This window comes from Mastacembelus armatus, unplaced genomic scaffold, assembly GCF_900324485.2.
Source record: "Mastacembelus armatus unplaced genomic scaffold, fMasArm1.2, whole genome shotgun sequence".
NCBI lineage: Eukaryota > Metazoa > Chordata > Actinopteri > Synbranchiformes > Mastacembelidae > Mastacembelus > Mastacembelus armatus.
Genome location: NW_022872910.1, coordinates 104,883 through 243,963, shown reverse-complemented (window position 1 = coordinate 243,963; position 139,081 = coordinate 104,883). Strand labels below are relative to the sequence as shown.

At 41.3% G+C, this 139,081-nt stretch overlaps 1 protein-coding gene and 20 gene segments (V, D, J or C); all 21 read left to right on the top strand.

The window, feature by feature from the left end:
* The first annotated feature begins 3,728 nt into the window (after positions 1-3,728).
* Positions 3,729-4,493, top strand: LOC113129622 (T cell receptor alpha variable 38-2/delta variable 8-like). The segment is given in 3 exon segments: positions 3,729-3,845; positions 3,936-4,270; positions 4,419-4,493. Coding segments are annotated over 3 exon segments (456 nt in total).
* Positions 4,494-7,843: 3,350 nt separating this feature from the next.
* On the top strand, positions 7,844-8,651 carry LOC113129631 (T cell receptor alpha variable 38-1-like; the record flags this gene model as incomplete). The annotated part of the segment is given in 2 exon segments: positions 7,844-8,077; positions 8,311-8,651. Coding segments are annotated over 2 exon segments (384 nt in total), but the record flags the coding sequence as incomplete, so codon positions are not given.
* A 190-nt stretch (positions 8,652-8,841) lies between these two features.
* Positions 8,842-9,525, top strand: LOC113129621 (T cell receptor alpha variable 18-like). The segment is given in 2 exon segments: positions 8,842-8,896; positions 9,074-9,525. Coding segments are annotated over 2 exon segments (492 nt in total).
* A 7,961-nt stretch (positions 9,526-17,486) lies between these two features.
* LOC113129620 (uncharacterized) lies at positions 17,487-26,042 on the top strand. Its single transcript, XM_026305657.1, has 8 exons — positions 17,487-17,710; positions 17,835-18,100; positions 18,529-18,541; positions 20,843-20,941; positions 22,415-22,613; positions 25,245-25,360; positions 25,460-25,766; positions 26,039-26,042. The coding sequence occupies exons 1-8, from the start codon at positions 17,593-17,595 to the stop codon at positions 26,040-26,042; spliced, it is 1,122 nt and encodes a 373-aa protein (XP_026161442.1). The 5' UTR covers positions 17,487-17,592.
* A 671-nt stretch (positions 26,043-26,713) lies between these two features.
* Positions 26,714-27,519, top strand: LOC113129619 (T cell receptor alpha variable 19-like). The segment is given in 2 exon segments: positions 26,714-26,941; positions 27,032-27,519. Coding segments are annotated over 2 exon segments (606 nt in total).
* A 5,587-nt stretch (positions 27,520-33,106) lies between these two features.
* On the top strand, positions 33,107-34,028 carry LOC113129645 (T cell receptor alpha variable 3-like). The segment is given in 2 exon segments: positions 33,107-33,333; positions 33,609-34,028. Coding segments are annotated over 2 exon segments (411 nt in total).
* Positions 34,029-36,552: 2,524 nt separating this feature from the next.
* LOC113129618 (T cell receptor alpha variable 4-like) lies at positions 36,553-39,175 on the top strand. The segment is given in 3 exon segments: positions 36,553-36,620; positions 36,720-37,026; positions 39,163-39,175. Coding segments are annotated over 3 exon segments (375 nt in total).
* Positions 39,176-42,758: 3,583 nt separating this feature from the next.
* On the top strand, positions 42,759-43,516 carry LOC113129617 (T cell receptor alpha variable 38-2/delta variable 8-like). The segment is given in 3 exon segments: positions 42,759-42,847; positions 42,938-43,291; positions 43,485-43,516. Coding segments are annotated over 3 exon segments (432 nt in total).
* A 4,901-nt stretch (positions 43,517-48,417) lies between these two features.
* Positions 48,418-49,011, top strand: LOC113129641 (T cell receptor alpha variable 19-like; the record flags this gene model as incomplete). The annotated part of the segment is given in 2 exon segments: positions 48,418-48,616; positions 48,707-49,011. Coding segments are annotated over 2 exon segments (423 nt in total), but the record flags the coding sequence as incomplete, so codon positions are not given.
* A 4,362-nt stretch (positions 49,012-53,373) lies between these two features.
* Positions 53,374-53,931, top strand: LOC113129638 (T cell receptor alpha variable 9-2-like; the record flags this gene model as incomplete). The annotated part of the segment is given in 2 exon segments: positions 53,374-53,562; positions 53,645-53,931. Coding segments are annotated over 2 exon segments (441 nt in total), but the record flags the coding sequence as incomplete, so codon positions are not given.
* Positions 53,932-54,174: 243 nt separating this feature from the next.
* Positions 54,175-56,854, top strand: LOC113129616 (T cell receptor alpha variable 12-3-like). The segment is given in 3 exon segments: positions 54,175-54,229; positions 54,406-54,691; positions 56,842-56,854. Coding segments are annotated over 3 exon segments (339 nt in total).
* Positions 56,855-69,600: 12,746 nt separating this feature from the next.
* On the top strand, positions 69,601-70,227 carry LOC113129634 (immunoglobulin lambda variable 6-57-like; the record flags this gene model as incomplete). The annotated part of the segment is given in 2 exon segments: positions 69,601-69,799; positions 69,890-70,227. Coding segments are annotated over 2 exon segments (456 nt in total), but the record flags the coding sequence as incomplete, so codon positions are not given.
* Positions 70,228-72,100: 1,873 nt separating this feature from the next.
* Positions 72,101-73,010, top strand: LOC113129643 (T cell receptor alpha variable 3-like). The segment is given in 2 exon segments: positions 72,101-72,179; positions 72,455-73,010. Coding segments are annotated over 2 exon segments (411 nt in total).
* Positions 73,011-86,986: 13,976 nt separating this feature from the next.
* On the top strand, positions 86,987-87,455 carry LOC113129652 (T-cell receptor alpha chain V region CTL-F3-like; the record flags this gene model as incomplete). The annotated part of the segment is given in 2 exon segments: positions 86,987-87,056; positions 87,148-87,455. Coding segments are annotated over 2 exon segments (354 nt in total), but the record flags the coding sequence as incomplete, so codon positions are not given.
* Positions 87,456-92,074: 4,619 nt separating this feature from the next.
* LOC113129615 (T cell receptor alpha variable 12-3-like) lies at positions 92,075-93,010 on the top strand. The segment is given in 3 exon segments: positions 92,075-92,129; positions 92,307-92,676; positions 92,992-93,010. Coding segments are annotated over 3 exon segments (429 nt in total).
* A 10,413-nt stretch (positions 93,011-103,423) lies between these two features.
* LOC113129635 (T cell receptor alpha variable 18-like) lies at positions 103,424-104,175 on the top strand (the record flags this gene model as incomplete). The annotated part of the segment is given in 2 exon segments: positions 103,424-103,747; positions 103,838-104,175. Coding segments are annotated over 2 exon segments (456 nt in total), but the record flags the coding sequence as incomplete, so codon positions are not given.
* Positions 104,176-108,795: 4,620 nt separating this feature from the next.
* LOC113129653 (T cell receptor alpha variable 3-like) lies at positions 108,796-109,258 on the top strand (the record flags this gene model as incomplete). The annotated part of the segment is given in 2 exon segments: positions 108,796-108,863; positions 108,963-109,258. Coding segments are annotated over 2 exon segments (351 nt in total), but the record flags the coding sequence as incomplete, so codon positions are not given.
* A 252-nt stretch (positions 109,259-109,510) lies between these two features.
* LOC113129614 (T cell receptor alpha variable 12-3-like) lies at positions 109,511-110,417 on the top strand. The segment is given in 3 exon segments: positions 109,511-109,550; positions 109,728-110,073; positions 110,411-110,417. Coding segments are annotated over 3 exon segments (393 nt in total).
* Positions 110,418-114,829: 4,412 nt separating this feature from the next.
* LOC113129642 (T cell receptor alpha variable 18-like) lies at positions 114,830-115,393 on the top strand (the record flags this gene model as incomplete). The annotated part of the segment is given in 2 exon segments: positions 114,830-114,998; positions 115,089-115,393. Coding segments are annotated over 2 exon segments (423 nt in total), but the record flags the coding sequence as incomplete, so codon positions are not given.
* Positions 115,394-132,946: 17,553 nt separating this feature from the next.
* LOC113129639 (T cell receptor alpha variable 19-like) lies at positions 132,947-133,644 on the top strand (the record flags this gene model as incomplete). The annotated part of the segment is given in 2 exon segments: positions 132,947-133,234; positions 133,325-133,644. Coding segments are annotated over 2 exon segments (438 nt in total), but the record flags the coding sequence as incomplete, so codon positions are not given.
* Positions 133,645-137,613: 3,969 nt separating this feature from the next.
* The window catches only part of LOC113129612 (T cell receptor alpha variable 12-3-like), a 4,593-nt gene continuing 3,125 nt past the window's right edge, over positions 137,614-139,081 (top strand). Inside the window, 1 exon segment of the V gene segment in view lies at positions 137,614-137,663. Within this exon segment, the coding sequence occupies positions 137,624-137,663 (40 nt within the window).

The following is a 139,081-nucleotide window of genomic DNA, read 5'->3' as shown; positions in this document are numbered from 1 at the left end:
AGTTAATCCTCTTCATACACTGTGGGTCATTAGGCCACAATGAGCTCCTTCCATTGTTCTTCATCCTTGGAAACATGGAGAACTACAGCCCAAATTCACACTAAAGTATTAACTAATAACACACTGACATCACTAGTTTATATGTTCAGACATCAAAATACACAGAAAAACTCAAAACACAAAAGATTCAAACTTCACAGCTTGAAGATTTTTATCAAGTTTCAACATTTTTGATTGAAGCTTCAACAACAAATCCACCATCTTTGATTTGACCAAACATGATATTTACATTCAAGACAATGTCTCCTCCTATTCATTAACTGCTGCCTCAACTCAGGGTCTGTCCCAGATGTATTCAAGCATGCTGTGGTAAGGCCTTTTCTCAAAAAATCCAATCTTGATCCTGAACTTCTCTCAAACTTTAGACCAGTATCCCATTTACAGTGTGTACGGAAAGTATTCAGACCCCTTTAAATTTTTCACTCTTTGTGTCATTGCAGCCATTTGCCAAAATCAAAAAAGTTCATTTTATTTTTCTCATTAATGTACACTCAGCACCCCATCTTGACAGAAAAAAACAGAAATGTAGAAATTTTTGCAAATTTATTAAAAAAGAAAAACTGAAATATCACATGGTCATAAGTATTCGGACCCTTTGCAGTGACACTCATATTTAACTCACATGCTGTCCATTTCTTCTGATCCTCCTTGAGATGGTTCTGCTCCTTCATTGGAGTCCAGCTGTGTTTAATTAAACTGATTGGACTTGATTAGGAAAGGCACACACCTGTCTATATAAGACCTTACAGCTCACAGTGCATGTCAGAGCAATGAGAATCATGAGGTCGAAGGAACTGCCCAAGGAGCTCAGAGACAGAATTGTGGCAAGGCACAGATCTGGCCAAGGTTACAAAAGAATTTCTGCAGCACTCAAGGTTCCTAAGAGCTCAGTGGCCTCCATAATCCTCAATGGAAAAGTTTGGGACGACCAGAACTCTTCCTAGACCTGGCCGTCCAGCCAAACTGAGCGATCGTGGGAGAAGAGCCTTGGTGAGAGAGGTAAAGAAGAACCCAAAGATCACTGTGGCAGAGCTCCAGAGATGCAGTGGGGAGATGGGAGAAAGTTCCACAAAGTCAACTATCAGTGCAGCCCTCCACCAGTCGGGGCTTTATGGCAGAGTGGCCCGACGGAAGCCTCTCCTCAGTGCAAGACACATGAAAGCCTGCATAGAGTTTGCCAAAAAACACATGAAGGACTCCCAGACTATGAGAAATAAGATTCTCTGGTCTGATGAGACCAAGATTGAACTTTTTGGCGTTAATTCTAAGCGGTATGTGTGGAGAAAACCAGGCACTGCTCATCCCCTGACCAATACAATCCCTACAGTGAAACATGGTGGTGGGAGCATCATGTTGTGGGGGTGTTTTTCAGCTGCAGGGACAGGACAACTGGTTGCAATTGAAGGAAACATGAATGCGGCCAAGTACAGAGATATCCTGGAAGAAAACCTCTTCCAGAGTGCTCAGGACCTCAGACTGGGCCGAAGGTTCACCTTTCAACAGGACAAGGACCCTAAGCACACAGCTAAAATAACAAAGGAGTGGCTTTGGAACAACTATGTGACCGTTCTTGACTGGCCCAGCCAGAGCCCTGACCTAAACCCAATTGAGCATCTCTGGAGAGACTTGAAAATGGCTGTCACCATCCAACCTGACAGAACTGGAGAGGATCTGCAAGGAAGAATGGCAGAGGATCCCCAAATCCAGGTGTGAAAAACTTGTTGCATCATTCCCAAGAAGACTCATGGCTGTACTAGCTCAAAAGGGTGCTTCTACTCAATACTGAGCACAGGGTCTGAATACTTATGACCATGTGATATTTCAGTTTTTCTTTTTTAATAAATTTGCAAAAATTTCTACATTTCCGTTTTTTTCTGTCAAGATGGGGTGCTGAGTGTACATTAATGAGAAATAAAATGAACTTTTTTGATTTTGGCAAATGGCTGCAATGACACAAAGACTGAAAAATTTAAAGGGGTCTGAATACTTTCCGTACCCACTGTACCTTTCTTGTCTAAAGTTTTGGAAAAAGTTCTTTTCATGCAGCTTCATTCATTTTTGGAAAATAATCATATCTTTGAAAAATTCCAGTCTGGCTTTAGAACTCGGCACAGTACTGAATCTGCTCTCCTGAGGGTTCAGAAAAATCTCCTCCTGTCCCTGGATTCTAAGAAACCTGTGCTGCTAGTAATGCTGGACCTCACCGCAGAATTTGATACTGTGGGTCACTCCATCCTCCTGACACATTTTATCATAGCTAGCTGGCCTTCAGGGACCTGTACTACAAGTGGTTCAGGTCCTATTTGATAAAAAGAACCTTTTCTGTCATGATTGGTGACATTTCCTTCTCTCTAGCTCCCCTGACCTCTGGTGTGCCACAGGGCTGTATTCTGGGCCCTGTTTTATTCTCTTTGTACATGTTAGCATTAGGATCGATTATCACAAAATACGATGTCTCCTTTCATCTGTATGCAGATGACTTACAGATCTACCTGCCAGTTGTTTCTAACTCTTCTGACACACTCATATCCATCTGTAGGTGTTTGGATGACTTCAAAATCTGGTTATCTCAGAACCTTCTTAGTTTGAACGAGCGCAGGATAGAATATATTCTCGTTGGCACCCCCAACCATCCCAGTTTTGAGGCTTCTGGTTTTGACTCTCTGACACCTCACTTTAACCAGATGGTCAAAAACCTGGGGGTGCCCTTAGACAATAACTTAAACTTCCATAAACAAATAAATTCTGTTGTGAAGGCAAGTTTTTTTCAGCTGTGCCTCCTTACAAAGGTTAAGCCCTTTCTGAACCACAGTGACCTAGAGAAGCAATTCACACTTTCATTAGATCCCGGCTAGATCATTTCAACGCTCTTTATGTTTGCATTAACCAAGCTGACATCCATCGCTTCAAACTTGTTCAGAATGCTGCGGCCCACTTTCTGACTAACACCAAAAAGTATGATCATATCTCCCCAATCCTGTATTCCTTCCACTGGCTCCCCGTATAATTCCGAATTCTATTTAAGCTTCTGTTGTTTACTTTCAGTGCAATCAATGGCACGGCACCTTCATACTTATGAGAGATTTTAAGTTCTCACCAACCCAGCAGAGCGTTGCATTCTGCTGGCCAATATTTGCTAGAGGTCTCTCGATCGAGGTACAAACAATGGGTTGATTGTACCTTCGCAGTGGCAGGTCCCAAACTCTGGAACACTCTACCCATTGAATTATGTTCCATCAATGACCTGCCCCTGTTTAAAGCTAAACTTAAGACTCAATTGTTCAGACTGGCTTTTGGTTCATAGCACGACCCTGCCATTTTTTTTTTGTGTGTGTCTGGTGTATTTTATCCTCCTTATTATTGTATATATCCTTTATTTTTTAGATTTTTTTAATGTTGTGAAGCACTTCGGTCAACCTGAGTTGTTGTAAGGTGCTATACAAATAAAGATTGATTGATTGAACAGAAAAAAATCCTGAAGAGAATTTACAAAGTCCCATTTGACAAATGTTCCTTCTCAGTTTGCTTGTATTATTTCTATATTACTTAGGAGACTGGTCCAAACTGTGTTCAGAGTAAAGTTGTCAGCAGGGGAATAACACAGGGCTGTGAATGAGCCCTGTCATTGTGATCAGGCTCCTCCTTCTAATCCACCAACTTAGTGTTGATGAAGACTAAACAGAGAGATCACAGCCTTCTTCATACTGGCTGGAGCTCCCAGTTCCTCAACACTGCACATATGACGCCTCTGTTCATCTCAGTGTTGCTGGCTGCTATGTGCCTTGGTATGAACACAACTCTGTTTCTCTGATATCATTCCAGCATTGACATGACTCTTTAACAGCACACTGACACTGTTTGTTGGTGTTTTACAGAATGCAGAGCACAAAAAGACAACGTGCTGCAGCCAGAAGGAGATGTGACTGCTACTGAAGGAGACGCAGTAACACTTGGCTGTCTGTATAACAGCAGTTCACCAGGACCAACTCTCTACTGGTACAAACAGGATGGAAACAACAGCCCCACGTTCATCCTGAATCGAGTTAATCTAGATGAAGGCAACACACCAGACGAGTACAGGGAGAGATTTTCATCCACACTGAATTCCACATCCAGATCAGTTCCTCTGAAGATCCAGAAGCTTCAGCTGTCTGACTCTGCTGTGTACTACTGTGCTCTGCAGCCCACAGTGACAGGAAACACCAAAACTGTGTACAAAAACCTTTGGAGCAAAGACAACACAATACTCCACAACATCCACCAGAGGGAGCCACAGACTTCATCAGCTGTCTCATCAACATTAGAGATCAGCCCCACTTTTGTTGTATTGTCTGAAAATTTGATGATTGTGTTTGCAGCGTGAACAGGTGTTCAGTTGTACAGGGAGCAGGGGAGGGGGCTCAGCACACATCCATGTGGTGCTCCAGTGCTGAGGGTCAGGGGTGGGGATGTGTTGGGAGTCAGTCTCACTATTTGTGGGTGAGTGCTAAGAAAGTCTTTAATCCACAGTACCACTCTGCTTGGGATACTGGTGTTAAAAGCTGAGCTGGAGTCAAGGAAAAGCATCCTCACATACACCCCCTTCTGCTCCAGGTGGGTCATTGTAAAGGACAGTGTTTATGGCAGCCTCTGTGATTCTATTGGCCCTGCATACATACTGATGTTGGTCTAAGGTTGAGGAAAGAGTAGATGTTATGTGACCCAGGACTAGACTTTCAAAGCTCTTGGCTATGATGTGTGAGAGTGCGACTGGTCTGTAGTCATTCAGACAGCTGATGTTTGTCTATTTGGGCACTGGGATGAAAGTGGTGGTTTTCAAACACGCAGGTAAAGTAACATGTGCCAAGAAGAGGTTAAAGATATTCGTGAAAATCACTAGGAGCTGATGGACAAATGCACAGGCCATCTCTGCAGCTCTTATCATGCTAAACAACTGCTTTGATGATTTTCAGTCAGGATTTAGGCCCCATCACAGCACTGAAGCTGCCCTCATCAAGGTGACAAATGACATTCGTCTGAACACCGACGCTGGCAGAGTCTCTGTCTTAGTACTGCTGGATCTAAGTGCTGCTTTTGACACAGTGGACCATGTGATCCTGTCACAAAGGTTAGAGGACTGGATAGGCATCTCTGGTACTGCCCTTAAATGGTTTAAATCCTATCTTGAAGACAGGAAGTATTTCATTGAAGTTGGTAACTGTGTCTCAGACCAAATGTCGTTGACATCTTGGGACCCCTTTTGTTCAATCTTTACATGTTTCCTTTAGGCCAGTTAATACGCAGCAATAATGTGTCCTACCATAACTATGCAGATGACACTCAGATTTACATTTCACTCACAGCTGGTGAATATGGACCAGTCGATTCACTGTCACTGTATTGAACAGATCACTGTGTGGATGCAAAACAACTCTCTCCAAATAAACAGTGACAAGACTGAAATAATCATCTTTGAACCTCAGAAACAAAGAAAGTGTCAGCAGTCACCTCCAGTCTCTTTCTCTAAAATTTAAAAATCAAGTTAGAAATCTAAGGGTAATCAGGGACTCAGACTTGAATTTTAACAGCCTTAGCCTGAAATAAGGGGGTTTGGAACCTCCAGCTGTAGTCTACTCGATCCTAGACATAAGAGTCTGGGACTCAGGATCGTCTCCGCAGATAGTCTGTGTTGAGGTACTTTTAGTCCATCAGGGATGGGACAAACTGAAAGTAGGGGACCCACAAATATGGGTCAGCGTGGTCCGATAGTCAATATCATGAGGAGCAAATATGGTGACAAAGCGGTGGCATGCCTTTTATTTTTATTCTTGCTTATGTATTTTTAACCTCTTTTATTTCTGTAAAGCAATTTGAATTACTCTGTGTATGAATTGTGCTGTATAAATAAACTTGCCTTGCCTCTTATCAGAGCCCTCACATCTACATCACTGTGGTGGGTTGAGCAGACGCTAGCTCCATAGCCTTGTCCGTGCCCTGTGGATGTAATCAGGTCTCAGTTATGATCATTACACAACGTTCCAGGATTCTAAGCTCAAATTTGTCATGATGTACCACAAGGATCAGTCCCGGGTCATCTGAACCTTTGAGGTCACATGGATTATAATACTCCCAAATTCAGGTCCATTTCCACCATGTTGCTGCACCTTCCATCATAATGTGTATCAGGAGCTGGTCCTGTTGTTTTGCCTGTTAATGCCAAGGTCAGTGCTGGAGTTCATGGACCTTCTGCAGCTGAGTGGATCCAAATCTGACATCCTTGGATTTGGCCCCAACTATTAAAAAATAAACTCATTGAATTCAGTGACACATGAATGACAGAAGTGGCAAAGTGTGTCTTTTGTAATGAGAAGTGTATTGAGTGTTAGGTAGAAATGAGAGATGTACTGATACACTGAGTACATACTCATTGTACAAATGCACAGTCCATCAGCTCCATCATTGTACCAACCACAGCAAAACTGAGCTGGTTTGGAGCCAGGAGATTACCAGGCACATGCAGTATGAAGTACTGTTAGTGTAGACTCACATGGGCAGTCTGTCTGAGAGAAGGCTGGATTGGTGTGTGCATGATGAAACTGCCCATAGACTAAAAAAGAATCTCATCTGACTTCACTGATTTTAATTACAGGCACAAATACATGCTGCGTTTGTCCAACAGTCATTTTGTAGAAAACAGTGGCTGCCTGAAGACCTCACACATTTTTGGAGCAAATTTGATCAATTACTTATGAAATCCACAGCACAATGTTCAGTCTCTGAAGTCCTACATGAGGCCATCTCCAGACTATATAAAACCAATTTCACCATGATTTTAAATGATGTGTAAATGACTTATGATGCTGCCATTTGGAGACTAGACTTCACAGGATTCTTTGAGGATGTTCATAAATATGCCAAAAGAAACAAAAAGAAAAGCCAGCAGAAAAATAAAGGTTTATCTGTTCAGAGTGATTTTAGCGTCGATAACGTTCAGTGATATCAGAGGACGAACAGGTTGAGGGAGGAGCAAATCTGACAAAGAGCAGAACTAGTCCCACTGTGAGATTCATTCAATATCTAAAGCAAACACAACACAGATACTGTCTGTAAGATGCTCTCACTGCAACGCTGTGGAATATTTTCTCTTGTTCTGATCATACTAAAAGGTAGGTTACAGCAGGAATCAGACATGAGACCCAAACCTGAGCTTTACTGCTATGGGTCACTTTCAGTTTGTCAGTCTGTACAAACTCTACTGTGGACACTGACTTCAGTTCCTGCTTTGGTCTGTTTGTACGTCTGTTATTGTGTTTGTTCATTTTTGTTGTTCAAATTGTTAAAATCTGAACTAAAATATAGAAAAATCAGGAATCATGAAAACCACTGGAACAGACTATCAGAGTTTAGTATCATCTTTAAAAACATTCATCTCTTCCTTCAGGTGTCGGCTGTGAAGATCTGAGTCCAGTCAGCAATGAAAAATTCAGTTTAGAAGACAGCACTGTCACTCTGTCCTACAAATATTCCAAAGCTATAACAGCTAGTGATGATTTCTTCTGGTATCGTCAATATCCAGGAAAACCACCGCAATCTCTTTTGTACATCTCAGGGTTGAACATTTCAAACTTATCAGATTCTCTGAAATCAGACAAAAGGTTCTCGACTAAACTGTCTGGAGAACAACATCTGGATCTGCAGATCTCCTCTGCTGCAGTGACAGACTCTGCTCTGTACTACTGTGCTGTGAGGCCCACAGTGACAGCAAACCCACAGTCTCTGTACAAAAACACAAGCTGACACACTGACAAGCTGCTGGAAGCCTTTTTTCCCACACTGTTGAAGTCAACGGTTTACCTCCACTAGAGGGCCACATCATCAAGTAGGCGGTGCACTACTTCTGCCCTGTGTTCAACCGTTGTGTCAATAAGAACAATTCTCAGACTGAATGTTGAACATCAGCTAGTTTCTCCTGTTCATTTCAACCTGCTTGGACAGATGGAACATTGGCTGTGGATTATTCTTGCTGCTCTTTGCTTTGGTAAGATAGAAAGTACAACATGTTTTATCCTCAAACATTTGAACACATCACTGAGCTGACATCAGCCCTTTTTATGGTTCACACTGACAATGATCCCTGAAAATCAGATTCATTCTACATGTCTATGTATCTGTCTCTTTGCCAGGTAACTCTTTAAACCTGCTGATTGTTCTGCTTCCACCAATCATCTTCATTGATCCATCTCTTCCTCTGCATGTTCTGTTCTTCCCCAGAGTGTAAAGGAGAAGACAGAGTGATCCAGCCAACAGGAGATGTCATTGCTGCTGAAGGAGACACAGCCACACTGGGTTGTACTTTTGAGACCAGTGACCCAAGTCCCACTTTGTTCTGGTATAAACAAGAAGAAAACGATTTCCCAAAGTACATGATGAAATCTTTCTCCACATCAGTAGAAAAAGCTCCAGACTTTCAGAAAGACAGATTTAATGCTGAAATCAACAAGACATCAGTTCCTCTGAAAATCCAGAAGCTTCAGCTGTCTGACTCTGCTGTGTACTACTGTGCTCTGCAGCCCACAGTGACAGGAAACACCAAAACTCTGTACAAAAACCTTTGGAGCAAAGACAACACAATACTCCACAACATCCACCAGAGGGAGACACACACTGTTAAACTTCTGTGGTTTGTTGCAGGAAGTCAAAGCCCAATCAGCTTAATGCTGAGGAGAAGAGCTGTGCAGCACACTGTTTAGTTTTTTCATTCTACTGCAGTGGAAGAACACTGTTCATCTGCTGTCTGACTTCAACAACTCCAAAGACATGTTGCTTTACTTCTTTCTCTTTTTATCTCACTTTATAGGTGAGTTTGACCACAAACAGGCGTCTCATTCAACCTGTTGATGTAACAACATGTTTGGTCTGATTTAGTCAAGAACTTTTTAATGATCACATGTGAAAGAGTCAAGAACCTGGGTTCAGGTTCCTGATGTTAGAACCTCTTTCAGATTAACTGACACGAAAATCGCTAATTTTGCAGCCATGGGTTCTATGAACAGCATCAAACCAGAAAGAAAAGAAGAAGCTGTTGCAGAGGGAAGAAACATCAACCTGACCTGTACATATGAGGGTGTTATCAACAACATCCAGTGGTACCGACAATACCAGAGATCCAGACCAGAGTTCCTGCTCTACATCACTGAAGGAAAACTGATTCATCCAGTTCGTTCAGATTTCTCCGCTCACATTAACTCAAAAGAGAAACAAGTGGATCTGGAGATCAAGTCTGCTGCAGTGTCTGACTCTGCTGTGTACTACTGTGCTCTGCAGCCCACAGTGACAGGAAACACCAAAACTCTGTACAAAAACCTTTGGAGCAAAGACAACACAATACTCCACAACATCCACCAGAGGGAGACACACACTGTTAAACTTCAGTGGTTCGTCATCACAGTCTGGATTCTTTGTTCTGATGATTCAGTCAAAGAATGAATCAACATAATAATGATCCCTAATCACTTTCATTGACACATCACTTACTAACATGTTTATCTGTTATTGTCCCAATGCCATAATTAATGATTTGACTGATATCTAATAAATTAATCTCCAAAAAGATTTTCCAGAGTGGAATAAAATCATGACATTAGGGCGGCTATTGCTGAGGAGGTAGAGCAGATTGACCCTGAACCAGAAGGTTGGTAGGTTGATCTTTGGCTTCACTGGTCCACCGGTCGAAGTATCTTTGGGCAAAACCCTGAACCCCAAGTTGCCCCTGGTGAATGTTCCATCGGTGTCTGAGTCATGAGCAAATAGGTGAATGGGCAAATAGTGGTAAAGCACTTTGAGTGTAGTTGAGTGTATAAAAGTGCTATATAAGACCATTTACATTTCAGTTTGACCTTTTACCCTAAAAAAACACCAGGACACACAAAGTATTTAAATGTTTTCAGTGTTGACTGTTGAAAACCAGCATGTGTCCTAATACAGATGACAAAGACGTATAAGGAGGCAACGGATCCAAACGCAGGAGACGACTGATTCATCACCTGAACTTTGACAAGACCAAAATAACCAAAAACACAGGAGCCAAGAACAAAGAGCACTGAGCAGATCCACAGGAGATCAGACAATCAGTCAACCCTGGTGAGTGACCTAAGTACAAGCTGGATGATTGTCTGAACAGGAAACAGGTGAGAATGGACAGAGCCAACACAAAGGCAGGATATGGAACAGAACAATTAAACACAGGTGAACTTAACTAATTACATTTACATACAAATTTATTATTAAACTTTCATCCTCAGAACAGTTATAACTCATTTGAGAGCCTCACTCTGAGCCTCTCACATCCAAACTGGAAAACACAAAAACCAGTTCTACTTGTCATTGTGGACCGTCCACCTGTCCCTTACTCAGAGTTTTTAACTGAATTTCCAGACTTCCTGTCTGATTTAGTGCTTAGTTCAGATACAGTCATTATAGTGGGAGATTTTAACATTCATGTAGATGTTGAAAATAACAGCCTCAGCATTGCATTTAATTCTATATTAGATTCAATTGGTTTAACTCAAAATGTTAATAAACCCACCCACTGTTTCAATCACACCCTTGATCTTGTTCTGAACTATGGCATCGAAATTGAACATCTAATAGTTTTTCCCCCAAATCCTGTTTTGTCAGATCATTCTTTAATAACTTTTGAATTTAAAATGATGGATCATGCAGCGTTTGGAAGAAAATTCCACTACAGCAGATGTTTATCTGACAACGCTGTTAATAAATGTAAGAAAATGATTCCATCTTTATTTGCATCTATGCCAAGTATAAACATAGTGGAGGGCAGCTGCTTCCAATCCCCACTCCCTACCAATTGATCATATTGTTGACAGTGCTGTAACCTCACTGCGTGAAATGCTTGATTCTGTGGCCCCTCTGAAAAAGAAGTTAGTGAATCAGAGAAGACTAGCCCCATGGTATAATTTACATATTCGTACCTTAAAGCAGGCATCACGAAGGCTGGAAAGGAAGTGGCGTTCCACAAATTTAGAGGAATTTTATCTAGTCTCTGGAAAAACAGTCCTACTAACATATGAAAAAGCTCTCCGTAAAACCAGAACTGCATACTATTCATCACTAATAGAGGAAAATAAGAACAATCCCAGGTTACTACATCGTAGTTGCTTGCATCTACTACATCAGTAGTTGCTTCATCTAAATCATCAACGTGTCTCTTAGACCCCATCCCGACTAGACTGCTTAAAGACACCCTGCCATTAATTAACCCATCTTTATTAGACTTAGTAAATTTATCTCTAGTATCAGGCTACGTACCACAGGCCTTTAAGACTGCAGTAATCAAACCCTTACTCAGAAACCCTAGTCTTGATCCAGGAGTCTTGGCTAATTATAGACCAATATCCAACCTGCCATTTATTTCTAAAATCCTAGAAAAAGCTGTTGCTAAGCAGCTATCAGTCCACTTACACAGGAATGAACTATTTGAAGATTTTCAATCAGGATTTAGAGCACATCATAGTACAGAAACAGCACTGTTAAAAGTTACCAACGATCTTCTTTTAGCCTCAGATAATGGACTTGTTTCTATACTTGTCCTCGTAGACCTTAGTGCAGCATTCGACACTATTGACCACAACATTTTATTACAGAGACTGGAGCATGTGACTGGTATCAGAGGAACAGCATTAAAATGGTTCCAATCCTATTTATCGGACAGATTCCAGTTTGTTCACGTCCATGATGAACCTTCCACACGAACAAAAGTTGGTGTATGGAGTATGGAGTTCCACAAGGCTCCGATTCTGTTCATCCTATACATGCTTCCTTTGGGCTATGTAATTAGGAAGCACTCTATTAATTACCAGTGCTATGCAGATGACACTCAGTTATATCTGTCTATGAAACCTGTTAACACAAACCAGTTAACCAGACTTCAAGTGTGTCTAACTGACATCAAGGCCTGGATGACCAGTAACTTTCTACTTTTAAATTTAGAGAAAACAGAAGTCATTGTATTTGGGCCTAAAAACCTCAGAAATAACTTTTCTAAAATTATAGCTACTTTAGATGGCATATCCCTGGCCTCCAGCACTACTGTGAAAAACCTTGGAGTTATTTTTGACCAGAACATGTCCTTTAACTCACACACAAAAGAAATCTCTAGAACTGCATTCTTTCACCTGCGCAACATTGCCAAAATTAGGAACATCCTGTCTCAAAATGATGCCGAAAATCTAGTCCATGCATTTGTTTCCTCAAGGCTAGATTACTGTAACTCATTACTATCTGGATGTCTCAGTATCTCCATAAAAAGCCTCCAGTTAATCCAGAATGCCGGAGCCAGAGTCCTGACAGGAACTAGCAAGAGAGATCATATTTCTACTATATTGGCTTCTCTTCATTGGCTCCCTGTAAAATACAGAATAGAATTTAAAATCCTTCTCACATACAAATCCCTTCATGATCAAGCTCCTTCATACCTTAAAGACCTCATAGTACCATATTATCCCAATAGAGCACTTCGCTCTCAGAGTGCAGGTCTACTTGTGGTTCCCAGAGTTTCCAAAAGCAGAATGGGAGGCAGAGTCTTTAGGTATCAAGCTCCTCTCCTGTGGAACCAGCTCCCAGTCTGGGTTCAGGAGGCAATACACTTTTTAACATTATTTTACCCCTTTTTTACCGCATTTGGAATTTTAGTGAGGATTTTATTTTTACTTTTATTTTTGATCAACCTCCGATGACCATGCCTCCCTTCCCTGAGGACGATCACAGCAAACTCCTACAGAAAATCACTATGCTGGAAACTAAAGTGCAAAGGTTAGAGATGTACGTGGAGATAAATGGACTATCTGGGAAAGATGACACTACTCTACCACTCTACTATAGTAGCAGACAAGAGCATGCTAGTATACAGATAACTAGCATTAACAAGACCGAGCAACAGGAGGGTTGTGTCTGGGTAAATAAAACTACTGGTATCAGTCCTCCCTGGAACGCTCTCGGAACAAAGCCAAAGACTAAATCAGGACAAGCAACAGGCAGAACTCAGCGCCCAGAAATCTGTGATGCGACAGGCTGGCCAGCGTTACCATCCTCCTCAACCCCTGTGCAGAGGAAAGCACAGCCATGGATAGCAGCTAAGGGGAAAAGGAGCAACAAAACTCCTAAGAAACTAACTGTACAGCTACAAAATAGATTCGCTCCACTACTGCAGGACCCTGGATCTTCATCTGATCACTTGGACAATCCTCCACATCCACAGAGAGGGGTAAGGTCTGAAAACTCAACAGAAGACAGAACACTAAGAGGAAAGCTAACAGGGCCTCAGACTCTGATTGTGGGCGACTTGGCCATAAAAGATGTGAGACGGATGTGCAGTAACAACACAAAAGTGCTGTATTTCCCAAAAGATATGGTCTCTGACACTACTGACAAAATCCTGAGCATTGTTGCAGAAAACCCAACTGTGAAAAACCTCGTACTACACACAGGGGCAAATGATATTGTGAAGCAGCAGTCCGAAATCCTCAAAAAGGACTTTAATAATCTGCTAAACACAGTAAGGTCGCTAAATGCAGAAGTTTTTTTTCAGTGGACCTCTACCACCAGTCAGAGGAGGAACTAAGAAATTCAGCAGGTTACTAGCACTGAACACATGGCTTTCAACTGCATGTGATGTCCACTCAGTACATTTTATTGATAATTTTAACCATTTCTGGGATCGCAGGCATCTTTTTAAGGGAGACGGATTGTTTCTAAATAAATCAGGAGTAAAAGCTTTCACCTCCAACCTATTTTTCTTCCTGCGCCACAATCTTCCCTCTGCCAAGGACAAGATACGACGGGAATCTGCCAAGGACAAGATACGGGAATCTAAACAAAATGAAGAAACACCAAAACATCCAAAGCCAACACTCCCCCCCGAATGCTCTAACATGGAGAGAAGTCAGAGCAAAGATGAGGAGGCCACACCCCCTCCACTAGCAGACACTGCCTGTGAGGATTCACTTCCCACAACCCCGCAAACCCTACCTAGTTCACCATCTTCCCGGGGCATCCCATTCCCCATCACCAAGAACCTCGCCAACCTGATGAAGCACATCACTACTGGGCCCAAACTGACCTCCTCCCCCAGTGTCATTTTCACCCCCAGAAGCCCCTCAAAGCGGCATGCCCCACCAATTCCTCAGCAAGCTCTGCTGCAATCATCACAATTGCAGCATCCACCAACCCCTCCTCCACGCTGTCACCAAAATCATTCTTTGTCTCCACAGCCTGATAACAGCACAGTAAGCTCTAACTGATATGTGCTGGGTCCAGGCTGCAATACTGTTAGTCATGGCTCTCTCCAGGAAAAGCCGGGGCCCAATATGCAAATAGCTGTTTCAATCCCAGTTTTGATAGGTAACAGAAAAAGTTTGGTAAACCTACAGAGAAATAAGACTTACCCAACGCATTCTGCAAATTTATGTATCCCTTGCCAACCACAGTATGTCCCAGAACATGGGGAAAACTATGTTTTTAACACACTAAATTTAGCTCTTTTAAATGTCAGGTCTTTGGTAGGCAAATCATTTTTAATCAATGATTTTATTATTAAGCACAAGCTTGATTTTATGTTTTTAACCGAAACATGGTTAGGACAAGATAATAATGCTGCAATTCTTATTAAATCAACCCCTCCAAATTTCAGTTTCATGAGTGAAACAAGAATACACAAGAAAGGAGGTGGAGTTGCTATTTTATTTAGTGATAGCCTCAAATGCAAAAACATATCATATGGAAAGTTTGACTCCTTTGAATATGTTGCTCTTCATACCAAATCCTCCTGTGACTTTAACATTCATGTTGATAATCTCAATGATGCAAGTGCAAATGAACTCTTGAACATCCTGGACAACTTTGGGCTTTCTCAGCATGTAACATATCCAACACACATCAAGGGACACACACTGGATCTAATAATCTCTAAAGGTCTTAATATTTCTGAGGTGGTGGTGACCGATGTTGCTCTTTCTGATCATTACTGTGTTTTTTTTAAAACAACCACCCCTGCTGTTTTGCACACAGGTGAAACAGAGGTAGTCAAAAAGCGGAATATTAATGAGAAGAGCTGTGCATTATTCATTCAGGCTTTTGCACCATCACCAACCATGCCATCAGCCCCTGTTGATGATCTTGTAAGAAGTTTCAGTTCCAAAGTTATGACTGCTATTGATTCCATTGCCCCAATTAGGACCAAGGTATTGTCAGCAAGAAAAAAGTCAAAGTCACCTTGGAGAAAAGCCACAGTGGTTAAAATTCAGAAAAGAATATGCAGACAAGCAGAGCGCAGGTGGCAAAAAACCAAACTCCAGGTACATTTCGACTTGTACAAAGAGAGTCTTCACAACTATAACCAAAAACTAAAAAATGCAAGGTAATCATTTTTCTCAGAGGTTATCAATAGAAACAGCAATAATGCCCGCACATTGTTTTCTGTTGTAGACAGACTCACAAACCCAGCACCCTCTTTTCCTTCTGAACTACTGTCCAAAAAGTCATGCAATGATTTTGCAGCCTTTTTCACAGACAAAATATTAAAGATAAGACAAACTATCTCTAGCTGCAGTCCTAGGAACACGACAATATCACCTGTGCCTCCTTGTTCTCCAGTGAATCTAGAACATTTTGATCTCCTTGATCACAGAGCTCTGGCAGAAACGCTTCTACAATTAAAATCTACATCATGCTGCCTTGATATTTTACCAACACATTTTTTTAAAAATGTTTTTAACAGCTTAGCTCCAGATGTATTGCAGATTGCAATAGTTCTCTTCAGTCAGGGGAGTTTCCCCAGGCCTTAAAAACTGCTGTTATGAAACCTCTTCTTAAAAAGCCTAATCTAGATGCTTCAGCAGTAAGTAACTACAGGCCAATATCAAATCTTCCATTTCTGGGGAAAATAATTGAAAAAGTAGTTTCTCAACAAATTCACAGATTTATGGTGCAAAACAATCTTTTTAATGCACTTCAGTCTGGATTTCGCGCACACCACAGCACCGAGACTGCACTTATTAAAATTTTAAATGATTTACATTTGAAAAATGATGAATCCAAAACCTCTGTTTTAGTACTACTGGATCTCAGTGCTGCATTTGACACAGTTGATCATGATGTGCTGCTTGATAGACTAGAAGCGTGGGTGGGAGTTACTGGCTCAGTGTTAAATTGGCTAAAATCTTACTTACAAGATAGAGACTATTTTGTCTCACTTGGTAACTATGAGTCTGAGCGAACAAAAATGAAATGTGGGGTTCCTCAGGGGTCTATTCTTGGTCCTCTCTTATTCAATATCTACATGCTGCCCCTTGCTCAGATTATGGAATACTACAACATTGACCATCATACCTATGCAGATGACACCCAACTTTATATATCAGTATCATCTCATGATTATAGTCCTCTAATTTCATTATGTGAGTGTATTAATCAAGTCAAAGAATGGATGCGCCAGAATTTTCTCCAGCTCAATACAGACAAGACAGAAGTGATTGTTTTTGGCCCCAAAAATGAAAGGTCAAAGGTCATTGCTCACCTTGACTCCATGTCATTGAAAGCTACAAATCAAGCCAGAAACCTTGGTGTAATCATTGACTCAGACCTGAATTTTAACAACCACATAAAATCCATCACTAAATCTTCCTATTACCACCTGAAAAACATTGCTAGAATAAAAGGTTTTCTGTCTAAACAAGATGCAGAAAAACTTGTTGACGCATTTATTTTCAGTAGGTTAGATTATTGTAATGGCTTGTTCACAGGTCTTAGTAAAAAGTCAATCAGGCAGCTACAGCTAATCCAGAATGCTGCTGCCAGAGTCCTTACAAACACCAAGAAACTGGACCATATCACACCAGTTCTTAGATCACTACACTGGCTTACCGTTAGTCAAAGGATAGATTTTAAAATCTTATTGCTAGTTTATAAAGCACTAAATGGTTGTGGACCAAAATATAGCCAAGATATATTAGTTCCCTATGAGGTTTCCAGACCCCTCAGGTCATCTGGGACAGGTCTACTGTGTGTTCCCAGAACCAGAACCAAACAAAGTGAAGCAGCATTTAGTCACTATGCTCCTCACTTGTGGAACAAACTTCCTGAACACCTGAGGTCTGCTCAAACTGTCAGCTCATTCAAATCAGGACTGAAAACTCTGTTGTTTACTGCTGCCTTTGAATAATTGTTCATCCTTGTTTTCTTAATGTGCTTTTATGTTTTATTTTAATTTACTTTACTTGATTTAAATTCGTTTTATGTTAAATGTCTTTACTTTTAAATGCTCTTTTCAATGCTTTTAATGTAATTATATGCCTTGTAAAGCACTTTGAATTGCGTAGTGTATGAAAGGTGCTATACAAATAAATTTGCCTTTGCCTTTGTTGATACACAGTCTGAGCTTCTTGGATGATGAGGCTGCAGCATCACTGTCATTTCTAAAGCTTCCATCAGCCTGAATGGAAACAGAGCACAGCAAGAGGAGGAGCTACACAACTGAATATGAAAGGCTTCATTTTGGAACTGAAGAGCTGCTGTCTTCTCTCTGTTGTTCATTCAGTCCAAGTGAAAATGATGCTGCTGCTTTTCATTTGGATGCTGATGGTCTCCTTTCATACTGGTAAGTCAACTCTAACTGGAGAAAGTGGTGAAGATACAGAAACATTCCTGAACAGTTTTATAACAGTGTGTTCAGCTTCAAGAAATCTAAGTTTCATGATGAAACATATTTTTGTTCTTCTCAGGATCCTCTGAGGATTTACTGACACCTTTTAAAGAGGAAATGACGACTTTGGAAGGAGACACTGTGACTCTCTCCTGCAACTATTCAGGCTCTGTATACAATGTATACTGGTATCAACAGAAGTCCAGTTCATCTCCACAGCTGCTAATCGCAGAATATTCAGAGAACACAGGGAGAAGGTCTATGAGACATGACAAGAAAACAAAGGAGTTTCATCTGCAGATCTCCTCTGCTGCAGTGTCAGACTCTGCTGTGTACTACTGTGCTGTGAAGCCCACAGTGACAGGAAACACCAAAACTCTGTACAAAAACCTTTGGAGCAAAGACAACACAATACTCCACAACATCCACCAGAGGGAGACACACACTGTTAAACTTCAGTGGTTTGTTGCAGGAAGTCAAAGCCCAATCAGCTTGATGCTGAGGAGAAGAGCTGTGCAGCAGACACTGTTTAGTTGTTTCATTCTACTGCAGTGGAAGAACACTGTTCATCTGCTGTCTGACTTCAACAACTCCAAAGACATGTTGCTTTACTTCTTTCTCTTTTTATCTCACTTTATAGGTGAGTTTGACCACAAACAGGCGTCTCATTCAACCTCGCAATGAATTTGTCTTTGGCAGGAAGTCCTGGTCAACAGTTTGTGTCCACAGAGTAACACTGTACACTGACATTTTCCACTGTCTTCTCCTCTCAGCCTCATGGACAATGTTCGTCTAATGGCTTCATTTTCTCTACTTTTTCCAGGACTAACAGCTGGAGACACAATCTCTCCTGTAGAAGATGAAGTCACTGGAAGAGAAGGAGAATCTGTCAAACTCACATGTCGCTATCAAACAACTGCAACTGGTGTCGTCCTTTACTGGTACAAACATCATTCAGACCTGGAAGCTCCTCAGTTTACACTCAGGAAAGGAGCTAAAGGAAACACAGATCAATATATTCCTGATAATCGATATGAATCCCAAACATCAGATACATCAACTGAACTGACCATAAAGAGTCTAACCCTGGCAGACACAGCTCTCTACTACTGTGCTCTAGAAACACAGTGATACAAAGTGTAGAAGAGTCTGTACAAAAACCTGAACACAGATATCTGACTACTCTTCAAAGGGGAGGGAAGTGGGATTCAAACCACAGCTTCATATCAGATTTATTCTGCTCATTCCTGTTTGATCAGAGTCCCTGTGGTTGCAGCTGCTAATGAAACACTGGGGGAGGATTCACATCAGCAGCAAATCCACATCAATGACAAAGAAACTAACTGATTGATGTAGATTTCACCACTGAATTAGTTTTGTCAATTTAAGGTCCAATTCGGTCCTGGCTCCTCCTGAACACCACCACTGTTGAAAAACCACAAGATTAATTCTGGTTTTAGTTTTTGCAACCTGCAATTTTTTTTTTTTTTTTTTTGCAGTTTACTCAAACACAGTCTTTAGTTTGTGAACAAAAGCTGCTGTGGGAACTTTCTCTACAATAGCTCATTTGCTGCAGCTATAAACACAGGTCTGCCCACAATACCTTGTGGGAGATTCGGTTATTGACTTGAGTGCAAGGACAGAGTGTGTGCAAGTAGTGGTTTGACAGGCAGGTCAGCCATCCTATGGTTTTGATCAGGTTGAGTAAAATGATTGGTCAGTCTTTGTTGAGCCTTGCTGCTGCCACAGATTGTAGATTTTTTTCTGCCCATTTAACTTTTTCAGAAACAAAAAATAATTCAGATAGGGGGCTGCATGTGGTGTGGTGGTTAGCGTGCCCAACCATGAACACAGTCATTCTGGTTCAACTCTGGGACTAGGTGTCCTTTGTGTTGCCTGTCTTGCCTTAGTCTCGATTCTATATTTCCTGTCATCTCTCCACTGACCCATATAATAAAGGCAAAAATGCTCAAAAAAAAAAATTCAGATAGAAATCAACTACCTGACTTTACACTCTCACACAGGAATACGGAATGAGGTGATTTGCAAATATACTGGGGAGCACAACCATGTAAAGCTTTAAAAACATCAACGCGGAACTTGACCGTGAGCCAGTGTAGAGAGGCGAGTACTGAGGTAATGTGCTCCCATTTTCTGGTGCCAGTCAATAATCTGGCTGCTGCATTTTTGCACCAATTCCAATCAGTCCAGCAATGATTTAGTCAAACTCAGATGAAGTGAGTTGCAGTAACTCAACCTTGAAGTTATAAACACATGAATTACAGTTTGAAGGTCCTTCATGGAAAGAATTGTCTTGATTCTTGCAATGGATCATAATTGAAAGAAACTGCTTTTCACAACAGCATTAATGTGCTTATCAAAAGACAACGCAGGATCAAAGACAACGCCATGGTTTCTAACACGGTCGCATACATTTGATGACAGGGGGTCAAGCTGCTTGACAATGCCAGACGACACAATCTTGGACCAAAAAAAAAGACATTATTTCAATTATATCATTATTTAACTGTAAAAAATTCAAGTCCATCCAGCATTTAATGTCCTGAAAACATATAAACAGATTTGACATAGAACACTTATTGTTTTTAACAGGAAAATAGAGTTGAGTGTTGTCGGCATATCGGCACCAATGCAAAAGCTGCTTTGGAGTCAAATGACCATGAGCCTTCTCCCTTTAACATAACTACAACATTTATGAACAAGCTCCACAGCCTGGATAATGAGCCAGTTAGTGATAAAAACCATGCAATGTTATGCAAAGCAATAAAGACCAGTGAGAAGCTGAAAAGTCGTCAGTCCTGTGTGAAAGGAGGAGATGAAGAGATGAAGGGAGGAGCAAAACTGTGACTGAAGGACAGAAAAGACAAACTCTCACAGTGGAGTTTAAAGCAGAAACAGCTTCTATCTTTAAGATGGAGTCAGTGCACTTACATCTCTTTTCAGCTTTGTTTCTGACCACACTGACAGGTAGGAGAAAATTCACTAGTGAACATAAAAATGTAAAATAGAATTCACTGATAAAACCTTTGGAGCATTAAGTTATAACAGAGTTATGTCTTCCTTCAGGTGTCGGCTGTGAAGATCTGAGTCCAGTCAACAAAGAAGAGTTCAGTTTAGAAGACGGCACTGTCACTCTGTCCTACAAATACCACAAACTGTCAACTGGTGATTATTTCTTCTGGTATCGCCAATATCCAGGAAAACCACCAGAGCTCCTCATCTCACACTCTGCTTCAGGACAAGTGGGAAATAATCCAGTTCCTGGACTGAAGGTCAAAGTCGAGGAAAAGCAAATCAGCATGAACATCTCCTCTGCTGCACTGTCTGATTCTGCTGTGTACTACTGTGCTGTGAAGCCCACAGTGACAGGAAACACCAAAACTCTGTACAAAAACCTTTGGAGCAAAGACAACACAATACTCCACAACATCCACAAGAGGGAGACACTCACTGTTAAACTTCAGTGGTTTGTTGCAGGAAGTCAAAGCACAATCAGCTTGATGCTGAGGAGAAGAGCTGTGCAGCAGACACTGTTTAGTTTTTTCATTCTACTGCAGTGGAAGAACACTGTTCATCTGCTGTCTGACTTCAACAACTCCAAAGACATGTTGCTTTACTTCTTTCTCTTTTTATCTCACTTTATAGGTGAGTTTGACCACAAACAGGCGTCTCATTCAACCTCGCAATGAAACACCAAAACTCTGTACAAAAAACTTTGGAGGAAAGACAACACAATACTCCACAACCAACTGTTGATGCTTCAGACACAAGAAACCATGAAAACAAATAAACAGGCTCTGACCTACTCAGTTAATCCTCTTCATACACTGTGGGTCATTAGGCCACAATGAGCTCCTTCCATTGTTCACCATCCTTGGAAACATGGAGAACTACAGCCCAAATTCACACTAAAGTATTAACTAATAACACACTGAAATCACTAGTTTATATGTTCAGACATCAAAATACACAGAAAAACTCAAAACAACAAAGATTTAAACTTTCACAGCTGAAGATTTTTGATTGAAGCTTCAACAACAAATCCACCATCTTTGATTTGACCAAACATGATATTTACATTGAAGAGAAAAAATCCTGAAGAGAATTTACAAAGTCTCATTTGTCAATGTTCCTTCTCAGTTTGCTTGTACTATTTGTGATAAAAGATATTAAAGGGGTCGTAGCAGGTTCCCAACAATTAGCAGCTTTATATGTCAGGGACCAACGAGAATGTGCAGCAGCTGTAAAACAGGAAACGGGTCAGCTGAAATGTTCAATGATGATCACATACAAGACAAGTTGGACACTGAAAGGAGACTGGTCCAAACTGTGTTCAGAGTAAAGTTGTCAGCAGGGGAATAACACAGGGCTGTGAATGAGCCCTGTCACTGTGATCAGGCTCCTCCTTCTAATCCACCAACTTAGTGTTGATGAAGACTAAACAGAGAGATCACAGCCTTCTTCATACTGGCTGGAGCTCCCAGTTCCTCAACACTGCACATATGACGCCTCTGTTCATCTCAGTGTTGCTGGCTGCTATGTGCCTTGGTATGAACACAACTCTGTTTCTCTGATATCATTCCAGCATTGACATGACTCTTTAACAGCACACTGACACTGTTTGTTGGTGTTTTACAGAATGCAGAGCACAAAAAGACAACGTGCTGCAGCTAGAAGGAGATGTGACTGCTACTGAAGGAGACGCAGTAACACTTGGCTGTCTGTATAACAGCAGTTCAACAAGTCCATATCTCTACTGGTACAAACAGGATGGAAACAACAGCCCCACGTTCATCCTGAATCGAGTTAAACTAGATGAAGGCAACACACCAGACGAGTACAGGGAGAGATTTTCATCCACACTGAATTCCACATCCAGATCAGCTCCTCTGAAGATCCAGAAGCTTCAACTGTCTGACTCTGCTGTATACTACTGTGCTCTGAGGCCCACAGTGACAGGAAACACCAAAACTCTGTACAAAAACCTTTGGAGCAAAGACAACACAATACTCCACAACATCCACCAGAGGGAGACACACACTATTAAACTTCAGTGGTTTGTTGCAGGAAGTCAAAGCCCAATCAGCTTGATGCTGAGGAGAAGAGCTGTGCAGCAGACACTGTTTAGTTGTTTCATTCTACTGCAGTGGAAGAACACTGTTCATCTGCTGTCTGACTTCAACAACTCCAAAGACATGTTGCTTTACTTCTTTCTCTTTTTATCTCACTTTATAGGTGAGTTTGACCACAAACAGGCGTCTCATTCAACCTCGCAATGAATTTGTCTTTGTCAGGAAGTCCTGGTCAACAGTTTGTGTCCACAGAGTAACACTGTACACTGACATTTTCCACTGTCTTCTCCTCTCAGCCTCATGGACAATGTTCGTCTAATGGCTTCATTTTCTCTACTTTTTCCAGGACTAACAGCTGGAGACACAATCTCTCCTGTAGAAGATGAAGTCACTGGAAGAGAAGGAGAATCTGTCAAACTCACATGTCGCTATCAAACAACTGCAACTTATGTTTATCTTTACTGGTACAAACATCATTCAGACCTGGAAGCTCCTCAGTTTATACTCTGGAAAGGAGCCAAAGGGAACCCAGGTCAATATATTCCTGATAATCGATATGAATCCCAAACATCAGATGCATCAACTGAACTGACCATAAAGAGTCTAACCCTGGCAGACACAGCTCTCTACTACTGTGCTCTAGAAACACAGTGATACAAAGTGTAGAAGAGTCTGTACAAAAACCTGAACACAGATATCTGACTACTCTTCAAAGAGGAGGGAAGTGGGATTCAAACCACAGCTTCATATCAGATTTATTCTGCTCATTCCTGTTTGATCAGAGTCCCTGTGGTTGCAGCTGCTAATGAAACACTGGGGGAGGATTCACATCAGCAGCAAATCCACATCAATGACAAAGAAACTAACTGATTGATGTAGATTTCACCACTGAATTAGTTTTGTCAATTTAAGGTCCAATTCAGTCCTGGCTCCTCCTGAACACCACCACTGTTGAAAAACCACAAGATTAATTCTGGTTTTAGTTTTTGCAAACTGCAATTTTTTTTTTTTTTTTTTGCAGCTTACTCAAACACAGTCTTTAGTTTGTGAACAAAAGCTGCTGTGGGAACTTTCTCTACAATAGCTCATTAGCTGCAGCTATAAACACAGGTCTGCCCACAATACCTTGTGGGAGATTCGGTTATTGACTTGAGTGCAAGGACAGAGTGTGTGCAAGTAGTGGTTTGACAGGCAGGTCAGCCATCCTATGGTTTTGATCAGGTTGAGTAAAATGATTGGTCAGTCTTTGTTGAGCCTTTCTACTGCCACAGATGGTAGATTTTTTTCTGCCCATTTAACTTTTTCAGAAACAAAAAATAATTCAGATAGGGGGCTACATGTGGTGTGGTGGTTAGCGTGCCCAACCATGAACACAGTCATTCTGGTTCAACTCTGGGACTAGGTGGCCTTTGTGTTGCCTGTCTTGCCTTAGTCTCGATTCTATATTTCCTGTCATCTCTCCACTGACCCATATAATAAAGGCAAAAATGCTAAAAAAAAAAAATTCAGATAGAAATCACCTACCTGACTTTACACTCTCACACAGGAATACGGAATGAGGTGATTGCAAATATACTGGGGAGCACAACCATGTAAAACTTTAAAAACATCAACGCGGAACTTGACCGTGAGCCAGTGTAGAGAGGCGAGTACTGAGGTAATGTGCTCCCGTTTTCTGGTGCCAGTCAATAATCTGGCTGCTGCATTTTTGCACCAATTCCAATCAGTCCAGCAATGATTTAGTCAAACTCAGATGAAGTGAGTTGCAGTAACTCAACCTTGAAGTTATAAACACATGAATTACAGTTTGAAGGTCCTTCATGGAAAGAATTGTCTTGATTCTTGCAATGGATCATAATTGAAAGAAACTGCTTTTCACAACAGCACTAATGTGCTTATCAAAAGACAACGCAGGATCAAAGACAACGCCATGGTTTCTAACACGGTCGCATACATTTGATGACAGGGGGCCAAGCTGCTTGACAATGCCAGACGACACAACTCTTGGACCAAAAAAAAAGACATTATTTCAATTATATCATTATTTAACTGTAAAAAATTCAAGTCCATCCAGCATTTAATGTCCTGAAAACATATAAACAGATTTGACATAGAACACTTATTGTTTTTAACAGGAAAATAGAGTTGAGTGTTGTCGGCATATCGGCACCAATGCAAAAGCTGCTTTGGAGTCAAATGACCATGAGACTTCTCCCTTTAAAATAACTACAACATTTATGAACAAGCTCCACAGCCTGGATAATGAGCCAGTTAGTGATAAAAACCATGCAATGTTATGCAAAGCAATAAAGACCAGTGAGAAGCTGAAAAGTCGTCAGTCCTGTGTGAAAGGAGGAGATGAAGAGATGAAGGGAGGAGCAAAACTGTGACTGAAGGACAGAAAAGACTGAAACTCTCACAGTGGAGTTTAAAGCAGAAACAGCTTCTATCTTTAAGATGGAGTCAGTGCACTTACATCTGTTTTCAGCTTTGTTTCTGATCACACTGACAGGTAGGAGAAAATTCACTAGTGAACATAGAAATGTAAAATAGAATTCACTGATAAAACCTTTGGAGCATTAAGTTATAACAGAGTTATGTCTTCCTTCAGGTGTCGGTTGTGAAGATCTGAGTCCAGTCAACAAAGAAGAGTTCAGTTTAGAAAACGGCACTGTCACTCTGTCCTACAAATACCCCAAACTGTCACCTAGTGATTATTTCTTCTGGTATCGCCAATATCCAGGAAAACCACCAGAGCTCCTCATCTCACACTCTGCTTCAGGACAAGTGGGAAATAATCCAGTTCCTGGACTGAAGGTCAAAGTGGAGGAAAAGCAAATCAGCATGAACATCTCCTCTGCTGCAGTGTCTGACTCTGCTGTGTACTACTGTGCTGTGAAGCCCACAGTGACAGGAAACACCAAAACTCTGTACAAAAACCTTTGGAGCAAAGACAACACAATACTCCACAACATCCACCAGAGGGAGACACACACTGTTAACCTTCAGTGGTTTGTTGCAGGAAGTCAAAGCCCAATCAGCTTGATGCTGAGGAGAAGAGCTGTGCAGCAGACACTGTTTAGTTGTTTCATTCTACTGCAGTGGAAGAACACTGTTCATCTGCTGTCTGACTTCAACAACTCCAAAGACATGTTGCTTTACTTCTTTCTCTTTTTATCTCACTTTATAGGTGAGTTTGACCACAAACAGGCGTCTCATTCAACCTCGCAATGAAACACCAAAACTCTGTACAAAAAACTTTGGAGGAAAGACAACACAATACTCCACAACCAACTGTTGATGCTTCAGACATAAGAGACCATGAAAACAAATAAACAGACTGACTTACTCAGTTAATCCTCTTCATACACTGTGGGTCATTAGGCCACAATGAGCTCCTTCCATTGTTCACCATCCTTGGAAACATGGAGAACTACAGCCCAAATTCACACTAAAGTATTAACTAATAACACACTGACATCACTAGTTTATATGTTCAGACATCAAAATACACAGAAAAACTCAAAACAACAAAAGATTTAAACTTTCACAGCTGAAGATTTTTGATTGAAGCTTCAACAACAAATCCACCATCTTTGATTTGACCAAACATGATATTTACATTGAAGAGAAAAAATCCTGAAGAGAATTTACAAAGTCTCATTTGTCAAATGTTCCTTCTCAGTTTGCTTGTACTATTTGTGATAAAAGATATTAAAGGGGTCGTAGCAGGTTCCCAACAATTAGCAGCTTTATATGTCAGGGACCAACGAGAATGTGCAGCAGCTGTAAAACAGGAAACGGGTCAGCTGAAATGTTCAATGATGATCACATACAAGACAAGTTGGACACTGAGAGGAGACTGGTCCAAACTGTGTTCAGAGTAAAGTTGTCAGCAGGGGAATAACACAGGGCTGTGAATGAGCCCTGTCACTGTGATCAGGCTCCTCCTTCTAATCCACCAACTTAGTGTTGATGAAGACTAAACAGAGAGATCACAGCCTTCTTCATACTGGCTGGAGCTCCCAGTTCCTCAACACTGCACATATGACGCCTCTGTTCATCTCAGTGTTGCTGGCTGCTATGTGCCTTGGTATGAACACAACTCTGTTTCTCTGATATCATTCCAGCATTGACATGACTCTTTAACAGCACACTGACACTGTTTGTTGGTGTTTTACAGAATGCAGAGCACAAAAAGACAACGTGCTGCAGCCAGAAGGAGATGAGACTGCTACTGAAGGAGAGGCAGTAACACTTGGCTGTCTGTATAACAGCAGTTCAACAACTCCAACTCTCTACTGGTACAAACAGGATGGAAACAACAGCCCCACGTTCATCCTGAGCAGATATAAACTGGATGAAGGCAACACACCAGACGAGTACAGGGAGAGATTTTCATCCACACTGGATTCCACATCCAGATCAGTTCCTCTGAAGATCCAGAAGCTTCACGTGTCTGACTCTGCTGTGTACTACTGTGCTCTGCAGCCCACAGTGACAGGAAACACCAAAACTCTGTACAAAAACCTTTGGAGCAAAGACAACACAATACTCCACAACATCCACCAGAGGGAGCCACAGACTTCATCAGCTGTCTCATCAACATTAGAGATCAGCCCCACTTTTGTTGTATTGTCTGAAAATTTGATGATTGTGTTTGCAGCGTGAACAGGTGTTCAGTTGTACAGAGAGCAGGGGAGGGGGCTCAGCACACATCCATGTGGTTCTCCAGTGCTGAGGGTCAGGGGTGGGGATGTATTGGGAGTCAGTCTCACTATTTGTGGGTGAGTGCTAAGAAAGTCTTTAATCCACAGTACCAGTCTACTGGGGACAGTGGTGATAAAAGCGGAGCTGGAGTCAAGGAAAAACATCCTCACATACACCCCCTTCTGCTCCAGGTGGGTCATTGTAAAGGGCAGTGTTTATGGCAGCCTCTGTGATTCTATTGGCCCTGCATGCATACTGATGTTAGTCTAAGGTTGAGGAAAGATTAGATGTTATATGACCCAGGACTATACTTTCAAAGCTCTTGGCTATGATGTGTGTGAGTGCGACTGGTCTGTAGTCATTCAGACAGCTGATGTTTGTGTACTTGGGCACTGGGATGAAAGTGGTGGTTTTCAAACATGCAGGTACAGTAGCATGTGCCAAGAAGAGGTTAAAGATATTGGTGGAAATCACTAAGAGCTGATGGACAAATGCACAGTCCATCTCTGCAGCTCTTATCAGAGCCCTCACATCTACATCACTGTGGTGGGTTGAACAGACGCTAGCTCCATAGCCTTGTCCGTGACCTGTGGATGTAATTCAATTCAATTCAATTCAATTTTATTTGTATAGCGCCAAATCACAATACAAATCATCTCAAGGCACTTTACAAAAACTAAAACTAAAAACCCAACAATTCCCTTATGAGCAAGCACTTGGTGACAGTGGAGAGGAAAAAACTCCCTTTAATGGAAGAAAAAAACCTCCAGCAGAACCGGGCTCAGTTTGGGCGGCCATCTGCCTCGACCGGTTGGGGTGAGTGGATAGAGCAGAGAGAAAAGAACAGCAACAATAAACAACAAATAGACACTGCAAGTTGGTGGGGCCAGTAACTGCACATCAGCGATAAACAGCTCCAGGACCAGGGACACCTGCAGAAGGTACAGAGAGAGAGAGAGAGAGAGAGAGAGAGGGAGAGAGCACAAACTAGGGGAGAGAGAGAGCACAAGGTTAGTAACATTCAATGGTGGAATATACATGAGGTGGGAGAGAAGGGGGGGTGGGGTTAGGGTAGGGGAGCTCAGTGCACCGATGGTCCTCGGGCAGTCTAGGCCTATAGCAGCATAACTAACTAAGGGATGGTTCAGGGTTGCCTGAAGCCAGCCCTAACTATATGCTTTGTCAAAGAGGAAGGTTTTAAGTCTAGCCTTAAAAGTACAGAGAGTGTCTGCCTCCTGAACCCAGGCTGAGAGCTGGTTCCACAGGAGAGGAGCTTGATATCTAAAGGCTCTGCCTCCCATTCTGCTTTTGCGAACTCTGGGAACCACAAGTAGGCCTGCACTCTGAGAGCGAAGTGGTCTATTGGGATAATATGGTACTATGAGGTCTTTAAGGTATGAAGGAGCTTGATTATGAAGGGATTTGTATGTGAGAAGAAGGATTTTAAATTCTATTCTATATTTTACAGGGAGCCAATGAAGAGAAGCCAATATAGGAGAAATATGATCTCTCTTGCTAGTTCCTGTCAGGACTCTGGCTGTGGCATTCTGGATTAATTGGAGGCTTTTTATTAAGATATTAGGACATCCAGATAGTAATGAGTTACAGTAATCTAGCCTTGAGGAAACAAATGCATGGACTAGTTTTTCTGCATCATTTTGAGACAGGATGTTCCTAATTTTGGAAATGTTGCGCAGGTGAAAGAATGCAGTTCTAGAAATTTGTTTTATGTGTGAGTTAAAGGACATGTCCTGGTCAAAAATAACTCCAAGGTTTTTTACAGTAGTGCTGGAGGCCAGGGCTATGCCATCTAGAGTAGCTATAATTTTAGAAAAGTTATTTCTGAGATTTTTAGGCCCAAATATAATGACTTCTGTTTTCTCCGAGTTTAAAAGTAAAAAGTTACTGGTCATCCAGGCCTTTATGTCAGTTAGACAGGCTTGAAGTCTGGTTAACTGGTTTGTGTTAACAGGTTTAATAGATAGATATAACTGAGTGTCATCCGCATAGCTGTGGTAATTAATAGAGTGCTTCCTAATGATATATCCTAAAGGAAGCATGTACAGGGTGAACAGAATCGGTCCTAGCACAGAACCTTGTGGAACTCCATAACTAACTTTTGTTCGTGTGGAAGGTTCATCATGGACATGAACAAACTGGAATCTGTCCAATAAATAGGATTGGAACCACTTTAACGCTGTTCCTCTGATACCAATCACATGCTCCAGTCTCTGTAATAAGATGTTGTGGTCAATGGTGTCGAATGCTGCACTAAGGTCTAGGAGGACAAGTATCGAAACAAGTCCATTATCTGAGGCTAAGAGAAGATCGTTGGTAACTTTCAACAGTGCTGTTTCTGTACTATGATGTGCTCTAAATCCTGATTGGAAATCTTCAAATAGTTCATTCCTGTGTAAGTGGACTGATAGCTGCTTAGCAACAGCTTTTTCTAGGATTTTAGAAATAAATGGCAGGTTGGATATTGGTCTATAATTAGCCAAGACTCCTGGATCAAGACTAGGCTTTTTGAGTAAAGGTTTGATTACTGCAGTCTTAAAGGCCTGTGGTACGTAGCCTGATACTAGAGATAAATTTACCAAGTCCAATAAAGATGAGTTCATTAATGGCAGGGTGCCTTTAAGCAGTCTAGTCGGGATGGGGTCCAAGAGACACGTTGATGATTTCGATGAAGCAACTACTGATGTAAATTCAGAGAGATCTATAGGAGAGAAGCAGTCTAAACATAACTGAGGTCCTACAGATGATTCAAGAGCTACTGTAGTAGAAGATTCATTTATTGCAGGTATAGGAAGCATCTGCTGAATTTTATCTCTAATAGTTGTGATTTTATTTGTAAAGAAACTCATAAATTCATCACTGCTGAGAGCTAAGGGAACACTGGGCTCAACAGAGCTGTGACTTTTTGTCAGCCTGGCTACAGTGCTGAAAAGAAACCTGGGATTGTTCTTATTTTCCTCTATAAGTGATGAATAGTATGCAGTTCTGGCTTTACGGAGAGCTTTTTTATATGTTAGTAGACTGTTTTTCTAGGCTAGATAAAATTCCTCTAAATTTGTGGAACGCCACTTCCTTTCCAGCCTTCGTGATGCCTGCTTTAAGTTACGAATATGTAAATTATATCATGGGGCTACTCTTCTCTGAATCACTAACTTCTTTTTCAGAGGGGCCACAGAATCAAGCTTTTCACGCACTGAGGTTACAGCACTGTCAACAACATGATCAATTTGGTAGGGAGTAGGATTAAGGCAGCTGCCCTCCACTATGTTTATACTTGGCATAGATGCAAATAGAAATGGAATCATTTTCTTAAATTTATTAACAGCGTTGTCGGATAAACATCTGCTGTAGTGGAATTTTCTTCCAAACGCTGCATGATCCATCATTTTAAATTCAAACGTTATTAAAGAATGATCTGACAAAACAGGATTTGGGGGAAAAATTATTAGATGTTCAATTTCGATGCCATAGGTCAGAACAAGATCAAGGGTGTGATTAAAACAGTGGGTGGGTTTATTAACGTTTTGAATGAAACCAATTGAATCTAATATAGAATTAAATGCAATGCTGAGGCTGTTATTTTCAACATCTACATGAATGTTAAAATCTCCCACTATAATGACTTTATCTGATCTAAGCACTAAATCAGACAGGAAGTCAGGGAATTCAGTTAAAAACTCTGAGTAAGGAACAGGTGGACGGTACACAATGACAAGTAGAACTGGTTTTTGTGTTTTCCAGTTTGGATGTGAGAGACTAAGAGTGAGGCTCTCAAATGAGTTATAACTGTTCTGAGGATGAAAGTTTAATAATAAGTTTGACTGGAAGATTGCAGCTACTCCTCCACCTCGACCTGTGCTTCGAGGAACATGATAATTTTTATGACTGAGGGAGGTTGATTCATTCAAACTGACATATTCATCCTGCTGTAACCAGGTTTCAGTAAGATAAAGTAGGTCAATTTGGTGATCAGTTATCAAATCATTTACTAACAGAGATTTAGAAGAAAGGGACCTAATATTTAATAATCCACATTTGACAGTTCTGTTTTTCTGTTCAATAAGAAGAGTGGTCTTAATTTTTATTAAGTTTTTATGAATAACTCCTCTTCTGTTAACTTCTGATTTATTTGATTTATATGTTCGAGGGGCAGACACAGTCTCTATGTGGTTTGAGGGGGGCGGCGGCTCTAAGGAAACTGCAGAGAAGCGTTTTAGATTGAGTCTCTGCATCCCGGTCCCCACCCTGGATTGTCAGGCTTTAGGTCGGCTAAGAAACTCGGCCAAATTCCTAGAGATGAGAGCTGCACCATTCAAAGTGGGATGGATGCCATCTCTCGCTACCAGACCGGGTTTTCCCCAGAAAGTGGCCCAATTGTCTATGAAGCCCACATCGTTTGCTGGACACCACCTAGACAGCCAGCGACGGAACGACGACATGCGGCTAAACATGTCATCGCTGGTCAGATTGGGGAGGGTCCAGAGAAAACTAGGGAGTCCGACATTAATTTAGCAAAGTTACACACCGACTCAACATTAATTTTAGTGACCTCCGATTGGCGTAATCGGGTGTCATTGCTGCCGACGTGAATAACAATTCAGGTCTCAGTTATGATCATTACACAACGTTCCAGGATTCTAAGCTCAAATTTGTTATGATCTACCACAAGGATCAGTCCCAGGTCACCTGAACCTTTGAGGTCACATGGATTATAATACTCCTAAATTCAGGTCCATTTCCACCATGTTGCTGCACCTTCCATCAAAATGTGTGTCAGGAGCTGGTCCTGTTGTTTTACCTGTTAATGCCAAGGTCAGTGCTGGAGTTCATGGACCTTCTGCAGCTGAGTGGATCCAAATCTGACATCCTTTGATTTGGCGCCAACTATTAAAAAATAAACTCATTGAATTCAGTGACACATGAATGACAGAAGTAGCAAAGTGTGTCTTTTGTAATGAGAAGTGTATTGAGTGTTAGGTAGAAATGAGAGATGTACTGATACACTGAGTACATACTCATTGTACAAATGCACAGTCCATCAGCTCCATCATTGTACCAACCACAGCAAAACTGAGCTGGTTTGGAGCCAGGAGATTACCAGGCACATGCAGTATGAAGTACTGTTAGTGTAGACTCACATGGGCAGTCTGTCTGAGAGAGGGCTGGATTGGTGTGTGCATGATAAAACTGCCCATAGACTAAATAAGAATCTCATCTGACTTCACTGATTTTAATTACAGGCACAAATACATGCTGCGTTTGTCCAACAGTCATTTTGTAGAAAACAGTGGCTGCCTGAAGACCTCACACATTTTTGGAGCAAATTTGATCAATTACTTATGAAATCCACAGCACAATGTTCAGTCTCTGAAGTCCTACATGAGGCCATCTCCAGACTATATAAAACCAATTTCACCATGATTTTAAATGATGTGTAAATGACTTATGATGCTGCCATTTGGAGACTAGACTTCACAGGATTCTTTGAGGATGTTCATAAATATGCCAAAAGAAACAAAAAGAAAAGCCAGCAGAAAAATAAAGGTTTATCTGTTCAGAGTGATTTTAGCGTCGATAACGTTCAGTGATATCAGAGGACGAACAGGTTGAGGGAGGAGCAAATCTGTCAAAGAGCAGAACTAGTCCCACTGTGAGATTCATTCAATATCTAAAGCAAACACAACACAGATACTGTCTGTAAGATGCTCTCACTGCAACGCTGTGGAATATTTTCTCTTGTTCTGATCATACTAAAAGGTAGGTTACAGCAGGAATCAGACATGAGACCCAAACCTGAGCTTTACTGCTATGGGTCACTTTCAGTTTGTCAGTCAGTACAAACTCTACTGTGGACACTGACTTCAGTTCCTGCTTTGGTCTGTTTGTACGTCTGTTATTGTGTTTGTTCATTTTTGTTGTTCAAATTGTTAAAATCTGAACTAAAATATAGAAAAATCAGGAATCATGAAAACCACTGGAACAGACTATCAGAGTTTAGTATCATCTTTAACAACATTCATCTCTTCCTTCAGGTGTCGGCTGTGAAGATCTGAGTCCAGTCAACAAAGAAGAGTTCAGTTTAGAAGACAGCACTGTCACTCTGTCCTACAAATACTCCAAAACTATAACACCTAGTGATTATTTCTTCTGGTATCGCCAATATCCAGGAAAACCACCAGAGTTCCTTTTGTACATCTCAGGGTTGAACATTTCAAAGTCTTCAGATTCTCTGAAATCAGACAAAAGGTTCTCGACTAAACTGTCTGGAGAACAACATCTGGATCTGCAGATCTCCTCTGCTGCAGTGACAGACTCTGCTCTGTACTACTGTGCTGTGAGGCCCACAGTGACAGCAAACCCACAGTCTCTGTACAAAAACACAAGCTGACACACTGACAAGCTGCTGGAAGCCTTTTTTCCACACTGTTGAAGTCAACGGTTTACCTCCACTAGAGGGCCACATCATCAAGTAGGCGGTGCTCTACTTCTGCCCTGTGTTCAACCGTTGTGTCAATAAGAACAATTCTCAGACTGAATGTTGAACATCAGCTAGTTTCTCCTGTTCATTTCAACCTGCTTGGACAGATGGAACATTGGCTGTGGATTATTCTTGCTGCTCTTTGCTTTGGTAAGATAGAAAGTACAACATGTTTTATCCTCAAACATTTGAACACATCACTGAGCTGACATCAGCCCTTTTTATGGTTCACACTGACAATGATCCCTGAAAATCAGATTCATTCTACATGTCTATGTATCTGTCTCTTTGCCAGGTAACTCTTTAAACCTGCTGATTGTTCTGCTTTCATCAATCATCTTCATTGATCCATCTCTTCCTCTGCATGTTCTGTTCTTCCCCAGAGTGTAAAGGAGAAGACAGAGTGATCCAGCCAACAGGAGATGTCATTGCTGCTGAAGGAGACACAGCCACACTGGGTTGTACTTTTGAGACCAGTGACCCAAGTCCCACTTTGTTTTGGTATAAACAAGAAGAAAACGATTTACCAAAGTATATGATGAAATCTTTCTCCACATCAGTAGAAAAAGCTCCAGACTTTCAGAAAGACAGATTTAATGCTGAAATCAACAAGACATCAGTTCCTCTGAAGATCCAGAAGCTTCAGCTGTCTGACTCTGCTGTGTACTACTGTGCTCTGCGGCCCACAGTGACAGGAAACACCAAAACTCTGTACAAAAACCTTTGGAGCAAAGACAACACAATACTCCACAACATCCACCAGAGGGAACCACTCACTGTTAAACTTCAGTGGTTGGTTCAAAAACCAACAATATATATATCAACGAATCATGGAGCCAAAGTATTGTAGTGGTATCGAACCAGTACTCACTACATGATAATGGACTCATCTCTATACTTTTCCCGCTAGACCTTAGTGCTGCACTTGACACTACTGACCACAGCATCTTATTACAGAGACTGGAACATGTGATTGGAATTGAATTACAAGCGTTAAAATGGTTCCAGTCTTATTTATCGGACAGATTCCATTTTGTTTATATTGACGACGAACCTTCCATGTGCACAAAAGTTAGTTTTGGAGTTCCACAAGGTTCTGTGCTTAGACCGATTCTGTTCACCTTATACATGCTTCCTTTAGGCAATACTATTAGGAAACACTCTATTAATTACCACTGCTATGCAGATGACACTCAGCTGTATCTATCTATGAAACCTGATAACACAAACCAGTTAGTCAGAATTTAGGTGTGTCTAAAGGACATAAAGGCCTGGATGACCAGTAACTTTCTACTTTTAAATTTGGAGAAAACAGAAGTTATTGTATTTCGGCCTAAAAACCTCAGAAATAGCTTTTCTAACAATGTAGCTACTTTAGATGGCATAGCCCTGGCCTCCAGCACTACTATGAAAAACCTTGGAGTTAATTTTGACCAGGACATGTTCTTTAATTCACACATAAACCAAACCTCTAGAACTGCCTTCTTTCTACTTGTGGTTCCCAGAGTTTCCAAAAGTAGAATGGGAGGCAGAGCCTATCGCTATCAAGCTCCACTCCTGTGGAACCAGCTCCCAGTCTGGGTTCAGGAGGCAGACACTCTGTACTAGATTTGCCTGAGGACCATCGGTGCACTGAGCTACCCTACCCTAACCCTCCTGGTTCTGCTGGAGATTTTTCCTCTCTAGTCGCCAAGTGCTGCTCATAAGGGATTTGTTGGGTTTTTTGTTTTTTGTAAAGTGCCCTGAGATGATTGTATTGGGATTTGGAGCTATAGAAATAAAACTGAATTGACCTGAATACATCTGTGCACAAATTTTAAGAAGGCTAGCATGAGAAGACTGCAGGTAGCGTTTTATAATGCTGAAGCCTAGATGGTGGTTTGCTAGTGAGCTGTCTGTGACCTTACAAATAAATACTTTTCAACCAGTGTTAAGAAAACTCATGTATAACTTTATTTGCCATCTGGATAGATCTGGAAATTACATTATTTTGGCTTTAGCCAACATTAGATGTAGTGCTCCTCATTATCAGTCCTTGTCATAGAGATACTGGTATGGGTGTCTCTGGTAGATATGTAGGTACTGATATTATTTAATGTATGTGAATTGTTGTTTTTATTATTCTGGACTGTGAGTCTGCAATAAAATAATTCAATCATTCATGAACCTCTGTTTATGAAGCAGCCTCTCACTTTATGTTTCCATCAGTCAGTGAATGTGACACCAATGCAAAAGCTGCTTTGGAGTCAAATGACCATGAGCCTTCTCCCTTTAACATAACTACAACATTTATGAACAAGCTCCACAGCCTGGATAATGAGCCAGTTAGTGATAAAAACCATTCAATGTTATGCAAAGCAATAAAGACCAGTGAGAAGCTGAAAAGTCGTCAGTCCTGTGTGAAAGGAGGAGATGAAGAGATGAAGGGAGGAGCAAAACTGTGACTGAAGGACAGAAAAGACTGAAACTCTCACAGTGGAGTTTAAAGCAGAAACAGCTTCTATCTTTAAGATGGAGTCAGAGCACTTACATCTGTTTTCAGCTTTGTTTCTGATCACACTGACAGGTAGGAGAAAATTCACTAGGGAACATAGAAATGTAAAATAGAATTCACTGATAAAACCTTTGGAGCAATAAGTTATAACAGAGTTATGTCTTCCTTCAGGTGTCGGCTGTGAAGATCTGAGTCCAGTCAACAAAGAAGAGTTCAGTTTAGAAGACAGCACTGTCACTCTGTCCTACAAATACCCCAAACTGTCAGCTGGTAATTATTTCTTCTGGTATCGCCAATATCCAGGAAAACCACCAGAGTTCCTCATCTCACACTCTGCTTCAGGACAAGTGGGAAATAATCCAGTTCCTGGACTGAAGGTCAAAGTGGAGGAAAAGCAAATCAGCATGAACATCTCCTCTGCTGCAGTGTCTGACTCTGCTGTGTACTACTGTGCTGTGAAGCCCACAGTGACAGGAAACACCAAAACTCTGTACAAAAACCTTTGGAGCAAAGACAACACAATACTCCACAACATCCACCAGAGGGAGACACACACTGTTAAACTTCAGTAGTTTGTCATTACAGTCTGGATTCTTTGAAAACAAGAGAATAACAGCTGAATGAATCATGGGGGGGACTGCTGTGTCTTTGACTACACTGAAACTTTGCTAACTGAGAACATCACAGATGCTGCTCTTCAGCTAGAGAAGCTAATGCTCTACAGAGCAGATAGTGTAGCCTCACAAACCAACAATATATATATCAGCAAATCATGATGCCAGAGTATCGTAGTGATCTCAAACCAGTACTCACTACATGATAATGGACTCATCTCTATACTTGTCTTTCTAGACCTTAGTGCTGCACTTAACACTATTGACCACAGCATCTTATTACAGAGACTGGAACATGTGACTGGAATCGAAGGAAAAGCGTTAAAATGGTTCCAGTCTTATTTATCGGACAGATTCCAATTTGTTCATGTTCATGATGAACCTTCCATGTGCACAAAAGTTAGTTTTGGAGTTCCACAAGGTTCTGTGCTTAGACCGATTCTGTTCACCTTATACATGCTTCCTTTAGGCAATACTATTAGGAAGCACTCTATTAATTACCGCTGCTATGCAGATGACACTCAGCTGTATCTATCTATGAAACCTGATAACACAAACCAGTTAGCCAGATTTTAAGAGTGTCTAAAGCATGTAAATGCCTGGATGACCAGTAAGTTTGTACTTTTAAATTTAGAGAAAACAGAAGTTATTGTATTTGGGCCTAAAAGCCTCAGAAATAGCTTTTCTAACAATATAGTTACTTTAGATGGCATAGCCCTGGCCTCCAGCACTACTGTGAAAAACCTTGCAGTTAATTTTGACCAGGACATGTTCTTTAATTCACACATAAAACAAATCTCTAGAACTGCCTTCTTTCTACCTGTGGTTCCCAGAGTTTACAAAAGTAGAATGGGAGGCAGAGCCTATAGCCATCAAGCTCCTCTCCTGTGGAACCAGCTCCCAGTCTGGGTTCAGGAGGCAGACACTCTGTACTAGATTTAAAAACCTTCCTTTCTGACAAAGCGTATAGTTAGGGCTGGCTTCAGGTAACCCTGAACCATCCTTTAGTTATTCTGCTACAGGCCTAGACTGCCTGAGGAACATCGGTGCACCGAGCTAGCCTACCACTCCCAGTGTAGGGAATATTGCTTAAGAAGCCTAGATGGTGGTGTGCTATTGAGCTGTTTGTGACCTTACAAGTAAATACTTTTCAAGCAGTGTTAAGAAAACTCATGTATAACTTTATTTGCCATCTGGATAGATCTGGAAATTACATTTTTTTCGCTTTGGCCAATTTACTCCAGCTACTCTGGTTTCCTCCCACAGTCCAAAAACATGGATGTCAGGTTGATTGGTGACTCTAAATTGCACATAGGAGTGAGTGTGAGTGTGTGAGGTTGTTTGTCTCTATGTGGCCCTGTGATGGACTGGGGACCTGTCCAGGGTGTCCCCCTACCTTTCACCCAAAGAGAGCTGGTATAGGCTCCAGCTGATCCCTGGGACCCTGGTTAGGAAAGAGTGGGTAGTGATTCTGCAATAAAATGATTCAATCATTCATGAACCTCTTTTTATGAAGCAGCCTCTCACTTTATGTTTCCATCAGTCAGTGAATGTGACACCAATGCAAAAGCTGCTTTGGAGTCAAATGACCATGAGCCTTCTCCCTTTAAAATAACTACAACATTTATGAACAAACTCCACAGCCTGGATAATGAGCCAGTTAGTGATAAAAACCATGCAATGTTATGCAAAGCAATAAAGACCAGTGAGAAGCTGAAAAGTCGTCAGTCCTGTGTGAAAGGAGGAGATGAAGAGATGAAGGGAGGAGCAAAACTGTGACTGAAGGACAGAAAAGACTGAAACTCTCACAGTGGAGATTAAAGCAGAAACAGCTTCTGTCTTTAAGATGGAGTCAGAGCACTTACATCTGTTTTCAGCTTTGTTTCTGATCACACTGACAGGTAGGAGAAAATTCACTAGTGAACATAGAAATGTAAAATAGAATTCACTGATAAAACCTTTGGAGCAATAAGTTATAACAGAGTTATGTCTTCCTTCAGGTGTCGGCTGTGAAGATCTGAGTCCAGTCAAGAATGAAGAGTTCAGTTTAGAAGACAGCACTGTCACTCTGTCCTACAAATACCCCAAACTGTCACCTGGTGATTATTTCTTCTGGTATCGCCAATATCCAGGAAAACCACCAGAGTTCCTCATCTCACACACTGCTTCAGGAGAAGTATTAAATAATCCAGTTCCTGGACTGAAGGTCAAAGTGGAGGAAAAGCAAATCAGCATGAACATCTCCTCTGCTGCAGTGTCTGACTCTGCTGTGTACTACTGTGCTGTGAGGCCCACAGTGACAGGAAACACCAAAACTCTGTACAAAAACCTTTGGAGCAAAGACAACACAATACTCCACAACATCCACCAGAGGGAGACACACACTGTTAAACTTCAGTGGTTTGTTGCAGGAAGTCAAAGCCCAATCAGCTTGATGCTGAGGAGAAGAGCTGTGCAGCAGACACTGTTTAGTTTTTTCATTCTACTGCAGTGGAAGAACACTGTTCATCTGCTGTCTGACTTCAACAACTCCAAAGACATGTTGCTTTACTTCTTTCTCTTTTTATCTCACTTTATAGGTGAGTTTGACCACAAACAGGCGTCTCATTCAACCTCGCAATGAATTTGTCTTTGTCAGGAAGTCCTGGTCAACAGTTTGTGTCCACAGAGTAACACTGTACACTGACATTTTCCACTGTCTTCTCCTCTCAGCCTCGTGGACAATGTTCATCTAATGGCTTCATTTTCTCTGCTTTTTCCAGGACTAACAGCTGGAGACACAATCTCTCCTGTACAAGATGAAGTCACTGGAAGAGAAGGAGAATCTGTCAAACTCACATGTCGCTATCAAACAACTGAAACTTATATTTATCTTTACTGGTACAAACATCATTCAGACCTGGAAGCTCCTCAGTTTATACTCATGAAAGGAGCCAAAGGGGAAACAGGTCAATATATTCCTGATAATCGATATGAATCCCAAACATCAGATGCATCAACTGAACTGACCATAAAGAGTCTAACCCTGGCAGACACAGCTCTCTACTACTGTGCTCTAGAAACACAGTGATACAAAGTGTAGAAGAGTCTGTACAAAAACCTGAACACAGATATCTGACTACTCTTCAAAGGGGAGGGAAGTGGGATTCAAACCACAGCTTCATATCAGATTTATTCTGCTCATTCCTGTTTGATCAGAGTCCCTGTGGTTACAGCTGCTAATGAAACACTGGGGGAGGATTCACATCAGCAGCAAATCCACATCAATGACAAACCAACTGTTGATGCTTCAGACACAAGAGACCATGAAAACAAATAAACAGACTCTGACTTACTCAGTTAATCCTCTTCATACACTGTGGGTCATTAGGCCACAATGAGCTCCTTCCATTGTTCATGGAGAACTACAGCCCAAATTCACACTAAAGTATTAACTAATAACACACTGACATCACTAGTTTATATGTTCAGACATCAAAATACACAGAAAAACTCAAAACAACAAAAGTTTCAAACTTTCACAGCTGAAGATTTTTACCAAGTTTCAACATTTTTGATTGAAGTTTCAACAACAAATCCACCATCTTTGATTTGACCAAACATGATATTTACATTCAAGACAATGTCTCCTCCTATTCATTAACAGCTTCCTCAGCTCAGGGTCTGTCCCAGATGTATTCAAGCATGCTGTGGTAAGGCCTTTTCTCAAAAAATCCAATCCAATCTTGATCCTGCACTTCTCTCAAACTTTAGACCAGTATCCCATTTACCTTTCTTGTCTAATGTTTTGGAAAAAGTTGTTTTCATCCAGCTTCATTCTGTTTTTGAAAAGAACCATATTTTTGAAAAATTCCAATCTGGCTTTAGAACTTGGCACAGTACTGAACCCGCTCTCTTGAAGGTTCAGAATGATATCCTCCTGTCCCTGGATTCTAAGAAACCTATGCTGCTAGTAATGCTGGACTTCACCACAGCATTTGATACTGTGGGTCACTCCATCCCCCTGACACATTTATCACACCTAGTTGGCCTTCAGGGACCTGTACTACAAGTGGTTCAGGTCCGATTTAATGAATAGAACCTTTCCTGTCGTGATTGGCGACCTTTCCTTCTCTCCAGCTCCCCTGACCTCTGGTGTGCCACAGGGCTCCATTCTGGGCCCTGTTTTATTCTCTTTGTACATGTTACCATTAGGATCGATTATCACAAAATACAACGTCTCCTTTCATCTGTATGCAGATGACTTACAGATCTACCTGCCAGTTGTTTCTAACTCTTCTGACACACTCATATCCATCTGTAGGTGTTTGGATGACATCAAAATCTGGTTATCTCAGAACTTTCTTAGTTTGAACGAGCGCAGGACAGAATATATTCTCGTTGGCACCCCCAACCGTCCCAGTTTTGAGGCTTCTGGTTTTGACTCTCTGACACTTCACGGTCAAAAACCTGGGGGTGACCTTAGACAATAACTTAAACTTCCATAAACAAATTAATTCTGTTGTGAAGGCAAGTTTTTTTCAGCTATGCCTCCTTGCAAAGGTTAAGCCCTTTCTGAACCACAGTGACCTAGAGAAGCAATTCACACTTTCATTAGATCCCGGCTAAATCATTTCAACACTCTTTATGTTTGCATTAACCAAGCTGACATCCATCGCTTGCAACTTGTTCAGAATGCTGCGGCCCGCTTGCTGACTAACACCAAAAAGCATGATCATATCTCCGCAATCCTGTATTCCCTCCACTGGCTCCCCGTACAATTCCAAATTCTATTTAAGCTTCTGTTGTTTACTTTCAGTCCAATCAATGACAGGGCACCTTCATACCTATGAGAGATTTGAAGTTCTCACCAACCCAGCAGAGATTTGCCTTCTGCTGGCCAACATTTGCTCTCTTGATCGAGGTACAAACAATGGGTTTATTGTGCCAGTGGCAGGTCCCAAACTCTGGAACACTTTGACCATTGAATTATGTTCCATCAATGACCTGCCCCTGTTTAGAGCGAAACTTAAGACTCAGTTATTCAGACTGGCTTTTGATTCATAGCACGACCCTGCCATTTTTTTTTTTTTGTGTGTCGGGTGTATTTTATACTCCTTATTATTGTATATATCCTTTATTTTTTAGATTTTTTTAATGTTGTGAAGCACTTCGGTCAACCTGAGTTGATGTAAGGTGCTATACAAATAAAGATTTGATTGATTGATTGATTGATTGAAAAGAAAAAAATCCTGAAGAGAATTTACAAAGTCCCATTTGTCAAATGTTCCTTCTCAGTTTGCTTGTACTATTTGTGATAAAAGATATTAAAGGGGTCGTAGCAGGTTCCCAACAATTAGCAGCTTTATATGTCAGGGACCAACGGGAATGTGCAGCAGCTGTAAAACAGGAAACGGTTTAGCTGAAATGTCCAATGACGATCACATACAAGGCAAGTTGGACACTGAAAGGAGACTGGTCCAAACTGTGTTCAGAGTAAAGTTGTCAGCAGGGGAATAACACAGGGCTGTGAATGAGCCCTGTCACTGTGATCAGGCTCCTCCTTCTAATCCACCAACTTAGTGTTGATGAAGACTAAACAGAGGGATCACAGGCTTCTTCATACTGGCTGGAGCTCCCAGTTCCTCAACACTGCACATATGATGCCTCTGTTCATTTCAGCGTTGCTGGCTGCTATGTGCCTTGGTATGAACACAACTCTGTTTCTCTGATATCATTCCAGCATTGACATGACTCTTTAACAGCACACTGACACTGTTTGTTGGTGTTTTACAGAATGCAGAGCACAAAAAGACAACGTGCTGCAGCCAGAAGGAGATGAGACTGCTACTGAAGGAGACGCAGTAACACTTGGCTGTCTGTATAACAGCAGTTCAGCAAGTCCATATCTCTACTGGTACAAACAGGATGGAAACAACAGCCCCACGTTCATCCTGAGTCGAGTTAATCTAGATGAAGGCAACACACCAGATGAGTACAGGGAGAGATTTTCATCCACACTGAATTCCACATCCAGATCAGTTCCTCTGAAGATCCAGAAGCTTCAGCTGTCTGACTCTGCTGTGTACTACTGTGCTCTGCAGCCCACAGTGACAGGAAACACCAAAACTCTGTACAAAAACCTTTGGAGCAAAGACAACACAATACTCCACAACAGCCACCAGAGGGAGACACACACTGTTGAACTTCTGTGGTTTGTCATCACAGTCTGGATTCTTTGTAAAGCAGAGAAATAAAAGAGGATGAATCATGGGGGGACTGCTGTGTCTTTGACTACACTGAAACTTTGCTAACTGAGAACATCACACATGCTGCTCTTCAGCTAGAGAGGCTAATGATACACAGACCAGATAGTGTAGCCTCACAAACCAACAATATATAATTCAACAAATCATGATGCCAGAGTATCGCAGTGGTCTTGAACCAGTACTTACTAGATGATAATGGACTCATCTATATTCTTGTCCTGCTAGACCTGAGTGCTGCACTTGACACTATTGACCACAGCATGTTATTACAGAGACTGGAACATGTGATTGGAATCAAAGGAACAGCATTCAAATGGTTCAAATCTTATTTATCGGACAGATTCCAGTTTGTTCATGTTCATGATGAACCTTCCATGCGCACAAAGGTTAATTATGGAGTTCAATCAATCAATCAATCAATCAATGTTTATTTATAAAGCACTTTACAACAACATAAGGAAGACCAAAGTGCTGTACATCAAGTAAACAATAATAAAATGCAATAAGCAGAAAAAGACATAGGCATACTTTTGTGTAATAAGTTGTACTGCTAAGAGCTAAAGGCTAGCCTGAACAGATAAGTCTTTAGTCCGGACTTAAAAAGAGACGGGTCAGTGAGTGCTCGCAGCTCCAGGGGCAGAGTATTCCACAGTTTGGGAGCAGCTACAGCGAATGCACGATCACCCCACTGTTTATACTGGGATCTAGGGACCTCCAGTACAGTCTGAGAGGACAGACGAAGAACCCTACTGGGGTGGTGGAGGGTTAAAATCTCCGATAGATAAGGAGGAGCGAGATCATTAAGAGCTTTAAAAACAAAAGTTAAAATTTTAAACTGGATGCGGTAACGAACTGGCAGCCAGTGAAGAGAGTAAAGAATGGGAGTGATGTGATTGGATCTAGACGAGCCGGTTAAAAGGCGTGCAGCTGCATTTTGCACCAATTGTAATCGATTAACTAGGGACTTGTGTAATCCCAAAATACAGCGAATTACAGTAGTCAATGCGTGAACTAATGAAAGCATGAACAGCTTTCTCCACATCACTGCGAGATAGAAAGGGTTTCACTTTGGCCAGAAGACGCAGCTGGAAAAAGCTGTCTTTGACCACAGCATTTATTTGTTTGTCCAATTTCAGCTTGTTATCAAAAATCACTCCCAAGTTCCTCACAGATTGACCAACATGCAATGTCAGAGCACTGAGATCAATGTTGCGGTAGAATCCTGGGGGGCCAAACAAAATACACTCACTTTTACTTTCATTAAGGTGAAGGAAATTTTGGTTTCCACAAGGTTCTGTGCTTAGACCGATTCTGTTCACCTTATACATGCTCCCTTTAGGCTATGTTATTAGGAAGCACTCTATTAATTACCACTGCTATGCAGATGACACTCAGCTGTATCTATCTCTGAAACCTGTTAACACAAACCAGTTAGCCACACTTTAGGCGTGTCTAAAAAACATAAAGAACTGGATGACCAGTAACTTTCTACTTTTAAACTCATAGAAAACAGAAGTTATTGCATTTGGGCCTAAAAACCTCAGAAATAGCTTTTCTAACAAGATAGCTACTTTAGATGGCATAGCCCTGGCCTCCAGCACTGCTGTGAAAAACCTTGCAGTTAATTTTGACCAGGACATAATTCACACATAAAACAAATCTCTAGAACTGCCTTCGTTCACTTATGCAATTTTGCAAAAAATAGGAACATCCTGTCCCAAAGTGACACAGAAAAACTAGTCCATGTATTTGTTACCTCAAGGCTAGATTACTGTAACTCATTACTATCTGGATGTCCCACTATCTCCATAAAAAGCCTCCAGTTCATCCAGAATGCTACAGCTAGAGTCCTGACAGGAACTAGCAAGAGAGATCATATTCCTTCTATATTAGGTTCTTTTCTTTGGCTCCCTGTACAATCCAGAATAGAATTTAAAATCCTTCTTCTCACATACAAATCCCTTCATGATCAAGCTCCTTCATACCTTAAAGACCTCATAGTACCATATTATCCCAATAGAGCACTTCGCTCTCAAAGTGAAGGTCTACTTGTGGTTCCCAGAGTTTCCAAAAGTAGAATAGGAGGCAGCGCCTTTAGCTATCAAGCTCCTCTCCTGTAGAACCAGCTCTCAGTCTGGGTTCAGGAGGCAGACATTCTCTGTACTTTTAAGGCTAGACTTAAAACCTTCCTTTTTGACAAATCTTATAGTTGGTTCTGGTAACCCTGAACCATCCCTTAGTTATTCTGCTATAGGCGTGATGCAGCCTGGTTCTGCTCATGGTTTTTTCTTACGTTAAAGGGAGTTTTTCCTCTTCACCGTTGCCAAATGCTGCTCATAAGGGATTTGTTGGGTTTTTTGTAAAGTGCCTTGAGATGATTTTATTGTGATTTGGCGAAAATTGAATTGAGTTATTTGCTATTTTAAAATTATTACTTAATAGGATCTTTTTAAAGCCCTGATGAGAAACAATATTTGGTTTCACATTGTGAAGTGACGATGAAGGAGATCTTAAATCTTGACTCCTGAACAACGAAGCAGAAAACAGTGTTTTTACTGCATCACTGTGTTACCAATGTTTTACTGTAAACTCTTGATTCATAATTAGACTATAATGACTGAGACTTTACTTCTTTATGTTTATGTCATGTTCATGTTTCATACTGACAACAGTCAGAATTTCTGTGCACTGTGCAGCAGTCTGGGTGATCTGTTTTCTCAGGAAGTTGTTTCTCTCCAGATTCATTCAGGTGATTTTCCTGCAGATTCCTGCTTCAGTCTGAGCTTCTTGGATGATGGGGCTGCAGCATCACTGTCATTTCTAAAGCTTCCATCAGCCTGAATGGAAACAGAGCACAGCAAGAGGAGGAGCTACACAACTGAATATGAAAGGCTTCATTTTGGAACTGAAGAGCTGCTGTCTTCTCTCTGTTGTTCATTCAGTCCAAGTGAAAATGATGCTGCTGCTTTTCATTTGGATGCTGATGGTCTCCTTTCATACTGGTAAGTCAACTCTAACTGGAGAAAGTGGTGAAGATACAGAAACATTCCTGAACAGTTTTCTAACAGTGTGTTCAGCTTCAAGAAATCTAAGTTTCATGATGAAACATATTTTTGTTCTTCTCAGGATCCTCTGAGGATTTACTGACACCTTTTAAAGAGGAAATGACGACTTTGGAAGGAGACACTGTGACTCTCTCCTGCAACTATTCAGGCTCTGTGAACTATGTATACTGGTATCACCAGAAGTCCAGTTCATCTCCACAGCTGCTAATCGCAGAATATTCAGAGACCACAGGGAGAAGGTCTATGAGACATGACAAGAAAACAAAGGAGTTTCATCTGCAGATCTCCTCTGCTGCAGTGTCTGACTCTGCTGTGTACTACTGTGCTCTGCAGCCCACAGTGACAGGAAACACCAAAACTCTGTACAAAAACCTTTGGAGCAAAGACAACACAATACTCCACAACATCCACCAGAGGGAGACACACACTGTTAAACTTCAGTGGTTTGTTGCAGGAAGTCAAAGTCCAATCAGCTTGATGCTGAGGAGAAGAGCTGTGCAGCAGACACTGTTTAGTTTTTTCATTCTACTGCAGTGGAAGAACACTGTTCATCTGCTGTCTGACTTCAACAACTCCAAAGACATGTTGCTTTACTTCTTTCTCTTTTTATCTCACTTTATAGGTGAGTTTGACCACAAACAGGCGTCTCATTCAAACTTGCAATGAATTTGTCTTTGGCAGGAAGTCCTGGTCAACAGTTTGTGTCCACAGAGTAACACTGTACACTGACATTTTCCTCTGTCTTCTCCTCTCAGCCTCATGGACAATGTTCGTCTAATGGCTTCATTTTCTCTACTTTTTCCAGGACTAACAGCTGGAGACACAATCTCTCCTGTAGAAGATGAAGTCACTGGAAGAGAAGGAGAATCTGTCAAACTCACATGTCACTATCAAACAGATAGAACTAATATTTATCTTTACTGGTACAAACATCATTCAGACCTGGAAGCTCCTCAGTTTATACTCTGGAAAGGTGCTAGATCAAGGAGTGATAGACAATATATTCCTGATAATCGATATGAATCCAAAACATCAGATGCATCAACTGAACTGACCATAAAGAGTCTAACCCTGGCAGACACAGCTCTCTACTACTGTGCTCTAGAAACACAGTGATACAAAGTGTAGAAGAGTCTGTACAAAAACCTGAACACAGATATCTGACTACTCTTCAAAGGGGAGGGAAGTGGGATTCAAACCACAGCTTCATATCAGATTTATTCTGCTCATTCCTGTTTGATCAGAGTCCCTGTGGTTACAGCTGCTAATGAAACACTGGGGGAGGATTCACATCAGCAGCAAATCCACATCAATGACAAACCAACTGTTGATGCTTCAGACACAAGAAACCGTGAAAACAAATAAACAGACTGACTTACTCAGTTAATCCTCTTCATACACTGTGGGTCATTAGGCCACAATGAGCTCCTTCCATTGTTCACCATCCTTGGAAACATGGAGAACTACAGCCCAAATTCACACTAAAGTATTAACTAATAACACACTGACATCACTAGTTTATATGTTCAGACATCAAAATACACAGAAAAACTCAAAACAACAAAAGATTCAAACTTTCACAGCTGAAGATTTTTACCAAGTTTCAACATTTTTGATTGAAGCTTCAAAACAAATCCACCATCTTTGATTTGACCAAACATGATATTTACATTCAAGAGAAAAAATCCTGAAGAGAATTTACAAAGTCCCATTTGTCAAATGTTCCTTCTCAGTTGGCTTGTACTAGTTGTGATAAAAGATATTAAAGGGGTCGTAGCAGGTTCCCAACAATTAGCAGCTTTATATGTCAGGGACCAACGGGAATGTGCAGCAGCTGTAAAACAGGAAATGGGTCAGCTGAAATGTCCAATGACGATCACATACAAGACAAGTTGGACACTGAAAGGAGACTGGTCCAAACTGTATTCAGAGTAAAGTTGTCAGCAGGGGAATAACACAGGGCTGTGAATGAGCCCTGTCACTGTGATCAGGCTCCTCCTTCTAATCCACCAACTTAGTGTTGATGAAGACTAAACAGAGAGATCACAGCCTTCTTCATACTGGCTGGAGCTCCCAGTTCCTCAACACTGCACATATGACGCCTCTGTTCATCTCAGTGTTGCTGGCTGCTATGTGCCTTGGTATGAACACAACTCTGTTTCTCTGATATCATTCCAGCATTGACATGACTCTTTAACAGCACACTGACACTGTTTGTTGGTGTTTTACAGAATGCAGAGCACAAAAAGACAACGTGCTGCAGCCAGAAGGAGATGTGACTGCTACTGAAGGAGACGCAGTAACACTTGGCTGTCTGTATAACAGCAGTTCAACAAATAATTATCTCTACTGGTACAAACAGGATGGAAACAACAGCCCCACGTTCATCCTGAATCGAGTTAAACTGGATGAAGGCAACACACCAGACGAGTACAGGGAGAGATTTTCATCCACACTGAATTCCACATCCAGATCAGTTCCTCTGAAGATCCAGAAACTTCAGCTGTCTGACTCTGCTGTGTACTACTGTGCTCTGCAGCCCACAGTGACAGGAAACACCAAAACTCTGTACAAAAACCTTTGGAGCAAAGACAACACAATACTCCACAACATCCAGCAGAGGGAGCCACAGACTTCATCAGCTGTCTCATCAACATTCGATCAGCCCCACTTTTGTTGTATTGTCTGAAAATTTGATGATTGTGTTTGCAGCGTGAACAGGTGTTCAGTTGTACAGGGAGCAGGGGAGGGGGCTCAGCACACATCCCTGTGGTGTTCCAGTGCTGTGGGTCAGGGGTGGGGATGTGTTGGGAGTCAGTCTCACTATTTGTGGGTGAGTGCTAAGAAAGTCTTTAATCCACAGTACCACTCTGCTCGGGACAGTGGTGTTAAAAGCTGAGCTGGAGTCAAGGAAAAGCATCCTCACATACACCCCCTTCTGCTCCAGGTGTGTCATTGTAAAGGGCAGTGTTTATGGCAGCCTCTGTGATTCTATTGGCCCTGCATGCATACTGATGTTGGTCTAAGGTTGAGGAAAGAGTAGATGTTATATGACCCAGGACTAGACTTTCAAAGCTCTTGGCTATGATGTGTGTGAGTGCGACTGGTCTGTAGTCATTCAGACAGCTGATGTTTGTCTACTTGGGCACTGGGATGAAAGTGGTGGTTTTCAAATATGCAGGTACAGTAGCATGTGCCAAGAAGATGTTAAAGATATTGGTGGAAATCACTAGGAGCTGATGGACAAATGCACAGTCCATCTCTGCAGCTCTTATCAGAGCCCTCACATCTACATCACTGTGGTGGGTTGAGCAGACGCTAGCTCCATAGCCTTGTCCGTGACCTGTGGATGTAATCAGGTCTCAGTTATGATCATTACACAACGTTCCAGGATTCTAAGCTCAAATTTGTTATGATGTACCACAAGGATCAGTACCAGGTCATCTGAACCTTTGAGGTCACATGGATTATAATACTCCCAAATTCAGGTCCATTTCTACCATGTTGCTGCACCTTCCATCATAATGTGTGTCAGGAGCTGGTCCTGATGTTTTACCTGTTAATGCCAAGGTCAGTGCTGGAGTTCATGGACCTTCTGCAGCTGAGTGGATCCAAATCTGACATCCTTGGATTTGGCCCCAACTATTAAAAAATAAACTCATTGAATTCAGTGACACATGAATGACAGAAGTGGCAAAGTGTGTCTTTTGTAATGAGAAGTGTATTGAGTGTTAGGTAGAAATGAGAGATGTACTGATACACTGAGTACATACTCATTGTACAAATGCACAGTCCATCAGCTCCATCATTGTACCAACCACAGCAAAACTGAGCTGGTTTGGAGCCAGGAGATTACCAGGCACATGCAGTATGAAGTACTGTTAGTGTAGACTCACATGGGCAGTCTGTCTGAGAGAGGGCTGGATTGGTGTGTGCATGATAAAACTGCCCATAGACTAAATAAGAATCTCATCTGACTTCACTGATTTTAATTACAGGCACAAATACATGCTGCGGTTGTCCAACAGTCATTTTGTAGAAAACAGTGGCTGCCTGAAGACCTCACACATTTTTGGAGCAAATTTGATCAATTACTTATGAAATCCACAGCACAATGTTCAGTCTCTGAAGTCCTACATGAGGCCATCTCCAGACTATATAAAACCAATTTCACCATGATTTTAAATGATGTGTAAATGACTTATGATGCTGCCATTTGGAGACAAGACTTCACAGGATTCTTTGAGGATGTTCATAAATATGCCAAAAGAAACAAAAAGAAAAGCCAGCAGAAAAATAAAGGTTTATCTGTTCAGAGTGATTTTAGCGTCGATAACGTTCAGTGATATCAGAGGACGAACAGGTTGAGGGAGGAGCAAATCTGTCAAAGAGCAGAACTAGTCCCACTGTGAGATTCATTCAATATCTAAAGCAAACACAACACAGATACTGTCTGTAAGATGCTCTCACTGCAATGCTGTGGAATATTTTCTCTTGTTCTGATCATACTAAAAGGTAGGTTACAGCAGGAATCAGACATGAGACCCAAACCTGAGCTTTACCGCTATGGGTCACTTTCAGTTTGTCAGTCTGTACAAACTCTACTGTGGACACTGACTTCAGTTCCTGCTTTGGTCTGTTTGTACGTCTGTTATTGTGTTTGTTCATTTTTGTTGTTCAAATTGTTAAAATCTGAACTAAAATATAGAAAACTCAGGAATCATGAAAACCACTGGAACAGACTATCAGAGTTTAGTATCATCTTTAACAACATTCATCTCTTCCTTCAGGTGTCGGCTGTGAAGATCTGAGTCCAGTCAACAAAGAAGAGTTCAGTTTAGAAGACAGCACTGTCACTCTGTCCTACAAATACCCCAAACTGTCAGCTGGTGATTATTTCTTCTGGTATCGCCAATATCCAGTAAAACCACCAGAGTTCCTCATCTCACACTCTGCTTCAGGACAAGTATTTAATAATCTAGTTCCTGGACTGAAGGTCAAAGTGCATGAAAAGCAAATCAGCATGAACATCTCCTCTGCTGCAGTGTCTGACTCTGCTGTGTACTACTGTGCTGTGCAGCCCACAGTGACAGGAAACACCAAAACTCTGTACAAAAACCTTTGAATGACATGTTTTAATAAAAAGCTGATTTAGGATTGTTAAATAAAGGTTAACAATTAAAATCACTCTGAACCACAACAATACGCATTCAAACTATTTAAAAATACTATATATCTACAAGATTTAAAGAATAAAAACTACTAGAGGAACAAGAGATATTAAACTAAAAGACACAGGGACAGGGAGAGCACTCCAGAGACGGGGGGCAATGCAACTACATCCTCTATAGTCCGTGGTAGTGAAACGTGCGGATGGTGTGGAAAGAAGAGCCATAGTGGAAGAACAAGAGTATATGATCGTAGGACCTTTGAAAGGTAAGGTGGTGCAAGGTTATGAAGGGCTTTAATAGTAAGGAGGAGAATTTTAATCAAGCAATCAACACGATATTGATGGGAAGACAATGAAACTGTTGAAGAGTGGGGGTGATGTTGTGTGGTGGGAGTTTCGGTTATAATATGAGCAGTAGATTTTTGAACCGGTTGAAGGTTATGAAGAAGAGTTTGAGAGGTTGAATTTGGTGCCCAGCAGAAGAACTTCAGTCTTATTACTATTAAGCTTTAGAATGTTTAAAGTAAACCACAATTTTATTTCATGTAAACAATTAGTAAGACAGGTCGGTGGAACAGCAGAGTCAGGCTTGGTGGAGAAATAAAGTCATGTATCGTCTGCATAGCAGTGCAAGTGAATACCAAATTCCCTGAAATCTGGGCAAGGGGGAGGAATCAGATTAAAAACAAGACAGGGCCTGGGAAAGAGCCTCATGGACCAATACTAGTGACAGGATAGGGCTGTGAACAAAATGTTTTTAGTTGAATAAAATGGACACGATTGGAGCTGTATGAAGTAAACCAGGTGAGAGGAATACCAGTAATGCCAATAGCTGCTAAGGGGTCCCATAATATATAATGTGAAACAGAGACAAAAGCAAGACCAGAATGGTTAACAGCCCATCATAAGCAGCCATTAGCAGATCATTAGTGACCTTCACCAAGACCATTTCAGTGCTGTGTTTGGGACAAAACCCAGACTGAAATGATTCAAACTAATTCTTGTCATCAAGATGAGCATAAACCTGGGCTGCAGCTGCGACCTTTTCCAAAATTTTTGAGATAAATGTCAAGTGAGAAATTGGACAAAAGTTTTTAAGGTTGTTGGGGTCAGCACCTGGTTTCTTGAGAACTGGAATTACAGCAGCTCCGTTAAAGGATGATGGAATTAGTCCCGTGATCAAAGAAGAGTGGATAATGCAGGTACTATAGAGGTAAAAAGTGTTAACATATTTATGGCAGGGTGTGAGCAGGGACTTTCTTTATCAAGAGCCGGTGGAGAGGCCTGTACCACTTTCTTGTTGATTACCTTAGTAGGTCGTTAAAAGTTTTAGAGCCATAAATTCCCAAAAGGGTACAAGTCTTTCCTCAATCGTGGAATATGAACATAATTCTGCTGCTTTAGGTCCACTACAGCTTCTAGATAACGTCAACTAAGAATCTTGAGACACAACCCAGCACCCTGACCCACCTGTTGATTTCTGTCCCTAAATGAAGCCCAGGTGAGAGAGTCTGAGCTCAGGAACATCAAAGTGAGAAAAGCTGCAGGTCCAGATGGCATCACCTCCAGGCTCCTCAAGTCCTAAACAATTAGCTATATCATGTTATGATAATAAACAGAGGCTGCCAGATCATGTGTAAAAGAAATTCTATTTCATTGCATCATTTTGGTAATTTCTCGATATATCACAGTTTATGATGAGAGAGTTAAGGAGTCACATGGACACAAACACTGTTTGTCAGAGCTGTGAGAGAAAGGAGGAAATGATTAAAGGAGGAGCAAAACCTGGACTCAGCAGAGAAAAGACAAATGTTCACAGTGAAGCTTCATCCAACAACAGTCAGATTCTCTTTGTGTTTAAGATGCTGTCAGGGAACTTCAGCCTGTTTCTGACTTTGATTCTGCTCACAATAAGAGGTAGGTGACATTTTCAATATTAACAGAGTTTTACTGACAAACCTTGAGCATCATAAAGTTACAGAGTTATGTCTTCCTTCAGGTGTCGGCTGTGAAGATCTGACTCCAGTCAACAATGAAAAGTTCAGTGTAGAAGACAGCACCGTCACTCTGTCCTACAAATACTCCAGACAAGCAACTAGTGAAAATTTCTTCTGGTATCGCCAATATCCAGGAAAACCACCAGAGTTCCTTTTGTCTCACACAGGAACAGGAATGAAACTAAATGAGGAGGTCTATGGACTGGAATTTAAAGTGAGTGAAGATAAAACCCAGATGGATCTGCAGATCTCCTCTGCTGCAGTGTCTGACTCTGCTGTGTACTACTGTGCTGTGCAGCCCACAGTGACAGGAAACACCAAAACTCTGTACAAAAAACTTTGGAGCAAAGACAACACAATACTCCACAACATCCACCAGAGGGAGACAAACACTGTTAAACTTCAGTGGTTTGTTGCAGGAAGTCAAAGCCCAATCAGCTTGATGCTGAGGAGAAGAGCAGTGCAGCAGACACTGTTTAGTTGTTTCATTCTACTGCAGTGGAAGAACACTGTTCATCTGCTGTCTGACTTCAACAACTCCAAAGACATGTTGCTTTACTTCTTTCTCTTTTTATCTCACTTTATAGGTGAGTTTGACCACAAACAGGCGTCTCATTCAACCTGTTGATGTAAACAACATATTCATCTGATTAGTCAAGAACTTTTTAATGATCACATGTGAAAGAGTCAAGAACCTGGGTTCAGGTTCCTGATGTTAGAACCTCTTTCAGATTAACTGACATGAAAATTGCTCATTTTGCAGCCATGGGTTCTATGAACAGCGTCAAACCAGAAAGAACAGAAGAAGCTGTTGCAGAGGGAAGAAACATCAACCTGACCTGTACATATGAGGGAGCTATCTACAGCATCCAGTGGTACCGACAATACCAGAGATCCAGACCAGAGTTCCTGCTCTACATCACTGAGGGAAAACTGATTCATCCAGTTCGTTCAGATTTCTCCGCTCACATTAACTCAAAAGAGAAACAAGTGGATCTGGAGATCAAGTCTGCTGCAGTGTCTGACTCTGCTGTGTACTACTGTGCTCTGGAGCCCACAGTGACAGGAAACACAAAAACTCTGTACAAAAACCTTTGAAGCAAAGACAACACAATACTCCACAACATCCACCAGAGGGAGATACACACTGTTAAACTTCAGTGGTTTGTTGCAGGAAGTCAAAGCACAATCAGCTTGATGCTGAGTAAAACAATAAGTAATAACTTAAAGTCCATCCATCCATCCATCTTCTATACCCGCTTTTCCTGGTTCAGGGTCACTGTTTATGGCCCTAAAAACAAACCCAGTAACTTCAAAACAATTCTAAAATGAACCATCTGTCAGAGAAGAGAAGCCAAAAGCTGGGATATGCACTCAAATTTACAAATATTTGTTGGAAGTCGAGCTGCTGCATTCTGAACCATTTGGAGACAAGAAAGGGACAACTGATTGACGCATTGCAGTAATCAAATCTAGTAATAAATTATTAAACTTCAGAAATGACTTCACCTTGCTTAGCAACCTCAGGTGGAGGAAGCTCGATTTCACTACTAAATTAATCAGTTTATCAAATTTCACTGAGATTTAAAACATCAGCCATATTCTTAGGTTGGAGAGACAGTGGAAAAATGCCTGGTAAGACATATCTCTCATGGCTTTAGAAGGTAAATGAATCTGAATATCATCAGCAGAGCAATGAAAAGAGAGGCCCTGTTTCTTAAAGACAGATTCCAGTGGAAGCATGTGCAAATAAAACTAAAAGGGACCAAGGACAGACCCTTGAGGGACACCACAGGAGAGGGGTTGAAGAAGATGAGTAGTTATCAATATTTACAGCAAAACTTTATAGGTGAGATAAGACCTAAAGCAGTTAATCATACCCACATATTCCCACACATGGTTCCAGACATTATTATTCCTCAGTGCCACTGTCACTTAAAAAAAGACTGAAGTTGGGTAAAAACAATGTTCTCTAAAACCTTTGACATAAAAGACAACTGGGATACAGGTCTATAATTGGAGAGCACAGAAGGATGTAGATTGGTCTTTGTAAGCAGAGGCTGTGCCAGAGCTCTTTTTAAATGCTGCTGGGACTACCCATGTAGTCAGAGATACATGAATTAACACTAAGAAACAAGACCCGACAGATTCAAAAACATCCGTGAATAGACGTGTTGGGATTACATCTAGAGAACAATAAGAATGTTTCTTGTGCTGTACCACCTCTGATAGAACAGACAAAAGATTCTGGTTCAACTGATTGAAGACAGCTGAAGACAGAGGGACATCAACTAAAACAGAGGAGGTGGCACTAAAACATTGCATAATGTTAGTTATCATGTCCCTAAAAATAATTAATCACCTCAGGAACAGCAGGCCTTATCTGTCACCACCAACCACAATATGATCAATATGGACAATTTTCCAATACAGTCACTGTCTCACTACAAAAAAGAAGCAAAAGAGCTAATGTGAATTTTATTGAGCTACATGAAACTGAACACATTAAGATACTGACTCAGAATGAAACAGACAGAGATTCTCAGACTGCTCTAATAAGAAAGAGGTAATAGTTTGTCTAAAGACCACAACCGTAAGAAGTCTTAAGAACTACACACTGGTGCTGTAAACAGCTGATGGAGGTTCATCCTTACCAACTTCTGTCCTTTGGTGAGACTGAGTATGGATCCACTACACTTTGGAGTGAACTAAGAGTCTGTGCAGACCCTGGATGTATATCTAAATAACCAATATAGTGTTATCTTATCTAATCTTGTTTCAACCTGTGAAAAGGTGATTCATCCTTTGAACCAACACAGCTACCTTTTTGAGTAGATATATCAGAAAATCCCTCTTCAACTGATCCAAAATACTGCTGCCAGTCTGGTACCAGACAGAAGGGTAACAGAGAAAACACAGATGTAAGAGGAGACAGAGATTCAGGGAGGAGCTAATCTGGAACTGAACTATAGAAGAGAGGAACTTCCATATTCAACAGAGTTCAAGGCACAAACCAGAAACATTATCTTCATTCAACATGCTGCCATTGGACTGTTATGTACTTTCTCTACTGTTACTATTGTTTCTAAGAGGTTTGTAAGATTGTGCATAAAGAAGTTCAGTTCCAGTGTTACCTGAATGTGATTTCTGGATTGAGGACTTTCCCAACATGTTATAACAGAGATATGTTTCCCTTCAGGTGTTGGCTGTGAAGATCTGACTCCAGTCAACAATGAAAAGTTCAGTTTAGAAGACAGCACTGTCACTCTGTCCTACAAATACTCCAGACCAGAAACTGGTGTCGCCAATATCCAGTAAAACCACCAGAGTTCCTTTTGTCTCACACAGGAACAGGGATGAAACTAAAAGAGGAGGTCTCTGGACTGGATTTTAAAATGAGTGAGGATAAAACCCAGATGGATCTGCAGATCTCCTCTGCTGCAGTGACAGACTCTGCTCTGTACTACTGTGCTGTGAGGCCCACAGTGACAGCAAACCCACAGTCTCTGTACAAAAACACAAGCTGACACACTGACAAGCTGCTGGAAGCCTTTTTTCCACACTGTTGAAGTCAACGGTTTACCTCCACTAGAGGGCCACATCATCAAGTAGGCGGTGCACTACTTCTGCCCTGTGTTCAACCGTTGTGTCAATAAGAACAATTCTCAGACTGAATGTTGAACATCAGCTAGTTTCTCCTGTTCATTTCAACCTGCTTGGACAGATGGAACATTGGCTGTGGATTATTCTTGCTGCTCTTTGCTTTGGTAAGATAGAAAGTACAACATGTTTTATCCTCAAACATTTGAACACATCACTGAGCTGACATCAGCCCTTTTTATGGTTCACACTGACAATGATCCCTAAAAATCAGATTCATTCTACATGTCTATGTATCTGTCTCTTTGCCAGGTAACTCTTTAAACCTGCTGATTGTTCTGCTTTCATCAATCATCTTCATTGATCCATCTCTTCCTCTGCATGTTCTGTTCTTCCCCAGAGAGTAAAGGAGAAGACAGAGTGATCCAGCCAACAGGAGATGTCATTGCTGCTGAAGGAGACACAGCCACACTGGGTTGTACTTTTGAGACCAGTGCTACATCTTACTACTTATTCTGGTATAAACAAGAAGAAAATAACTTTCCTAAGTATATTTTGCGACGTACCACTTTTGGATCAGAAGACAATGATCCAGACTTTCAGAAAGACAGATTTAATGCTGAAATCAACAAGACATCAGTTCCTCTGAAGATCCAGAAGCTTCAGCTGTCTGACTCTGCTGTGTACTACTGTGCTCTGCAGCCCACAGTGACAGGAAACACCAAAACTCTGTACAAAAACCTTTGGAGCAAAGACAACACAATACACCACAACATCCACCAGAGGGAGACACACACTGTTAAACTTCAGTGGTTTGTTGCAGGAAGTCAAAGCACAATCAGCTTGATGCTGAGGAGAAGAGCTGTGCAGCAGACACTATTTAGTTGTTTCATTCTACTGCAGTGGAAGAACACTGTTCATCTGCTGTCTGACTTCAACAACTCCAAAGACATGTTGCTTTACTTCTTTCTCTTTTTATCTTACTTCATAGGTGAGTTTGACCACAAACAGGCGTCTCATTCAACCTCGCAATGAATTTGTCTTTGTCAGGAAGTCCTGGTCAACAGTTTGTGTCCACAGAGTAACACTGTACACTGACATTTTCCACTGTCTTCTCCTCTCAGCCTCATGGACAATGTTCGTCTAATGGCTTCATTTTTCTTTACTTTTTCCAGGACTAACAGCTGGAGACACAATCTCTCTTGTAGAAGATGAAGTCACTGGAAGAGAAGGAGAATCTGTCAAACTCACATGTCGCTATCAAACAGCTGCAACTGGTGTCTTTCTTTACTGGTACAAACATCATTCAGACCTGGAAGCTCCTCAGTTTATACTCTGGAAAGGAGCCAAAGGAAACACAGGTCAATATATTCCTGATAATCGATATGAATCCCAAACATCAGCTACATCAACTGAACTGACCATAAAGAGTCTAACCCTGGCAGACACAGCTCTCTACTACTGTGCTCTAGAAACACAGTGATACAAAGTGTAGAAGAGTCTGTACAAAAACCTGAACACAGATATCTGACTACTCTTCAAAGAGGAGGGAAGTGGGATTCAAACCACAGCTTCATATCAGATTTATTCTGCTCATTCCTGTTTGATCAGAGTCCCTGTGGTTACAGCTGCTAATGAAACACTGGGGGAGGATTCACATCAGCAGCAAATCCACATCAATGACAATGACAGAATATATTCTCTTTTGCAGCCCCAACCTTCCCCAGTTTCTAGTTTCTGGTTTTGACTCTCTGACACCTCATGTCAAAAACCTGGCGGTGACCTTAGACAATAACTTAAACTTCCATAAACAAATTAATTCTGTTGTCAATGGAAGCTTTTTTCAGCTATGCCTCTTTGCAAAGGATTAAGTCCTTTCTGAACCACAGTGACCTAGAGAAGCAATTCACGCTTTCATTAGATCCCGACTAGATTATTGCAACGCTCTTTGTGTTTGCAATAACCAAGCTGGCATCCATCACTTACAACTTGTTCAGAATGCTGCGGCCCGCTTGCTGACTAACACCAAAAAGTATGATCATATCTCCCCGATCCTGTATTCCCTCCACTGGCTCCTCGTATGATTGGAAATTCTTTTTAAGCCTCTGTTTACTTTCAGGTACCATATTCCATAATTGTGAACCTTTTACTAAAAAAGATGACATAGTAGTTCTTTGAACTCTACAAATTCCACATACTGCTCCTCGGGTCTTCACACCATCACTATTATATTTTTGTATCAGCTGACAAATAACATTTGGGGCGAGGTCATTTATACTCTTCAATATAATTTTTTTGAATGAAAACTTCAAAAAATTATCAAAACTTAGGAAATTATACTTTTGAAGAATTTGACAATGATGCCATCTCATTGATTTCTGATCCATTACTTTTAAGGTTTGTTTGTATAATGCCATTATGGGCTTGATAACTTATTCGGAGACCTGGCCCAGACAATCACACAGTAGGACATATGTGATAGAATCATAGCATGCATATATATTTGAGCTGCTTTGACAGATACACATGGTCTTATTATACGAAGAGTTTAAATTTGTCTTAATAATCTTAGCCATTTTCCCAATATCAAACATCAAACTTGAGTTTAGAGTCTACAATGACCCCTAGATACTTAAAATCACTCGCTTCCTCACTTTCCTTTTGGTCAATTTTGATTTTAAATGTATCCTGGCCTTTGTTCTTTAATGAAAAACACATTGAAACTGTTTTAGTATAATTTAATGTTAAACAGTTATCCTGGAGCCACTTGGAGACACTAGCCAGCTGCCTGATTAACATCACTGCAGCCTGACTTGGAGTTTCTGCTGTTACATATACAATTGTGTCATCTGCATACATTTGGCAACCAGCCTCTGTGCAACTTTCAGATAGATCATTTATATATAAACAGAAAAGCAAAGGACCCAATACTGAACCTTGTGGTACACCTAGTTTATATTTTAGAAGTGATGACTTCACACAGTTGATTTTAACACGTTACTGCCTGCAATCCAGGTATGACTTAAACCAGTTTAAAGCTTGTTGAGAAAAGTTAAATTGTTTAATTTATTTATAGGTACTTCATGGTTCACAGTATCAAATGCCTTTTTAAAGTCTAGAAACACTGCTCCCACTACTTTTCCCTGATCCAAAGTACTTTTGATGACATATAGCCATTTCTTTTGAATAATCTGGTCAAAATCCAAATTGTTTGGGATTTAAAAGTTGATTTTTTTTCCAGATATTTCATTAGTTGTTCAGCCACTAACTTTTCAAGAACTTTAGAGATTACTGGTATAAGTGAGATGGGTCTATAATTACATGTGTCATCAGTTTCTCCAGACTTAAAAACTGGGGTCAGAACAGCCGTTTTAAAATTTTGTGGGAACTCGCCAGTTTTAATAGATAGGTTGACCAAATGTAGTATTGGCTTTATCAATGTTTCACTCTGTTTTTTTAATAAAATAAGTGTCAATACCAAATATATCTTTGGCTTTTGAACTATTTAGTTGATTAATAATTCTATGGGTTTTGCCTTTCTCAACTGATTTAAGAAAAAGAAGTGTTAAATTCATTAGCAGTTTCCATAGCATCAGTAATGACTTTTCCATTTATATTCAGTTTAGTTATACCTTTACTTTGACTGTATTTCTGATTGATTAATTTATTCAAATGCTTCCAAATAAGTGAACTATTGCCCCACAAATCAGCAAACAACTGCATAAAATAAGCTGACTTTGCTTTTCTCAGTTCATTAACCACTTTATTCCTTAAGCTTTTAAACATAAGTCAATCTGTTTGCATTTTTGTTAATATGGATTTTTTCAATGTAAGGTCCCTCTTTTTCATTAGTTGAAGAATATAACTGTTTATCCAAGGCAAAGAAGCTTTTCTCCAATTACTTTTAGAGAGACATGTAAACTTATGGATTGTATTTACAAGTGTGTCCATCAGTAAATTACAACACTCATTTAGGTTTTCAGTTTGTAATGTGTTTGTAATCATTCTCATTTTCAAACTGAGGCATTTTATACTTGGGAATTCCTGTATGTTGGCTATCAATTCTGGGTCCAAAAGGACAACTCTGTAATCGTTGTTTTGTTCATTTCCTGACAATCAGCGTCATATTACGATCAGAAAACCTGTTAACAGATTGTATGTTTAGTAATTCACTCTGGTTTGTTTTTAAAAATTAAATCAGAAGTTTTTGTTTCTTACTGCTATCCAACCAATTTATGTTAAAATCTCTGTGTGGCAATTACAGTTTACACAATTCATCAAAATCACAATGAAAAGAACCATTATAAGAAGGTGGATTATATAAAACCATAATATTAAAATTCATTTTAGTTGACAGCACTACATTTAAGATTAGACATTCCAACCCAAACGTATCCAATTCAATCACAGAACATTTAAAAATATCTCTGATGTCGACCATTACCCCACTTCCTTTTCCACACAGTCTGTCTTTTCTGTAACATGTATAACCAGGGACATCAATCATATTTGTAGAAATAATAGTATTTAGCCAGGTTTCACTCAGAGCTAAGGAGTCCAAGTTGGAATCATTCAGTAAATGTTGGACTTCATCTCTTTTCGATAAGACACTGTATTTTAAGATGGCTTCCAAAAGAGTTGACCCTTTGGTTTTGTCTTCGGATCCCAGATTACCTTTGCATGATTCACTGTTTGAAAATATTTCAGTTCTTTGTGCTTATGTGTTGCATATCCAAAAATTCCTTTAACAATATATGGTTGTGGTGAGGCATTTTCTGTGGTTTCCTGATATGATGCAAAGATGCAAAGTTCACTGTTTTCCACTACTGCTGTTCCAGCAATGACTGTATTTGGATTAAATTCCACGAAGGAATGACTGTGCTGTGCGAGGTCTTGTAAAGGCCATTTCCCCACCATGTACGTTCAATTGTTCCCACTGCAGAGGTCCCTCAGTCCACAGATCTAGGTGGGTGTCTGTTAAAGGAGTTCTTGATCTTTTTGCCAGCAGGTCAAATAGATATCATGACATCCATGTCCATAAAAGTTGTGTTTGGTATCGAATCATGGGTGAAGCATGGACAGGAATAATTGGTGTTTCCTCATCAGACAGACTCAGGTATTGTCCAAGTGGAACACAAAGAAACCACGAACAAATTAGCCATGTAGTGACATACCTTTTGTTCCTATTGCAGCTTGTTTTTTCTCTTTGGTCATAGTTTTGTGGATTGTATATTTCCTTTGAACTGGAATGTAGTAGTGGTTTAACCAGATGGACCATCAGTAATTGGAGATGCCCTAAACAAATCAGCCATGTGCAGTTATATCCTTTGTCTCTGGTACTGTGATATGGAACTGGAAATCTGGGGGTTTTTGCCAGATGATTGTTGATTTCTTGCACACCAGAATAAAATTGTTGATAAATATAAACCTGATGAGAAACAGTATTTGGTTTCACATTGTGAAATGACGATGAAGGAGATCTTAAATCTTGACTCTTGAACAACGAAGCAGAAACAAAGTGTTTTTGCTGCATCACTGTGTTACCAATGTTTTACTGTAAACTCTGATTCATAATTAGGCTATAATGACTGACACTTTACTTCTGTATGTTTATGTCATGTTCATGTTTCATACTGACAACAGTCAGAATTTCTGTGCACTGTGCAGCAGTCTGGGTGATCTGTTTTCTCAGGAAGTTGTTTCTCTCCAGATTCATTCAGGTGATTTTCCTGCAGATTCCTGCTTCAGTCTGAGCTTCTTGGATGATGAGGCTGCAGCATCACTGTCATTTCTAAAGCTTCCATCAGCCTGAATGGAAACAGAGCACAGCAAGAGGAGGAGCTACACAACTGAATATGAAAGGCTTCATTTTGGAACTGAAGAGCTGCTGTCTTCTCTCTGTTGTTCATTCAGTCCAAGTGAAAATGATGCTGCTGCTTTTCATTTGGATGCTGATGGTCTCCTTTCATACTGGTAAGTCAACTCTAACTGGAGAAAGTGGTGAAGATACAGAAACATTCCTGAGCAGTTTTCTAACAGTGTGTTCAGCTTCAAGAAACCTAAGTTTCATGATGAAACATATTTTTGTTCTTTTCAGGATCCTCTGAGGATTTACTGACACCTTTTAAAGAGGAAATGACGACTTTGGAAGGAGACAATGTAACTCTCTCCTGCAACTATTCAGGCTCTGTGGACTATGTATACTGGTATCACCAGAAGTCCATTTCATCTCCACAGCTGCTAAACGGAGAATATTCAGAGACCACAGGGCGAAGGTCTATGAGACATGACAAGAAAACAAAGGAGTTTCATCTGCAGATCTCCTCTGCTGCAGTGTCTGACTCTGCTGTGTACTACTGTGCTGTGAGGCCCACAGTGACAGGAAACACCAAAACTCTGTACAAAAACCTTTGGAGCAAAGACAACACAATACTCCACAACATCCACCAGAGGGAGCCACAGACTTCATCAGCTGTCTCATCAACATTAGAGATCAGCCCCACTTTTGTTGTATTGTCTGAAAATTTGATGATTGTGTTTGCAGCGTGAACAGGTGTTCAGTTGTACAGGGAGCAGGGGAGGGGGCTCAGCACACATCCATGTGGTTCTCCAGTGCTGAGGGTCAGGGGTGGGGATGTGTTGGGAGTCAGTCTCACTATTTGTGGGTGAGTGCTAAGAAAGTCTTTAATTCACAGTACCACTCTGCTTGGGACAGTGGTGTTAAAAACTGAGCTGGAGTCAAGGAAAAGCATCCTCACATACACCCCCTTCTGCTCCAGGTGGGTCATTGTAAAGGGCAGTGTTTATGGCAGCCTTTGTGAATCTATTGGCCCTGCATGCATACTGATGTTGGTCTAAGGCTGAGGAAAGAGTAGATGTTATGTGACCCAGGACTAGACTTTCAAAGCTCTTTGCTATGATGTGTGTGAGTGCGACTGGTCTGTAGTCATTCAGACAGCTGATGTTTGTCTACTTGGGCACTGGGATGAAAGTGGTGGTTTTCAAACACGCAGGTAAAGTAACATGTGCCAAGAAGAGGTTAAAGATATTGGTGAAAATCACTAGGAGCTGATGGACAAATGCACAGTCCATCTCTGCAGCTCTTATCATGCGAAACAACTACTTTGATGATCTTCAGGCAGGATTTAGGCCCCATCACAGCACTGAAGCTGCCCTCATCAAGGTGACAAATGACATTCGTCTGAACACCGACGCTGGCAGTGTGTCTGTCTTAGTACTGCTGGATCTAAGTGCTACTTTTGACACAGTGGACCATGTGATCCTGTTACAAAGGTTAGAAGACTGGATAGGCATCTCTGGTACTGCCCTTAAATGGTTTAAGTTCTATCTTGAAGACAGGAAGTATTTCATTGAAGTTGGTAACTGTGTCTCAGACCAAATGTCGTTGACATGTGGGGACCCCAAGGGTCCATCTTGGGACCCCTTTTGTTCAATCTTTACATGTTTCCTTTAGGCCAGTTAATACGCAGCAATAATGTGTCCTACCATAACTATGCAGATGACACTCAGATTTACATTTCACTCACAGCTGGTGAATATGGACCAGTCGATTCACTGTCACTGTATTGAACAGATCACTGTGTGGATGAAAAACAACTCTCTCCAAATAAACAGTGACAAGACTGAAATAATCATCTTTGAGCCTCAGAAACAAAGAAAGTGTCAGCAGTCACCTCGAGTCTTTTTCTCTAAAATTTAAAAATCAAGTTAGAAATCTAGGGGTAATCAGGGACTCAGACTTGAATTTTAACAGCCTTATACTGAAATAAGGGGGTTTGGAATCTCCAGCTGTAGTCTACTCAAACCTAGACGTAAGAGTCCGGGACTCAGGATCGTCTCCGCAGATAGTCTGTGTTGAGGTACTTTTAGTCCATCAGGGATGGGACAAACTGAAAGTAGGAGACCCACAAATATGGGTCAGCGTGGTCCGATAGTCAATATCATAAGGGGCAAATATGGTGGTGGGATGCCTTTTATTTTTATTCTTGCTTATGTATTTTGTATGTCTTTGTATGTATGCCTTTTATTCCTGTAAAGTAATTTGAATTACTCTGTGTATGAATTGTGCTATATAAATAAACTTGCCTTGCCTCTTATCAGAGCCCTCACATCTACATCACTGTGGTGGGTTGAGCAGACGCTAGCTCCATAGCCTTGTCCGTGCCCTGTGGATGTAATCAGGTCTCAGTTATGATCATCACACAACGTTCCAGGATTCTAAGCTCAAATTTGTCATGATGTACCACAAGGATCAGTCCCAGGTCATCTGAACCTTTGAGGTCACATGGATTATAATACTCCCAAATTCAGGTCCATTTCCACCATGTTGCTGCACCTTCCATCATAATGTGTGTCAGGAGCTGGTCCTGATGTTTTGCCTGTTAATGCCAAGGTCAGTGCTGGAGTTCATGGACCTTCTGCAGCTGAGTGGATCCAAATCTGACATCCTTGGATTTGGCCCCAACTATTAAAAAATAAACTCACTGAATTCAGTGACACATGAATGACAGAAGTAGCAAAGTGTGTCTTTTGTAATGAGAAGTGTATTGAGTGTTAGGTAGAAATGAGAGATGTACTGATACACTGAGTACATACTCATTGTACAAATGCACAGTCCATCAGCTCCATCATTGTACCAACCACAGCAAAACTGAGCTGGTTTGGAGCCAGGAGATTACCAGGCACATGCAGTATGAAGTACTGTTAGTGTAGACTCACATGGGCAGTCTGTCTGAGAGAGGGCTGGATTGGTGTGTGCATGATGAAACTGCCCATAGACTAAATAAGAATCTCATCTGACTTCACTGATTTTAATTACAGGCACAAATACATGCTGCGTTTGTCCAACAGTCATTTTGTAGAAAACAGTGGCTGCCTGAAGACCTCACACATTTTTGGAGCAAATTTGATCAATTACTTATGAAATCCACAGCACAATGTTCAGTCTCTGAAGTCCTACATGAGGCCATCTCCAGACCATATAAAACCAATTTCACCATGATTTTAAATGATGTGTAAATGACTTATGATGCTGCCATTTGGAGACTAGACTTCACAGGATTCTTTGAGGATGTTCATAAATATGCCAAAAGAAACAAAAAGAAAAGCCAGCAGAAAAATAAAGGTTTATCTGTTCAGAGTGATTTTAGTGTCGATAACGTTCAGTGATATCAGAGGACGAACAGGTTGAGGGAGGAGCAAATCTGTCAAACAGCAGAACTAGTCCCACTGTGAGATTCATTCAATATCTAAAGCAAACACAACACAGATACTGTCTGTAAGATGCTCTCACTGCAACGCTGTGGAATATTTTCTCTTGTTCTGATCATACTAAAAGGTAGGTTACAGCAGGAATCAGACATGAGACCCAAACCTGAGCTTTACTGCTATGGGTCACTTTCAGTTTGTCAGTCTGTACAAACTCTACTGTGGACACTGACTTCAGTTCCTGCTTTGGTCTGTTTGTACGTCTGTTATTGTGTTTGTTCATTTTTGTTGTTCAAATTGTTAAAATCTGAACTAAAATATAGAAAAATCAGGAATCATGAAAACCACTGGAACAGACTATCAGAGTTTAGTATCATCTTTAACAACATTCATCTCTTTCTTCAGGTGTCGGCTGTGAAGATCTGACTCCAGTCAGCAATGAAGAGTTCAGTTTAGAAGACAGCACTGTCACTCTGTCCTACAAATACTCCAAACAAGCAACTGGCAATGAATATTTCTTCTGGTATCGCCAATATCCAGGAAAACCACCAGAGTTCCTCATCTCACACTCTGCTTCAGGACAAGTATTTAATAATCCAGTTCCTGGACTGAAGGTCAAAGTGCAGGAAAAGCAAATTAGCATGAACATCTCCTCTGCTGCAGTGACAGACTCTGCTCTGTACTACTGTGCTGTGAGGCCCACAGTGACAGCAAACCCACAGTCTCTGTACAAAAACACAAGCTGACACACTGACAAGCTGCTGGAAGCCTTTTTTCCACACTGTTGAAGTCAACGGTTTACCTCCACTAGAGGGCCACATCATCAAGTAGGCGGTGCACTACTTCTGCCCTGTGTTCAACCGTTGTGTCAATAAGAACAATTCTCAGACTGAATGTTGAACATCAGCTAGTTTCTCCTGTTCATTTCAACCTGCTTGGACAGATGGAACATTGGCTGTGGATTATTCTTGCTGCTCTTTGCTTTGGTAAGATAGAAAGTACAACATGTTTTATCCTCAAACATTTGAACACATCACTGAGCTGACATCAGCCCTTTTTATGGTTCACACTGACAATGATCCCTGAAAATCAGATTCATTCTACATGTCTATGTATCTGTCTCTTTGCCAGGTAACTCTTTAAACCTGCTGATTGTTCTGCTTTCATCAATCATCTTCATTGATCCATCTCTTCCTCTGCATGTTCTGTTCTTCCCCAGAGTGTAAAGGAGAAGACAGAGTGATCCAGCCAACGGGAGATGTCATTGCTGCTGAAGGAGACACAGCCACACTGGGTTGTACTTTTGAGACCAGTTATACAGGTCCCACTTTGTTTTGGTATAAACAAGAAGAAAACGATTTCCCAAAGTACATGATGAAATCTTTCTCCACATCAGTAGAAAAAGCTCCAGACTTTCAGAAAGACAGATTTAATGCTGAAATCAACAAGACATCAGTTCCTCTGAAGATCCAGAAGCTTCAGCTGTCTGACTCTGCTGTGTACTACTGTGCTCTGCAGCCCACAGTGACAGGAAACACCAAAACTCTGTACAAAAACCTTTGGAGCAAAGACAACACAATACTCCACAACATCCACCAGAGGGAGACACACACTGTTAAACTTCTGTGGTTTGTTGCAGGAAGTCAAAGCCCAATCAGCTTGATGCTGAGGAGAAGAGCTGTGCAGCAGACACTGTTTAGTTGTTTCATTCTACTGCAGTGGAAGAACACTGTTCATCTGCTGTCTGACTTCAACAACTCCAAAGACATGTTGCTTTACTTCTTTCTCTTTTTATCTCACTTTATAGGTGAGTTTGACCACAAACAGGCGTCTCATTCAACCTCGCAATGAATTTGTCTTTGTCAGGAAGTCCTGGTCAACAGTTTGTGTCCAAAGAGTAACACTGTACACTGACATTTTCCACTGTCTTCTCCTCTCAGCCTCATGGACAATGTTCGTCTAATGGCTTCATTTTCTCTACTTTTTCCAGGACTAACAGCTGGAGACACAATCTCTCCTGTACAAGATGAAGTCACTGGAAGAGAAGGAGAATCTGTCAAACTCACATGTCGCTATCAAACAACTGCAACTGGTGTTTATCTTTACTGGTACAAACATCATTCAGACCTGGAAGCTCCTCAGTTTATACTCAGGAAAGGAGCAAAATCACTGAGTGATAGTCAGTATATTCCTGATAATCGATATAAATCCCGAACATCAGATACATCAACTGAACTGACCATAAAGAGTCTAACCCTGGCAGACACAGCTCTCTACTACTGTGCTCTAGAAACACAGTGATACAAAGTGTAGAAGAGTCTGTACAAAAACCTGAACACAGATATCTGACTACTCTTCAAAGAGGAGGGAAGTGGGATTCAAACCACAGCTTCATATCAGATTTATTCTGCTCATTCCTGTTTGATCAGAGTCCCTGTGGTTACAGCTGCTAATGAAACACTGGGGGAGGATTCACATCAGCAGCAAATCCACATCAATGACAAACCAACTGTTGATGCTTCAGACACAAGAAACCGTGAAAACAAATAAACAGACTCTGACTTACTCAGTTAATCCTCTTCATACACTGTGGGTCATTAGGCCACAATGAGCTCCTTCCATTGTTCACCATCCTTGGAAACATGGAGAACTACAGCCCAAATTCACACTAAAGTATTAACTAATAACACACTAACATCACTAGTTTATATGTTCAGACATCAAAATACACAGAAAAACTCAAAACAACAAAAGATTCAAACTTTCACAGCTGAAGATTTTTACCAAGTTTCAACATTTTTGATTGAAGCTTCAACAACAAATCCACCATCTTTGATTTGACCAAACATGATATTTACATTCAAGAGAAAAAATCCTGAAGAGAATTTACAAAGTCCCATTTGTCAAATGTTCCTTCTCAGTTTGCTTGTACTATTTGTGATAAAAGATATTAAAGGGGTCGTAGCAGGTTCCCAACAATTAGCAGCTTTATATGTCAGGGACCAACGGGAATGTGCAGCAGCTGTAAAACAGGAAACGGGTCAGCTGAAATGTCCAATGACGATCACATACAAGACAAGTTGGACACTGAAAGGAGACTGGTCCAAACTGTGTTCAGAGAAAAGTTGTCAGCAGGGGAATAACACAGGGCTGTGAATGAGCCCTGTCACTGTGATCAGGCTCCTCCTTCTAATCCACCAACTTAGTGTTGATGAAGACTAAACAGAGAGATCACAGCCTTCTTCATACTGGCTGGAGCTCCCAGTTCCTCAACACTGCACATATGACGCCTCTGTTCATCTCAGTGTTGCTGGCTGCTATGTGCCTTGGTATGAACACAACTCTGTTTCTCTGATATCATTCCAGCATTGACATGACTCTTTAACAGCACACTGACACTGTTTGTTGGTGTTTTACAGAATGCAGAGCACAAAAAGACAACGTGCTGCAGCCAGAAGGAGATGAGACTGCTACTGAAGGAGAGGCAGTAACACTTGGCTGTCTGTATAACAGCAGCAGTTCAGCAAGTAATTATCTCTACTGGTACAAGCAGGATGGAAACAACAGCCCCACGTTCATCCTGAGCAGATATAAACTGGATGAAGGCAACACACCAGACGAGTACAGGGAGAGATTTTCATCCACACTGGATTCCACATCCAGATCAGCTCCTCTGAAGATCCAGAAACTTCGGCTGTCTGACTCTGCTGTGTACTACTGTGCTCTGCAGCCCACAGTGACAGGAAACACCAAAACTCTGTACAAAAACCTTTGGAGCAAAGACAACACAATACTCCACAACATCCACCAGAGGGAGCCACAGACTTCATCAGCTGTCTCATCAACATTAGAGATCAGCCCCACTTTTGTTGTGTTGTCTGAAAATTTGATGATTGTGTTTGCAGCGTGAACAGGTGTTCAGTTGTACAGGGAGCAGGGGAGGGGGCTCAGCACACATCCATGTGGTGCTCCAGTGCTGAGGGTCAGGGGTGGGGATGTGTTGGGAGTCAGTCTCACTATTTGTGGGTGAGTGCTAAGAAAGTCTTTAATCCACAGTACCAGTCTGCTGGGGATACTGGTGTTAAAAGCTGAGCTGGAGTCAAGGAAAAACATCCTCACATACACCCCCTTCTGCTCCAGGTGGGTCACTGTAAAGGGCAGTGTTTATGGCAGCCTCTGTGAATCTATTGGCCCTGCATACATACTGATGTTGGTCTAAGGTTGAGGAAAGAGTAGATGTTATATGACCCAGGACTAGACTTTCAAAGCTCTTTGCTATGATGTGTGTGAGTGTGACTGGTCTGTAGTCATTCAGACAGCTGATGTTTGTCTACTTGGGCACTGGGATGAAAGTGGTGGTTTTCAAACACACAGGTACAGTAACATGTGCCAAGAAGAGGTTAAAGATATTGGTGGAAATCACTAGGAGCTGATGGACAAATGCACAGTCCATCTCTGCAGCTCTTATCAGAGCCCTCACATCTACATCACTGTGGTGGGTAGAGCAGACGCTAGCTCCATAGCCTTGTCTGTGACCTGTGGATGTAATCAGGTCTCAGTTATGATCATTACGCAACGTTCCAGGATTCTAAGCTCAAATTTGTTATGATGTACCACAAGGATCAGTCCCAGGTCATCTGAACCTTTGAGGTCACATGGATTATAATACTCCCAAATTCAGGTCCATTTCCACCATGTTGCTGCACCTTCCATCATAATGTGTGTCAGGAGCTGGTCCTGTTGTTTTGCCTGTTAATGCCAAGGTCAGTGCTGGAGTTCATGGACCTTCTGCAGCTGAGTGGATCCAAATCTGACATCCTTTGATTTGGCCCCAACTATTAAAAAAATAAACTCATTGAATTCAGTGACACATGAATGACAGAAGTGGCAAAGTGTGTCTTTTGTAATGAGAAGTGTATTGAGTGTTAGGTAGAAATGAGAGATGTACTGATACACTGAGTACATACTCATTGTACAAATGCACAGTCCATCAGCTCCATCATTGTACCAACCACAGCAAAACTGAGCTGGTTTGGAGCCAGGAGATTACCAGGCACATGCAGTATGAAGTAGTGTTAGTGTAGACTCACATGGGCAGTCTGTCTGAGAGAGGGCTGGATTGGTGTGTGCATGATAAAACTGCCCATAGACTAAATAAGAATCTCATCTGACTTCACTGATTTTAATTACAGGCACAAATACATGCTGCGTTTGTCCAACAGTCATTTTGTAGAAAACAGTGGCTGCCTGAAGACCTCACACATTTTTGGAACAAATTTGATCAATTACTTATGAAATCCACAGCACAATGTTCAGTCTCTGAAGTCCTACATGAGGCCATCTCCAGACTATATAAAACCAGTTTCACCATGATTTTAAATGATGTGTAAATGACTTATGATGCTGCCATTTGGAGACTAGACTTCACAGGATTCTTTGAGGATGTTCATAAATATGCCAAAAGAAACAAAAAGAAAAGCCAGCAGAAAAATAAAGGTTTATCTGTTCAGAGTGATTTTAGCGTCGATAACGTTCAGTGATATCAGAGGACGAACAGGTTGAGGGAGGAGCAAATCTGTCAAACAGCAGAACTAGTCCCACTGTGAGATTCATTCAATATCTAAAGCAAACACAACACAGATACTGTCTGTAAGATGCTCTCACTGCAACGCTGTGGAATATTTTCTCTTGTTCTGATCATACTAAAAGGTAGGTTACAGCGGGAATCAGACATGAGACCCAAACCTGAGCTTTACTGCTATGGGTCACTTTCAGTTTGTCAGTCTGTACAAACTCTACTGTGGACACTGACTTCAGTTCCTGCTTTGGTCTGTTTGTACGTCTGTTATTGTGTTTGTTCATTTTTGTTGCTAAAATTGTTAAAATCTGAACTAAAATATAGAAAAATCAGGAATCATGAAAACCACTGGAACAGACTATAAGAGTTTAGTATCATCTTTAACAACATTCATCTCTTCCTTCAGGTGTCGCTTGTGAAGATCTGAGTCCAGTCAACAATGAAGAGTTCAGTTTAGAAGACAGCACTGTCACTCTGTCCTACAAATACTCCAAAACCATAACAGCTAGTGATGATTTCTTCTGGTATCGCCAATATCCAGGAAAACCACCAGAGTTCCTTTTGTACATCTCAGGGTTGAACATTTCCAAGTCTTCAGATTCTCTGAAATCAGACAAAAGGTTCTCGACTAAACTGTCTGGAGAAAAACATCTGGATCTGCAGATCTCCTCTGCTGCAGTGACAGACACTGCTCTGTACTACTGTGCTGTGAGGCCCACAGTGACAGCAAACCCACAGTCTCTGTACAAAAACACAAGCTGACACACTGACAAGCTGCTGGAAGCCTTTTTTCCACACTGTTGAAGTCAACGGTTTACCTCCACTAGAGGGCCACATCATCAAGTAGGCGGTGCACTACTTCTGCCCTGTGTTCAACCGTTGTGTCAATAAGAACAATTCTCAGACTGAATGTTGAACATCAGCTAGTTTCTCCTGTTCATTTCAACCTGCTTGGACAGATGGAACATTGGCTGTGGATTATTCTTGCTGCTCTTTGCTTTGGTAAGATAGAAAGTACAACATGTTTTATCCTCAAACATTTGAACACATCACTGAGCTGACATCAGCCCTTTTTATGGTTCACACTGACAATGATCCCTGAAAATCAGATTCATTCTACATGTCTATGTATCTGTCTCTTTGCCAGGTAACTCTTTAAACCTGCTGATTGTTCTGCTTTCACCAATCATCTTCATTGATCCATCTCTTCCTCTGCATGTTCTGTTCTTCCCCAGAGTGTAAAGGAGAAGACAGAGTGATCCAGCCAACAGGAGATGCCATTGCTGCTGAAGGAGACACAGCCACACTGGGTTGTACTTTTGAGACCAGTGACCAAGTCCCTTATTTGTTCTGGTATAAACAAGAAGAAAATAACTTTCCTAAGTATATTTTGCAACGTACCACTTTTGGATCAGAAGACAATGATCCAGACTTTCAGAAAGAAAGATTTAATGCTGAAATCAACAAGACATCAGTTCCTCTGAAGATCCAGAAGCTTCAGCTGTCTGACTCTGCTGTGTACTACTGTGCTCTGCAGCCCACAGTGACAGGAAACACCAAAACTCTGTACAAAAACCTTTGGAGCATAAAGACAACACAATACTCCACAACATCCACCAGAGGGAGACACACACTGTTAAACTTCAGTGGTTCGCCATCACAGTCTGGATTATTTGTTCTGATGATTCAGTCAAAGAATGAATCAACATAATAATGATCCCTAATCACTTTCATTGACACGTCACTTACTAACATGTTTATCTGTTATTGTCCCAATGCCATAATTAATGATTTGACTGATATCTAATAAATTAATCTCCAAAAAGATTTTCCAGAGTGGAATAAAATCATGACATTAGGGCGGCTATTGCTGAGGAGGTAGAGCAGATTGACCCTGAACCAGAAGGTTGGTAGGTTGATCTTTGGCTTCACTGGTCCACAGGTCGAAGTATCTTTGGGCAAAACCCTGAACCCCAAGTTGCCCCTGGTGAATGTTCCATCGGTGTCTGAGTCATGAGCAAATAGGTGAATGGGCAAATAGTGGTAAAGCACTTTGAGTGTAGTTGAGTCTATAAAAGTGCTATATAAGACCATTTACATTTCAGTTTGACCTTTTACACTAAAAAACACCAGGACACACAAAGTATTTAAATGTTTTCAGTGTTGACTGTTGAAAACCAGCATGTGTCCTAATACAGATGACAAAGACGTAGAAGGAGGCAATGGATCCAAACGCAGGAGACGACTGATTCATCACCTGAACTTTGACAAGACCAAAATAACCAAAAACACAGGAGCCAAGAACAAAGAGCACTGAGCAGATCCACAGGAGATCAGACGATCAGTCAACCCTGGTGAGTGACCTAAGTACAAGCTGGATGATTGTCTGAACAGGAAACAGGTGAGAATGGACAGAGCCAACACAAAGGCAGGATATGGAACAGAACAATTAAACACAGGTGAACTTAACTAATTACATTTACTTACAAATTTATTATTAAACTTTCATCCTCAGAACAGTTATAACTCATTTGAGAGCCTCACTCTGAGCCTCTCACATCCAAACTGGAAAACACAAACACCAGTTCTACTTGTCATTGTGGACCGTCCACCTGTCCCTTACTCAGAGTTTTTAACTGAATTCCCAGACTTCCTGTCTGATTTAGTGCTTAGTTCAGATAAAGTCATTATAGTGGGAGATTTTAATATTCATGTAGATGTTGAAAATAACAGCCTCAGCATTGCATTTAATTCTATATTAGATTCAATTGGTTTCATTCAAAATGTTAATAAACCCACCCACTGTTTCAATCACACCCTTGATCTTGTTCTGACCTATGGCATCGAAATTGAACATCTAATAGTTTTTCCCCCAAATCCTGTTTTGTCAGATCATTCTTTAATAACTTTCGAATTTAAAATGATGGATCATGCAGCGTTTGGAAGAAAATTCCACTACAGCAGATGTTTATCCGACAACGCTGTTAATAAATTTAAGAAAATGATTCCATCTTTATTTACATCTATGCCAAGTATAAACATAGTGGAGGGCAGCTGCTTCAATCCCACTCCCTACCAAATTGATCATGTTGTTGACAGTGCTGTAACCTCACTGCGTGAAACGCTTGATTCTGTGGCCCCTCTGCAAAAGAAGTTAGTGAATCAGAGAAGACTAGCCCCATGGTATAATTTACATATTCGTACCTTAAAGCAGGCATCACGAAGGCTGGAAAGGAAGTGGCGTTCCACAAACTTAGAGGACATTTTTCTAGCCTGGAAAAACAGTCTACTAACATATAAAAAAGCTCTCCGTAAAGCCAGAACTGCATACTATTCATCACTAATAGAGGAAAATAAGAACAATCCCAGGTTTCTTTTCAGCACTGTAGCCAGGCTGACAAAAAGTCACAGCTCTGTTGAGCCCAGTGTTCCCTTAGCTCTCAGCAGTGATGAATTTATGAGTTTCTTTACAAATAAAATCACAACTATTAGAGATAAAATTCAGCAGATGCTTCCTATACCTGCCATAAATGAATCTTCTACTACAGTAGCTCTTGAATCATCTGTAGGACCTCAGTTATGTTTAGACTGCTTCTCTCCTATAGATCTCTCTGAATTTACATCAGTAGTTGCTTCATCTAAATCATCAATGTGTCTCTTAGACCCCATCCCGACTAGACTGCTTAAAGACACCCTGCCATTAATGAACTCATCTTTATTGGACTTGGTAAATTTATCTCTAGTATCAGGCTACGTACCACAGGCCTTTAAGACTGCAGTAATCAAACCCTTACTCAGAAAGCCTAGTCTTGATCCAGGAGTCTTGGCTAATTATAGACCAATATCCAACCTGCCATTTATTTCTAAAATCCTAGAAAAAGCTGTTGCTAAGCAGCTATCAGTCCACTTACACAGGAATGAACTATTTGAAGATTTTCAATCAGGATTTAGAGCACATCATAGTACAGAAACAGCACTGTTAAAAGTCACCAACGATCTTCTCTTAGCCTCAGATAATGGACTTGTTTCTATACTTGTCCTCCTAGACCTCAGTGCTGCATTCAACACTATTGACCACAACATCTTATTACAGAGACTGGAGCATGTGACTGGTATCAGAGGAACAGCATTAAAATGGTTCCAATCCTATTTATCGGACAGATTCCAGTTTTTTCATGTCCATGATGAACCTTCCACACAAACAAAAGTTGGTGTATGGAGTATGGAGTTCCACAAGGCTCCGATTCTGTTCATCCTATACATGCTTCCTTTGGACTATGTAATTAGGAAGCACTGTATTAATTACCACTGCTATGCGGATGACACTCAGTTGTATCTATCTATTAAACCTGTTAACACAAACCAGTTAACCAGACTTTAAGTGTGTCTAACTGACATAAAGGCCTGGATGACCAGTAACTTTCTACTTTTAAATTCAGAGAAAACAGAAGTCATTGTATTTGGGCCTAAAAACCTCAGAAATAACTTTTCTAAAATTATAGCTACTTTAGATGGCATAGCCCTGGCCTCCAGCACTACTGTGAAAAACCTTGGAGTTATTTTTGACCAGGACATGTTCTTTAATTCACACAAAACAAATCTCTAGAACTGCATTCTTTCACCTGCGCAACATTGCCAAAATTAGGAACATCCTGTCTCAAAATGATGCAGAAAAACTAGTCCATGCATTTGTTACCTCAAGGCTAGACTACTGTAACTCATTACTATCTGGCTGTCCCAGTATCTCCATAAAAAGCCTCCAGTTAATCCAGAATGCTGCAGCCAGAGTCCTGACAGGAACTACCAAGAGAGGTCATATTTCTCCTATATTAGCTTCACTTCATTGGCTCCCTGTAAAATACAGAATAGAATTTAAAATCCTTCTCCTCACATACAAATCCCTTCATGATCAAGCTCCTTCATACCTTAAAGACCTCATAGTACCATATTATCCCAATAGAGCACTTTGCTCTCAGAGTGCAGGTCTCCTTGTGGTTCCCAGGGTTTCCAAAAGCAGAATGGGAGGCAGAGCCTTTAGCTATCAAGCTCCTCTCCTGTAGAACCAGCTCCCAGTCTGGGTTCAGGAGGCAGACACTCTCTGTACTTTTAAGGCTAGACTTAAAAGTGTATTCACCACCTCACATGTATATTTCACCATTGAATGTCACTAACCTTGTGCTCTTTCTCTCCCCTAGTTTGTGCTCTCTCTCTCTCTCTCTGTACCTTCTGCAGGTGTCCCTGGTCCTGGAGCTGAATATCACTGATGTGTCTATTTGTTGTTTATTATTGCTGTTCTTCTCTCTGCTCTATCCACTCACCCCAACCGATGAACGTCACATGACAGAGGACAGGAGCAGAGCACTACAGACCGTCATGATAACGTTTGGTTAAATGACTGTTGATACACAGTCTGAGCTTCTTGGATGATGAGGCTGCAGCATCACTGTCATTTCTAAAGCTTCCATCAGCCTGAATGGAAACAGAGCACAGCAAGAGGAGGAGCTACACAACTGAATATGAAAGGCTTCATTTTGGAACTGAAGAGCTGCTGTCTTCTCTCTGTTGTTCATTCAGTCCAAGTGAAAATGATGCTGCTGCTTTTCATTTGGATGCTGATGGTCTCCTTTCATACTGGTAAGTCAACTCTAACTGGAGAAAGTGGTGAAGATACAGAAACATTCCTGAACAGTTTTCTAACAGTGTGTTCAGCTTCAAGAAATCTAAGTTTCATGATGAAACATATTTTTGTTCTTCTCAGGATCATCTGAGGATTTACTGACACCTTTTAAAGAGGAAATTACGACTTTGGAAGGAGACACTGTGACTCTCTCCTGCAACTATTCAGGCTCTGTGGACTATGTATACTGGTATCACCAGAAGTCCAGTTCACCTCCACAGCTGATAATCTCAGAATATTCAGAGACCACAGGGAGAAGGTCTATGAGACATGACAAGAAAACAAAGGAGTTTCATCTGCAGATCTCCTCTGCTGGAGTGTCTGACTCTGCTGTGTACTACTGTGCTCTGCAGCCCACAGTGACAGGAAACACCAAAACTCTGTACAAAAACCTTTGGCGCAAAGACAACACAATACTCCACAACATCCACCAGAGGGAGACACACACTGTTAAACTTCAGTGGTTTGTCATCACAGTCTGGATTCTTTGTATTGACACTGACTTTCTCCATATCCTGAATCAAAACCGTCCGTCAGTGCAGAAACTTTTCAGAGACCATGTCAAACCCAGTAGCTCATCTATGGTTAAGTTCTGGAACCATTTCAGATTCTGTAAAACAATGATGAGATTCTTCATAAACAGCTGCAGCAACACCTGCATCCAGTTCTGTTTGTTTCTGTGGGATAATTTATTGAGATAGTTCAAGTTCAAGTTCACATTTATTTATAAAGCACATTTACAAGCAACAAGTGTTGTTCCAAAGTGCTGTACAGTTTATGAACATAAATTAAGCAAAATAAAAAGATAATTACATAAAAGCATAAACAAATTTGTAATCCAGTATTCTCAGACACTCCCATAGACTAAGGAGAATAAATGAGTCTTCAATCTAGATTTAAAAGTGTCCAATGTGGACGAGGATCTCACGGCAACTGGAAGTGCATCCCACTGTGTAGGACCTGCAACTGAAAAAGCTTTGTCACCCTTAGTCTTAAACGAGACTGTGGGACAGAGAGCAGCAACTGTTTACAGGAACAAAGAGATCTAGACACAGAATGTGGTTTGAGGAGATCAGCAATATACTGGGGTGCTAGCCCGGGCAGAGCTTTATAAATGAAATGCAAGACCTTAAAATCGACTCTGTATTTAACTGGAATTTGTAGGTTTCAGCGAAGAAACTACATCTTGCAGCTGAAAGAAGGAAATGGAATCAAAATGGCTAAAAGACCTAAAGGGCAACAGGATTTCAGAATGAACCACAACTGATCATGATACATGTGCTCTAATAACTTGAGTTTTATCCACAAAAAATTCCAAATATTTTTCCAGAACTCAGGTGTTGCAATAGGGTGGCCCACTGTGGTAGGGTTCAGAACAGAGTCAGTGTATTAAATAAGGACCTTAGGCCTATGGGCATTCTTAGCAATTATTTCTGAGAAATAATTTGATTTAGCATTGTTAACAGCAATTTGGACGTGTTTTAAGGATTCACTGAACATTTCATATGAGACCCTAAGTTTGTCTTTCTTCCACTTAAGCTCTGATTTCCTGCATTGCTGTTTGACACAGTGGGTGTGATCATTGAACCAAGGCTGGATATCTCTTTGTTTTCCTAGATCTCAGTGATTTGAGTGGAGCTGCCTGATCCAGAATATCAGCAACAGTTGTATCGAAAGCTTCCGTCAGCTGTGATGCATCCATAGTCCTAGTTAGCATAGTTGTATTTTGAGAGAGTCAGTCGTCCAGGTGAAGTTATCTAGAGGCCGAGTCATGACAACTGGACTTTTAGTTTTTAGGTCAAAACGTTTCACCATTAATCCAAGTGGCTTCATCAGTCTAAGGAAAAGCTGGTATGGAAACTCCAATTTATCTTCCAAGTTGTTTCCACTCCAGTCCTAGTCCCATAGGCTCATTAGGTGAGCTAATGTTTCCCAGGGAGGACACACTCTGCAGCCAGTTGGTGAATCAAATGGATCACATGAGTCCACCATTAGATCCTAATGACCCTCCCCTGAGCTCACTCCTTTTGTTCACCTAACAAGTGTATTCAGACCAGGTGTGAAGTGAAACCAACTCAGGAGTGTGGGTCTAAGGACTCTGACCTGATTTACATAGCTCACCTAATGAGCCTATGGGACTACGGGTGGAGTGAAACCAACCTGGGAGATAAATTGGAGTTTCCATACCAGCTTTTCCTTAGACCGATGAAGCCACTTGGATTAGTGGTGAAACATTTCGACCTAAAAACTGAAAGTCCAGTTGTCATGACTCAACGTCTAGATAGGAAGTAGCCTAATAGTATGAGTAAAATGTCGACTCTCTGGGGGAGGGGAAGTGGAACCTGACAGTGAGGATTCAAATAGAACAAAATTATGATCAAAACATCCAGCTTCTAACACCTCCAGGTCGCTCAGGTGAAAACCAGAAGCAAACACCAGGATCAAGCGTATGACCTTTTATATGAGAAGGATTTGTAACTAACTGTGTCAAATTAAAGGAATCATAGAAATTACTTGATTAAAGGTTGTGTTTTCACAGCAGATATGAATATTGAAATCTCCCAGAATTAACAATCTGTCACAGCAGAGTACCAGTGTTGATAAAAACTCTGAGAATTCGCCAATGAAGTAAATGAGTGAACAAAGAATGGGACAGATACACATCAACTTGTGAGAGGCAGAGACACTTAGAAAACACAGATGTAAGAGGAGACAGAGATTCAGGGAGGAGCTAATCTGGAACTGAACTATAGAAGAGAGGAACTTCCATATTCAACAGAGTTCAAGGCACAAACCAGAAACATTATCTTCATTCAACATGCTGCCATTGGACTGTTATGTACTTTCTCTACTGTTGCTATTGTTTCTAAGAGGTTTGTAAGATTGTGCATAAAGAAGTTCAGTTCCAGTGTTACCTGAATGTGATTTCTGGATTGAGACTTTCCCAACATGTTATAACAGAGTTATGTTTCCCTTCAGGTGTCGGCTGTGAAGATCTGAGTCCAGTCAACAATGAAGAGTTCAGTTTAGAAGACAGCACTGTCACTCTGTCCTACAAATACTCCAGACCTGCTACATATGATGATAATTTCTTCTGGTATCGCCAATATCCAGGAAAACCACCAGAGTTCCTTTTGTCTCACACAGGAACAGGGATGAAACTAAAAGAGGAGGTCTCTGGACTGGATTTTAAAGTGAATGAGAATAAAACCCAGATGGATCTGCAGATCTCCTCTGCTGCAGTGACAGACTCTGCTCTGTACTACTGTGCTCTGCGGCCCACAGTGACAGGAAACACCAAAACTCTGTACAAAAACCTTTGGAGCAAAGACAACACAATACTCCACAACATCCACCAGAGGGAGACACTCACTGTTAAACTTCTGTGGTTTGTTGCAGGAAGTCAAAGCCCAATCAGCTTGATGCTGAGGAGAAGAGCTGTGTAGCAGACACTGTTTAGTTTTTTCATTCTACTGCAGTGGAAGAACACTGTTCATCTGCTGTCTGACTTCAACAACTCCAAAGACATGTTGCTTTACTTCTTTCTCTTTTTATCTCACTTTATAGGTGAGTTTGACCACAAACAGGCGTCTCATTCAACCTGTTGATGTAACAACATATTTGGTCTGATTTAGTCAAGAACTTTTTAGTGATCACATGTGAAAGAGTCAAGAACCTGGGTTCAGGTTCCTGATGTTACAATGTCTTTCAGATTAACTGACATGAAAATCGCTCATTTTGCAGCCATGGGTTCTATGAACAGCATTAAACCAGAAAGAACAGAAGAAGCTGTTGCAGAGGGAAGAAACTTAAACCTGACCTGTACATATGAGGGTGCTGCCTACAACATCCAATGGTACCGACAATACCAGAGATCCAGACCAGAGTTCCTGCTCTACATCACTGAGCAAGGACAGATTCATCCAGTTCGTTCAGATTTCTCTGCTCACATTAACTCAAAAGAGAAACGTGTGGATCTGGAGATCAAGTCTGCTGCAGTGTCTGACTCTGCTGTGTACTACTGTGCTCTGCAGCCCACAGTGACAGGAAACACCAAAACTTTGTACAAAAACCTTTGAAGCAAAGAAAACACAAGACTCCACAACATCCACCAGAGGGGGACACACCCTGTCAGTGGTTGGTTCACAAACCAACAATATATATATGTCAACGAATCATGGAGCCAAGTATCGCAGTGGTCTCGAACCAGTACTCACTACATGATAATGGACTCATCTCTATACTTGTCCTGCTAGACCTTAGTACTGCACTTGACACTACTGACCACAGCATCTTATTACAGAGACTGGAACATGTGATTGGAATTGAAGGAAAAGCGTTAAAATGGTTCCAGTCTTATTTATCGGACAGATTCCAATTAGTTCATGTTCATGATGAACCTCCCATGTGCACAAAAGTTAGTTATGGAGTTCCACAAGGTTCTGTGCCTAGACCGATTCTGTTCACCTTATACATGCTTCCTTTAGGAAATACTATTAGGAAGCACTCTATTAATTACCACTGCTATGCAGATGACACTCAGCTTTATCTATCTATGAAACCTGATAACAAAAACCAGTTAGCCAGATTTTAGGCGTGTCTAAACAACATAAATGCCTGGATGACCAGTAACTTTCTACTTTTAAATTTGGAGAAAACAGAAGTTATTGTATTTGGGCCTATCTCATTTGGGCCTAACCTCAGAAATAGCTTTTCTAACAATGTAGCTACTTTAGATGGCATAGCCCTGGCCTCCAGCACTACTGTGAAAATCCTTGGAGTTAATTTTGACCAGGACATGTTCTTTAATTCACACATAAAACAAATCTGTAGAACTGCCTTCTTTCTACTTGTGGTTCCCAGAGTTTCCAAAAGGAGAATGGGAGGCAGAGCCTATAGCTATCAAGCTCCTCTCCTGTGGAACCAGCTCCCAGCCTGGGTTCACGAGGCAGACACTCTGTACTTTTAAGGCCAGATTTCAAGCCTTCCTTTCTGACAAAGGATATATTTAAGGCTGGCTTCAGGTAACCCTGAACCATTCCTTAGTTATGCTGCTATAGGCCTAGACTGCCTGAGGACCATTGGTGCACTACCCTACCCTAACCCTCCTGGTTCTGCTGGAGGTTTTTTCTTCAGTTAAAATGGAGCTTTTCCTCTCCACTGTCGCCAAGTGCTGCTCATAATGGATTTGTTGGTTTTTTGTAAAGTGCCCTGAGATGATTGTATTGTGATTTGGCGCTATAGAAATAAAACTGACTTGACCTGAATACATCTGTGGACAAATTTTAAGAAGGCTAGCATAAGAAGACTGCAGGTAGCGTTTAATGATGCTGAAGCCTAGATGGTGGTTTGCTAGTGAGCTGTCTGTGACCTTACAAATAAATACTTTTCAACCAGTGTTAAGAAAACTCATGTATAACTTTATTTGCCATCTGGATAGATCTGGAAATTAGATTATTTTGGCTTTAGCCAACATTAGATGTAGTGCTCCTCATTATCAGTCCTTCTCTAAGAGATACTGGTATGGGTGTCTCTGATAGATATGTAGGTACTGATATTATTTAATGTATGTGAATTGTTGTTTTCATTATTCTGGACTGTGAGTCTGCAATAAAATGATTCAGTCATTCATGAACCTCTTTTTATGAAGCAGCCTCTCACTTTATGTTTCCATCAGTCAGTGAATGTGACACCAATGAAAAAGCTGCTTTGGAGTCAAATGACCATGAGCCTTCTCCCTTTAAAATAACTACAACATTTTTGAACAAGCTCCACAGCCTGGATAATGAGCCAGTTAGTGATAAAAACCATGCAATGTTATGCAAAGCAATAAAGACCAGTGAGAAGCTGAAAAGTCGTCAGTCCTGTGTGAAAGGAGGAGATGAGGAGATGAAGGGAGGAGCAAAACTGTGACTGAAGGACAGAAAAGACTGAAACTCTCACAGTGGAGTTTAAAGCAGAAACAGCTTCTATCTTTAAGATGGAGTCAGAGCACTTACATCTGTTTTCAGCTTTGTTTCTGATCACACTGACAGGTAGGAGAAAATTCACTAGTGAACATAGAAATGTAAAATAGAATTCACTGAAAAAACCTTTGGAGCAATAAGTTATAACAGAGTTATGTCTTCCTTAAGGTGTCGGCTGTGAAGATCTGAGTCCAGTCAAGAATGAAGAGTTCAGTTTAGAAGACAGCACTGTCACTCTGTCCTACAAATACCCCAAACTGTCACCTACTGATTATTTATACTGGTATCGCCAATATCCAGGAAAACCACCAGAGTTCCGCATCTCACACTCTGCTTCAGGACAAGTGGGAAATAATCCAGTTCCTGGACTGAAGGTCAAAGTGGAGGAAAAGGAAATCAGCATGAACATCTCCTCTGCTGCAGTGTCTGACTCTGCTGTGTACTACTGTGCTGTGAGGCCCACAGTGACAGGAAACACCAAAACTCTGTACAAAAACCTTTGGAGCAAAGACAACACAATACTCCACAACATCCACCAGAGGGAGACACACACTGTTAAACTTCTGTGGTTTGTTGCAGGAAGTCAAAGCCCAATCAGCTTGATGCTGAGGAGACGAGCTGTGCAGCAGACACTGTTTAGTTGTTTCATTCTACTGCAGTGGAAGAACACTGTTCATCTGCTGTCTGACTTCAACAACTCCAAAGACATGTTGCTTTACTTCTTTCTCTTTTTATCTCACTTCATAGGTGAGTTTGACCACAAACAGGCGTCTCATTCAACCTCGCAATGAATTTGTCTTTGGCAGGAAGTCCTGGTCAACAGTTTGTGTCCACAGAGTAACACTGTACACTGACATTTTCCACTGTCTTCTCCTCTCAGCCTCATGGACAATGTTCGTCTAATGGCTTCATTTTTTCTACTTTTTCCAGGACTAACAGCTGGAGACACAATCTCTCCTGTAGAAGATGAAGTCACTGCAAGAGAAGGAGAATCTGTCAAACTCACATGTCGCTATCGAACAGCTGCAACTGGTGTTTATCTTTACTGGTACAAACATCATTCAGACCTGGAAGCTCCTCAATTTATACTCAGGAAAGGAGCAAAATCATGGAGTGGTATACAATATATTCCTGATAATCGATATGAATCCCAAACATCAGCTACATCAACTGAACTGACCATAAAGAGTCTAACCCTGGCAGACACAGCTCTCTACTACTGTGCTCTAGAAACACAGTGATACAAAGTGTAGAAGAGTCTGTACAAAAACCTGAACACAGATATCTGACTACTCTTCAAAGAGGAGGGAAGTGGGATTCAAACCACAGCTTCATATCAGATTTATTCTGCTCATTCCTGTTTGATCAGAGTCCCTGTGGTTACAGCTGCTAATGAAACACTGGGGGAGGATTCACATCAGCAGCAAATCCACATCAATGACAAACCAACTGTTGATGCTTCAGAAACAAGAAACCATGAAAACAAATAAACAGACTGACTTACTCAGTTAATCCTCTTCATACACTGTGGGTCATTAGGCCACAATGAGCTCCTTCATTGTTCACCCTCCTTGGAAACATGGAGAACTACAGCCAAATTCACACTAAAGTATTAACTAATAACACACTGACATCACTAGTTTATATGTTCAGACATCAAAATACACAGAAAAACTCAAAACAACAAAAGATTCAAACTTTCACAGCTGAAGATTTTTACCAAGTTTCAACATTTTTGCTTGAAGCTTCAACAACAAATCCACCAGCAAAAGTTGTTTTCATACAGCTTCATTCATTTTTGGAAAATAATTATATCTTTGAAAATTACAATCTGGCTTTAGAACTTGGCACAGTACTGAATCCACTCTATGAAGGTTCAGAATGATATCCTCCTGTCCCTGGATTCTATAAAAACTTGTGCTGCTAGTAATGCTGGGACCTCACCACAGCATTTGATACTGTGGGTCACTCCATCCCCCTGACACATTTGTCACACCTAGTTGGCCTTCAGGGAACTGTACTACAAGTGGTTCATGTCCGATTTAATGAATAGAACCTTTCCTGTCATGATTGGCGACCTTTCCTTCTCTCCAGCTCCCCTGACCTCTGGTGTGCCACAGGGCTCCATTCTGGGGCCTGTTTTATTCTCTTTGTATATGTTACCATTAGGGTCGATTATCACAAATACAACTTCTCCTTTCATCTGTATGCAGATGACTTACAGATCTACCTGCCAGTTGTTTCTAACTCTTCTGACACACTCATATGCATCTGTAGGTGTTTGGATGACATCAAAATCTGGTTATCTCCGAACCTTCTTAGTTTGAACAAGCTCAAGACAGAATATATTCTCGTTGGAGAATGCTCCAACCGTCCCAGTTTTGAGGCTTCTGTTTTGACTCTCTGACACTTCATGGTCAAAAACCTGGGGGTGGCCTTAGACAATAACTTAAACTTCCATAAACAAATTAATTCTGTTATAAAGGCAGGTTTTTTTCAGCTATGCCTCCTTGCAAAGGGTAAGCCCTTTCTGAACCACAGTGACCTAGAGAAGCAATTCACACTTTCATTAGATCCCGGCTAGATCATTTCAACGCTCTTTATGTTTGCATTAACCAAGCTGGCATCCATCGCTTGCAACTTGTTCAGAATGCTGCGGCCCGCTTGCTGACTAAAACCAAAAAGTATGATCATATCTCCCCGATCCTGTATTCCCTCCACTGGCTCCCCGTACAATTCCAAATTCTATTTAAGCTTCTGTTGTTTACTTTCAGTCCAATCAATGGCACGGCACCTTCGTACTTAGGAGAGATTTGAAGTTCTCACCAATCCAGCAGAGCTTTGCCTTCTGCTGGCCAATATTTGCTAGAGGTCTCTTGATCGAGGTACAAACAATGGGTTTATTGTACCTTCGCAGTGGCAGGTCCCAAACTCTGGAACACTCTACCCATTGAATTATGTTCCATCAATGACCTGCCCCTCTTTAGAGCTAAACTTAAGACTCAGTTATTCAGACTAGCGTTTGGTTCATAGCACGACCCTGCTAATAAAATCCTGAAGAGAATTTACAAAGTCCCATTTGACAAAAGTTCCTTCTCAGTTTGCTTGTATTATTTCTATATTATTTAGGAGACTGGTCCAAACTGTGTTCAGAGTAAAGTTGTCAGCAGGGGAATAACACAGGGCTGTGAATGAGCCCCTGTCACTGTGATCAGGCTCCTCCTTTAATCCACCAACTTAGTGTTGATGAAGACTAAACAGAGAGATCACAGCCTTCTTCATACTGGCGTGGAGCTCCCAGTTCCTCAACACTGCACATATGACGCCTCTGTTCATCTCAGTGTTGCTGGCTGCTATGTGCCTTGGTATGAACCACAACTCTGTTTCTCTGATATCATTCCAGCATTGACATGACTCTTTAACATCACACTGACACTGTTTGTTGGTGTTTTACAGAATGCAGAGCACAAAAAGACAACGTGCTGCAGCCAGAAGGAGATGTGACTGCTACTGAAGGAGAGGCAGTAACACTTGGCTGTCTGTATAACAGCAGTTCACCAGGACCAACTCTCTACTGGTACAAACAGGATGGAAACAACAGCCCCACGTTCATCCTGAGCAGATTTAAGATTGGCACAGGGGAAACAAAGGACCTGTTTAAAGAGAGATTTTCATCCACACTGGATTCCACATCCAGATCAGTTCCTCTGAAGATCCAGAAGCTTCAGCTGTCTGACTCTGCTGTGTACTACTGTGCTCTGCAGCCCACAGTGACAGGAAACACCAAAACTCTGTACAAAAACCTTTGGAGCAAAGACAACACAATACTCCACAACATCCACCAGAGGGAGCCACAGACTTCATCAGCTGTCTCATCAACATTAGAGATCAGCCCCACTTTTGTTGTATTGTCTGAAAATTTGATGATTGTGTTTGCAACGTGAACAGGTGTTCAGTTGTACAGGGAGTAGGGGAGGGGGCTCAGCACACATCCATGTGGTGCTCCAGTGCTGAGGGTCAGGGGTGGGGATGTGTTGGGAGTCAGTCTCACTATTTGTGGGTGAGTGCTAAGAAAGTCTTTAATCAACTGTACCAGTCTGCTTGGGACAGTGGTGTTAAAAACTGAGCTGGAGTCAAGGAAAAGCATCCTCACATACATCCCCTTCTGCTCCAGGTGTGTCATTGTAAAGGGCAGTGTTTATGGCAGCCTCTGTGAATCTATTGGCCCTGCATGCATACTGATGTTGGTCTAAGGTTGAGGAAAGAGTAGATGTTATATGACCCAGGACTAGACTTTCAAAGCTCTTGGCTATGATGTGTGTGAGTGCAACTGGTCTGTAGTCATTCAGACAGCTGATGTTTGTCTATTTGGGCACTGGGATGAAAATGGTGGTTTTCAAACACGCAGGTAAAGTAACATGTGCCAAGAAGAGGTTAAAGATATTGGTGGAAATCACTAGGAGCTGATGGACAAATGCACAGTCCATCTCTGCAGCTCTTATCATGCTAAACAACTACTTTGATGATTTTCAGTCAGGTTTAAGGCCCCATCACAGCACTGAAACTGCCCTCATCAAGGTGAAAAATGACATTCGTCTGAACACCGACGCTGGCAGAGTCTCTGTCTTAGTATTGCTGGATCTAAGTGCTGCTTTTGACACAGTGGACCATGTGATCCTGTTACAAAGGTTAGAGGACTGGATAGGCATCTCTGGTACTGCCCTTAAATAGTTTAAATCCTATCTTGAAGACAGGAAGTATTTCATTGAAATTGGTAACTGTGTCTCAGACCAAATGTCGTTGACATGTGGGGACCCCAAGGGTCCATATTGGGGCCCCTTTTGTTCAATCTTTACATGTTTCCTTTAGGCCAGTTAATACGCAGCAATAATGTGTCCTACCATAATTATGCAGATGACACTCAGATTTACATTTCACTCACAGCTGCTGAATATGGACCAGTCGATTCACTGTCACTGTATTGAACAGATCACTGTGTGGATGCAAAACAACTCTCTCCAAATAAACAGTGACAAGACTGAAATAATCATCTTTGGGCCTCAGAAACAAAGAAAGTGTCAGCAGTCACCTCCAGTCTCTTTCTCTAAAATTTAAAAATCAAGTTAGAAATCTAAGGGTAATCAGGGACTCAGACTTGAATTTTAACAGCCTTAGCCTGAAATAAGGGGGTTTGGAACCTCCAGCTGTAGTCTACTCGATCCTAGACGTAAGAGTCTGGGACTCAGGATCGTCTCCACAGATAGTCTGTGTTGAGGTACTTTTAGTCCATCAGGGATGGGACAAACTGAAAGTAGGGGACCCACAAATATGGGTCAGCGTGGTCCGATAGTCAATATCATGAGGAGCAAATATGGTGACAAAGCGGTGGCATGCCTTTTATTTTTATTCTTGCTTATGTATTTTTAACCTCTTTTATTTCTGTAAAGCAATTTGAATTACTCTGTGTATGAATTGTGCTGTATAAATAAACTTGCCTTGCCTCTTATCAGAGCCCTCACATCTACATCACTGTGGTGGGTTGAGCAGACGCTAGCTCCATAGCCTTGTCCGTGCCCTGTGGATGTAATCAGGTCTCAGTTATGATCATTACACAACGTTCCAGGATTCTAAGCTCAAATTTGTTATGATGTACCACAAGGATCAGTCCCAGGTCATCTGAACCTTTGAGGTCACATGGATTATAATACTCCCAATTCAGGTCCATTTCCACCATGTTGCTGCACCTTCCATCATAAAGTGTGTCAGGAGCTGGTCCTGTTGTTTTGCCTGTTAATGCCAAGGTCAGTGCTGGAGTTCATGGACCTTCTGCAGCTGAGTGGATCCAAATCTGACATCCTTTGATTTGGCCCCAACTATTAAAAAAATAAACTCATTGAATTCAGTGACACATGAATGACAGAAGCAGCAAAGTGTGTCTTTTGTAATGAGAAGTGTATTGAGTGTTAGGTAGAAATGAGAGATGTACTGATACACTGAGTACATACTCATTGTACAAATGCACAGTCCATCAGCTCCATCATTGTACCAACCACAGCAAAACTGAGCTGGTTTGGAGCCAGGAGATTACCAGGCACATGCAGTATGAAGTACTGTTAGTGTAGACTCACATGGGCAGTCTGTCTGAGAGAAGGCTGGATTGGTGTGTGCATGATAAAACTGCCCATAGACTAAATAAGAATCTTATCTGACTTCACTCTTTTTAATTACAGGCACAAATACATGCTGCGTTTGTCCAACAGTAATTTTGTAGAAAACAGTGGCTGCCTGAAGACCTCACAAATTTTTGGAGCAAATTTGATCAATTACTTATGAAATCCACAGCACAATGTTCAGTCTCTGAAGTCCTACATGAGGCCATCTCCAGACTATATAAAACCAATTTCACCATGATTTTAAATGATGTGTAAATGACTTATGATGCTGCCATTTGGAGACTAGACTTCACAGGATTCTTTGAGGATGTTCATAAATATGCCAAAAGAAACAAAAAGAAAAGCCAGCAGAAAAATAAAGGTTTATCTGTTCAGAGTGATTTTAGCGTCGATAACGTTCAGTGATATCAGAGGACGAACAGGTTGAGGGAGGAGCAAATCTGTCAAAGAGCAGAACTAGTCCCACTGTGAGATTCATTCAATATCTAAAGCAAAACACAACACAGATACTGTCTGTAAGATGCTCTCACTGCAACGCTGTGGAATATTTTCTCTTGTTCTGATCATACTAAAAGGTAGGTTACAGCAGGAATCAGACATGAGACCCAAACCTGAGCTTTACTGCTATGGGTCACTTTCAGTTTGTCAGTCTGTACAAACTCTACTGTGGACACTGACTTCAGTTCCTGCTTTGGTCTGTTTGTACGTCTGTTATTGTGTTTGTTCATTTTTGTTCTTCAAATTGTTAAAATCTGAACTAAAATATAGAAAAATCAGGAATCATGAAAACCACTGGAACAGACTATCAGAGTTTAGTATCATCTTTAAAAACATTAATCTCTTCCTTCAGGTGTCGGCTGTGAAGATCTGAGTCCAGTCAGCAATGAAAAGTTCAGTTTAGAAGACAGCACTGTCACTCTGTCCTACAAATACTCCAAAACTATAACAGCTAGTGATGATTTCTTCTGGTATCGCCAATATCCAGGAAAACCACCGCAATCTCTTTTGTACATCTCAGGGTTGAACATTTCAAACTTATCAGATTCTCTGAAATCAGACAAAAGGTTCTCGACTAAACTGTCTGGAGAACAACATCTGGATCTGCAGATCTCCTCTGCTGCAGTGACAGACTCTGCTCTGTACTACTGTGCTGTGAGGCCCACAGTGACAGCAAACCCACAGTCTGTACAAAAACACAAGCTGACACACTGACAAGCTGCTGGAAGCCTTTTTTCCACACTGTTGAAGTCAACGGTTTACCTCCACTAGAGGGCCACATCATCAAGTAGGCGGTGCACTACTTCTGCCCTGTGTTCAACCGTTGTGTCAATAAGAACAATTCTCAGACTGAATGTTGAACATCAGCTAGTTTCTCCTGTTCATTTCAACCTGCTTGGACAGATGGAACATTGGCTGTGGATTATTCTTGCTGCTCTTTGCTTTGGTAAGATAGAAAGTACAACATGTTTTATCCTCAAACATTTGAACACATCACTGAGCTGACATCAGCCCTTTTTATGGTTCACACTGACAATGATCCCTGAAAATCAGATTCATTCTACATGTCTATGTATCTGTCTCTTTGCCAGGTAACTCTTTAAACCTGCTGATTGTTCTGCTTTCACCAATCATCTTCATTGATCCATCTCTTCCTCTGCATGTTCTGTTCTTCCCCAGAGTGTAAAGGAGAAGACAGAGTGATCCAGCCAACAGGAGATGTCATTGCTGCTGAAGGAGACACAGCCACACTGGGTTGTACTTTTGAGACAACAAGAGCAAGTCCCACTTTGTTCTGGTATAAACAAGAAGAAAACGATTTCCCAAAGTACATGATGAAATCTTTCTCCACATCAGTAGAAAAAGCTCCAGACTTTCAGAAGGACAGATTTAATGCTGAAATCAACAAGACATCAGTTCCTCTGAAGATCCAGAAGCTTCAGCTGTCTGACTCTGCTGTGTACTACTGTGCTCTGGAGCCCACAGTGACAGGAAACACCAAAACTCTGTACAAAAACCTTTGGAGCAAAGACAACACAATACTCCACAACATCCACCAGAGGGAGACACACACTGTTAAACTTCAGTGGTTTGTTGCAGGAAGTCAAAGCCCAATCAGCTTGATGCTGAGGAGAAGAGCTGTGCAGCAGACACTGTTTAGTTGTTTCATTCTACTGCAGTGGAAGAACACTGTTCATCTGCTGTCTGACTTCAACAACTCCAAAGACATGTTGCTTTACTTCTTTCTCTTTTTATCTCACTTTATAGGTGAGTTTGACCACAAACAGGCGTCTCATTCAACCTGTTGATGTAACAACATGTTTGGTCTGATTTTGTCAAGAACTTTTTAATGATCACATGTGAAAGAGTCAAGAACCTGGGTTCAGGTTCCTGATGTTAGAACCTCTTTCAGATTAACTGACACGAAAATCGCTAATTTTGCAGCCATGGGTTCTATGAACAGCATCAAACCAGAAAGAAAAGAAGAAGCTGTTGCAGAGGGAAGAAACATCAACCTGACCTGTACATATGAGGGTGTTATCAACAACATCCAGTGGTACCGACAATACCAGAGATCCAGACCAGAGTTCCTGCTCTACATCACTGAAGGAAAACTGATTCATCCAGTTCGTTCAGATTTCTCCGCTCACATTAACTCAAAAGAGAAAAAAGTGGATCTGGAGATCAAGTCTGCTGCAGTGTCAGACTCTGCTGTGTACTACTGTGCTCTGCAGCCCACAGTGACAGGAAACACCAAAACTCTGTACAAAAACCTTTGGAGCAAAGACAACACAATACTCCACAACATCCACCAGAGGGAAACACACACTGTTAAACTTCAGTGGTTTGTCATCACACAGTCTGGATTCTTGAAGACAAGAGAATAACAGGAGATTGAATCATGGGGGGGACTGCTGTGTCTTTGACGACACTGAAACTTTGCTAACTGAGAACATCACAGATGCTGCTCTTCAGCTAGAGAGGCTAATGCTCTACAGAGCAGAGAGTGTAGCCTCACAAACCAATAATATATATATATCAACAAATCATGGAGCCAGAGTATCGTAGTGATCTCGAACCAGTACTCACTACATGATAATGGACCCATTCTCTATGCTTGTCTGTCTAGACCTAAGTGCTGCACTTGACACTATTGACCACAGCATCTTATTACAGAGACTGGAACATGTGACTGGAATCGAAGGAAAAGCGATAAAATTATTTATCGGACAGATTCCAATTTGTTCATTTGTTCCATGTGCACAAAAGTTAGTTTTGGAGTTCCACAAGGTTCTGTGTTTAGACCAATTCTGTTCACCTCATACATGCTTCCTTTAGGCAATACTATTAGGAAGCACTCTATTAATTACCACTGCTATGCAGATGACACTCACCTTTATCTATCTATGAAACCTAATAACACAAACCAGTTAGCCAGATTTTAGGCGTGTCTAAAGGACGTAAATGCCTGGATGACCAGTAACTTTCTACTTTTAAATTTAGAGAAAACAGAAGTTATTGTATTTTGGCCTAAAAGCCTCAGAAATAGCTTTTCTAACAATGTAGCTACTTTAGATGGCATAGTCCTGGCCTCCAGCACTACTGTGAAAAACCTTGGAGTTAATTTTGACCAGGACATGTTCTTCAATTCACACATAAAACAAATCTCTAGAACTGCCTTCTTTCTACTTGTGGTTCCCAGAGTTTCCAAAATTAGAATGGGAGGCAGAGCCTATAGCTATCAAGCAGTGTTAATTTCGTTGACGAAGTATTTTCATTGTAATTTTCGTCGACAGGTTTTCCCTGACGAAAACGAGACGTTAACTAAATAAAAATTAAGTGATGACGACAAAAACTAAATAAAAATATATTGACATTTTCGTTGACTAATAAAAACGAGACAAAAATGTGAGTGAGGGACATTTTCAGAAAAGATCCAATCAGACTTAATCTTCTTAGATGGACATTTGAAAAGTAACTGACCCACCTGGTGACATGGGATGTGCAAGTACACGACATCATCATCATCAGAGCCTACACTGGGTTTCTGTCTGACTTAAACTATAACGAAATAGAAACAGCTGGAGAAAACACAGAGAAGATGGGTCTTATGGGTCAGTTCCATGTTTTATGCAATTACATTACTGCTAAATATATTTTGGAGTTGCTCTTTTGCTTTAAAGAATGAAGAATGTCATTTGCAGGTTATAAACGATGCATATCTAATTTTTGGTCTTTTATGGAAAGGCCATATTACATATATATTTAATGAAACTTGTTTTTCATTTAATTTTAATTTAGAATATTTTGTATATTACAATAGGTTTACTAAATTACACTTAAATCAAACCCAATATATTTTAGTCGACTAAAACTAAAACAAAGCAGATGACTAAAATATGACTAAAACTAAATTAAAATCGGCTGTCAAAATTAACACTGGTATCAAGCTCCTCTCTGTACTTTTAAAGCTAGATTGGAAACCTTCCTTTCTGACAAAGCGTATAGTTAGGGCTGGCTTCAGGCAACACTGAATCATCCCTTAGTTATGCTGCTATAGACCTAGACTGCCTGAGGACCATCGGTGCACTGAGCTACCCTACCCTAACCCTCCTGGTTCTGCTGGAGATTTTTCCTCTCCAATCGCCAAGTGCTGCTCATAAGGGATTTGTTGGGTTTTTTTGTTTTTTGTAAAGTGCTCTGAGATGATTGTATTGTGATTTGGCGCTATAGAAATAAAACTGAATTGACCTGAATACATCTGTGCACAAATTTTAAGAAGGCTAGCATGAGAAGACTGCAGGTAGCGATTAATGATGCTGAAGCCTAGATGGTGGTTTGCTAGTCTTAAGTGTCAACCAGTGTTAAGAAAACTCATGTATAACTTTATTTTCCATCTGGGTAGATCTGGAAATTAGATTATTTTTGCTTTAGCCAACATTAGATGTAGTGCTCCTCATTATTAGTCCTTGTCTTAGAGATACTGGTATGGGTGTCTCTGATAGATACGTAGGTACTGATATTATTTAATGTATGTGAATTGTTGTTTCTATTATTCTGGACTGTGAGTCCGCAATAAAATGATTCAATCATTCATGAACCTCTTTTTATGAAGCAGCCTCTCACTTTATGTTTCCATCAGTCAGCAAATGTGACACCAATGAAAAAGCTGCTTTGGAGTCAAATGACCATGAGCCTTCTCCCTTTAAAATAACTACAACATTTATGAACAAGCTCCACAGCCTGGATAATGAGCCAGTTAGTGATAAAAACCATTCAATGTTATGAAAAGCAATAAAGACCAGTGAGAAGCTGAAAAGTCGTCAGTCCTGTGTGAAAGGAGGAGATGAGGAGATGAAGGGAGGAGCAAAACTGTGACTGAAGGACAGAAAAGACTGAAACTCTCACAGTGGAGTTTAAAGCAGAAACAGCTTCTATCTTTAAGATGGAGTCAGTGCACTTACATCTGTTTTCAGCTTTGTTTCTGATCACACTGACAGGTAGGAGAAAATTCACTAGTGAACATAGAAATGTAAAATAGAATTCACTGATAAAACCTTTGGAGCATTAAGTTCTAACAGAGTTATGTCTTCCTTCAGGTGTCGGCTGTGAAGATCTGAGTCCAGTCAAGAATGAAGAGTTCAGTTTAGAAGACAGCACTGTCACTCTGTCCTACAAATACCCCAAACTGTCAGCTAGTGATGATTTATTCTGGTATCGCCAATATCCAGGAAAACCACCAGAGTTCCAAATCTCACACTCTGCTTCAGGACAAGTGGGAAATAATCCAGTTCCTGGACTGAAGGTCAAAGTGGAGGAAAAGCAAATCAGCATGAACATCTCCTCTGCCGCACTGTCTGACTCTGCTGTGTACTACTGTGCTGTGAGGCCCACAGTGACAGGAAACACCAAAACTCTGTACAAAAACCTTTGGAGCAAAGACAACACAATACTCCACAACATCCACCAGAGGGAGACACACACTATTAAACTTCAGTGGTTCGTCATCACAGTCTGGATTCTTTGTTCTGATGATTCAGTCAAAGAATGAATCAACATAATAATGATCCCTGATCACTTTCATTGACACATCACTTACTAACATGTTTATCTGTTATTGTCCCAATGCCATAATTAATGATTTGACTGATATCTAATAAATTAATCTCCAAAAAGATTTTCCAGAGTGGAATAAAATCATGACATTAGGGCGGCTATTGCTGAGGAGGTAGAGCAGATTGACCCTGAACCAGAAGGTTGGTAGGTTGACCTTTGGCTTCACTGGTCCACCGGTCGAAGTATCTTTGGGCAAAACCCTGAACCCCAAGTTGCCCCTGGTGAATGTTCCATCGGTGTCTGAGTCATGAGCAAATAGGTGAATGGGCAAATAGTGGTAAAGCACTTTGAGTGTAGTTGAGTCTATAAAAGTGCTATATAAGACCATTTACATTTCAGTTTGACCTTTTAACCTAAAAAACACCAGGACACACAAAGTATTTAAATGTTGTCAGTGTTGACTGTTGAAAACCAGCATGTGTCCTAATACAGATGACAAAGACGTAGAAGGAGGCAATGGATCCAAACGCAGGAGACGACCGATTCATCACCTGAACTTTGACAAGACCAAAATAACCAAAAACACAGGAGCCAAGAACAAAGAGCACTGAGCAGATCCACAGGAGATCAGACAATCAGTCAACCCTGGTGAGTGACCTAAGTACAAGCTGGATGATTGTCTGAACAGGAAACAGGTGAGAATGGACAGAGCCAACACAAAGGCAGGATATGGAACAGAACAATTAAACACAGGTGAACTTAACTAATTACATTTACATACAAATTTATTATTAAACTTTCACCCTCAGAACAGTTATAACTCATTTGAGAGTCTCACTCTGAGCCTCTCACATCCAAACTGGAAAACACAAAAACCAGTTCTACTTGTCATTGTGGACCGTCCACCTGTCCCTTACTCAGAGTTTTTAACTGAATTCCCAGACTTCCTGTCTGATTTAGTGCTTAGTTCAGATAAAGTCATTATAGTGGGAGATTTTAACATTCATGTAGATGTTGAAAATAACAGCCTCAGCATTGCATTTAATTCTATATTAGATTCAATTGGTTTCATTCAAAATGTTAATAAACCCACCCACTGTTTCAATCACACCCTTGATCTTGTTCTGACCTATGGCATCGAAATTGAACATCTAATAGTTTTTCCCCCAAATCCTGTTTTGCCAGATCTTAATAACTTTTGAATTTAAAATGATGGATCATGCAGCGTTTGGAAGAAAATTCCACTACAGCAGATGTTTATCTGACAACGCTGTTAATAAATGTAAGAAAATGATTCCATCTTTATTTACATCTATGCCAAGTATAAACATAGTGGAGGGCAGCTGCTTCAATCCCACTCCCTACCAAATTGATCATATTGTTGACAGTGCTGTAACCTCACTGCGTGAAACACTTGATTCTGTGGCCCCTCTGAAAAAGAAGTTAGTGAATCAGAGGAGACTAGCCCCATGGTATAATTTACATATTTGTACCTTAAAGCAGCATCACGAAGGCTGGAAAGGAAGTGGCGTTCCACAAATTTAGAGGAATTTTATCTAGCCTGGAAAAACAGTCTACTAACATATAAAAAAGCTCTCCGTAAAGCCAGAACTGCATACTATTCATCACTAATAGAGGAAAATAAGAACAATCCCAGGTGTCTTTTCAGCACTGTAGCCAGGCTGACAAAAAGTCACAGCTCTGTTGAGCCCAGTGTTCCCTTAGCTCTCAGCAGTGATGAATTTATGAGTTTCTTTACAAATAAAATCACAACTATTAGAGATAAAATTCAGCAGATGCTTCCTATACCTGCCATAAATGAATCTTCTACTACAGTAGCTCTTGAATCATCTGTAGGCCCTCAGTTATGTTTAGACTGCTTCTCTCCTATAGATCTCTCTGAATTTACATCAGTAGTTGCTTCATCTAAATCATCAACGTGTCTCTTAGACCCCATCCCGACTAGACTGCTTAAAGGCACCCTGCCATTAATGAACTCATCTTTATTAGACTTAGTAAATTTATCTCTAGTATCAGGTTACGTGCCACAGGCCTTTAAGACTGCAGTAATCAAACCTTTACTCAAAAAGCCCAGTCTTGATCCAGGAGTCTTGGCTAATTATAGACCAATATCCAACCTGCCATTTATTTCTAAAATCCTAGAAAAAGCTGTTGCTAAGCAGCTATCAGACCACTTACACAGGAATGAACTATTTGAAGATTTTCAATCAGGATTTAGAGCACATCATAGTACAGAAACAGCACTGTTAAAAGTTACCAACGATCTTCTTTTAGCCTCAGATAATGGACTTGTTTCTATACTTGTCCTCGTAGACCTTAGTGCAGCATTCGACACCATTGACCACAACATCTTATTACAGAGACTGGACCATGTGACTGGTATCCGAGGAACAGCATTAAAATGGTTCCAATCCTATTTATCGGACAGATTCCAGTTTGTTCATGTCCATGATGAACCTTCCACACGAACAAAAGTTGGTGTATGGAGTATGGAGTTCCACAAGGCTCCGATTCTGTTCATCCTATACATGCTTCCTTTGGACTATGTCATTAGGAAGCACCGTATTAATTACCACTGCTATGCAGATGACACTCAGTTGTATCTGTCTATTAAACCTGTTAACACAAACCAGTTAACCAGACTTTAAGTGTGTCTAACTGACATCAAGGCCTGGATGACCAGTAACTTTCTGCTTTTAAACTCAGAGAAAACAGAAGTCATTGTATTTGGGCCTAAAAACCTCAGAAATAACTTTTTTTAAAATTATAGCTACTTTAGATGGCATAGCCCTGGCCTCCAGCACTACTGTGAAAAACCTTGGAGTTATTTTTGACCAGGACATGTTCTTTAACTCATACACAAAACAAATCTCTAGAACTGCATTCTTTCACCTGCGCTACATTTCCAAAATTAGGAACATCCTGTCTCAAAATGATGCCGAAAATCTAGTCCATGCATTTGTTACCTCAAGGCTAGACTACTGTAACTCATTACCATTCTAATGTCCCACTATCTCCATAAAAAGCCTCCAGTTAATCCAGAATGCTGCAGCCAGAGTCCTGACAGGAACTAGCAAGATTTCTCCTATATTAGCTTCTTTTCATTGGCTCCCTGTAAAATATAGAATAGAATTTAAAATCCTTCTCCTCACATACAAATCCCTTCATGATCAAGCTCCTTCATACCTTAAAGACCTCATAGTACCATATTATCCCAATAGAGCACTTCGCTCTCAGATTGCAGGTCTACTTGTGGTTACCAGAGTTTCCAAAAGTAGAATAGGAGGCAGAGCCTTTAGCTATCAAGCTCCTCTCCTGTAGAACCAGCTCCCAGTCTGGGTTCAGGAGGCAGACACTCTCTGTACTTTTAAGGCTAGACTTAAAACCTTCCTCTTTGACAAAGCATATAGTTAGGGCTGGCTTCAGGCAACCCTGAACCATCCCTTAGTTATGCTGCTATAGGCATGATGCAGCCTGGTTCTGCTCGAGGTTTTTTCTTACGTTAAAGGGAGTTTTTCCTCTCCACTATTGCCAAGTGCTGCTCATAAGGTATTTGTTGGGTTTTTGTAAAGTGCCTTGAGATGATTTTATTGTGATTTGGCAAAAATTGAATTGAGTTATTTGCCATTTTAAAATTATTACTTAATAGGATCTTTTTAAAGCCCTGATGAGAAACAGTATTTGGTTTCACATTGTGAAATGACGATGAAGGAGATCTTAAATCTTGACTCTTGAACAACAAAGCAGAAACAATGTGTTTTTGCTGCATCACTGTGTTACCAGTATTTTACTGTAAACTCTAATTCATAATTAGACTATAACGACTGAGACTTTACTTCTGTATGTTTATGTCATGTTCATGTTTCATACTGACGACAGTCAGAATTTCTCTGCACTGTGCAGCAGTCTGGGTGATCTGTTTTCTCAGGAAGTTGTTTCTCTCCAGATTCATTCAGGTGATTTTCCTGCAGATTCCTGCTTCAGTCTGAGCTTCTTGGATGATGAGGCTGCAGCATCACTGTCATTTCTAAAGCTTCCATCAGCCTGAATGGAAACAGAGCACAGCAAGAGGAGGAGCTACACAACTGAATATGAAAGGCTTTATTTTGGAACTGAAGAGCTGCTGTCTTCTCTCTGTTGTTCATTCAGTCCAAGTGAAAATGATGCTGCTGCTTTTCATTTGGATGCTGATGGTCTCCTTTCATACTGGTAAGTCAACTCTAACTGGAGAAAGTGGTGAAGATACAGAAACATTCCTGAACAGTTTTCTAACAGTGTGTTCAGCTTCAAGAAATCTAAGTTTCATGATGAAACATATTTTTGTTCTTCTCAGGATCCTCTGAGGATTTACTGACACCTTTTAAAGAGGAAATGACGACTTTGGAAGGAGACACTGTGACTCTCTCCTGCAACTATTCAGGCTCTGTGAACTATGTATACTGGTATCACCAGAAGTCCAGTTCACCTCCACAGCTGCTAATCGCAGAATATTCAGAGACCACAGGGAGAAGGTCTATGAGACATGATGAGAAAACAAAGGAGTTTTATCTGCAGATCTCCTCTGCTGCAGTGTCTGACTCTGCTGTGTACTACTGTGCTCTGCAGCCCACAGTGACAGGAAACACCAAAACTCTGTACAAAAACCTTTGGAGCAAAGACAACACAATACTCCACAACATCCACCAGAGGGAGACACACACTGTTAACCTTCAGTGGTTTGTTGCAGGAAGTCAAAGACCAATCAGCTTGATGCTGAGGAGAAGAGCTGTGCAGCAGACACTGTTTAGTTGTTTCATTCTACTGCAGTGGAAGAACACTGTTCATCTGCTGTCTGACTTCAACAACTCCAAAGACATGTTGCTTTACTTCTTTCTCTTTTTATCTCACTTTATAGGTGAGTTTGACCACAAACAGGCGTCTCATTCAACCTCGCAATGAATTTGTCTTTGGCAGGAAGTCCTGGTCAACAGTTTGTGTCCACAGAGTAACACTGTACACTGACATTTTCCACTGTCTTCTCCTCTCAGCCTCGTGGACAATGTTCGTCTAATGGCTTCATTTTCTCTACTTTTTCCAGGACTAACAGCTGGAGACACAATCTCTCCTGTAGAAGATGAAGTCACTGGAAGAGAAGGAGAATCTGTCAAACTCACATGTCGCTATCAAACAGATGAAACTGATATTTATCTTTACTGGTACAAACATCATTCAGACCTGGAAGCTCCTCAGTTTATACTCTGGAAAGGAGCAAAATCACTGAGTGATAGTCAGTATATTCCTGATAATCGATATAAATCCCGAACATCAGCTACATTAACTGAACTGACCATAAAGAGTCTAACCCTGGCAGACACAGCTCTCTACTACTGTGCTCTAGAAACACAGTGATACAAAGTGTAGAAGAGTCTGTACAAAAACCTGAACACAGATATCTGACTACTCTTCAAAGAGGAGGGAAGTGGGATTCAAACCACAGCTTCATATCAGATTTATTCTGCTCATTCCTGTTTGATCAGAGTCCCTGTGGTTACAGCTGCTAATGAAACACTGGGGGAGGATTCACATCAGCAGAAAATCCACATCAATGACAAACCAACTGTTGATGCTTCAGACACAAGAAACCATGAAAACAAATAAACAGACTCTGACTTACTCAGTTAATCCTCTTCATACACTGTGGGTCATTAGGCCACAATGAGCTCCTTCCATTGTTCACCATCCTTGGAAACATGGAGAACTACAGCCCAAATTCACACTAAAGTATTAACTAATAACACACTGAAATCACTAGTTTATACGTTCAGACATCAAAATACACAGAAAAACTCAAAACAACAAAAGATTCAAACTTTCACAGCTGAAGATTTTTATCAGCTTTCAACATTTTTGATTGAAGCTTCAACAACAAATCCACCAGCAAAAGTTGTTTTCATACAGCTTCATTCATTTTTGGAAAATAATTATATCTTTGAAAAATTACAATCTGGCTTTAGAACTCGGCACAGTACTGAATCCACTCTCCTGAAGGTTCAGAATGATATCCTCCTGTCCCTGGATTCTAAGAAACTTGTGCTGCTAGTAATGCTGGACCTCACCACAGCATTTGATACTGTGGGTCACTCCATCCCCCTGACACATTTGTCACACCTAGTTGGCCTTCAGGGACCTGTACTACAAGTGGTTCAGGTCCGATTTAATGAATATAACCTTCCCTGTCATGATTGGCGACCTTTCCTTCTCTCCAGCTCCCCTGACCTCTGGTGTGCCACAGGGCTCCATTCTGGGCCCTGTTTTATTCTCTTTGTACATGTTACCATAAGGATCAATTATCACAAAATACAACGTCTCCTTTCATCTGTATGCAGATGACTTACAGATCTACCTGCCAGTTGTTTCTAACTCTTCTGACACACTCATATCCGTCTGGAGGTGTTTGGATGACAAAAAAATTTGGTTATCTCAGAACTTTCTGAGCGCAAGACAGAATATATTTTCATTGGCACCCCCAACTGTCCCAGTTTTGAGGCTTCTGGTTTTGACTCTCTGACAGTTCACGGTCAAAAACCTGGGGGTGACCTTAGACATTAACTTAAACTTCCATAAACAAATTAATCCTGTTGTGAAGGCAGGTTTTTTTCAGCTATGCCTCCTTGCAAAGGTTAAGCCCTTTCTGAACCACAGTGACCTAGAGAAGCAATTCACACTTTCATTAGATCCCGGCTAGATCATTTCAACACTCTTTATGTTTGCATTAACCAAGCTGACATCCATCGCTTCAAACTTGTTCAGAATGCTGGGGCCCACTTGCTGACTAACACCAAAAAGCATGATCATATCTCCCCGATCCTGTATTCCCTCCACTGGCTCCCTGTATAATTCCAAATTCTATTTAAGCTTCTGTTGTTTACTTTCAGTCCAATCAATGGCACGGCACCTTCGTACTTATGAGAGATTTGAAGTTCTCACCAACCCAGCAGAGCTTTGTGTTCTGCTGGCCAACATTTGCTAGAGGTCTCTCGATCGAGGTACAAACAATGGGTTTATTGTACCTTCGCAGTGGCAGGTCCCAAACTCTGGAACACTCTACCCATTGAATTATGTTCCATCAATGACCTGCCCCTGTTTAAAGCTAAACTTAAGACTCAGTTATTCAGACTGGCTTTTGGTTCATAGCACGACCCTGCCATTTTGTTTTTTTTTTTTGTGTGTCGGGTGTATTTTATACTCCTTATTGTATATATCCTTTATTTTTTAGATTTTTTTAATGTTGCGAAGCACTTCGGTCAATCTGAGTTGTTGTAAGGTGCTATACAAATAAAAACTGATTGATTGATTGATTGAAGAGAAAAAAATCCTGAAGAGAATTTACAAAGTCCCATTTGATAAATGTTCCTTCTCAGTTTGCTTGTACTATTTGTGATAAAAGATATTAAAGGTGTCGTAGCAGGTTCCCAACAATTAGCAGCTTTATATGTCAGGGACCAACGGGAATGTGCAGCAGCTGTAAAACAGGAAACGGGTCAGCTGAAATGTCCAATGACGATCACATACAAGACAAGTTGGACACTGAAAGGAGACTGGTCCAAACTGTGTTCAGAGTAAAGTTGTCAGCAGGGGAATAACACAGGGCTGTGAATGAGCCCTGTCACTGTGATCAGGCTCCTCCTTCTAATCCACCAACTTAGTGTTGATGAAGACTAAACAGAGAGATCACAGCCTTCTTCATACTGGCTGGAGCTCCCAGTTCCTCAACACTGCACATATGACGCCTCTGTTCATCTCAGTGTTGCTGGCTGCTATGTGCCTTGGTATGAACACAGCTCTGTTTCTCTGATATCATTCCAGCATTGACATGACTCTTTAACAGCACACTGACACAGTTTGTTGGTGTTTTACAGAATGCAGAGCACAAAAAGACAACGTGCTGCAGCCAGAAGGAGATGAGACTGCTACTGAAGGAGACACAGTAACACTTCGCTGTCTGTATAACAGCAGCAGTTCATCAGGACAAACTCTCTACTGGTACAAACAGGATGGAAACAACAGCCCCACGTTCATCCTGAGTCGAGTTAATCTAGATGAAGGCAACACACCAGATGAGTACAGGGAGAGATTTTCATCCACACTGAATTCCACATCCAGATCAGTTCCTCTGAAGATCCAGAAGCTTCAGCTGTCTGACTCTGCTGTGTACTACTGTGCTCTGCAGCCCACAGTGACAGGAAACACCAAAACTCTGTACAAAAACCTTTGAAGCAAAGAAAACACAAGACTCCACAACATCCACCAGAGGGAGCCACAGACTTCATCAGCTGTCTCATCAACATTCGAGATCAGCCCCACTTTTGTTGTATTGTCTGAAAATTTGATGATTGTCTTTGCAGCGTGAACAGGTGTTCAGTTGTACAGGGAGCAGGGGAGGGGGCTCAGCACACATCCCTGTGGTGCTCCAGTGCTGAGGGTCAGGGGTGGGGATGTGTTGGGAGTCAGTCTCACTATTTGTGGGTGAGTGCTAAGAAAGTCTTTAATCCACAGTACCAGTCTGCTGGGGACAGTGATGTTAGAAGCGGAGCTGGAGTCAAGGAAAAGCATCCTCACATACACCCTCTTCTGCTCCAGGTGGGTCATTGTAAAGGGCAATGTTTATGGCAACCTCTGTGAATCTATTGGCCCTGCATGCATACTGATGTTGGTCTAAGGCTGAGGAAAGATTAGATGTTATATGACCCAGGACTAGACTTTCAAAGCTCTTGGCTATGATGTGTGTGAGTGCGACTGGTCTGTAGTCATTCAGACAGCTGATGTTTGTCTACTTGGGCACTGGGATGAAAGTGGTGGTTTTCAAACATGCAGGTACAGTAACATGTGCCAAGAAGAGGTTAAAGATATTGGTGGAAATCACTAAGAGCTGATGGACGAATGCACAGTCCATCTCTGCAGCTCTTATCAGAGCCATCACATCTACATCACTGTGGTGGGTTGAGCAGACGCTAGCTCCATAGCCTTGTCCGTGACCTGTGGATGTAATTCAATTCAATTCAATTCAATTTTATTTGTATAGCGCCAAATCACAATACAAATCATCACAAGGCACTTTACAAAAACTAAAATTAAAAACCCAACAATTCCCTTATGAGCAAGCACTTGGCGACAGTGGAGAGGAAAAAACTCCCTTTAACGGAAGAAAAAAACCTCCAGCAGAACCGGGCTCAGTTTGGGCGGTCATCTGCCTCGACCGGTTGGGGTGAGTGGATAGAGCAGAGAGAAAAGAACAGGAACAATAAACAACAAATAGACACTGCAAGTTGGTGGGGCCAGTAACTGCACATCAGCGATAAACAGCTCCAGGACCAGGGACACCTGCAGAAGGTACAGAGAGAGAGAGAGAGAGAGAGGGAGGGAGAGAGCACAAACTAGGGGAGAGAGAGAGCACAAGGTTAGTAAAATTCAATGGTGGAATATACATGAGGTGGGAGAGAAGAGGGGGGTGGGGTTAGGGTAGGGGAGCTCAGTGCACCGATGGTCCTCGGGCAGTCTAGGCCTATAGCAGCATAACTAACTAAGGGATGGTTCAGGGTTGCCTGAAGCCAGCCCTAACTATATGCTTTGTCAAAGAGGAAGGTTTTAAGTCTAGCCTTAAAAGTACAGAGAGTGTCCGCCTCCTGAACCCAGGCTGAGAGCTGGTTCCACAGGAGAGGAGCTTGATAGCTAAAGGCTCTGCCTCCCATTCTGCTTTTGAGAACTCTGGGAACCACAAGTAGGCCTGCACTCTGAGAGCGAAGTGCTCTATTGGGATAATATGGTACTATGAGGTCTTTAAGGTATGAAGGAGCTTGATTATGAAGGGATTTGTATGTGAGAAGAAGGATTTTAAATTCTATTCTATATTTTACAGGGAGCCAATGAAGAGAAGCCAATATAGGAGAAATATGATCTCTCTTGCTAGTTCCTGTCAGGACTCTGGCTGCGGCATTCTGGATTAATTGGAGGCTTTTTATTAAGATATTAGGACATCCAGATAGTAATGAGTTACAGTAATCTAGCCTTGAGGAAACAAATGCATGGACTAGATTTTCGGCATCATTTTGAGACAGGATGTTCCTAATTTTGGAAATGTTGCGCAGGTGAAAGAATGCAATTCTAGAAATTTGTTTTATGTGTGAGTTAAAGGACATGTCCTGGTCAAAAATAACTCCAAGGTTTTTTACAGTAGTGCTGGAGGCCAGGGCTATGCCATCTAGAGTAGCTATAATTTTAGAAAAGTTATTTCTGAGATTTTTTAGGCCCAAATATAATGACTTCTGTTTTCTCCGAGTTTAAAAGTAAAAAGTTACTGGTCATCCAGGCCTTTATGTCAGTTAGACAGGCTTGAAGTCTGGTTAACTGGTTTGTGTTAACAGGTTTAATAGATAGATATAACTGAGTGTCATCCGCATAGCAGTGGTAATTAATAGAGTGCTTCCTAATGATATATCCTAAAGGAAGCATGTACAGGGTGAACAGAATCGGTCCTAGCACAGAACCTTGTGGAACTCCATAACTAACTTTTGTTCGTGTGGAAGGTTCATCATGGACATGAACAAACTGGAATCTGTCCGATAAATAGGATTGGAACCACTTTAATGCTGTTCCTCTGATACCAATCACATGCTCAAGTCTCTGTAATAAGATGTTGTGGTCAATGGTGTCGAATGCTGCACTAAGGTCTAGGAGGACAAGTATCGAAACAAGTCCATTATCTGAGGCTAAGAGAAGATCGTTGGTAACTTTCAACAGTGCTGTTTCTGTACTATGATGTGCTCTAAATCCTGATTGGAAATCTTCAAATAGTTCATTCCTGTGTAAGTGTTCTGATAGCTGCTTAGCAACAGCTTTTTCTAGGATTTTAGAAATAAATGGCAGGTTGGATATTGGTCTATAATTAGCCAAGACTCCTGGATCAAGACTGGGCTTTTTGAGTAAAGGTTTGATTACTGCAGTCTTAAAGGCCTGTGGTACGTAGCCTGATACTAGAGATAAATTTACCAAGTCCAATAAAGATGAGTTGATTAATGGCAGGGTGCCTTTAAGCAGTCTAGTCGGGATGGGGTCCAAGAGACACGTTGATGATTTAGATGAAGCAACTACTGATGTAAATTCAGAGAGATCTATGGGAGAGAAGCAGTCTAAACATAACTGAGGTCCTACAGATGATTCAAGAGCTACTGTAGTAAAAGATTCATTTATTGCAGGTATAGGAAGCATCTGCTGAATTTTATCTCTAATAGTTGTGATTTTATTTGTAAAGAAACTCATAAATTCATCACTGCTGAGAGCTAAGGGAACACTGGGCTCAACAGAGCTGTGACTTTTTGTCAGCCTGGCTACAGTGCTGAAAAGAAACCTGGGATTGTTCTTATTTTCCTCTATTAGTGATGAATAGTATGCAGTTCTGGCTTTACGGAGAGCTTTTTTATATGTTAGTAGACTGTTTTTCCAGGCTAGAAAAATTTCCTCTAAGTTTGTGGAACGCCACTTCCTTTCCAGCCTTCGTGATGCTGCTTTAAGGTACGAACATGTAAATTATACCATGGGGCTAGTCTCCTCTGAATCACTAACTTCTTTTTCAGAGGCGCCACAGTATCAAGCGTTTCACGCAGTCAGGTTACAGCGCTGTCAACAATATGATCAGTTTGGTAGGGAGTGGGATTGAAGCAGCTGACCTCCACTATGTTTATACTTGGCATAGATGTAAATAAAGATGGAATCATTTTCTTACATTTATTAACAGCGTTGTCGGATAAACATCTGCTGTAGTGGAATTTTCTTCCAAACGCTGCATGATCCATCATTTTAAATTCAAAAGTTATTAAAGAATGATCTGACAAAACAGGATTTGGGGGAAAAACTATTAGATGTTCAATTTCGATGCCATAGGTCAGAACAAGATCAAGGGTGTGATTAAAACAGTGGGTGGGTTTATTAACATTTTGAATGAAACCAATTGAATCTAATATAGAATTAAATGCAATGCTGAGGCTGTTATTTTCAACATCTACATGAATGTTAAAATCTCCCACTATAATGACTTTATCTGATCTAAGCACTAAATCAGACAGGAAGTCTGGGAATTCAGTTAAAAACTCTGAGTAAGGGACAGGTGGACGGTACACAATGACAAGTAGAACTGGTTTTTGTGTTTTCCAGTTTGTATGTGAGAGACTAAGAGTGAGGCTCTCAAATGAGTTATAACTGTTCTCCCTGTGCTTGCGTGGGTTTACTCCGGGTACTCCGGTTTCCTCCCACAGTCCAAAAAACATGCATGTTAGGTTAATTGATGACTCTAAAATTGCCCATAAGAGTGAGTGTGAGTGTGTGAGGTTGTTTGTCTCTATGTGGCCCTGTGATGGACTGGGGACCTGTCCAGGGTGTCCCCCTACCTTTCACCCAAAGAGAGCTGGGATAGGCTCCAGCTGATCCCTGGGACCCTGGTTAGGAAAGAGTGGGTAGTGAGTCTGCAATAAAATGATTCAATCATTCATGAACCTCTTTTTATGAAGCAGCCTCTCACTTTATGTTTCCATCAGTCAGCAAATGTGACACCAATGCAAAAGCTGCTTTGGAGTCAAATGACCATGAGCCTTCTCCCTTTAAAATAACTACAACATTTATGAACAAGCTCCACAGCCTGGATAATGAGCCAGTTAGTGATAAAAACCATGCAATGTTATGAAAAGCAATAAAGACCAGTGAGAAGCTGAAAAGTCGTCAGTCCTGTGTGAAAGGAGGAGATGAAGAGATGAAGGGAGGAGCAAAACTGTGACTGAAGGACAGAAAAGACTGAAACTCTCACAGTGGAGTTTAAAGCAGAAACAGCTTCTATCTTTAAGATGGAGTCAGAGCACTTACATCTGTTTTCAGCTTTGTTTCTGATCACACTGACAGGTAGGAGAAAATTCACTAGTGAACATAGAAATGTAAAATAGAATTCACTGATAAAACCTTTGGAGCAATAAGTGATAACAGAGTTATGTCTTCCTTCAGGTGTCGGCTGTGAAGATCTGAGTCCAGTCAACAATGAAGAGCTCAGTTTAGAAGACAGCACTGTCACTCTGTCCTACCAATACTCCAGACCAGCTACATATAATGAAAATTTCTTCTGGTATCGCCAATATCCAGGAAAACCACCAGAGTTCCTTTTGTCTCACACAGGAACAGCAATGAAACTAAAAGAGGAGGTCTCTGGACTAGATTTTAAAGTGAATGAGAATAAAACCCAGATGGATCTGCAGATCTCCTCTGCTGCAGTGACAGACTCTGCTCTGTACTACTGTGCTCTGCAGCCCACAGTGACAGGAAACACCAAAACTCTGTACAAAAACCTTTGGAGCAAAGACAACACAATACTCCACAACATCCACCAGAGGGAGAAACACACTGTTAAACTTCTGTGGTTTGTTGCAGGAAGTCAAAGCCCAATCAGCTTGATGCTGAGGAGAAGAGCTGTGCAGCAGACACTGTTTAGTTTTTTCATTCTACTGCAGTGGAAGAACACTGTTCATCTGCTGTCTGACTTCAACAACTCCAAAGACATGTTGCTTTACTTCTTTCTCTTTTTATCTCACTTTATAGGTGAGTTTGACCACAAACAGGCGTCTCATTCAACCTGTTGATGTAACAACATGTTTGGTCTGATTTTGTCAAGAACTTTTTAATGATCACATGTGAAAGAGTCAAGAACCTGGGTTCAGGTTCCTGATGTTACAATGTCTTTCAGATTAACTGACATGAAAATCGCTCATTTTGCAGCCATGGGTTCTATGAACAGCATCAAACCAGAAAGAACAGAAGAAGCTGCTGCAGAGGGAAGAAACATCAACCTGACCTGTACATATGAGGGAGCTATCAACAACATCCAGTGGTACCGACAATACCAGAGATCCAGACCAGAGTTCCTGCTCTACATCACCGAGGCAAGACAGATTCATCCAGTTCTTTCAGATTTCTCCGCTCACATTAACTCAAAAGAGAAACAAGTGGATCTGGAGATCAAGTCTGCTACAGTGTCTGACTCTGCTGTGTACTACTGTGCTCTGGAGCCCACAGTGACAGGAAACACCAAAACTCTGTACAAAAACCTTTGGAGCAAAGACAACACAATACTCCACAACATCCACCACAGGGAAACACACACTGTTAAACTTCAGTGGTTTGTCCTCACACAGTCTGGATTCTTTGAAGACCAGAGAATAACAAGAGAATGAATCATGGGGGGGGCTGCTGTGTCTTTGACTACACTGAAACTTTGCTAACTGAGAACATCACAGATGCTGCTCTTCAGCTAGAGAGGCTAATGCTCTACAGAGCAGATAGTGCAGCCTCACAAACCAACAATATATATATCAACAAATCATGGAGCCAGAGTATCGTAGTGGTCTCAAACCAGTACTCACTACATGACAATGGACTCATCTCTATACTTGTCTTTCTAGACCTTAGTGCTGCACCTGACACTACTGACCACAGCATCTTATTACAGAGACTGGAACACGTGATTGGAATGAAATGAAAAGCGTTAAAATAGTTCCAGTCTTATTTATCGGACAGATTCCAATTTGTTCATATTCATGATGAACCTTCCATGTGCACAAAAGTTAGTTTTGGAGTTCCACAAGGTTCTGTGCTTAGACCGATTCTGTTCACCTTATACATGCTTCCTTTAGGCTATGTTATTAGGAGGCATTCTATTAATTACCACAGCTATGCAGATGACACTCAGCTTCATCTATCTATGAAACCTGTTAACACAAACCAGTTAGCCACACTTTAGGCGTGTCTAAAGAACATAAAGAACTGGATGACCAGTAACTTTCTACTTTTAAACTCATAGAAAACAGAAGTTACTGCATTTGGGCCTAAAAACCTTAGAAATAGTTTTTCTAACAAGATAGTTACTTTAGATGGCATAGCCCTGGCCTCCAGCACTGCTGTGAAAAACCTTGGAGTTATTTTTGACCAGGACATAATTCACACATAAAACAAATATCTAGAACTGCCTTCGTTCACTTATGCAATTTTGCAAAAAATAGGAACATCCTGTCCCAAAGTGACACAGAAAAACTAGTCCATGTATTTGTTACCTCAAGGCTAGATTACTGTAACTCATTACTATCTGAATGTCCCACTATCTCCATAAAAAGTCTCCAGTTCATCCAGAATGCTACAGCCAGAGTCCTGACAGGAACTAGCAAGAGAGAACATACTTCTTCTATATTAGCTTCTTTTCATTGGCTCCCTGTAAAATCCAGAATAGAATTTAAAATCCTTCTTCTCACATACAAATCCCTTCATGATCAAGCTCCTTCATACCTTAAAGACCTCATAGTACCATATTATGCCAATAGAGCACTTTGCTCTCAGAGTGCAGGTCTACTTGTGGTTCCCACAGTTTCCAAAAGTAGAATAGGAGGCAGAGCCTTTAGCTATCAAGCTCCTCTCCTGTAGAACCAGCTCCCAGTCTGGGTTCAGGAGGCAGACACTCTCTGTACTTTTAAGGCTATACATAAAACCTTCCTTTTTGACAAAGCTTATAGTTGGTTCTGGTAACCCTGAACCATCCCTTAGTCATGCTGCTATAGGCATGATGCAGCCTGGTTCTGCTCGAGGTTTTTTCTTACGTTAAAGGGAGTTTTTCCTCTCCACTATTGCCAAGTGCTGCTCATAAGGGATTTGTTGGGTTTTTGAAAAGTGTCTTGAGATGATTTTATTGTGATTTGGCAAAAATTGAATTGAGTTATTTGCCATTTTAAAATTATTACTTAATAGGATCTTTTTAAAGCCCTGATGAGAAACAGTATTTGGTTTCACATTGTGAAATGACGATGAAGGAGATCTTAAATCTTGACTCTTGAACAACGAAGCAGAAACAAAGTGTTTTTGCTGCATCACTGTGTTACCAATGTTTTACTGTAAACTCTGATTCATAATTAGGCTATAATGACTGAGACTTTGCTTCTTTATGTTTATGTCATGTTCATGTTTCATACTGACAACAGTCAGAATTTCTGTGCACTGTGCAGCAGTCTGGGTGATCTGTTTTCTCAGGAAGTTGTTTCTCTCCAGATTCATTCAGGTGATTTTCCTGCAGATTCCTGCTTCAGTCTGAGCTTCTTGGATGATGAGGCTGCAGCATCACTGTCATTTCTAAAGCTTCCATCAGCCTGAATGGAAACAGAGCACAGCAAGAGGAGGAGCTACACAACTGAATATGAAAGGCTTCATTTTGGAACTGAAGAGCTGCTGTCTTCTCTCTGTTGTTCATTCAGTCCAAGTGAAAATGATGCTGCTGCTTTTCATTTGGATGCTGATGGTCTCCTTTCATACTGGTAAGTCAACTCTAACTGGAGAAAGTGGTGAAGATACAGAAACATTCCTGAACAGTTTTCTAACAGTGTGTTCAGCTTCAAGAAATCTAAGTTTCATGATGAAACATGTTTTTGTTCTTCTCAGGATCCTCTGAGGATTTACTGACACCTTTTAAAGAGGAAATGACGACTTTGGAAGGAGACACTGTGACTCTCTCCTGCAACTATTCAGGCTCTGTATACTCTGTATACTGGTATCACCAGAAGTCCAGTTCATCTCCACCGCTGCTAATCTCAGAATATTCAGAGACCACAGGGAGAAGGTCTATGAGACATGACAAGAAAACAAAGGAGTTTCATCTGCAGATCTCCTCTGCTGCAGTGTCTGACTCTGCTGTGTACTACTGTGCTCTGCAGCCCACAGTGACAGGAAACACCAAAGCCCTGTACAAAAACCTTTGGAGCAAAGACAACACAATACTCCACAACATCCACCAGAGGGAGACACACACTGTTAAACTTCAGTGGTTTGTCATTACACAGTCTTGATTCTCTGCACTGCTGACAAAAACACAAAATGAAGGAAAGTGGTTTCCTACAACTCTGATTATAATAGATATTGTGGGACCTCTTTTACAGGAGAAACATCATAAATGAATGTAAACATCTCTTCTTTCTCCTTAGTTTCATTATAAACATGTGTCACTAAATGTGAAACAATGTCAGTATCATAAAAATACGATGCTGTCATAAGTAATCAGGTGTCAATATATTTACAGGTAAATTTCACATCAGTATTGACAGATCATACAATGTGATTCAAATGTCTCCATGAATCAGCTGACTTCATAGATTTGAGTCTTGATTTGTTCTGTTTGTATCGTCATAAAAGCAGTTTCTGTTTCTCAGGCGTTTTCACGTTTTATTTTGGTGTACCACAGGGTAGACCAGGTCCTCTTTGTCTAGAACACCTCGACTCAGAACTTACTGAGCACAGTCATTTTGTCCATTGTATGTTCTCAGGGACAAAGACAAGTCCAAACTGGTTCTGACAGTATGTGCATCCATCCAGATCATATTATATCAACCTCATTATGGGCTTTGTTGGGTGTCAAAGTCTGGCAGGCTGTCTCACACTGTATCCAACTGCTGACCTCTTCACAAAGACAATAAAATACACAGAACAGACAGTTAAGTCTCAATTCAGTTGATATCAGATTCTCCACAAAATACTGAGGATTCTTAACATCTTAACATTTCCATAAATTCAAATGAGCAGTAAAATGTCCCCAAGTTCCCAGAGAAAACACAATATCATCATGGAAACAGACTTTGTTCTAGTGTGACCTGCTTTGGTCTAACAACGGTGGAAGAAGTGAAACTGGACACTCAGTAAATGTTTCTCTGAGGTAGAGCTGCTCTAGCTGCAGAAATAATCTCACTGGATGAACTGAATTTTGTCAGACACAGAAATTGAAAAGGTTAGTACCTGGCCACATCCACTGGAATCCAACCAATGAGATTATTTCTGTCTCCAGAGCAGAAATGTTGCAGGAAGTCAAAGCCCAATCAGCTTGATGCTGAGGAGACGAGCTGTGCAGCAGACACTGTTTAGTTGTTTCATTCTACTGCAGTGGAAGAACACTGTTCATCTGCTGTCTGACTTCAACAACTCCAAAGACATGTTGCTTTACTTCTTTCTCTTTTTATCTCACTTCATAGGTGAGTTTGACCACAAACAGGCGTCTCATTCAACCTCGCAATGAATTTGTCTTTGTCAGGAAGTCCTGGTCAACAGTTTGTGTCCACAGAGTAACACTGTACACTGACATTTTCCACTGTCTTCTCCTCTCAGCCTCATGCACAATGTTCGTCTAATGGCTTCATTTTCTCTACTTTTTCCAGGACTAACAGCTGGAGACACAATCTCTCCTGTAGAAGATGAAGTCACTGGAAGAGAAGGAGAATCTGTCAAACTCACATGTCACTATCAAACAGCTGAAACTGGTGTTTATCTTTACTGGTACAAACATCATTCAGACCTGGAAGCTCCTCAGTTTATACTCTGGAAAGGAGCCAAAGGGGAAACAGATCAATATATTCCTGATAATCGATATAAATCCCGAACATCAGATACATCAACTGAACTGACCATAAAGAGTCTAACCCTGGCAGACACAGCTCTCTACTACTGTGCTCTAGAAACACAGTGATACAAAGTGTAGAAGAGTCTGTACAAAAACCTGAACACAGATATCTGACTACTCTTCAAAGAGGAGGGAAGTGGGATTCAAACGTTCCTTCTCAGTTTGCTTGTACTATTTGTGATAAAAGATATTAAAGGGGTCGTAGCAGGTTCCCAACAATTAGCAGCTTTATATGTCAGGGACCAACGGGAATGTGCAGCAGCTGTAAAACAGGAAATGGGTCAGCTGAAATGTCCAATGACGATCACATACAAGACAAGTTGGACACTGAAAGGAGACTGGTCCAAACTGTGTTCAGAGTAAAGTTGTCAGCAGGGGAATAACACAGGACTGTGAATGAGCCCTGTCACTGTGATCAGGCTCCTCCTTCTAATCCACCAACTTAGTGTTGATGAAGACTAAACAGAGAGATCACAGCCTTCTTCATACTGGCTGGAGCTCCCAGTTCCTCAACACTGCACATATGACGCCTCTGTTCATCTCAGTGTTGCTGGCTGCTATGTGCCTTGGTATGAACACAACTCTGTTTCTCTGATATCATTCCAGCATTGACATGACTCTTTAACAGCACACTGACACTGTTTGTTGGTGTTTTACAGAATGCAGAGCACAAAAAGACAACGTGCTGCAGCCAGAAGGAGATGTGACTGCTACTGAAGGAGATGCAGTAACACTTGGCTGTCTGTATAACAGCAGTTTAACAAATGATTATCTCTACTGGTACAAACAGGATGGAAACAACAGCCCCACGTTCATCCTGAGCAGATTTAAGATTGGCACAGGGGAAACAAAGGACCTGTTTAAAGAGAGATTTTCATCCACACTGGATTCCACATCCAGATCAGTTCCTCTGAAGATCCAGAAGCTTCAGCTGTCTGACTCTGCTGTGTACTACTGTGCTCTGCAGCCCACAGTGACAGGAAACACCAAAACTCTGTACAAAAACCTTTGGAGCAAAGACAACACAATACTCCACAACATCCACCAGAGGGAGCCACAGACTTCATCAGCTGTCTTATCAACAGAGATCAGCCCCACTTTTGTTGTATTGTCTGAAAATTTGATGATTGTGTTTGCAGCGTGAACAGGTGTTCAGTTGTACAGGGAGCAGGGGAGGGGGCTCAGCACACATCCCTGTGGTGCTCCAGTGCTGAGGGTCAGGGGTGGGGATGTGTTGGGAGTCAGTATCACTATTTGTGGATGAATGCTAAGAAAGTCTTTAATCCACAGTACCAGTCTGCTTGGAACAGTGGTGTTAAAAGCGGAGCTGGAGTCAAGGAAAAGCATCCTCACATACACCCCCTTCTGCTCCAGGTGTGTCATTGTAAAGGGCAGTGTTTATGGCAGCCTCTGTGAATCTATTGGCCCTGCATGCATACTGATGTTGGTCTAAGGTTGAGGAAAGAGTAGATGTTATATGACCCAGGACTAGACTTTCAAAGCTCTTGGCTATGATGTGTGTGAGTGCGACTGGTCTGTAGTCATTCAGACAGCTGATGTTTGTCTACTTGGGCACTGGGATGAAAGTGGTGGTTTTCAAACATGCAGGTACAGTAACATGTGCCAAGAAGAGGTTAAAGATATTGGTGAAAATCACTAGGAGCTGATGGACAAATGTACAGTCCATCTCTGCAGCTCTTATCATGCTACATAACTGCTTTGATGATTTTCAGGCAGGATTTAGGCCCCATCACAGCACTGAAACTGCCCTCATCAAGGTGACAAATGACATTCGTCTGAACACCGACGCTGGCAGTGTGTCTGTCTTAGTACTGCTGGATCTAAGTGCTACTTTTGACACAGTGGACCATGTGATCCTGTTACAAAGGTTAGAAGACTGGATAGGCATCTCTGGTACTGCCCTTAAATGGTTTAAGTTCTATCTTGAAGACAGGAAGTATTTCATTGAAGTTGGTAACTGTGTCTCAGACCAAATGTCGTTGACATGTGGGGACCCCAAGGGTCCATCTTGGGACCCCTTTTGTTCAATCTTTACATGTTTCCTTTAGGCCAGTTAATACGCAGCAATAATGTGTCCTACCATAACTATGCAGATGACACTCAGATTTACATTTCACTCACAGCTGCTGAATATGGACCAGTCGATTCACTGTCACTGTATTGAACAGATCACTGTGTGGATGGAAAACAACTCTCAATGAACAGTGACAAGACTGAAATAATCATCTTTGAGCCTCAGAAACAAAGAAAGTGTCAGCAGTCACCTCGAGTCTCTTTCTCTAAAATTTAAATATCAAGTTAGAAATCTAGGGGTAATCATGGACTCAGACTTGAATTTTAACAGCCTTAGACTGAAATAAGGGGGTTTGGAATCTCCAGCTGTAGTCTACTCGATCCTAGACGTAAGAGTCTGGGACAGATAGTCTGTGTTGAGGTACTTTTAGTCCATTAGGGATGGGACAAACTGAAAGTAGGGGACCCACAAATATGGGTGAGCGTGGTCCGATAGTCAATATCATAAGGGGCAAATATGGTGGTGGGATGCCTTTTATTTTTATTCTTGCTTATGTATTTTTAACCTCTTTTACTTCTGTAAAGCAATTTGAATTACTGTGTGTATGAATTGTGCTATATAAATAAACTTGCCTTGCCTCTTATCAGAGCCCTCACATCTACATCACTGTGGTGGGTTGAGCAGACGCTAGCTCCATAGCCTTGTCCGTGACCTGTGGATGTAATCAGGTCTCAGTTATGATCATTACACAACGTTCCAGGATTCTAAGCTCAAATTTGTTATGATGTACCACAAGGATCAGTCCCAGGTCATCTGAACCTTTGAGGTCACATGGATTATAATACTCCCAAATTCAGGTCCATTTCCACCATGTTGCTGCACCTTCCATCATAATGTGTGTCAGGAGCTGGTCCTGATGTTTTGCCTGTTAATGCCAAGGTCAGTGCTGGAGTTCATGGACCTTCTGCAGCTGAGTGGATCCAAATCTGACATCCTTTGATTTGGCCCCAACTATTAAAAAATAAACTCATTGAATTCAGTGACACATGAATGACAGAAGTAGCAAAGTGTGTCTTTTGTAATGAGAAGTGTATTGAGTGTTAGGTAGAAATGAGAGATGTACTGATACACTGAGTACATACTCATTGTACAAATGCACAGTCCATCAGCTCCATCATTGTACCAACCACAGCAAAACTAAGCTGGTTTGGAGCCAGGAGATTACCAGGCACATGCAGTATGAAGTACTGTTAGTGTAGACTCACATGGGCAGTCTGTCTGAGAGAGGGCTGGATTGGTGTGTGCATGATAAAACTGCCCATAGACTAAATAAGAATCTCATCTGACTTCACTGATTTTAATTACAGGCACAAATACATGCTGCGTTTGTCCAACAGTCATTTTGTAGAAAACAGTGGCTGCCTGAAGACCTCACACATTTTTGGAGCAAATTTGATCAATTACTTATGAAATCCACAGCACAATGTTCAGTCTCTGAAGTCCTACATGAGGCCATCTCCAGACTATATAAAACCAATTTCACCATGATTTTAAATGATGTGTAAATGACTTATGATGCTGCCATTTGGAGACTAGACTTCACAGGATTCTTTGAGGATGTTCATAAATATGCCAAAAGAAACAAAAAGAAAAGCCAGCAGAAAAATAAAGGTTTATCTGTTCAGAGTGATTTTAGCGTCGATAACGTTCAGTGATATCAGAGGACGAACAGGTTGAGGGAGGAGCAAATCTGACAAAGAGCAGAACTAGTCCCACTGTGAGATTCATTCAATATCTAAAGCAAACACAACACAGATACTGTCTGTAAGATGCTCTCACTGCAACGCTGTGGAATATTTTCTCTTGTTCTGATCATACTAAAAGGTAGGTTACAGCAGGAATCAGACATGAGACCCAAACCTGAGCTTTACTGCTATGGGTCACTTTCAGTTTGTCAGTCTGTACAAACTCTACTGTGGACACTGACTTCAGTTCCTGCTTTGGTCTGTTTGTACGTCTGTTATTGTGTTTGTTCATTTTTGTTCTTCAAATTGTTAAAATCTGAACTAAAATATAGAAAAATCAGGAATCATGAAAACCACTGGAAAAGACTATCAGAGTTTAGTATCATCTTTAAAAACATTCATCTCTTCTTTCAGGTGTCGGCTGTGAAGATCTGACTCCAGTCAGCAATGAAGAGTTCAGATTAGAAGACAGCACTGTCATTCTGTCCTACAAATACTCCAAAACTATAACAGCTAGTGATGATTTCTTCTGGTATCGCCAATATCCAGGAAAACCACCACAATCTCTTTTGTACATCTCCGGGTTGAACATTTCAAACTTATCAGATTCTCTGAAATCAGACAAAAGGTTCTCGACTAAACTGTCTGGAGAACAACATCTGGATCTGCAGATCTCCTCTGCTGCAGTGACAGACTCTGCTCTGTACTACTGTGCTGTGAGGCCCACAGTGACAGCAAACCCACAGTCTGTACAAAAACACAAGCTGACACACTGACAAGCTGCTGGAAGCCTTTTTTCCACACTGTTGAAGTCAACGGTTTACCTCCACTAGAGGGCCACATCATCAAGTAGGCGGTGCACTACTTCTGCCCTGTGTTCAACCGTTGTGTCAATAAGAACAATTCTCAGACTGAATGTTGAACATCAGCTAGTTTCTCCTGTTCATTTCAACCTGCTTGGACAGATGGAACATTGGCTGTGGATTATTCTTGCTGCTCTTTGCTTTGGTAAGATAGAAAGTACAACATGTTTTATCCTCAAACATTTGAACACATCACTGAGCTGACATCAGCCCTTTTTATGGTTCACACTGACAATGATCCCTGAAAATCAGATTCATTCTACATGTCTATGTATCTGTCTCTTTGCCAGGTAACTCTTTAACCCTGCTGATTGTTCTGCTTTCATCGATCATGTTCATTGATCCATCTCTTCCTCTGCATGTTCTGTTCTTCCCCAGAGTGTAAAGGAGAAGACAGAGTGATCCAGCCAACAGGAGACGTCATTGCTGCTGAAGGAGACACAGCCACACTGGGTTGCACTTTTGAGACCAGTGACTATTCAAATGCCTATTTGTTCTGGTATAAACAAGAAGAAAATAACTTTCCTAAGTATATTTTGCGACGTACCACTTTTGGATCAGAAGACAATGATCCAGACTTTCAGAAAGACAGATTTAATGCTGAAATCAACAAGACATCAGTTCCTCTGAAGATCCAGAAGCTTCAGGTGTCTGACTCTGCTGTGTACTACTGTGCTGTGAGGCCCACAGTGACAGGAAACACCAAAACTCTGTACAAAAACCTTTGGAGCAAAGACAACACAATACTCCACAACATCCACCAGAGGGAGACACACACTGTTGAACTTCTGTTGTTTGTCATCACACAGTCTGGATTCTTTGAAGACCAGAGAATAACAAGAAAATGAATCATGGGGGGACTGCTGTCTCTTTGACTACACTGAAACTTTGCTAACTGAGAACATCACAGATGCTGCTCTTCAGCTAGAGAGGCTAATGCTCTACAGAGCAGATAGTGCAGCCTCACAAACCAACAATACACTGTATATATCAACAAATCATGGAGCCAGAGTATCGTAGTGGTCTCGAACCAGTACTCACTACATGATAATGGACTCATCTCTATACTTGTCTTGCTAGACCTTAGTGCTGCACTTGACACTATTGACCACAGCATCTTATTACAGAGACTGGAACATGTGACTGGAATCGAAGGAAAAGCGTTAAAATGGTTCCAGTCTTATTTATCGGACAGATTCCAATTTGTTCTTGTTCATGATAAATCTTCCATGTGCACAAAAGTTAGTTTTGGAGTTCCACAAGGTTCTGTGCTTAGACCGATTCTGTTCACCTTATACATGCTTCCTTTAGGCAATACTATTAGGAAGCACTCTATTAATTACCACTGCTATGCAGATGACACTCAGCTGTATCTATCTATGAAACCTGATAACACAAACCAGTTAGCCAGACTTTAGGTGTGTCTAAAGAACGTAAAGGCCTGGATGACCAGTAACTTTTTACTTTTAAATTTAGAGAAAACAGAAGTTATGGTATTTTGGCCTAAAAGCCTCAGAAATAGCTTTTCTAACAATATAGCTACTTTAGATGGCATAGCCCTGGCCTCCAGCACTACTGTGAAAAACCTTGGAGTTAATTTTGACCAGGACATGTTCTTTAATTCACACATAAAACAAATCTCTAGAACTGCCTTCTTTCTACCTGTGGTTCCCAGAGTTTTCAAAAGTAGAATGGGAGGCAGAGCCTATAGCCATCAAGCTCCTCTCCTGTGGAACCAGCTCCCAGTCTGGGTTCAGGAGGCAGACATTCTGTACTTTTAAGGCTAGATTTAAAACCTTCTTTTTAACAAAGCATATAGTTAGGGCTGGCTTCAGGTAACCCTGAACCATCCCTTAGTTATGCTGCTATAGGCCTAGACTGCCTGAGGACCATCGGTGCACCGACCTAGCCTACCACTCCCGGTGAAGGGAATATTGCTTAAGAAACGTAGATGGTGGTGTGCTAGTGAGCGGTTTGTGACCTTACAAGTAAATACTTTTCAAGCAGTGTTAAGAAAACTCATGTATAACTTTATTTGCCATCTGGATAGATCTGGAAATTACATTATTTTCGCTTTGGCCAGTTTACTCCAGGTACTCCGGTTTCCTCCCACAGTCCAAAAACATGCATGTCAGGTTGATTGGTGACTCTAAATTGCCCATAGGAGTGAGTGTGAGTGTGTGAGGTTGTTTGTCTCTATGTGGCCCTGTGATGGACTGGGGACCTGTCCAGGGTGTCCCCCTACCTTTCACCCAAAGAGAGCTGGGATAGGCTCCAGCTGATCCCTGGGACCCTGGTTAGGAAAGAGTGGGTAGTGATTCTGCAATAAAATGATTCAATCATTCATGAACCTCTTTTTATGAAGCAGCCTCTCACTTTATGTTTCCATCAGTCAGTGAATGTGACACCAATGCAAAAGCTGCTTTGGAGTCAAATGACCATGAGCCTTCTCCCTTTAAAATAACTACAACATTTATGAACAAGCTCCACAGCCTGGATAATGAGCCAGTTAGTGATAAAAACCATGCAATGTTATGCAAAGCAATAAAGACCAGTGAGAAGCTGAAAAGTCGTCAGTCCTGTGTGAAAGGAGGAGATGAAGAGATGAAGGGAGGAGCAAAACTGTGACTGAAGGACAGAAAAGACAAACTCTCACAGTGGAGATTAAAGCAGAAACAGCTTCTATCTTTAAGATGGAGTCAGTGCACTTACATCTGTTTTCAGCTTTGTTTCTGATCACACTGACAGGTAGGAGAAAATTCACTAGTGAACATAGAAATGTAAAATAGAATTCACTGATAAAACCTTTGGAGCAATAAGTTATAACAGAGTTATGTCTTCCTTCAGGTGTCGGCTGTGAAGATCTGAGTCCAGTCAAGAATGAAGAGTTCAGTTTAGAAGACAGCACTGTCACTCTGTCCTACAAATACCCCAAACTGTCAGCTGGTGATTATTTCTTCTGGTATCGCCAATATCCAGGAAAACCACCAGAGCTCGTCATCTCACACTCTGCTTCAGGACAAGTGGGTAATAATCCAGTTCCTGGACTGAAGGTCAAAGTGGAGGAAAATCAAATCAGCATGAACATCTCCTCTGCTGCAGTGTCTGACTCTGCTGTGTACTACTGTGCTGTGAGGCCCACAGTGACAGGAAACACCAAAACTCTGTACAAAAACCTTTGGAGCAAAGACAACACAATACTCCACAACATCCACCAGAGGGAGACACACACTGTCAAACTTCAGTGGTTTGTCATCACAGTCTGGATTCTTTGTTCTGATGATCCAGTCAAAGAATGAATCAACATAATAATGATCCCTAATCACTTTCATTGACACATCACTTACTAACATGTTTATCTGTTATTGTCCCAATGCCATAATTAATGATTTGACTGATATCTAATAAATTAATCTCCAAAAAGATTTTCCAGAGTGGAATAAAATCATGACATTAGGGCGGCTATTGCTGAGGAGGTAGAGCAGACTGACCCTGAACCAGAAGGTTGGTAGGTTGATCTTTGGCTTCACTGGTCCACAGGTCGAAGTATCTTTGGGCAAAACCCTGAACCCCAAGTTGCCCCTGGTGAATGTTCCATCGGTGTCTGAGTCATGAGCAAATAGGTGAATGGGCAAATAGTGGTAAAGCACTTTGAGTGTAGTTGAGTGTATAAAAGTGCTATATAAGACCATTTACATTTCAGTTTGACCTTTTACCCTAAAAAACACCAGGACACACAAAGTATTTAAATGTTTTCAGTGTTGACTGTTGAAAACCAGCATGTGTCCTAACACATCAGGTGTATTAGGTGACATCACAGCTGATGTTTCAACACCGACAAGATGGCGACCGACACAATCAGTGAGGCACCTACAACGCCATCAACACCAAGAACAACAACAACAACGCCAACACTACCTGACAATACCAACTCGGACAATGCCAATCTACTACTCCGTCTAGCAAACAATGAAATCACCAAATTAAAGCAGGAAATACGCCGCCTCTCTCACGATCTCCAACAGAAAGACTCCATACTGACTAGCTTCAGGGACATTGCCCTCGAGCAGTCGAGGAAGATCTCCACACTTACCTTCACTGTCCAGGACACTGCCCCATGGGACCCGTCAACCTGTCCACGACCCTCCTCCTCTTCTACACCATGTCTTCGGTCCTCCTGGACCGAGGTTGCGGTTCGTGGGCGGAAAAAATATCACCACGGGTCCCCGCGTCCCTCCCTAGACCTCTCCAATCGATTTGCACCTCTGTCCTCTGCCAGTCCGGACCTACATACTGTCTCATCCGCCAATCACGTACCGGATCGTTCCGCTCCGGTATCCCATCAACACCCGTCACCCGCCAATGTTGTTCGGCGCCGTCACCTGCTCTCGCTCCCCCCTGACGACACCCGCCGCCCCCGCCTTAGTCCAAGTGCTCCTCGCGGAGCCCGTTGCCCCGGCGGAAAACAGTCTCCATCCCGCTCAGCTACTACATCCGTGCGCCGTAGGATCCTTCGCGAGGCCGTGCTCAGGCACACTCACGGGCTCCCTAGCTACGGACCAACCGAACTGCCGCCTCCATCTTCCACCTCAGCACCTGATGTCACCGCCCCGCCTCCCCGCCAGTCAGCAAGACGACACGACTCAAACGGCCAACTACTGGCGTCTTCTCCACGCCCCCTTTCCCCCCCAACCACGTTAATCATCGGAGACTCAATTATAAGGAATGCACGCTTTTTCAACGCCACTACTCACTGTCTCCCTGGAGCTACGGCCTCAGACATCTTGGCCATGCTTCCTGGATTACTGCCAACACTTCCGTCTTCCATCACTAGAGTGATTGTTCATATTGGAACTTGTGACACGTCACTCCACCAGTCTGAACTAACTAAAAAGGATTTTCTCTCTCTCCTCCACCTCCTAAGCAACTGTGGTAAGACTATTTTCATGTCTGGTCCCATCCCCACGTTTGGAAGAGGCTCTGGCCGCTTCAGCAGAATCCTCAGTCTCAACACCTGGCTCAAGTCTGTCTCCCTGTCCTACAATCTCCAATTCATCGACAACTTCAACCTCTTCTGGAACCGACCTGCCTTCTTTGCAGGAGATGGTCTGCATCCTAACCCCTGGGCTCCCATATACTTTCCACCAACATTCAACATGCAGTTCACTGTACCCCACACGCTAACACTGGACAACCTGTCCATTCTGTCCCACAAGCCTGACTATCTGACTCCATACTACCAATCCCCTCCATCTGGTCATCCTCCCGACCTCAGCCGAGGAAACCAGGTATACGCCTGATCAAACACTCTGTTCTAACTTACATCCCCAGATACATGGACTCTACACCTTTCCATAACACTCATTTTGGGCTACTTAACATTCACTTTATTGGGCCCTCCCGATACTCCTCTCTTCCCCTCACTCTCCACCACCTTGTGCAATAACTTCCTGGATTTCTTCTCATCAAAAATCGAAAATATACACCAGCAATTTCCCCCCATCTGTGACACTACCCTACCCTGTCTATCAGTATCCTCCCTGCTTTCGAGTTTTATCATTCCACCCACCACGGTTATCTCTTCCCTGATCCTCAAATCCAAACCCTCAACCTGCAAACTTGACCCCCTACCAACCAACCTCATCAAGCTCTGTCTCCCCTCTCTCCTTCCTCATGTTACCCACATTATTCACACTTCCCTCAGTTCTGGTATCGTACCCCCATCACTCAAAACAGCCATCCTCACACCAATCCTAAAAAAACCTGGTCTCGATCCTGCGAACCTTAACAACTTCCGCCCTATCTCCAATCTCCCGTTCCTCTCTAAAATTCTTGAAAAAGTTGTCCACCACCACGTCCATACCCACCTTGCCGCCAATAGCCTATACGAACACTTTCAATCTGGTTTCCGCCATCTTCACAGCACTGAAACTGCCCTGGTCAAAATCAACAACGACCTCCTAGTAGCCGCAGACTCTGGCCTTGTCTCCATCCTCATCCTCCTTGACCTAACTGCAGCTTTTGACACCATCTCACACAATATTCTCCTCCATCGCCTTGCTTCCATCGGCATAGCCGGCTCGGTCCTCGCATGGTTCACCTCCTACCTCTCTGACCGCACCCTGTCCGTCCACCTCCAGAATTTCCACTACCAGCCCTCTACTGTCAGTTGTGCCGTGCCTCAGGGCTCTGTCCTGGGGCCCCTCCTCTTCATTATTTATCTCCTTCCTCTCGGACATATCTTTAGGCAACATAACATCAATTTCCACTGTTATGCAAACGACACCCAGCTCTACCTCTCTGCTGCTCCATCTTCTACGCTCCCCCCTCCCTCCCTCCTTACCTGCTTACATAATATCAAATCCTGGTTCACCCATAACTTTTTGAAACTCAACCCCGACAAAACTGAAATTCTCCTCGTGGGCACCAGATCCACCCTTTCTAAAACCAGCACCTTCTCCATTCTAATTGACAACAATACTGTCCTCCCCTCCCCTTAAAAGCCTGGGTGTCATCCTAGACGGTACTCTCTCCTTCACTCAGCATATCAATACCACTACCCGGTCGGCCTACTCCCATCTCCGTAACATAAACTGCATCCGTTCTTCACTCACCACCGATAGCATGGCCATACTCGTTAATGCCTTTGTCACCTCTCGTTTGGATTACTGTAACTCACTCCTCACTGGTCTACCTCTCAAATCACTTCATAAACTTCAACTTGTCCAGAACTCTGCTGCCCGAATCATCACCAGAACTCCATTCTCACATCATATTACCCCTGTCCTTAAACAACTTCACTGGCTCCCTGTGTCCTTCCGTATAAACTATAAAATCCTCCTTCTCACCTACAAAGCCCTCCACTCTATTGCCCCACCATACATCACTGATCTACTTCACATCTATTCTCCGCCTCGTACTCTCCGCTCCTCCAGTTCCACTCTCCTCTGCACCCCTACAGTGCGCCTGGCCACCATGGGCGCTAGATCCTTCAGCCACACTGCGCCCCGCCTTTGGAACATTCTCCCTCATCGCATCCGGTCGTCTCCGGACTTATCAACTTTTAAATCATTATCTCAATCATCACTCAAAACGTATCTGTTCCGTATAGCGTTTTCCACCTAACTCTCTTAATTTCTCAAAGCAGCCCGTGATGTTCTACCACCCTCTGCCTATTTCATATTGTCTCATATTGTTTCATATTTGTTGTTCTGTCATCTGGGTTTCTGTGTTTCAATTTGCTCTTGCTGTACATCGCCCACTTCCTGGATGCTCTGCACTTTTGCCTTTACATTCTGGCCCTCTGTTTATGCATTGTTGTTATTGTTGTTTTAATGCACTCTATGTATTTCATGCAGTATGCTTCCTTTTTCTCTCTGTAAGGTGACCTTGAGAGTTTGAAAGGCGCCATGAAATAAAATGTATTATTATTATTATTAATACAGATGACAAAGACGTAGAAGGAGGCAATGGATCCAAACGCAGGAGACGACTGATTCATCACCTGAACTTTGACAAGACCAAAATAACCAAAAACACAGGAGCCAAGAACAAAGAGCACTGAGCAGATCCACAGGAGATCAGACAATCAGTCAACCCTGGTGAGTGACCTAAGTACAAGCTGGATGATTGTCTGAACAGGAAACAGGTGAGAATGGACAGAGCCAACACAAAGGCAGGATATGGAACAGAACAATTAAACACAGGTGAACTTAACTAATTACATTTACATACAAATTTATTATTAAACTTTCATCCTCAGAACAGTTATAACTCATTTGAGAGCCTCACTCTGAGTCTCTCACATCCAACTGGAAAACACAAAAACCAGTTCTACTTGTCATTGTGGACCGTCCACCTGTCCCTTACTCAGAGTTTTTAACTGAATTCCCAGACTTCCTGTCTGATTTAGTGCTTAGTTCAGATAAAGTCATTATAGTGGGAGATTTTAACATTCATGTAGATGTTGAAAATAACAGCCTCAGCATTGCATTTAATTCTATATTAGATTCAACTGGTTTCACTCAAAATGTTAATAAACCCACCCACTGTTTCAATCACACCCTTGATCTTGTTCTGACCTATGGCATCGGAATTGAACATCTAATAGTTTTTCCCCAAATCCTGTTTTGTCAGATCTTAATAACTTTTGAATTTAAAATGATGGATCATGCAGCGTTTGGAAGAAAATTCCACTACAGCAGATGTTTATCCGACAACGCTGTTAATAAATGTAAGAAAATGATTCCATCTTTATTTACATCTATGCCAAGTATAAACATAGTGGAGGGCAGCTGCTTCAATCCCACTCCCTACCAAATTGATCATATTGTTGACAGCACTGTAACCTCACTGTGTGAAACGCTTGATTCTGTGGCCCCTCTGAAAAAGAAGTTAGTGAATCAGAGAAGACTAGCCCCATGGTATAATTTACATGTTCGTACCTTAAAGCAGGCATCACGAAGGCTGGAAAGGAAGTGGCGTTCCAAAATTTACAGGAATTTTATCTAGCCTGGAAAAACAGTCTACTAACATATAAAAAAGCTCTCCGTAAAGCCAGAACTGCATACTATTCATCACTAATAGAGGAAAATAAGAACAATCCCAGGTTTCTTTTCAGCACTGTAGCCAGGCTGACAAAAAGTCACAGCTCTGTTGAGCCCAGTGTTCCCTTAGCTCTCAGCAGTGATGAATTTATGAGTTTCTTTACAAATAAAATCACAACTATTAGAGATAAAATTCAGCAGATGCTTCCTATACCTGCAATAAATGAATCTTCTACTACAGTAGCTCTTGAATCATCTGTAGGACCTCAGTTATGTTTAGACTGCTTCTCTCCCATAGATCTCTCTGAATTTACATCAGTAGTTGCTTCATCTAAATCATCAATGTGTCTCTTAGACCCCATCCCGACTAGTCTGCTTAAAGACACCCTGCCATTAATGAACTCATCTTTATTGGACTTGGTAAATTTATCTCTAGTATCAGGCTACGTACCACAGGCCTTTAAGACTGCAGTAATCAAACCCTTACTCAGAAAGCCTAGTCTTGATCCAGGAGTCTTGGCTAATTATAGACCAATATCCAACCTGCCATTTATTTCTAAAATCCTAGAAAAAGCTGTTGCTAAGCAGCTATCAGTCCACTTACACAGGAATGAACTATTCAAAGATTTTCAATCAGGATTTAGAGCACATCATAGTACAGAAACAGCACTGTTAAAAGTTACCAACGATCTTCTCTTAGCTTCAGATAATGGACTTGTTTCTATACTTGTCTTTCTAGACCTCAGTGCTGCATTCAACACTATTGACCACAACATTTTATTACAGAGACTGGAGCATGTGACTGGTATCAGAGGAACAGCATTAAAATGGTTCCAATCCTATTTATCGGACAGATTCCAATTTGTTCATGTCCACGATGAACCTTCCACATGAACAAAAGTTGGTGTATGGAGTATGGAGTTCCACAAGGTTCAGATTCTGTTCATCCTATACATGCATCCTTTGGACTATGTAATTAGGAAGCACTCTATTAATTACCACTGCTATGCAGATGACACTCAGTTGTATCTGTCTATTAAACCTGTTAACACAAACCAGTTAACCAGACTTTAAGGGTGTCTAACTGACATAAAGGCCTGGATGACCAGTAACTTTCTACTTTTAAATTCAGAGAAAACAGAAGTCATTGCATTTGGGCCTAAAAACCTCAGAAATAACTTTTCTAAAATTATAGCTACTTTAGATAACATAGCCCTGGCCTCCAGCACTACTGTGAAAAACCTTGGAGTTATTTTTGACCAGGACATGTTCTTTAATTCACACAAAAGAAATCTCTAGAACTGCCTTCTTTCACCTGCGCAACATTGCCAAAATTAGGAACATCCTGTCTCAAAATGATGCAGAAAAACTAGTCCATGCATTTGTTACCTCAAGGCTAGATTACTGTAACTCATTACTATCTGGCTGTCCCAGTATCTCCATAAAAAGCCTCCAGTTAATCCAGAATGCTGCAGCCAGAGTCCTGACAGGAACTAGCAAGAGAGGTCATATTTCTCCTATATTAGCTTCACTTCATTGGCTCCCTGTAAAATACAGAATAGAATTTAAAATCCTTCTCCTCACATACAAATCCCTTCATGATCAAGCTCCTTCATACCTTAAAGACCTCATAGTACCATATTATCCCAATAGAGCACTTTGCTCTCAGAGTGCAGGTCTCCTTGTGGTTCCCAGAGTTTCCAAAAGCAGAATGGGAGGCAGAGCCTTTAGCTATCAAGCTCCTCTCCTGTAGAACCAGCTCCCAGTCTGGGTTCAGGAGGCAGACACTCTCTGTACTTTTAAGGCTATACATAAAACCTTCCTTTTTGACAAAGCTTATAGTTGGTTCTGGTAACCCTGAACCATCCCTTAGTCATGCTGCTATAGGCATGATGCAGCCTGGTTCTATTCACCACCTCACATGTATATTTCACCATTGAATGTCGCTAACCTTGTGCTCTGCTCTCTCCCTCTCTCTCTGTACCTTCTGCAGGTGTCCCTGGTCCTGGACCTGAATATCACTGATGTGTCTATTTGTTGTTTATTATTGCTGTTCTTCTCTCTGCTCTATCCACTCACCCCAACCGATGAACGTCACATGACAGAGGACAGGAGCAGAGCACTACAGACCGTCATGATAACGTTTGGTTAAATGACTGTTGATACACAGTCTGAGCTTCTTGGATGATGAGGCTGCAGCATCACTGTCATTTCTAAAGCTTCCATCAGCCTGAATGGAAACAGAGCACAGCAAGAGGAGGAGCTACACAACTGAATATGAAAGGCTTCATTTTGGAACTGAAGAGCTGCTGTCTTCTCTCTGTTGTTCATTCAGTCCAAGTGAAAATGATGCTGCTGCTTTTCATTTGGATGCTGATGGTCTCCTTTCATACTGGTAAGTCAACTCTAACTGGAGAAAGTGGTGAAGATACAGAAACATTCCTGAACAGTTTTCTAACAGTGTGTTCAGCTTCAAGAAATCTAAGTTTCATGATGAAACATATTTTTGTTCTTCTCAGGATCCTCTGAGGATTTACTGACACCTTTTAAAGACGAAATGACGACTTTGGAAGGAGACACTGTGACTCTCTCCTGCAACTATTCAGGCTCTGTGGACTCTGTATACTGGTATCACCAGAAGTCCATTTCATCTCCACAGCTGCTAATCACAGAATATTCAGAGACCACAGGGAGAAGGTCTATGAGACATGACAAGAAAACAAAGGAGTTTCATCTGCAGATCTCCTCTGCTGCAGTGTCTGACTCTGCTGTGTACTACTGTGCTCTGCAGCCCACAGTGACAGGAAACACCAAAACTCTGTACAAAAACCTTTGGCGCAAAGACAACACAATACTCCACAACATCCACCAGAGGGAGACACACACTGTTAAACTTCAGTGGTTTGTCATTACACAGTCTTGATTCTCTGCACTGCTGACAAAAACACAAAATGAAGGAAAGTAGTTTCCTACAACTCTGATTATAACAGATATTGTGGGACCTCTTTTACAGGAGAAACACCATAAATGAATGTAAACATCTCTTCTTTCTCCTTAGTTTCATTATAAACGTGTCACTAAATGTGAAACAATGTCAGTATCATAAAAATACGATGCTGTCATAAGTAATCAGGTGTCAATATATTTACAGGTAAATTTCACATCACTATTGACAGATCATACGATGTGATTCAAATGTCTCCATGAATCAGCTGACTTCATAGATTTGAGTCTTGATTTGTTCTGTTTGTATCGCCATAAAAGCATTTTCTGTTTCTCAGGCGTTTTCACGTTTTATTTTGGTGTACCACAGGGTAGACTAGGTCCTCTTTGTCTAGAACACCTCGACTCAGAACTTACTGAGCACAGTCATTTTGTCCATTGTATGTTCTCAGGGACAAAGACAAGTCCAAACTGGTTCTGACAGTATGTGCATCCATCCAGATCATATTATATCAACCTCATTATGGGCTTTGTTGGGTGTCAAAGTCTGGCAGGCTGTCTCACACTGTATCCGACTGCTGACCTCTTCACAAAGACAATAAAATACACAGAACAGAGAGTTAAGTCTCAATTCTGTTGATATCAGATTCTCCACAAAATACTGAGGATTCTTAACATCTTAACATTTCCATAAATTCAAATGAGCAGTAAAATGTCCCCAAGTTCCCAGAGAAAACACAATATCATCATGGAAACAGACTTTGTTCTAGTGTGACCTGCTTTGGTCTAACAATGGTGGAAGAAGTGAAACTGGACACTCAGTAAATGTTTCTCTGAGGTAGAGCTGCTCTAGCTGCAGAAATAATCTCACTGGATGAACTGAATTTTGTCAGACACAGAAACTGAAAAGGTTAGTACCTGGCCACGCCCACTGGAATCCAACCAATGAGATTATTTCTGTCTCCAGAGCAGAAATGTTGCAGGAAGTCAAAGCCCAATCAGCTTGATGCTGAGGAGACGAGCTGTGCAGCAGACACTGTTTAGTTGTTTCATTCTACTGCAGTGGAAGAACACTGTTCATCTGCTGTCTGACTTCAACAACTCCAAAGACATGTTGCTTTACTTCTTTCTCTTTTTATCTCACTTCATAGGTGAGTTTGACCACAAACAGGCGTCTCATTCAACCTCGCAATGAATTTGTCTTTGGCAGGAAGTCCTGGTCAACAGTTTGTGTCCACAGAGTAACACTGTACACTGACATTTTCCACTGTCTTCTCCTCTCAGCCTCGTGGACAATGTTCGTCTAATGGCTTCATTTTCTCTACTTTTTCCAGGACTAACAGCTGGAGACACAATCTCTCCTGTAGAAGATGAAGTCACTGGAAGAGAAGGAGAATCTGTCAAACTCACATGTCGCTATCAAACAGATGAAACTTATGTTTATCTTTACTGGTACAAACATCATTCAGACCTGGAAGCTCCTCAGTTTATACTCAGGAAAGGAGCAAAATCACTGAGTGCTAGTCAATATATTCCTGATAATCGATATAAATCCCAAACATCAGATGCATCAACTGAACTGACCATAAAGAGTCTAACCCTGGCAGACACAGCTCTCTACTACTGTGCTCTAGAAACACAGTGATACAAAGTGTAGAAGAGTCTGTACAAAAACCTGAACACAGATATCTGACTACTCTTCAAAGAGGAGGGAAGTGGGATTCAAACCACAGCTTCATATCAGATTTATTCTGCTCATTCCTGTTTGATCAGAGTCCCTGTGGTCACAGCTGCTAATGAAACACTGGGGGAGGATTCACATCAGCAGCAAATCCACATCAATGACAAACCAACTGTTGATGCTTCAGACACAAGAAACCGTGAAAACAAATAAACAGACTCTGACTTACTCAGTTAATCCTCTTCATACACTGTGGGTCATTAGGCCACAATGAGCTCCTTCCATTGTTCACCATCCTTGGAAACATGGAGAACTACAGCCCAAATTCACACTAAAGTATTAACTAATAACACACTGACATCACTAGTTTATATGTTCAGACATCAAAATACACAGAAAAACTCAAAACAACAAAAGATTCAAACTTTCACAGCTGAAGATTTTTATCAAGTTTCAACATTTTTGATTGAAGCTTCAACAACAAATCCACCATCTTTGATTTGACCAAACATGATATTTACATTGAAGAGAAAAAATCCTGAAGAGAATTTACAAAGTCCCATTTGTCAAATGTTCCTTCTCAGTTTGCTTGTACTATTTGTGATAAAAGATATTAAAGGGGTCGTAGCAGGTTCCCAGCAATTAGCAGCTTTATATGTCAGGGACCAACGGGAATGTGCAGCAGCTGTAAAACAGGAAACGGGTCAGCTGAAATGTCCAATGACGATCACATACAAGACAAGTTGGACACTGAAAGGAGACTGGTCCAAACTGTGTTCAGAGTAAAGTTGTCAGCAGGGGAATAACACAGGGCTGTGAATGAGCCCTGTCACTGTGATCAGGCTCCTCCTTCTAATCCACCAACTTAGTGTTGATGAAGACTAAACAGAGAGATCACAGCCTTCTTCATACTGGCTGGAGCTCCCAGTTCCTCAACACTGCACATATGACGCCTCTGTTCATCTCAGTGTTGCTGGCTGCTATGTGCCTTGGTATGAACACAACTCTGTTTCTCTGATATCATTCCAGCATTGACATGACTCTTTAACAGCACACTGACACTGTTTGTTGGTGTTTTACAGAATGCAGAGCACAAAAAGACAACGTGCTGCAGCCAGAAGGAGATGTGACTGCTACTGAAGGAGAGGCAGTAACACTTGGCTGTCTGTATAACAGCAGTTCAACAAGTCCAACTCTCTACTGGTACAAACAGGATGGAAACAACAGCCCCACGTTCATCCTGAGCAGATATAAACTGGATGAAGGCAACACACCAGACGAGTACAGGGAGAGATTTTCATCCACACTGGATTCCACATCCAGATCAGCTCCTCTGAAGATCCAGAAGCTTCAGCTGTCTGACTCTGCTGTGTACTACTGTGCTCTGCAGCCCACAGTGACAGGAAACACCAAAACTCTGTACAAAAACCTTTGGAGCAAAGACAACACAATACTCCACAACATCCACCAGAGGGAGACACACACTGTTAAACTTCAGTGGTTTGTCATCACAGTCTGGATTCTTTGTATTGACACTGACTTTCTCCATATCCTGAATCAAAACCGTCCGTCAGTGCAGAAACTTTTCAGAGACCATGTCAAACCCAGTAGCTCATCTATGGTTAAGTTCTGGAACCATTTCAGATTCTGTAAAACGATGAGATTCTTCATAAACAGCTGCAGCAACACCTGCATCCAGTTCTGTTGGTTTCTGTGGGATAATTTATTGAGATAGTTCAAGTTCAAGTTCACATTTATTTATAAAGCACATTTACAAGCAACAAGTGTTGTTCCAAAGTGCTGTACAGTTTATGAACATAAATTAAGCAAAATAAAAAGATAATTAAGTAAAAGCATAAACATATTTGTAATCCAGTATTCTCAGACACTCCCATAGACTAAGGAGAATAAATGAGTCTTCAATCTAGATTTAAAAGTGTCCAATGTGGACGAGGATCTCACGGCAACTGGAAGTGCATCCCACTGTGTAGGAGCTGCAACTGAAAAAGCTTTGTCACCCTTAGTCTTAAACGAGACTGTGGGACAGAGAGCAGCAACTGTTTACAGGAACAAAGAGATCCAGACTCAGAATGTGGTTTGAGGAGATCAGCAATATACTGGGGTACTAGCCCGGGCAGAGCTTTATAAACGAACAGCAAAACCTTAAAATCGACTCTGTATTTAACTGGAATTTGTAGGTTTCAGCGAAGAAACTAAATCTTGCAGCTGAAAGAAGGAAATGGAATCAAAATGGCTAAAAGACCTAAAGGGCAACAGGATTTCAGAATGAACCACAACTGATCATGATACATGTGCTCTAATAACTTGAATTTTATCCACAAAAAAAAATCCAATTAATTTTCCAGAACTCAGGTGTTGCAATAGGGTGGCCCACTGTGGTAGGGTTCAGAACAGAGTCAGTGTATTAAATAAGGACCTTAGGCCTATGGGCATTCTTAGCAATTATTTCTGAGAAATAATTTGATTTAGCATTGTTAACAGCAATTTGGACGTGTTTTAAGGATTCACTGAACATTTCATATGAGACCCTAAGTTTGTCTTTCTTCCACTTAAGCTCTGATTTCCTGCATTGCTGTTTGACACAGTGGGTGTGATCATTGAACCAAGGCTGGATATCTCTTTGTTTTCCTAGATCTCAGTGATTTGAGTGGAGCTGCCTGATCCAGAATATCAGCAACAGTTGTATCGAAAGCTTCCGTCAGCTGTGATGCATCCATAGTCCTAGTTAGCATAGTTGTATTTTGAGAGAGTCAGTCATCCAGGTGAAGTTATCTAGAGGCCGAGTCATGACAACTGGACTTTTAGTTTTTAGGTCAAAACGTTTCACCATTAATCCAAGTGGCTTCATCAGTCTAAGGCAAAGCTGGTATGGAAACTCCAATTTATCTTCCAAGTTGTTTCCACTCCAGTCCTAGTCCCATAGGCTCATTAGGTGAGCTAATGTTTCCCAGGGAGGACACACTCTGCAGCCAGTTGGTGAATCAAATGGATCACATGAATCCACCATTAGATCCTAATGGCCCTCCCCTGAGCTCACTCCTTTTGTTCACCTAAGGAGCCTATTCAAACCAGCCGTGAAGTGAAACCAACTCAGGAGTGTGGGTCTAAGGACTCTGACCTGATTTACATAGTCCACCTAATGAGCCTATGGGACTAGGGGTGGAGTGAACCCAACCTGGGAGATAAATTGGAGTTTCCATACCAGCTTTTCCTTAGACCGATGAAGCCACTTGGATTAGTGGTGAAACATTTCGACCTAAAAACTGAAAGTCCAGGTGTCATGACTCAACGTCTAGATAGGAAGTAGCCTAATAGTATGAGTAAAATTTCGACTCTCTGGGGGAGGGGAAGTGGAACCTGACAGTGAGGATTCAAATAGAACAAAATTATGATCAGAACATCCAGCTTCTAACACCTCCAGGTCGCTCACGTGAAAACCAGAAGCAAACACCAGGATCAAGCGTATGACCTTTTATATGAGAAAGATTTGTAACTAACTGTGTCAAATTAAAGGAATCATAGAAATTACTTGATTAAAGGTTGTGTTTTCACAGCAGATATGAATATTGAAATCTCCCAGAATTAACAATCTGTCACAGCAGAGTACCAGTGTTGATAAAAACTCTGAGAATTCGCCAATGAAGTAAATGAGTGAACAAAGAATGGGACAGATACACATCAACTTGTGAGAGGCAGAGACACTTAGAAAACACAGATGTAAGAGGAGACAGAGATTCAGGGAGGAGCTAATCTGGAACTGAACTATAGAAGAGAGGAACTTCCATATTCAACAGAGTTCAAGGCACAAACCAGAAACATTATCTTCATTCAACATGCTGCCATTGGACTGTTATGTACTTTCTCTACTGTTACTATTGTTTCTAAGAGGTTTGTAAGATTGTGCATAAAGAAGTCCAGTTCCAGTGTTACCTGAATGTGATTTATGGATTGAGACTTTCCCAACATGTTATAACAGAGTTATGTTTCCCTTCAGGTGTCGGCTGTGAAGATCTGAGTCCAGTCAACAATGAAGAGTTCAGTTTAGAAGACAGCACTGTCACTCTGTCCTACAAATACTCCAGACCTGCTACATATGATGATAATTTCTTCTGGTATTGCCAATATCCAGGAAAACCACCAGAGTTCCTTTTGTCTCACACAGGAACAGGAATGAAACTAAAAGAGGAGGTCTCTGGACTGGATTTTAAAGTGAGTGAGGATAAAACCCAGATGGATCTGCAGATCTCCTCTGCTGCAGTGACAGACTCTGCTCTGTACTACTGTGCTGTGAGGCCCACAGTGACAGCAAACCCACAGTCTCTATAAAAAAATACAAGCTGACACACTGACAAGCTGCTGGAAGCCTTTTTTCCACACTGTTGAAGTCAACGGTTTACCTCCACTAGAGAGCCACATCATCAAGTAGGCGGTGCACTACTTCTGCCCTGTGTTCAACCGTTGTGTCAATAAGAACAATTCTCAGACTGAATGTTGAACATCAGCTAGTTTCTCCTGTTCATTTCAACCTGCTTGGACAGATGGAACATTGGCTGTGGATTATTCTTGCTGCTCTTTGCTTTGGTAAGATAGAAAGTACAACATGTTTTATCCTCAAACATTTGAACACATCACTGAGCTGACATCAGCCCTTTTTATGGTTCACACTGACAATGATCCCTGAAAATCAGATTCATTCTACATGTCTATGTATCTGTCTCTTTGCCAGGTAACTCTTTAAACCTGCTGATTGTTCTGCTTTCATCAATCATCTTCATTGATCCATCTCTTCCTCTGCATGTTCTGTTCTTCCCCAGAGAGTAAAGGAGAAGACAGAGTGATCCAGCCAACAGGAGATGTCATTGCTGCTGAAGGAGACACAGCCACACTGGGTTGTACTTTTGAGACAAGAGCAAGTCCCACTTTGTTCTGGTATAAACAAGAAGAAAACGATTTCCCAAAGTACATGATGAAATCTTTCTCCACATCAGTAGAAAAAGCTCCAGACTTTCAGAAAGAAAGATTTAATGCTGAAATCAACAAGACATCAGTTCCTCTGAAGATCCAGAAGCTTCAGCTGTCTGACTCTGCTGTGTACTACTGTGCTCTGGAGCCCACAGTGACAGGAAACACCAAAACTCTGTACAAAAACCTTTGGAGCAAAGACAACACAATACTCCACAACATCCACCAGAGGGAGACACACACTGTTAAACTTCTGTGGTTTGTTGCAGGAAGTCAAAGCCCAATCAGCTTGATGCTGAGGAGAAGAGCTGTGCAGCAGACACTGTTTAGTTGTTTTCATTCTACTGCAGTGGAAGAACACTGTTCATCTGCTGTCTGACTTCAACAACTCCAAAGACATGTTGCTTTACTTCTTTCTCTTTTTATCTCACTTCATAGGTGAGTTTGACCACAAACAGGCGTCTCATTCAACCTCGCAATGAATTTGTCTTTGTCAGGAAGTCCTGGTCAACAGTTTGTGTCCACAGAGTAACACTGTACACTGACATTTTCCACTGTCTTCTCCTCTCAGCCTCGTGGACAATGTTCGTCTAATGGCTTCATTTTCTCTACTTTTTCCAGGACTAACAGCTGGAGACACAATCTCTCCTGTAGAAGATGAAGTCACTGGAAGAGAAGGAGAATCTGTCAAACTCACATGTCGCTATCAAACAACTGAAACTGATATTTATCTTTACTGGTACAAACATCATTCAGACCTGGAAGCTCCTCAGTTTATACTGTTGAAAGGAGCCAAAGGAAACACAGGTCAATATATTCCTGATAATCGATATGAATCCCAAACATCAGCTACATCAACTGAACTGACCATAAAGAGTCTAACCCTGGCAGACACAGCTCTCTACTATTGTGCTCTAGAAACACAGTGATACAAAGTGTAGAAGAGTCTGTACAAAAACCTGAACACAGATATCTGACTACTCTTCAAAGAGGAGGGAAGTGGGATTCAAACCACAGCTTCATATCAGATTTATTCTGCTCATTCCTGTTTGATCAGAGTCCCTGTGGTTGCAGCTGCTAATGAAACACTGGGGGAGGATTCACATCAGCAGCAAATCCACATCAATGACAAAGAAACTAACTGATTGATGTAGATTTCACCACTGAATTTGTTTTGTCAATTTAAGGTCCAATTCGGTCCTGGCTCCTCCTGAACACCACCACTGTTGAAAAACCACAAGATTAATTCTGGTTTTAGTTTTTGCAACCTGCAATTTTTTATTTTTTTTTTGCAGTTTAGTCAAACACAGTCTTTAGTTTGTGAACAAAAGCTGCTGTGGGAACGTTCTCTACAATAGCTCATTATCTGCAGCTATAAACACAAGTCTTCCCACAATGCCTTGTGGGAGATTCGGTTATTGACTTGAGTGCAAGGACAGAGTGTGTGCAAGTAGGAATTAGTTTGACAGGCAGGTCAGCCATCCTATGGTTTTGATCAGGTTGAGTAAAATGATTGGTCAGTCTTTGTTGAGCGTTGCTGCTGCCACAGATGGTAGATTTTTTCAGCCCATTTAACTTTTTCAGAAACAAAAAATAATTCAGATAGGGGGCTACATGTGGTGTGGTGGTTAGCGTGCCCAACCAGGAACACAGTCATTCTGGTTCAACTCTGGGACTAGGTGTCCTTTGTGTTGCCTGTCTTGCCTTAGTCTCGTTTCTATATTTCCTGTCATCTCTCCACTATCCCATATAATAAAGGCAAAAATGCTCAAAAATAAAAATTCAGATAGAAATCACCTACCTGACTTTACACTCTCACACAGGAATACGGAATGAGGTGATTGCAAATATACTGG

Bases quoted from the DNA above. Each gene is read 5' to 3' on its own strand.
- LOC113129620 (XM_026305657.1), top strand. From the start codon at position 17,593: ATGAAAGGCTTCATTTTGGAACTGAAGAGCTGCTGTCTTCTCTCTGTT. The intron at 22,614-25,244 runs GTACAGGGAGAG...CTGTGACTGAAG, and splicing joins GAAGGCAACACACCAGACGA to GACAGAAAAGACTGAAACTC. The intron at 25,361-25,459 runs GTAGGAGAAAAT...GTCTTCCTTCAG, and splicing joins GTTTCTGATCACACTGACAG to GTGTCGGTTGTGAAGATCTG.